The sequence below is a fragment of the Rattus norvegicus genome, chromosome 1, assembly GCF_021556685.1.
Source record: "Rattus norvegicus strain SHRSP/BbbUtx chromosome 1, alternate assembly SHRSP_T2T, whole genome shotgun sequence".
Taxonomy (NCBI): domain Eukaryota; kingdom Metazoa; phylum Chordata; class Mammalia; order Rodentia; family Muridae; genus Rattus; species Rattus norvegicus.
The window spans coordinates 208,758,231-208,898,631 of record NC_141534.1 but is presented as its reverse complement, the minus strand read 5'-3'; the positions used below and the strand labels follow the sequence as shown (position 1 = coordinate 208,898,631).

Genomic DNA, 140,401 nt, shown 5'->3' with positions numbered 1-140,401 from the left:
ACACACTTAGGGAAACACAGGAAAACATTAATAAACAAGTAGAAGCCTACAGAGAGGAATCGCAAAAATCCCTGAAAGAATTCCAGGAAAACACAATCAAACAGTTGAAGGAATTAAAAATGGAAATAGAAGGAATCAAGAAAGAACACATGGAAACAACCCTGGATATAGAAAACCAAAAGAAGAGACAAGGAGCTGTAGATACAAGCCTCACCAACAGAATTCAAGAGATGGAAGAGAGAATCTCAGGAGCAGAAGATTCCATAGAAATCATTGACTCAACTATCAAAGATAATGTAAAGCAGAAAAAGCTACTGGTCCAAAACATACAGGAAATCCAGGACTCAATGAGAAGATCAAACCTAAGGATAATAGGTATAGAAGAGAGTGAAGACTCCCAGCTCAAAGGACCAGTAAATATCTTCAACAAAATCATAGAAGAAAACTTCCCTAACTAAAAAAAGAGATACCCATAGGCATACAAGATGCCTACAGAACTCCAAATAGATTGGACTAGAAAAGAAACACCTCCCGTCACATAATAGTCAAAACACCAAATGCACAAAATAAAGAAAGAATATTAAAAGCAGTAAGGGAAAAAGGTCAAGTAACATATAAAGGCAGACCTATCAGAATCACACCAGACTTCTCGCCAGAAACTATGAAGGCCAGAAGATCCTGGACTGATGTCATACAGACCCTAAGAGAACACAAATGCCAGCCCAGGTTACTGTATCCTGCAAAACTCTCAATTAACATAGATGGAGAAACCAAGATATTCCATGACAAAACCAAATTTACACAATATCTTTCTACAAATCCAGCACTACAAAGGATAATAAATGGTAAAGCCCAACATAAGGAGGCAAGCTATACCCTAGAAGAAGCAAGAAACTAATCGTCTTGGCAACAAAACAAAGAGAATGAAAGCACACAAACATAACCTCACATCCAAATATGAATATAACGGGGAGCAATAACCACTATTCCTTAATATCTCTCAACATCAATGGCCTCAACTCCCCAATAAAAAGAAATAGATTAACAAACTGGATACGCAACGAGGACCCTGCATTCTGCTGCCTACAGGAAACACACCTCAGAGACAAAGACAGACACTACCTCAGAGTGAAAGGCTGGAAAACAACTTTCCAAGCAAATGGTCAGAAGAAGCAAGCTGGAGTAGCCATTCTAATATCAAATAAAATCAATTTTCAACTAAAAGTCATCAAAAAAGATAAGGAAGGACACTACATATTCACCAAAGGAAAAATCCACCAAGATGAACTCTCAATCCTAAATATCTATGCCCCAAATACAAGGGCACCTACATATGTAAAAGAAACCTTACTAAAGCTCAAAACACACATTGGACCTCACACAATAATAGTGGGAGATTTCAACACCCCACTCTCATCAATGGACAGATCATGGAAACAGAAATTAAACAGAGATGTAGACAGACTAAGAGAAGTCATGAGCCAAATGGACCTAACGGATATTTATAGAACATTCTATCCTAAAGCAAAAGGATATACCTTCTTCTCAGCTCCTCATGGTACTTTCTCCAAAATTGACCATATAATTGGTCAAAAAACGGGCCTCAACAGGTACAGAAAGATAGAAATAATCCCATGCGTGCTATCGGACCACCACGGCCTAAAACTGGTCTTCAATAACAATCAAGGAAGAATGTCCACATATACTTGGAAATTGAACAATGCTCTACTCAATGATAACCTGGTCAAGGAAGAAATAAAGAAAGAAATTAAAAACTTTTTAGAATTTAATGAAAATGAAGGTACAACATACCCAAACTTATGGGACACAATGAAAGCTGTGCTAAGAGGAAAATTCATAGCGCTGAGTGCCTGCAGAAAGAAACAGGAAAGATCATATGTCAGCAGCTTGACAGCACACCTAAAAGATCTAGAACAAAAAGAAGCAAATACACCCAGGAGGAGTAGAAGGCAGGAAATAATCAAACTCAGAGCTGAAATCAACCAAGTAGAAACAAAAAGGACCATAGAAAGAATCAACAGAACCAAAAGTTGGTTCTTTGAGAAAATCAACAAGATAGATAAACCCTTAGCCAGACTAACGAGAGGACACAGAGAGTGCGTCCAAATTAACAAAATCAGAAATGAAAAGGGAGACATAACAACAGATTCAGAGGAAATTCAAAAAATCATCAGATCTTACTACAAAAACCTATATTCAACAAAACTTGAAAATCTTCAGGAAATGGACAATTTCCTAGACAGATACCAGGTACCGAAGTTAAATCAGGAACAGATAAACCAGTTAAACAACCCCATAACTCCTAAGGAAATAGAAGCAGTCATTAAAGGTCTCCCAACCAAAAAGAGCCCAGGTCCAGACGGGTTTAGTGCAGAATTCTATCAAACCTTCATAGAAGACCTCATACCAATATTATCCAAACTATTCCACAAAATTGAAACAGATGGATCACTACCGAATACCTTCTACGAAGCCACAATTACTCTTATACCTAAACCACACAAAGACACAACAAAGAAAGAGAACTTCAGACCAATGTCCCTTATGAATATCGACGCAAAAATACTCAACAAAATTCTGGCAAACCGAATTCAAGAGCACATCAAAACAATCATCCACCATGATCAAGTAGGCTTCATCCCAGGCATGCAGGGATGGTTTAATATACGGAAAACCATCAACGTGATCCATTATATAAACAAACTGAAAGAACAAAACCACATGATCATTTCATTAGATGCTGAGAAAGCATTTGACAAAATTCAACACCCCTTCATGATAAAAGTCCTGGAAAGAATAGGAATTCAAGGCCCATACCTGAACATGGTAAAAGCCATATACAGCAAACCAGTTGCTAACATTAAACTAAATGGAGAGAAACTTGAAGCAATCCCACTAAAATCAGGGACTAGACAAGGCTGCCCACTCTCTCCCTACTTATTCAATATAGTTCTTGAAGTTCTAGCCAGAGCAATCAGACAACAAAAGGATGTCAAGGGGATACAGATCGGAAAAGAAGAAGTCAAAATATCACTATTTGCAGATGATATGATAGTATATTTAAGTGATCCCAAAAGTTCCACCAGAGAACTACTAAAGCTGATAAACAACTTCAGCAAAGTGGCTGGGTATAAAATTAACTCAAATAAATCAGTTGCCTTCCTCTATACAAAAGAGAAACAAGCCGAGAAAGAAATTAGGGAAACGACACCCTTCATAATAGACCCAAATAATATAAAGTACCTCGGAGTGACTTTAACAAAGCAAGTAAAAGACCTGTACAATAAGAACTTCAAGACACTGAAGAAGGAAATTGAAGAAGACCTCAGAAGATGGAAAGATCTCCCATGCTCATGGATTGGCAGGATTAATATAGTAAAAATGGCCATTTTACCAAAAGCAATCTACAGATTCAATGCAATCCCCATCAAAATACCAATCCAATTCTTCAAAGAGTTAGACAGAACAATTTGCAAATTCATCTGGAATAACAAAAAACCCAGGATAGCTAAAGCTATCCTCAACAATGAAAGGACTTCAGGGGGAATCACTATCCCTGAACTCAAGCAGTATTACAGAGCAATAGTGATAAAAACTGCATGGTATTGGTACAGAGACAGACAGATAGACCAATGGAATAGAATTGAAGACCCAGAAATGAACCCACACACATATGGTCACTTGATTTTTGACAAAGGAGCCAAAACCATCCAATGGAAAAAAGATAGCATTTTCAGCAAATGGTGCTGGTTCAACTGGAGGTCAACATGTAGAAGAATGCAGATCGATCCATGCTTATCACCCTGTACAAAGCTTAAGTCCAAGTGGATCAAGGACCTCCACATCAAAGCAGACACACTCAAACTAATAGAAGAAAAACTAGGGAAGCATCTGGAACACATGGGCACTGGAAAAAATTTCCTGAACAAAACACCAATGGCTTACGCTCTAAGATCAAGAATTGACAAGTGGGATCTCATAAAACTGCAAAGCTTCTGTAAGGCAAAGGACACTGTGGTTAGGACAAAACGGCAACCAACAGATTGGGAAAAGATCTTTACCAATCCTACAACAGATAGAGGCCTTATATCCAAAATATACAAAGAACTCAAGAAGTTAGACCACAGGGAAACAAATAACCCTATTAAAAAATGGGGCTCAGAGCTAAACAAAGAATTCACAGCTGAGGAATGCCGAATGGCGGAGAAACACCTAAAGAAATGTTCAACATCTTTAGTCATAAGGGAAATGCAAATCAAAACAACCCTGAGATTTCACCTCACACCAGTGAGAATGGCTAAGATCAAAAACTCAGGGGACAACAGATGCTGGCGAGGATGTGGAGAAAGAGGAACACTCCTCCATTGTTGGTGGGATTGCAAACTAGTACAACCATTCTGGAAATCAGTCTGGAGGATCCTCAGAAAATTGGACATTGAACTGCCTGAGGATCCAGCTATACCTCTCTTGGGCATATACCCAAAAGATGCCCCAACATATAAAAAAGACACGTGCTCCACTATGTTCATTGCAGCCTTATTTATAATAGCCAGAAGCTGGAAAGAACCCAGATGCCCTTCAACAGAGGAATGGATACAGAAAATGTGGTACATCTACACAATGGAATATTACTCAGCTATCAAAAACAACGACTTTATGAAATTCGTAGGCAAATGGCTGGAACTGGAAAATATCATCCTGAGTGAGCTAACCCAAACACAGAAAGACATACATGGTATGCACTCACTGATAAGTGGCTATTAGCCCAAATGCTTGAATTACCCTAAGTGCCTAGAACAAATGAAACTCAAGACAGATGATCAAAATGTGAATGGTTCACTCCTTCTTTAAAAGGGGAACAAGAATACCCTTGGCAGGGAAGAGAGAGGTAAAGATTAAAACAGAGACTGAAGGAACATCCATTCAGAGTCTGCCCCACATGTGGCCCATGCATATACAGCCATCCAATTAGACAAGGTGGATGAAGCAAAGAAGTGCAGACCGACAGGAGCCGGATGTAGATCGCTCCTGAGAGACACAGCCAGAATACAGCAAATACAGAGGCGAATACCAGCAGCAAACCACTGAACTGAGAATAGGACCCCCGTTGAAGGAATCAGAGAAAGAACTGGAAGAGCTTGAAGGGGCTCGAGACCCCATAGGTACAACAATGCCAAGCAACCAGAGCTTCCAGGGACTAAGCCACTACCTAAAGACTATACATGGACTGACCCTGGACTCTGACCTCATAGGTAGCAATGAATATCCTAGTAAGAGCACCAGTGGAAGGGGAAGCCCTGGGTCCTGCTAAGACTGAACCCCCAGTGAACTAGACTGTTGGGGGGAGGGGGACAATGGGGGGAGGGTGGGGAGGGGAACACCGATAAGAAAGGGGAGGGGGGAGGGGGATGTTTGCCCGGAAACTGGGAAAGGGAATAACACTCGAAATGTATATAAGAAATACTCAAGTTAATAATAATAATAAAAAAAAAAGAAGTTGTGTTTTCTGGTCTACCAAGAACGCTGGGTTTCTAAACCTCACTCAGTTCTGATTCTACTTCACCAGCCCTTAGCACTGTCTTTCAAATGTTCTTTTCGTTGTCAGAGAGACCGAGACGGCTGCGCCTTAGACTGGAGACCGGTCCTGCTTTGGCTCTTGGGCATCTGCCACAGGATGTCTGGGACCCGGGACCCCGAGACTGTGGCTAGACTCCTCCTCTGCTTTAGAGGAGCCCTGTGAACTTTGTGTCCCATGCACGCTCAGGATTGCTGGTAACGGCTGTGGGAGTCCAGTTCCAGGGGACCAGCCGGCCTTCTCCTGATCTCTATGGACACCAGGCACAGGCATACATATATGACCATACACATAAAATAATAGTGATTTAAAAAAGAAACTAGGAAAGCAAAGGCAAATTAAGTTCAAAGTAATTAGGGACCAAAGACAATAATAAATACCAGAGCAGAAATCAATGAAACTGACAATAAAAATTAATAAAAATCAAGCTGGTTCTTCGGGAAGAATATCATAAAATCCTAGCCAAACAAAGGTAGAAAGAGGGGATCAGATAGAAGTTACCAGAATTAGAGCCGGAGAGAGTTGATCACAATTGATTTCATGAACTAAAGACTATTCAAGGAGCACTGTGGGCAACCTCTGTCTATAAATTTATCAAATGTGCCAGTCTTCTCCCTCTTCTTGTTTTGAGACAGGGTCCACTATGAGCCCCGGTTGACCTGGAACTTGCTATGTAGATCAGACTGGTGTTGAATACAAGAGATCCACCTGCCTCTGCCTCCCAAGCGCTGAAACTAAAGACAGGTACCACCAAGCCTGGCTATGCACCAGTTCTTTTGAAGAATAAAATCTTCCAAACCCATACAAGTGGTGGTTTGAATAAGGTGTCCTCCATAGTTTTTAGTTTTGACTGCTTAGCCCCCCTTTGGCAGCCCTGTATAGGCAGGATGCTGGAGGGAAGAAGCATGTCACTGGGGATGGTTTAAGAGCTATTTCAAGTTCTCTGCTTGGTGCTTGCAGTTTAAAATATGACCTCTTCGTTTCCAGCCTCAGCTGTCATGTCTGCTACCTGCTGTCCCCAACATCGTGGATCCTTGCCTTGGTCATGGTGTTTTATCACAGCAATGGACAGATTACTAATATAGCTTTATCCATTGATAAACAAAATTGGTCAATATTTTGTAACTTTCCAAACATAAGCATAGGCTGCTATTGTTTCTGATGAATCCTGTGAAACAGTTGAAGAAGTGAATAAGAATTTTCTAAATTCTGTGTGTGTGGAGGCGTTTGCCTTTAGTCCCAGCACTCAAAGGCAGAGGCAGGCAGATCTCTGTGACTTTGAGGCCAGCTTGGTCTACAGGGCAAGTTCCAAGACAGCTAGAACTGTTACACAGAGAAATCCTGTCTTAAAATCCGAACCAAACCAACCAAAGGAAAAAAAAAAAACCCCAAAAACCAAAACCAAAACCAAAACAAAAAACAAACCCACAAAAAAAAAAATCAATCAAAAAAGCAAAACAAAACAAAAAACCAAACCAAACCAAACAAAACCAAATGAAACAACAAAAAACCCTAGGCCACCACCACAACCAACAAGAAAAGAATTCTTGGGTTGGGATTTAGCTCAGTGGTAGAGCATTTGCCTAGCAAGCGCAAGGCCCTGGGTTCGGTCCCCAGCTCCACCCCCCCCCCCCAAAAAAGAAAAAGAATTCTTTAAATATTAGGGAGAAAACACTTCCTAAAGCACTGAATGAAGCCACTAATGCCTTAATATGAGAACCTAACACAGATCTCAAGACAAGGAAACTGTAGACCACTGTCTCATGGGAACACAGATGCAGGTCCAACGGCCGGCCTACGGTTAAGTATAATAAATCCGACCCACCTGTGTAAATAAAGTATATAGTACAATCAAGTGGGCTTTTCTCTGTCAACAAAGTCTGGTTTAACATTCAGATATCTGTTAAGTCCTTGCATCACATGGCGGTACCAATAGAGGCAGGGAAGAATTTGAAGCTGTTGTGTAATCTCAGTTTTCAGGATGCAGAAGGATGAAAACGGAAAGTTTGAGGCCAGCCTTGGCTACTTAGTAAAACTCTGCCCCAAACAAGTGAAAACTTAAGAACAATTCTTAACTTAAAAACAACTTTTTTTTTAGTAGAGTAAAACTGAAATGGAACTTCCTCAACTTTGTGAAGACGATCCGAGAGACACCTATGGTCAACATCATGCTTAGTGTTGACAAACTGGAATATTCCCCTGTAAAACTGAGACTAAGACAAGGCTTGTCTCTTATCTTCATGCCACACAGTAAAACCCTGTCTTAAAAAAGAAGGAGAGGGGGGCTGGGGATTTAGCTCAGTGGTAGAGCGCTTACCTAGGAAGCGCAAGGCCCCGGGTTCGGTCCCCAGCTCCGAAAAAAAGAACCAAAAAAAAAAAAAAAAAAAAAAAGAAGGAGAGGGGGGTTGAGGATTTAGCTCAGTGGTAGAGCGCTTGCCTAGGAAGCGCAAGGCCCTGGGTTCGGTCCCCAGCTCCAAAAAAAGAACCAAAAAAAAAAAAAAGAAGGAGAGGAAGAGGAAGAGGAAGAAGAGGAGGAGGAGAAGGAGGAGAAGAAGAAGAAGAAGAGGAAGAGGAGGAAGAAGAAGGAGAGGAGGAGGAAGAAGAAAAGACAGACTTGTAGATTGTAATAGTAACACATGGTGGTGGCCTATGATAAATCCATGTTCTCACACATTACTGGTTGTTGTGAACAATGGCATAGCCATCTTAGAAAACAATTTTCTAAAACATTTCTTAAAATGTCAACCTGTTGTTGGGTGTGGCAATGCATACTTTTAATCCTAGCACTTAGGAGGTAGAGGTAAGAGGCGCTCTATGGGTTCAAAGTCAGACTGGTTTGAGAGTTCGAAGCCAGCCATGTTCCATAAGTGAGATGCTCAGCTCAGCAAACAAACCCACACTGAGCTGTTCTCAGAAAGCGGTATGTTTGTAGTTTGCAAGTGACGGTATTTCAAAAGGTTTTTAAAAACAGAACCAGCTTTATATTGTCAAAAGGCCTAAGGCCCATGTGGTCACCCAGACTCCTCAGATTCCTCTTTCCTTGGCTTCTGCGTTCTTCCCCTCAGCTGAGGCAGCCTTGGTGGAGAGGGCAGGGCTGTCTTCTGGTGAGGCTCCAGCGCTAGAGCTGGTCCACCTGCTCTCATGGTGCCTGTGAGGCTCCCAACATTGGCACTGGCCAGGGCCTTTGCAAATAAAGCCAGGCCACAGTGGCTCAACATTGACCCCAGCTTTTCCAGTTTCACTGTGGGTCCTTCTCCTTTGAGTTCTGATGATGGAACCCAGGGCCTTGTGCTGACTGTATCTTTACCCCTTTTGTTTTTAAAAAAACTTACTTGGGCTGGAGAGATGGCTCAGCGGTTAAGAGCACTGACCGCTCTTCCAGAGGTCCTGAGTTCAATTCCCAGCAACCACATGGTGGCTCACAATCATCTGTAATGGGATCTGATGCCCTCTTCTGGTGTGTCTGAAGACAGCTACAGTGTTGTCTTCACTTTACTTTAAAATAAGTAAATCTAAAAAAAATTACTTATTTAAGAAATTTTAAATTACTTTAAAATTTAAAGTATGCTTTTAAGAGGGCAATGATCCCACCCTCTGTGGCTGACTGTTGCACTACAAGATGAAGGTAGATGCCTGGAAAAGGAGGCCTGGGTGAGGACCTCTGGCTGTGGTGCCACCCTGGCAGCAGCTGAGGAAAGTTTTCGAGATGTTTTCAAAAGGCTGTTTCTGGTCTGCAGTTACACAAGGGTTTCCACAGCTGAAACCCAGTGATCACAGAAGGCCCGGGAAGACTCTGTCTCCATGCAGCAGACCTACAGATCTGTAGCTGGACTGTCCACTCAGCTTGGGTGACAGCTCTGTCACCTGACATTAAGCCAAACAATTGGGCCTGAGCAGCATAAGGTCAGGGTCTAGTATGGCATCTGGGGCAGCTCCCTCCTCTGGGGACCAAACCTCAAGCCAGTGGGGAAGAAGAGAGGAGAGGGGCATGGCATCCCTTCCCTGTAGGTCACAACCAAGAATCACACAGGTTGCTTCTGCTTGTATCAGACCAGAATTACTCCTGGCCTACAAGACATGTGCCAGCCTGAATGTCATGAGTCTAGCTCCCTCACAAACCTGTCTCTCAAAACGTCACAATTCTGACTCCTTCTGGCTTCTCACTCTTGTGCATACTCGATGACCCCCATGGTTCCACTCTTGAGGAGTCAACATGGGTTCTAGCCTGAGTGGCACTGGAGATGTACTCCCCAGCTCAGGTGTAGTACGCTGCTCGAGAGGCAGCCAAGAGCCTGGAGGATAGTCCAGGGAGACCCACATATTCTGAATAGTCTCATGGAAAAGGGTATGGCCTCCTCTAGAACACTTGGTCCAGCTTTCAGCCTCGGGGCACCATGGTACCTGCATCCAAGCATCTTTCAAGATCCCAGAGAATGTTCCCCAAGAGAAACCTTGTCCTCAGAGCTCACTTTCATGCCTCCTCAGACGGTCTCCTCTGTCCTCTCTCCCACCCTACAAGGGATGCCAAGTAGCCTCAACGGGAGGAACTCATGTCTTCAGACAACCTTGGTCTGAGCTATAGCTCTGTGGTAAATCCTAGCACATGCCTGGACTTGATCCCGTGAACCCTAGAATGGCTAAATAAGTAAATTAGTAAAACAAATAAAATAAAGGACAGCATCAGAAAGAAGGAATCCATGTTTCAACCCTGATGGGCCTTGAGGATAGTACACCAAGGACATAAACCAAACACAGGACAAGTACTGTAGAGTTATTCTAGAAGTTTCCTGGAATCTTCAGAGCTATAGAAACAGAAAGTGAGACTGAGTGCAGGAGCTGGGAGGCTGGGGGTGTGGTGGGGGGTGGATTAAGTGTTTAATGAGGACAGAGTTCAGCTTTTGAAGATAGCAAGTTCTAAGGTGGCAATGGCCTCACGGCACTGTGAATGCACTTTCCAGACACTGAGCTGTGCACTTAGATGTGGGCAAGATGGAAAAAGTGTGTTTTTATTCTATTTATATTTATTTGTGTGGATGTTTGTGTGTCCACGAGAGTGTTGTGGTGTGGGCACACATCCCACGGTGTATGTAGAGGTCAGAGGATAACTTGCAGGAGTCAGTTCTCTCTGTGATGATACGCAGAGAGAGTTCTGGGGATTAGATTCAGGGAATCAGGCCACAGCGGCCTTAACTCACTGAGCCATCTTGCTGGCTCAGAAACTTTTCTTTTTGCCAGTATTTTTTTTAAGAAAAAAATATGTACATATATATTATAACTCCAGCTCCAGGGGACCTGATGTCCTCCCATGTCCTCCAGGCATGGGTACACACACATACCCTACACCCAAACTCATAAACTGAAAATAAGCAAATCTTTTTAAAAATATGTAAGAGGTCATGGGTTTCATTACAGGATTCCTTTGTTTTTGTTGATAGTCTCCCCAACTTCCCCTGTCTGCTGCCCCTCCTCCTACCACTGACTCTGCCTTTGTGTCTCATGTTCTGTTATTTTATTTTTATCTCTCCACACACTCTTCTCCTCCTTAGGATTGCTTTTCTCCTTCTCATGGTTCCCTTTCCAGCATCTTGACCTCTAATCTAGATTCCCTCATCACACACACACACACACACACACACACACACACACACACACGAATCAGGATCCACAGAAGAGAAAACATGCAGTATTTGCTTTCTAAATCCGGGATACTTCAGATAATAATTTCCAGTTATACCTATCTTCCTGTTAGTGGTATGATTTTATTTTTCTTTAAGACTGGGTGAAGGGCAAACTGACACCCAGAGAAGGCATGTGGGATAACAACAGCACCCACCACCTGGAGATGTGAACACAGGGAGGCAGCCCTCTGAAGGCCAGCGCCAGAGGCCAGCGCAGAGCCGGCACTCAGTGCAGGTCAGCACTGCAGTTACACTACGGGTGATAACTGAAGACCGGCCCCTAGGAAAGGGGTAACCTGGGATATGAGCCTCACACTGCCCTTTGCCTCTGGCTGGCCAGGGGCAGTGACAGCACAGACATTTTTCCATCAGCCCTAGGGTTCAGTGGCAAGGGAGGTGCATCAGGCCACACACACACAAGATATGCTGAAGCCACTTAGTGGTTCCCAAGTGCTCCAGATAAATAAAGCTGTGGGGTTCTTCAAAAAAAAAAAAAAAAAAAAAAAAAAAAGACTGGGTGAAACTCCTGCTATGCTATTTACTGTAATCGGATCAAATGTAGCTCCTTGGTAGACTGCATGCTCTATATGCCCCATACCCTAGATCCTGTCCCAAGTACCACGAATGAATAAAAAATACAAGAGGAGCCATTATACACGCAGTCTTGTTAATTATTAGTTTGGGACTTCTTCCCAGGGCCCCTGCTGCATGTCCGACCAAAGGCTGTAACCAAGACCTTGGGTACAGTAATTGTGCTATCCCACTGGGAGAACAGGGCCATAAAGTCGACGGTTATCACCCTCAGAGGGCAGGAACAAGTCCATGCCTGTCTTTCACTTAGTGCTGGCTGGCAAGGACCCTGAACCCTCCACAAAGTTGAATTAGTAATCACCATTGCCAGCAAAGCACCCTCCATCAACTGGCAGTTCCTGTGGGTGGGGTCCATGGGCAGGTGCTGTCTTTATAGGGATCAGACTTGAAGCTTCTGAGGACAGACATCCTTGTTTGCCTTAGCAGGTGAACAGAAGAGAGGTTCCTTTAAAGTGCCCTGGGTCAGTCCCTTGTACGTCTTAGGACAAAGGGTGGGAACAAGTGTCCTGGTGCTGTCCTGTGCACCAGGACAGAATGCCCTCAGGGTGCACAGAGCCTTTCACTGGGATAAGGGAACCACACCTCCCCACCCCCACCCCATGTTGTATAGCAGGACTGAGGATCTCCAAGCTGCTAAATTTATGGGGACTCTTCCTGTCCCCATACTGGAAAACCACTCCAAGAACCAAACTTTAGCCTCCCCTTCCTCACAGAGCTGGGTGCTCAGGGCCTCTGATTTGTCCTCCACCCCTTGGGGTCTTCTGGGCATAGTGGTCGCCATCTCATCCCAGAATGGCACTGCAGGATGAAGGCATCCAGCTTTGTGCACCTGTTCTGAGAGTGTCCCCACCTTAAAGCCCTGAGTCCTGTGTCTTCCCATGTTCACCAAGGTGCTCTGTTCCTTCCTCTCCGCTTACACCCACTTCACCCCTAAAGGCTTCTGGCGCCTACCCAAGTTCCCCTTCTAATGCTGCTGAGCGGGCAGCTGGAGATGGCTTGGGGTTCTGACGCTCATTGCTGATCTGAGACTCGTGAAGTTCTCCTGACCCGCCTGGAGTGATGACAGTTCCTCTCTTTGGTCATGAGTTTGAAGGAAGGAATCCTGAAGCAGCTGAGACCTGTTCCTGAGTGAAAAATGTCCCTCACCCACACAATATAAATCAGCTCAGCAACCACAAAACCCTTAGCAAAGAACATCTTAGAAAATCTTGTCTGGATTTGACAGTAAATGCTAAGATATTAAAAGCATCGGAGAATGGCCCATAAGAACCTCAGTAGATACAGAGCTCATCATATAACCCCTGAAGCCACATGAAGGTGTTCTTCTCTGTCCCCGCACATCTGTATGGCATGGGGATGTGCATTCATGTACACAGTAATAATAATAATAATAATAATAATAATAATAATAATAATAATAATAAAAATAAAAGTATAAGTTATTGGAACCAATGTTATTGCTTGATAGTAAAGGGTCTCTGTGCTGATAAGAATTTTATAAACATTTTTTACAATATTTTAAATGTAATTAATGCATATGAACTACATAACTCCTCAGTTGGAGGATGCAATAAAGGAACAACGGGAGTTCGAGATCACCCTCAGCTACATAGCAAGTTCAAGGCTAAGCTTGACTTCACGAGATCCTGCCTCAAGATAAATAAATAAATAGTGATAGCATGAGACTGGTCCCCATAGGCTCAGCTGCTCGAATGCTTGGCCCCCAGTTGGTAGAACTGTTTGGAAAGGATCAGGAGGTGTGGCCTCGTTGGAGGAGGTGTGTTAAGGACAGTGTGCTCTGAGGTTCCACATGTCCACATCATTTCCAGTCAGTGCTCTTCCTTCTCTCCTGTCCCTGCCTGCCCCCTCCCCCTGTCCCACCCTGTCTCTTGCCTGCAGACCAGATGTAAGCTCTCAGTTACTGCTCCGGAGCCATTCTTGCCTGCCTGCTGCCACGCTTCCTGCCATGATGGCCATGGATTCTCATCCTCTCAACTCCGAGCAAGCCCCCAACTAAGCGCTTTCTTGTAGAAGTTGCCCCGGTCGTGGTGTTTTAACAGCGATAGAAAAGTAACTGATACATTGAAAGTATTTCATCAGAATAAAAACCAGTGTGCATAAAAGGACACTGGAAAGACAAGAAAGCACAAGAAAAAAAGAAAACTTTGAATCTATCCACCTGCCATGAGATTAATACCCAGATGACACAAATAATGCCTCCCAGTCAGTATCAACGCCACCCCCCACCCCAACAATCAAATTTAAAAATGGGTGAAAGGGAACTGGAGAAATGGCTCGGGAGTTAATAGCACTGCTCCTCTTGGAGAGGGCCCGGGGTTGTTTCCCACATCCACATGGTGACTGACAACCATCTATAACTTCAGTTCTAGAGGACTCGTGCCCTCTTCTGGTCCCCATAGGCACTGCCGTATGCCTGTGCACACTGGGGCAAAACTCTTATACACTGTCTTAATCAGTGCTTCTATTCCTGGGATAAAACACCATGACCAAAAGCAGCTTGGGGAAGAGTTTACTCCATCTTTCAACTCTCAGGTCGTAGTTTGTTGCTGGGGAGTCAGGGCAGGAGCTCAAAGCAGTAACCTGGAAGGGCGACCTGAAGCAGAATCCATAAAGGGATGCTTCTTGCTGCCTTGCTTCCCATGGCTTGCTCAGCCTGTTTCTACAGCTCAGGTCTATCTGCCTAGGGTTAGCATGATCCACAAAGGGCTGGGCCTTCTAACAATCGCCAGTCAAAAACTATCCCATAGGTTTGTCCACAGGCCAATCTAGAGGGGGTACATTTTCTTAATTGAGGTTCCCTCATCACAAATGGCTCCAGTGGTATCAAGTTGACAAAACATTAGCCAGCACACACACATAAAACAAACAGTAAATAAAAATAAAAATTCTGAGCAGTATGTGCTCTTTAAAATACTGTTGTTATTATTATACGTTTTGATTGTTTTGCCTACGTGTAAGACTGTGTACTATGTGTGTCCCTGGTACTGGAGAAAGCCAGGAGAGGACTTTTGAACCTCTGGAACTGGAGTTATAGACATTTTTGAGCTGTGAAGTGGGTGCTGGAAATCAAAGCCAGGTCCTTTGGAAGAGTAGCCAGTACTCTTAACTGCTGAGCCATCTCTCTGGACCCTAATAAAGTATTTTTTAAATGGGGAAAAAGAAAAAGGCAACAGACTTGAAAGGGCATGTCTACTGGGGGAAGACCATCGTTACAAAAATAAAACAGCAGGACATGGTGGGGTATGCCATTAATCCTATCACTTGGGAGGCGGGGCAGGAGGGAGGGGGCAGGGAGCAGGGGGCAGGGGGGAGGGGGTAGAGGCAGAAGCAGGCAGATCCCTGTAAAGTTGAATTCAACCTGATTTATATAGTAAGTTCCAGAACACCCAAGGATAACATAGAGAGACCTGGTCTCAAAATAAAATAATATAAAATAAGGCACAAACCAAACATGGGCAAACCTTGAGTCAAGGACAAAGGAGCAAATGTAGAAATCTCTGACTACATAAGTGAAGCACACAACAGACACATTCAGAGATAAAAAGTAGTGAGAGGTTGAGACCCGAGGATTGCTTTGATTTAGAGGCCAGCCTGGACTAAAGAGTGCTTCTGAGGCCAGCCAAGGAAGGATACATAGTAAGACCTCAAGCAAACAAACACCAAATCAACCTAAGGGTGACAACAAAAAACCCACAAAGAAACCACACAGCAACAGCCAAAGCAAAACAAAGAAAACCTGGAAGTGACAGAAAGCAGGGAGAGCCTGGAGTTACTGCTTTATGGGTAAGGGATTTCTGTTTGAGGTAATAAGAGTTTGATAAATAGTAGTAATGACTGCACAATATTTTGGGTACAGTTAAGGCCACTTAAAATGGCAAAAACATGCTTCATGCTTTCACCGTCACTAACGCTCCCAAGCACAAGCGCACTGGCGACCTCCACTGTTGGAACAGCATCTGTGTTTCTGCACAAGTCTACCAAACCCTCCCAAACCGCAGCAGTTCCTCTGTCCAGAGGAACTGTTTCCTCTGTTTCTGTCACTGTCACGGCAGGATGTGCTGTCAGTGTGAACTTTGCTGAGCGCGCTCAGTCTCTTCACCCTGCAATTTGCCTTATTCTGCAGCACGCTGTGCACCCTGCAGTTCCCGGCACTTGGGCACACACACGCAGACTTCTCTGAACCCTGACCACACCCCATATTCTGCTGGTGCTCTCCAAGATCAGACAACAGTTCCACAGCGCCACCTGCAGGCCGCAAAGGAGAATTCCTGGGTCGCAGGCAGAGCTCATTTTATGACGTCAGTATTCCTAGATATTTGTGGCAAAGTGTTGGATTTCTCCTCCCTCCATAACACCCTATTATTTCTGTTCCCCAAACAGATTCACAGCACCCCCCTACTCTTCCTTGGCTTATACCTGAGCTAACATTTAGGAGAACAAGGTTGTAAATGTGGTTGTCCCGCCACACATCTTTTCTCCTCAACCCTTTCCCTGAGCAAATTCCACAGATCCTGTGACTCAGCTCTCCACTGTGCCTCTATTTTGTTTTATTCACAGGCACAGTCCCTGGTAGGCTGTAGAAACACAGGCTGGGTTGTTGCACAAGTGAGCCTAGTGGCTCCAACAGTCAGGGGATGATGGATTTGCCCTTGTACATTTACTTTTGGTGTTGTTTAATGGAGTTTATTTGGCTTACGGCCGGGAGCCATTGCAAGAATGGTTGCAGTGGGGGCAGGAGTCAGAAGCGTTTACATCTTCAACTGCAAGCATGAATCCGAGACTGACATTTGAAATGAAGAGACATTTTAAAGGATTTATTCATGTGTATGATTGTTTGGCCTACATGTCTATATGTGTACTGCGTGTATGCAGAGTGCCCATCAGAGGTCAGAAAAGGATGTAGAACTGGGGTTACATGGCTGTGAGCCATCATGAGGGTGCTGGGAATACCAGCTGGGTCCTCTGCCAGAGCAAACAAGCGCTTTACTACTTAGCCATCTCTGCGGCCCAAGTGCAGACTTTTCAATCATATAAGCAGTGGCTGTATGTATCAGTTTTAAATAATACACATGAAATAAGAAATTAGTTGTTATTTTTATAAATTAATATGAAGAACTAACATAAAAACCCCATAGCTTTGTTGGTCTGATTCTGTCCATGTTCAAGCCTGCCCCAGTCCTCTGTGTCCTCTGCATGCTTGTCTTAGAATCCACTTTTAATTTCCCACGGATTGAAAAGTCTTTTGGAATTTTCTTAGAATTGTACTCACTAAAGTCATGGTATAATCTGTGGGAACTGGCATTGGTAAAAGTCACATTTTTTAAAGTTCATGAACACAACTATTTATGGCTTCATTAGCTTTTCTCCGGAATATTTTGTACACTTGTCACGTCTTAGAGTTGATATTTCTGATGTTTCAGAAGCTGCTATTGTCTTGCTGATTTAGATATTAATCTTATCCAAAAATACCCTCAAGGACTTACTTAGAACAATAACGTCTGAATGAATGTCTGACACACGATGAGTCATCACACCACTGAACGTCGCTTCTTGCTTTGGGCAGTGCTGAGCACTCAGAATTGGGCTCTGCTGTGTGCAGAGGAAGGTGTAATGGGAATGGTACCAACTGCAAGAAAACCCTGTCCTAATTCGCAGCTCATCTGTGTACCTAAAACCTTCTTTAAAAACAAAGCAAAACAAGCCAGGTTGTGGAGGTGCATGCCTTTGAGTCCAGCACGTGGGAGGCAGAGGCAGGTGGATCTTTGTGAGTTTGAGGCCAGCCTGGTTTACAGAGCAAGTTCCAGGACAGCCAAAGCTACACAGAGAAACACTGTCTCAAAAAATGAAAAGAACAAAAACAACAAACAAACAAACCAACCCCCAACCTTTTCAAGAACCCAGAAAGCGCATGAGAGATTCGCTTGCTTGTCTGGATCTAGCAGTACCGCCTGGAGCCACACATGGCCAGTCCCTTCACTGAGGGTCTCAGACAGCCTTATCAGCTAGGAAATAGGGCTCAGACTAGTGTGTCAATAGTGAGGGCTCTGCTGGGACGAGTTGCTGGGAAGCGGACCTTAGGCTTAGGAGGAGCACACAGCCTGGCAGATACGGTGAATCACCTGGTGGTCCCGAGAAGGGACCCAGCTCACCTGGATTTGGCTTTGGCCCACAGGAAGGCAGAATTTGCTAAGCGCACTATGTCTAGTCGCTGGGTTGGTGGCCACTTGCTGTACAGGAACTGGTGTTCCCTGGTACCTCAGGTGTGCGTGACCGTGGAAGACGGGACGCTCTGCTCCTGCAGTGCGTGGGGCATCCATACAGCATCTGACACCGTTTACCATGTGGCAAACAGAAAAGGAGGATGGATGGGGCTTCATTGCAACGTGAAAGGACAGAAAAGCTACCCTTTTTATGGCTCACTCTCCCCAACTGTGACAGTTCAGTCAGGACTCTGCAGGGCCACAGACCCAGTGGGGAGGAAGAGCAGGAGGAGCAAGGGGAAAAGGAGAGAGGTAGGTTAATTTTAGGAACTAGATTCCTTGATTATGGGACTTGGGGGCCCGGGAGGCTGATGGGGAAGCAGTATATACCCAGGGCAGTGCTAACTTCGCATCTGCACCCGAAGTTGTCTGGAGGTAGAATTCTCTCTTGCTCAAGGATATGTCAGGCTTTGTTTCAATCATGCCTTCAACTGACCACAAGGACCATTCACGTTATGTAAGGTTGTTTGCTTCACCAAAGTTCACCAACTTGCCTGTTGATCTCACTCCCAAAACAGTCTTGCAGAAATATCTAGAATCATGTTTGACCAAGTCCTGGACTTCAGAGTCCAATCAAATTGACACATAAAGTTAACCATTACATTAACAAAACAGGGTTTTGAAGCTCTGTGGCAGGCCCATAGGGCACGTCCCTGTGAAGAGAGCTTGAATCAGTCTGTCCTTCATGAAAGGAAATCATAACATACATGTACAGGGGTTAGAAGTGCTGTGCTGAAAAACGGCACTGACAGGCTAGTGACAGGCTGGGAATAAGGTTACCACAGACAGAAGGCCACAGCTGCTTACTAGATACACTATAGCAGAACAAGATTCCCAGACAGCCAGCAGCTTATTAGATACATTGCCCCAGAGCAAGCCAGGCAGCAAAGGAAAAAGCACACAGGCTAACAACTCCTTTAAAATCTTTGTTTGTTTTTGAGACAGGGTTTCTCTGTGTAGCCCTGGCTCTCCTGGAACTCTGTTGGCCAGGCTGACCTCAAACTCAAAGATCCACCTGCCTCTGCCTCTTGAGCCCTGGGATTAAAGGTGTGCGCCACCCATCACCCAACTTTTTAATGTTTAATTTTATCTTTTAAATTTTTAAAAATTCATTTATTAACTTACTTAGTGTGTGTGTGGGGGGTGCTGCACAAGCCATAGCCTACCTGTGGAGGTCAGAGAATACTTGTGGGAGTCTGCTTCCTCCCCCTACCAAGTCGCTTGCTTCTAGGGACTGAACTCATCACTAGGCTGATCCATCTCTCTGGCTTCTGTTTTATAGTTTTGGAAACAGGATCTTTTGCATTCTAGGCTGGCCTCATGCTCTCTATGTAACTGAGGATGATCTTGAACCTATGAACCTCCCCAGTGCTGGGATAAGTACCTATCACCACACCAGGTTTATGTAGTGCTCGGGATGCAACCCAGGGGTTTCCACATGAAAGCCCTCAACCAAAGGATTCTCGTCCCTCCCTGAAAAGGCTCATCTTACGTGGGTGTCTCCATATGTGCTCTCGGTTTCTGTTTCAACGTCACAGGGCCTCGGTGTTATCAAGTAGGGCTCGTACCTGGACGACTGGTGGACATCGTTATTTGCTGAGTGCCTGTTGCTCTTCCGGTTGATTTGACAAACTGACAGCAATGGCTTAAGGATGGAAGTGCTTTACTTGGCTCAGTGTTGGAAGGTACCGTCCATCATGCTGGAGAGGCATGGCAATGAGAACAGGAGGTAGCTTGTTGCATTAATCCAGTCAGGAAGCAGAGAGAGATAAAGGCTGACACTCAGCTTCCTCCATTCAGCCTGGGGAGGTGCAGTTCACATTCAGAGCAGATCTTCCTCTCCACTTAAACCATTCTAGAAACATCCACACAGACAAACCCAGAAGCATATTTCTATGGTGGGTTCAGATCCAGTCAATAATTATGATTAACTTCACAACGAGGAATAATTTTTTTACACAGTGGATTGTATAAACTGGAAAGTAGCAGATTAGTTTTGAGTCCATGGGAAGCACCAAGTTTTTAATTAATTATGTACCTAGTGTATGCACCCATATGTGTAGGCCACACACACTGTATGTTATGGTGCACACACTGAGGCCAGAAAAGGGCTTCAGACCCCTCAGAGGTGGAGTTACAGGTAGTCGTGAGATACCAGGCTGGTTACGTGGGTGCTGGACTCTGAAGTCCAGTTCTTGTGATTGTGCGGCAAGCGTTTTTAACCAAAAGCCATTTCTCTAGCCCAACCATCACGTCTTTATGTAAATGAAGACAGTGCTGTGACGTGTGCAATAACCCTTGGGCCTATACATTCTAGTTGTTGAAAATGCTTCCAGGAGAGCCTGCTGTGCCCAAGCACGGCCTTAGTCCAGAGCTGAGTCCCCTCTAGCTGATTTCCAGCTGCTGCTGGCTTTCTTCAGAAAAGCAAAGAAGCGCAGTGTAAAGCACAGGGAGACTATCAGTGACCGCTGGGTAAGGCACCCCTCTGGGGTCGGGGAACACCACCCCATTCCTGCTCATTACCTTCCCCCAGCAGCTCCTGTACTTCCAAATCTGGGCACAGGGTGGTGCCCTGCGTCCACGATTGTCCACTCAGATCTCAAGCAGAGGGGAGCTTCATTTTTACAGGAAGAGTGTTCAGGCTGAAGACCTTCCTAGAGCCTGCACAAAGGACAGGGCCAGAATTTTCTTGACTGCTCCTTGGGGCCTTCATTTTTATTCTGTACTGCACTTTGCTGTTTTCTCCTTCTCCTGACAAAGTCATTTCCTTTAAGTATAAGGCAGACCAAGGAGGAGAAGCAACCACTTCTCTACTCTGAGTAGTAGGACAGAGACCACTTCAGTGGAGGAATGAAGAGGGTTGGGTTGTGCCTGGAGAGTTCTGGAAGGTCAGAAAGTCTGGGGAGGGTATGGGGAAGGAGTGGAGGGCTTCACTGCTGTGACCACTTGGGTTCTAGGGGGATCTGCAGATTCTCTGTGAATTGTCTACTCCCTCCAACCCTGCCCTCACTGAGGCCTAATCCACCACGGCAGGGCTAAGAGATGTCAGGAAGAATGAAGCCACGGAGGGTGGTGGCTCGCTCTAGCCTGTATCCCATTTGAAGTGCCTTTGCAGCAGGACCTGGTCTTACTCCTACTACTGTATTAGGAATGGGGGACAGTGTGGGTCACATGAAAACACTTTATGCTATTTTCCCAACTTTTCTATGAGCCTAAACCTCGTAAAAAACAAAGTGCCAGACAGATCTGAAACAGGAGAGATTCAGCTGTCTTGACATGGCTAACAGAACCTGGAGCTACTCTGAGAAGGGTGGCATGACCTGGGTCTAGGGCAGTCTTGCAATCTGGGGATGTTTCTGCCGCTAGCCTGTCAGAAAATGGCCCAAGTCCTAGAAGGCAGAGATGGAGAGCTGGGCAGAAGCAGGCCCGGACAGGTAAGAGACAGGTCTTATTTGTGAAAGAAATAGCAGTGGAAAACTGAGCCTCTGAACAAATTGCTTGGGTCTACTGCCTTATCCAAGACTGGACCCCAAGGCTGTAATTAAAGGCTTAGCACTGAGGGATTACACCAGAGGAGAGGAAGAGGCCCCCCACAGCCTGAGGCTGGAATCTGGAGCCTAGTACTGGGGGAAATGATATTCAATTAACCTCCCCATTGGAGCCCTCCCTCTGACCTCCTTGGACTTGTCTCCTTGCTGGACTGGCCTGGGCCTGCAGGGTAGGTGGTGTTTAAGGTGTCCCAGGTACACAGCCTATTTTTCTCAGGAAGAATAAAAGTAACGTTCCTAGTAGAACAGACTCACATTGTATGGTCTCCAGCAAGGGTTGTGATCTGGCTAACTTTAGGGTGCAGACAATGGCCAAGGACGAGGCTGAATGTCCCGTGACTACATTTACCATTTGAGCTCACACCAATATTGTCTAAAAGTGACTACGGGGCACATGGGGCCGTGGCCTTTACCAGCCATGACAATACCTTCTGATAATGGAACATTTTCCCGGAAGATAACCCAGCTTTTATTACCTAGTCTAGCTCAGAGCCTGGTGAACGATGGGAACATCATCCATCCTTACATCTTCTTGCCCAACTGATACACATGTACTTACTCATCCATGCATCCACACATCCTACCTGGCTGAACATTCTGCTAGGCCAGAAACTGTTCTGGTCCTAAAGACTCCGTGGAGAACATGGAGTTCCTACTGCTCACGAAACTTCTACTCTAGTCAAGGGAGGACTTGCTGGAGCAGATACACCTCAGATGCCATTAGTGACCTGGACAGATAGGAGAGAATAGAAGGGGGTGCTATGCACACCACTGAGGCCTTGGGGGCTGTGGGAGAGGCGTGGAGCCTGGAGGAGGATGCAGTGGTGATGGCTGATTTACAGGAATTGTCTGAGACAGTGTGTAGAGAGGCCGAAGTAGAAACTTTAGGGGTTAGAGTTTGGGAAGAAGGGAGCTAATCTCTGCGGTGTGGTGCTATTGGTGGGTTGGAAGCAGAGTATGAATTCCAGAGCAAACAGAGGCTGCTGCTGGAGAAGGAAACTTCGGGGTCACAGAACTTGGCCCTGCGGTGGGCAGAACCATCGCTGGTTAGTCTGTCCTGATCACAGTCAGTCTCAGATGACTGAGAAGCTGGCAGTGCTAAAGCACAGTGGGTCAGGGCCAGAGGAGGTCTGGAAAGAGAGAGACCCAAGAACTTGGGGCTGACCAGAGGTCAGAAGACGGATGAGATGGAGGGAATCCAGCAGCCGAGCGACACAAGGCTAACCACACAGTGCTGAAAATGGCCCTTTGCATTTGGTAGGAGTCAGCTGGGCTAAGAGGATAGCTACTGCCTGGGGATAGAGGAGAGGAGCACATGGAAGGGAGAGTGGGGTCTGCAGGGTGATAGCCTTCCAGGGAGCAGGATAACAAGGCACTAATGCAAGTCTGGGGAGAAATGGACAGCACACTATCTGTAGAGAGGCCTGAGTGTTAGAGCTCACCCAGCCTGGTACCCTGACTGGGGACAAGGGTCTGGGGACAGACATGGTTCCTGCCTACAGTTAGCACCCAGAAAGTACCTGGTCTATACTCTATTTTTGTTCCTTTGCAGTACAACTGTGAGGCCATTCACCACGCAGGAATATATGGAGCCCTGGAGAATCCCCCAGCTACGCCTAGACCTATGAAGAATAGAACATGACTACTAGCTCAGTGTGCACCATTTGAGAATGGGAGAGCTGCCTCTCATCCAGAAACCAGGTTGTAGGACTTCAATGCAGGCTCTGTATGCATTGTTGATACCCCAGGATTTCTTTCTTTAACGTATGCTGCATCTCTTGCATTTTAAAGCCTGACTTTCCTGGGCTTATCCCATTGAAGTCTCTTTCTGCAAAGAAGTGAATCCTATATGGAAGGGCCCAGCTCATCACCTACGTGTTGAGGGGTCACAGCACGTTCCTGGGGCAGACTGGCTCTCTCCCAGTTACCAGCTGCTGTCCTTTCTGCCAAGTCTTGTGACAGGAGACAGCTGCAGTTCTCCGCCCCAACTATAAAAAGCCCTAGCTACCTAAGTGAGCAGAGGACGTGCAGCAGACATTCAGGGTGCCTCTTTGGGGCCAAGGAAAGAGTGCGACCCCGAGAATCATGCCAAGGCTTCCCCCTATCCTGCGGCTGCTCCAAGCGCCCGAGAAGTACACAGTGATTCCTAAAGCCCGTATCTCTTCCAAGCCAGCCAAATCTCCCACTTCCGCCATGGTAAGTAACTCCTAAGGTAGGATTCCTTGGGCTTCAGGGCAACAGGGAAGATTAAAGTGATAAAGGAGAGGGGTGGGTGTGGTGCTAGGTTATCAGTATTTTATGCAAGATGGTGTCTGAGTGCCAGAAGAGCACCCTGGCACCACTGCCCGTGGGCCAGGCTCTCAAAGGGCTACAAATGGTGGGGTAGGGACGTCCTCAGACCTCACATACCTCTGGGCCAAGGTCGACAATGACAGAATTAGGGGGCAGAGTTAGGATACAGGACTCATATCGGTTTGTGTTTATTCCTTTGTTATGGGGCAAGGAGGGCTGCTCTGAGGGGAAAACTAAAATGGCAGCAAATCTGATGAAATTTGACATATAAAGTAGGTCTGTCTCACATGTACAAAAGACTCATGCATAGAGCTACGGCTCAGCCCAGACTAAGATTCCTAGTCTAGGCTGAATTTGCTTAAACTCGGGATTAAGGTTAATAGGAAGGACTGGTTTTCAAATGAAGTACTGACTCAGCTTCAAGAAGGCCTGGACACAGGCCTTGTTTTGAGAGAACTCAGGGTGTCACACAGTTGATAGCTCAGAATGTGTCTCTACCTAAAGCTACTGAGAACACAGGGCTCCTGACGGGGGTCATCACTGCACATGGGACACTCAAGGCAGGTGTCCGACCTCACTCACTGTGGCTTCTGAATGGGGCTGCTTTTGAGAAAAGCCCAGTGTTCGTTTGTAACAATGGAAACCTTAGCTGCTCTGCTATTCTGCATAGCCCCCTGGGACATAAGACTGGACAGGAGCTGAGTGAACCTCTGCCTCACTGGGAGCTGCTTCAGCTAGGCAGGATCCTGGTTTCTGAAGCCCAAGGTCGTTGCTCCTGATTTCTGAGGTCACTCTCCCTGCCAAGGACTCCGAGCTGCCAAGCTCTCTGACACGCAGAGCCTGCTTGCTCACAGACTGCCTAGAGAAGCAGAAGGGAAATGGGGACTATGGCTGGTCAACATGCAGAGAAGAAGAGCAAGGGCAGTGACCTCTGGTTGCTTCTGACCGAGACAGAAGCCCCACACAGCAGGATTCTAAGGATGGCCTATGGCCAAGCCCAAGCCTTCTAATGGCCAGTGGACTCATGTTTGGTTTTCTTTCCACAGGATCAGGCTGTGGGGATGTCAGTCATAATCGCTGGCTTCATGGTTCCAGCAGGATGGGTCTTATCCCACTTGGAGAGCTATAAGAGAAGCTCCGCAGCATGAGGAGCTCGGCGCATCCCTGAGAGGCCAATTAAACGCTTCCAGTACCTCCTGCTCGTGTTGATTCTTGAGGGTGGCACTCATAACACCCAGTGCCTTAGTGATGCTCGGCAGCGAGTGTGGATGCCCGAGTCTGAGAGAGCACTGATAAGGACTGCAAGGAGGAACCAACGCCGCCTCCTTGTCTGACAATACAGGGCTCACTACTTTGGTGGCGGTCCTGTCATATAGTGACGGGGGAGAAGGCGAGCCCCCACCAACCTGAGTCCCAGCTTACATGCTCATTTTTTCTTTAGGCACAGGATTGGCTAAGAAGCTAAGTTCAGGAACAGAAGCACCAACAGAACAATGCAAAGGCATTTATTATAGAAGCACTCTCAGACCACACTGGAAAGGTCCACTCAGGTGGATTTGGGTGGAGACTACTCTGTCCCCATTCCCATTCATGCCCTTCCTCATCACCTAGGCCTGGAGCCCCCCTCCCACGGCTTGCGGGCTACAAAAGACCCCACACAGGAGCCTTCTCCAAGTAGTCACACCCCCATCAGTGACAGATCTCTGCATTTATAGCAAGAACAGTTCCCACTCCTAGCAGGATCCCAAACTCCATCCCAAATGAATACAGATCTCTGCTGATGGTTTCGGGGGTCACCTTGCAGGGTGAGGCAGGGTGAGGCGGGTCTGCAGGACCCTGGGGCGTTAGGTGAGGATGTCTTGAGCCTGGTGTTCTACCAGCAGCTCCATGCTCTTCACATCAGTGCACCAGAGCTCCAGACGGTCCTTCATCCCCTTGATCTAAAGGCAAGTCAGGATCACATGGGTGTCAGGCTGCACGGGAGTCTGTGTGGGAGTACTAAACCTCTAATGCCTTTTGGGGAAATGCTAAGGGCGACAGAGCTGAAGGTGGGGGTGTGATGGAATCACCGTGCCAATTCTGATCACGAGGACATTCTAAAAACTCACATGAAAGAAAAAGAATGGAGGAAATCACAGGATTAAATGTCCGGAAAATATGATAGGGCGTGGGATCAAATCACAAAACCAGGAACATGTCTGTGCAAGCACCAATTTGAGGATTAGGAGGCAGCAGCAGCACAGCAGCACTGTTGTCACAGTAAGCCTGTAAGTGCAGGGCTCAGGCCTCAGGGCTGCTCCCCTAGGCCCCCACAGCAGTAATCCCATCTGCAGCACCTTGTGTGGGACAGTGTCCGCTTCCTAAGTGGCTTCCGTCCACATAAAACTAGGACAGCACTGGTGTACCCAAGTCCACAAAGGGCAGGGGCTCAGCCCCCTTACCTGCTGCAAATCCAGCACTCGAGGCTGCACCCACGTCATGTGAACCCGCTTGTCCACCTCGTCTATGCTGCCTCTCACCAGCCCCACCGAGAGTGCCTTCATCACCAACAGCTCCACCTGTGCAAGGGGCACATGAGACAAGCTGGGAGCACGGTGCTCGCTGAGACCAGGTCTCTGTTGGGGGTGGTAGCATTGCTGCTGCGAACCCCTAAGTCCAAGAACCATACCTTGTTGACAGTGATCTTGGCACTTTTGGCAATTTCCTCAAAAGTGAGTTGTCTGTGGTTGGCAGGCCGTGTGAACGTCATCTGAAAAAACAAAACTATTTTTCTAAGCAAAAGTGGTCATCAGAGAATTGGTTTTTTAAGATTTTTTTTTTGGGGGGGTGGGGAGTAGTCAGGGCTGGAGATAGGGCTCAGTAGTTAAGAGCACTGGCTGCTCTTCCAAAGGATCCAGGTTCAATCCTAGAGCCCACATGGCAGCTCACAACTGCCTGTAACTCTAGTTCCAGAGGATATGACACCCTCACACATACATACATGCCACATATGCAGACAAAACATCCATGTATGTAAAATAAAAAGTTTCCGGTTTCTAGCTGTTGTGAACATAGCTGAGCAGTGTTCTTGTGGTGTGGTGGATGGGGGTGCAGAGGGGGGATGGGAACAGGAGGGATCAGGTGTGGGGAGGATGAAGGGGGAAAGTACTCGGAGAGAAAACTGGAATGGGGGGTGGGCATCCCTGGGATAAGCTAGAAACCTAGAACAATGGGATCAATGAGGTGACCCTAGGGACTCCTAGCAATGGGGGGATATGGAGCCTGAACTGGCCATCTCCTGTAACCAGGCAGGACTTCCAGTGGAGGGACTGGGACACCAACCCAGCCACAAAACCTTAGATCCACAATTTGTTCTGCCTACAAGATGTGCAGGGGTAAAGGTAGCAAAGAAATTATGGGAGCAGCCAACCAATGACTGGTCCAGCTTGAGACCCATATCATGAGAGGGAGTCTACCCCCCCCACCACTGCCCAGAGAGCCAGGGGCTGGATAGTCCAGAGAGCAAGGAGACAGAACCAAACATGAATGGTGCGCGCACACACACACTCAGTGTAATGATTCCTAACGATATTCTGTTGTACTCACAGATTGGCATGTAGCCCAACTGTCCATCAGAGAGGCTCCACCCAGCAACTGATGTTGTACAGACTCAAGAGTCAAACATTAAGCAGAGCTTGGGGAAATGGCAAGGAAATATGATGAAGACCCACAAATTACCCGACCTGAGCCCATAGGGGCTCAGAGACTGAACCACCAATCAGGAAGCCTGCAAGGGACTGACCTAGGCCCTTGCACGTTTCAGTTGTGTAGCTTGGTCTTCCTGTGGGACTCCTAACAATGTGAGGGGAGCAGGAGCTGTCTGAGTCTGCTGCCTTCCTCTGGGACCCGTTCCCCTGCTGGGTTACCTTGTCTAGCCTGAGAGAAGAGGAGGTACCCAGTGCTACCGCAGCCTGTCATGCCATGGCCTGCTGATAGCCATGAAGGCCGACCCTTCTCTGAAGAGGAAGGGAAGAGCGGATTGGGGGTGGGGTGGGGGGGATGGAAAGTATGGGGATGGGCTGGGAAGGGGAACTGCAGTTGGGTGAGAAAATAAACACAATTTATATAAATAAATATATGTGTATAGCCAGAAGTTGCAGTTGTTCTGTGGGGGTTTGGTTGCACACACCTTTAACCTCAGCTCTCACAAGACAGAGATAGGCAGATCTCTGTGAGTTTGAGACCAGTCGGGTTCACAGCAAATTCCTGGCTAGGGTCAGGATTACATAGTGAGAGGCTGTCTTATTTAAAAACAAACAAAACTCTGAAAATATAGATCATCTTATTAATCCTGTGTTCAAGTACTCAAGCTTTCATAAGGTAGTATCTACTGCAAACAAGGTTTCAATGCTCAGAGAAGCTCAAAGGTCCAAACCAACTTTGAAGGAACTTTGACAAGAACACTCATTCCTTGATGACAGCTGAGGCTGCCAAGTCCCTTGTACAGTGTTGAGCACTGTAGGAAACCGGAAATGCACTCGGCATTCTTCCACAAACTCATATCCTATTGGAGGACACAAAAGCATATGCGCAGAAAGGGTGTCAGGAAGTGAGTGGCAGGAGGGAGCGGCTTTAGGTTCACATGGGCAATGACAACTTACAAAGTGTCTATTGGAGCCTGTCTAAGAGTCAAACTCATGGGCCAGAGAGATGGTTCAGTGGGTAAAGGTGCTTGCTGCCAAGCCTGGCCACCCAGCATTTGATCCTTAGCACCCATCTGGCAGAAGGAGAGAACTGACTCCCATAAGTTGTTCTCTGATTTCCACATGTGTGTACCCCTCTCCCACAAAAGAAAGGTTACAAAAAAAGTGTAAGATCCAAATTCAAACTTAATGAGCAGAGGCAGAAGGGAGGAAACAGGTAAGAGTGGGACCATGAGAGGTGGGAAAGAGCACAGGCGGCCCTAGCTAGCTCGTGAGCACCGTTCCAGCACTGTGGGCAGGGATTCCTCAGTGCTTCTTACCTCCATAAGGCACAACAGCTGGATCTTCCTCAGAAGCTGGGCCTCGTTGGCTGCTAAGTCAGGCTGCAAGGTACAAAAAGACAGAAATGTGGGCTCTGAAACTCTACTATGGTTCAAGCAAAAAATAAACCAGGCAAGCCAAACATTTTACATTGTGGGTAGCTGAGGCTCACTGATAGTTCAGAGTGATACTAAATCCCTGTCTCAGACAAGTTAAAGAAGAAACTGACTGTCTTTCAAGATAGGAGTGTAGGAAACAGGATTTACACTGATCTTCCAAACACCAGCAAACTCAAGACTCTTGGCAGAGGCACCACCAGCCAAGAATAAGTCTTGTGTCTTGAAAGGTTTTGGGTGGCACTGCTGTTGGTCAGTTCAATGCAAGCACAGTTGGCTGAAAGGCTGAAGGCCTAATGGCTTGTGCTGAGTCTAAAGAGCCAGCAATTAATTTGCAACAGATGATCTCACCATGGTGAGAATGAGAGCTCATCTTTTTGCAAGTCTGCAGCTGGCGTGATGTTCCAGCACTCTGGAGCTAAGGCAAGAAGTGCCTCGGAGTTCAAGACAAACCGGAACAACACAGAGACCGTGTCTCAGAATAAAAACAAAAACAGGTTATATGCTGCCAAAGAAAGTTCCATTTCTACAGGGACATTTCTACAGATATCCCTGAATCTTTCTTCTCCTTATAAATTGCTATAGCAAGCTAGTCTGTCTGTCTGTCTTTTTTTTTTTTTTTAAATTGGGGTCTCATTCATTATGCTGAGTAGGCTGGTTCTCAACTCTTAGTCTCCAGTGATCCTCTGACCTCAGCAGGGACTAGAGGCACAAATCCCAGTACCTGGCCCCACCTTCCTTTGAGGCGGCATATTTTGCTGACAGGTCAATCCACAATGAGACTACAGTTAAGGCCTGCTGGATCTGGTATTTTCTGTCTTCCCAAAGCCCCTTCATTCATTCCCACCCCACTCCATTACACACGCTTACTTACACACATGCACACACACATTAATTAGCTACAAGTTTTTATTAAACACTAGGAAAATCCAAAGTTTCAGGAAATATGAGAACATAACCATAGTTCCTACCACACTTAGTATTTTAGGACTATTTACTTCTAATGATTTCATTTTAGAGGAGATGCTACAGAGCTGAGGAGAAGGCTCAGAGACTAGAGTGTCACACAGACGAGAGGACCAGATTTTAGATCCTCAGGACCCAAGTGAATGCCACCGGGGCTGGGTGGCATGGCTACTCACTTGTAACCCCAGCCCACAAAGACTGAGACGGGCTCTCCAGAAAAGCTGTCTAGCAAGACTAGCCATACAGGCTAGCTCTGGGCTTAAGTGATAGAGCCTATCTCAACGAATAAGGTGGAATGTGACGGAGAAAGACTCCTGATATCAACTTTGTGTCCCATATGCAATTGCACAAACGTTAATGTGCACAAACACACATATGAATGCACACTACGCACATATGCATGAATAAGAAAAATGCAAAGTAAAGAAAGTAAGAAAGAAAGGCCTAGCTAACTTATTGTTAAGCACCTTTGGCTAATGGCTACTATTTCTCTTGGCTCTCTCCACTGCTCTGTGACCCTTGGTCACACACACACTCAGCAAATGTGCTAAGTTTCCTTGTCCTGTGTTCTCCTGCATCTCTTCACCCATTCAAGGTTACACAGACACTCTTCCTTTGGGAGGTCTAAGATGCACCTTACCCAGCACAGAAAAGCATATTGTGCCTTTCATGAGCAGCACTGCAGCAACCAAGACCTCTACTGCCCTGTTTCTGAGAGAGCAAGCCTGGCCTACCAATGTCCAGTCTATGCCTAGACCCTCTTGGGTATCTGATCTGGTATGTGTAGGGAAGAGGCTTAGTGAAGCCTTGCTGGAAGAGCAGACACGGGGGTACATGAAACCTACCTGCTGGCCCCAGGCAGACTTCAGTGTCTGGAACCTATCTACATCACCACTGTTGAAAGCATACAGGGTGTCAATCAGCCACTGCCGGTCAGTGTTCCTCAGTGACTCCAGCACAGGATGCATGAGCTGTGGGCACAGAGACAGTTAGCTGGTAAAGTCAGACTTTCCTCCCCCACGCTGTCAAGTGCCAGGCCAACTTACAAGTTCTCCAAAGTTAAAAACTCCCTCTCCGAGAAGTCCAGCAAGCCCCAGTGTGAAGGCTCTTTCTTGCTGTTCTGATACTACAAAATGATACAGCCAGTCATATCCCGGTCTTGTCTGCTTTTATAAATCTCACATAATGAAGCACAGAAGCTGTTCTTAGAATAGTTCTAGTACAAAACTTCATCATGAGCTGCCTCTTCAAAGGCACTAGAACTCAGGTTATGCCAGGAACCATGCATATGTAAATTTTGTGGAAATACCACGTGTATACTGTTTAGCTTGTACTATGACTGGAATAACATCCTTTGCTCCCACCCCAACCCCCTGCCCCTCAGCCTGTCATGGTTTTAACAGTCTATAGCTCCTCAGACTGGAATGTGTCTGCTTTCTCCTCTCTTGGCTGCAGTTGTTGCTTTTCTAATGTACTCTTATTAACAGCAATTGAAGCTTTGTCTGCATTTTTAGGAGTTGCCAGTCTCCTCACCACCAACAGCACATTCAAGAAAGTAGTCAAATTTTCTTTCAAACACACTCTCCCTATATTTTCACGCAAACTCTCTGACTACTTTTCCTTCCGTCCTCAGACTCTCCAGAGACTGTAATTTACTCCCACAGGTATGGACTCCTTTCAGAGCACAGGTCTCAGCTATGGGCATTCACCCGCCCTTCACCCTGTGGCAGGTCAGAGAGGTCCATCACTACAGTCTGACTCAGCTACTAATACAGGCCTGCAGGAGTAACGGGGCTGAGAAAGATGAGCCTGCATGGGCTCTGACGCGGTGCTGGAGACGAGTATAGAAAATGTAAATGTACACAAAACTCCCCCTTAAGAGCGATGAACCCCGACAGAGCTAAGACCCACTCCTTTCAGCACCCCATAGCTGCTGTGCTCAGCCACGAATTTCCTGAGTGCTGAGAACTGTGGGGCCTGGGTTACCTGGCAGATCCTTTATGTCTACACAGCCCAGAAACCGTAGGGCATCTTTGTAGTAGGACGCGTGGTTTCCGATTGTTTGATAGTATTTACTGGAGAGATCGTAGAAACGACTGTGAACTGACGTCACACCAGGGAGATTGTTGAGCATCTCTTCAACATCTTCAATGGTTTCCTATACACAAGAAGTAAAATCGTCTTCCAACTTACAAGATCTTTCAAGTAATAAAAGATGGAAAAGTCTGAGCTACCAGGGCAAAGACGGATAACATTAGTTAAATTGACTATGTTAAAATAGAGAACTTTGGTTAATCCAAAATACAAAAGAAAATACAAAGACAAGCTGTAGACTGGCTTTAAGCTGTAACTCCATATCCTACAGGGGTAATGAGCCAGGAAATAAGGACACAGTAGAAAAAGACAGTAACAGGCAATTAACCAAGTAGACATGTGAACGGAGTTGCTGGTAAACCACTACCAACTGAGAAATCAAAATTTAAACCACCACCACATGACCTCCCCTGGGTCATGAAGAGATAAATAGTGTGAAAATAGCCACGGCTGCCAATGGGGAGCCACCCTGGGTGGTATATTACTGTTTTCCAGCATATGTATCTGGTCTCCTACAAAAGGATTGAGGTCATGTATTCTAACTGCTCTTCATGCTAGCATTTCTGTACCTGGTCTCCTTGTGCATGGGCAGTCCCCTCGGTGTGTGAGTGAAGGGGCTACTGTGAGTTGTACTACAAAACCTTACAGGTACCTCTGCAGCTCCCCATTGGCAGCCGTGGCTATTTTCCCAGCCAAGTGGACTATATCCCTTCCAACTATAAGACAAAATAAACTATCCCCTAAGTCCCTTCTTCTCAGGTATGAGGTCATGGCAATAAGAACAGTAACTAGTACACGGGGCCTGAGATGGACCTATGGGGGGCTAGCATGGTCTGCCTATGTGCTGTTCTACTCTCAGACTGGCTGAAGTCTAAGGGTGCCCGTTGCAGCACTCCTCACTGTGTCACAGATAATACCTCCGAACAAAATGTAATCAGGATGGATGTGATCTGGGACTAGGAAGCAATAAGTAAGACCTTTTTAGGGCAATGAAAACAAACTGTCAACTACCACTTCTGATATTTTTGTTAACATTATAGTTAACAAAAATAAGCCAAAACAAAAGCACACACAGTCTCTAGATAAACAAGTGGACCGACAACATTATGTTGGCTCACTGCTACCATTATTATGCCTGTCTCCCAAACTGGACAACAATGCAAAGGGGCACAAATGGAGCTGAGGAGATGGCCTAGTCATTGAGAGTATTTGTTGCTGCTGCAAAGGACCTAGGTTCAGTTCCTGACACCCACATGGCAGCTCACATCTGGCTATAACTCCAGTTCCAGAGGACACAATGCTCTCTTCAGGCCTCCACTGGCACTGCATGCATGTGATGTAGATACACCACAACACATAAATGCAGACAGAAACCTTTAACAATTCAAGAGGGAGAAAGAGAACAGAAACACACTGCCTGGTATGATGAAAGCCCACAGGTTTTGTACACGGAGACCACACGGAGTCCTGGCTGGACAGACAGCTGTGGCCACACAGGGGATCTTTAAGAGTAAATATCTTATCAGCAGTTTAACCCTGAATGGGAAAACAAAACAAAACCCCAAACCAACCAAACCAAGCAGAGGGTGGAATAGATCAGACAAAGGTGGCAGTAAGTAAACAATGGGGACAGCTTGGTTAGCCTAAGACAACTCTGGCTTTTTTTCTCCTTGTAACTTAAAATATCTTCAAGCAACAGGCAAAGAGGAAGAATGCCTGCATTACTCTCTCTCACCTTTGTAGCCTGCAGATCCCCGATGTTCAATTTTAGAGCTCCGATTGCTGTCTTACACAAGATCACGGCTTCATCACTACTTTTTACCTGAAGAGATTAAAAAATTAGGGAACCTCAGAAATTTAAGCACCAAATTTGCAAAGCAGGCTGGCTGCTCCTTGGGCACTGACTTGACTGACACCAGGAGCATGACTTCCGAGGGTGTAGACATAAATTACGAATCACATGAATACCAGAAAATGCTTTGCAAACTCCATACTCACCTTCTCACGAGTCTTTTCCAGAAAAGTAAGAGCCACATTAGGATCTAGAATAGAAACAAGAACAAAGTCAGACCCACAACCAGCAGCTTCTTACCAATTAAGACATCTTTAGGAAAGATAAACAGTAACATTTCTGTTTCTCCCAAAAATCTCCCGGTGTACCCCACAGCGGCCTATGTAGCTCATGTTGTACTTACTGCCTCACCCCAGTGCTGGGGTTACAGGTGTGCAATACTAAACCCGGACAATTTGGTATTTGCTGTTATGAAACAGAGGCTTACCGGTCATCTGTCTAACCACATGAAGAATTATTTCTACCAGGGACAAAGGGTTTACCCTGAAAAAAGGAAACAAACAAACAAACAAAAAACCCACCAGTTTTTTAGTGTTAAAAGCACTAATGTATTCATTTTCAAAGTAAAAAACTGACAAAAGGGGATTACCTGTGCTCAAATTCACTGATGAAGTTTTCATAGAGCTGCACAACCAAAGATGGAGAATTAGTACAGAATGCGCTTCCCTCTGAAAAACTAGACTCCGAAAGCTGTGTCTAGTTACAGATGAGCACTAAGACTGTTAAGTGCGAGTGTGCAAACCACAATGCCCATCACAAGAGAGCACTGCCTAAACCTTTGCTGAATGATGGGCTTATTTGAGTTCATATAAACGATCACCAATGGATTATTGAAGAAAACCAGAACTCATCGCTTTGAGACCCAGAACACTGGTCTATAAGAACCTTCTAGGCTGCGGATTTAGCTCAGTGGTAGAGCGCTTACCTAGGAAGCGCAAGGCCCTGGGTTCGGTCCCCAGCTCCGAAAAAAAAAGAACAAAAAAAAAAAAAAAAAAAAAAAAAATCCGTTTAAAAAAAAAAAAAAAAAAAAAAAAAGAACCTTCTAAATAGGGGGGTGTGGTGGCTCACGCCTTTAGTCCCAGCACTTGGGAGACAGAAGCAGGCTAATCTCTGTGAATTTGAGGCCAATCTGTTCTACAGAGCTGGTTCCAAGTCACCCAGGTTACACAGAGGGACTCGACCTTGAAAAAAACCAAACAATTAAAACAAACAAACAAACAAACAAACGAGCAAACTCCTAAATATTAATTCCTACATCCTGCCTTCCTTCCTCCAGTGAATTTCAAGTACAATAGCTGGACCAGTGTGAAGTGTTCCAAATCAAACAGAATTGAGTTCCTTCAGATTTCAGAAGGCTACAGGTCTTCTAAAGGCTCCTACTACCAAGTTTGTTAGTCGGCCAGCACACAGGAGTTATGTCTTCAGGCTAGTACTGTGGACACACCATGTGTGTTACATGCTGAGCTTCCAAGGTGCTCCTGCACTACTAAAGACGACAGAACACACACATGACAACTCATGGGAATCTGAGGAAGCATGGGGAAGAGTGTGTTATTTTTTTCTGCTGACAAAATTTTAAAACGCTCCATTAGCAAGATAGCATAGTGCGAAGTTCCCCTCAACCCTCTCACCTTCAAATGAAGAGGCATTCTCTTTTCTATACTACTCTGGCCAGACATCTCTGAGCAAGTGGAACCCTTGAGCGAAGATGGGCTAGGAGAGCTGTGAAGTGAGGGGAGCCCTTTAAATAGTCCCTTTCCCTACCAATCTTGCTGTGTAACCCAGGTTAGTCCTGAACTAGTGATCTTCCAGATTTAAGTTTCTAAGTGAGGGACTGCAGTTCAGTTTCTGCCTTTCTTTCTCAGTGCTGTTGTGCAGGGCACAGGGCCTTGTGGATGGAAGCGCATACTCCCATTGAGTCATTTTCCTAGATCTAGTCTAAATTTTTAAAAACCAGAAAATCTGTTTCAATGTTGTGATTTATTAGCTGTAACCTATGGTGATTTATCTGTGTCTGATAGTATGAGAGACTTTCATGAAGGGCACAAAGTGATTGCTGAAAGATGCAGCTTAGTGTGATCACCATGACATCTACCCCACCTCCTTTTTTGCCTTTAAAAGTCTATGAGCAGGGGTTGGGGATTTGGCTCAGTGGTAGAGCGCTTGCCTAGGAAGCGTAAGGCCCTGGGTTCGGTCCTCAGCTCCGGAAAAAAGAAAAGGAAAAAAAAAAAAAAAAGAAAAAAAAAAAGTCTATGAGTAGAGTTGGGCACGGCACTGCATATATTTAATGACAGCACTTGGGACGCTGAGGCTGGTGGACTGTGAATCGGATCCTAGTCTGGTCTACAGAGCAAGTTCCAGGCCAGTCAGCTACACAGTGAGACCTTATCTCAAACAAATACACAAACCAACCAACCAAGCAAAAATTATGAGCAGGTGCTGGAGAGATGGCTCATGGATGGTTAAGACTCAAATTGGGTTCCTCGTACCTACACCAGCTGGCTTACAACAGCCTGTAACCCTGGATCTCTTCTGGCATGTGTGTGTGTGTGTGTGACCGAACCCAGGGCCTTACGCTTCCTAGGCAAGCGCTCTACCACTGAGCCAAATCCCCAACCCCTGCTCATAGACTTTTAAAGGCAAAAAAGGAGGTGGGGTAGATGTCATGGTGATCACACTAAGCTGCATCTTTCAGCAATCACTTTGTGCCCTTCATGAAAGTCTCTCATACTATCAGACACAGATAAATCACACCACCATTAAAAGTAAATAAAAATTAAAATAATAGTTTGTAAGTATACTCAACATAATCTGACCTGTATGGTAAGTCATTACCTTAATGAGGCCATCTCCTTGGGCAAAGCATGGGTCCTGCACAAAATCAAGCACCTGAAGTGTCAGCTGATGCCATAACCTACGAAACAAAAAGCCCTTCAGTCCCATATACAAATGTGAAGGAACAGATGCCTTCAGCCTTGATGGTCATGAAACACCAAGTACTACCCAGGTTCCACTGCACAGTACAGGAGTTAAAGCAAGTGCCAGCTAATTCAAGCTTATTTCTCGACTGACTCTGCTACCCCATAGTCACTTATCCTCTCCAAGACTCAGTTTTCTTAGTAACCTAAGAAATGGAGAACATTTTTTGAGACAGCTTCAACACCCACTCGGAATGCCAACTGGAAGACTTTGGAATTCTACAGCTATATTTTAACTCCATGCCCTCTTACTTATTAGCTGATCACCTCACAGAAGAATAGAAAACTGACATTCAATCTCATCTGTCAATGGGGAGGATGAAATAAGCTAATACTTAAAAAAAAAAAAAGAAACCCAATATATAAACCTTTGAGACACTAAAATAGCACATTTTACACCAAGACTAAAGGATAATATTTAATAAAAGAGATAAAGTGTTTTGAAAAACACAGAATGTTGTACCATATATAAGCAGTTACATATTTAACACTGAAAAATTTGTCTTGAAATCACTAATAAGCTTTAACTGCTGGAACCTTACCATGTGGAAAGGTTCTGAAGAGGTGTTTCTTCATAGGAAAGCTCTTATATCAATGTCAGCAACTCTTAATTGGAGGCTGTAGATAATCCCACCATGGCTTCGTACAGGCTACAGGGGCTATGTCTCAGACGGTGTGACACCCTAGCTTCAGAACTGTTTGCTTGTTTGAACTAAGAGCTAGCATCCCAGGCCAGCTCGGGCCTCCTTTAGTTAATTAAGAACATACAGAAGACAAATCTTAGCAACTTATCATAGCCGGTAAGGCTGGAACGCAGGGAGTCTAGATTCAGAACCCCGGCAACAGCTCTGCTCCTGAGGCTGTCGACCCTTTTCCTCTCTATCCCAGACCTTCCGGACAGATCGGAGCCTCTGGCCCTCTCTTCCCGCCCCAACCTCGGTGCTTACTTCTTCGTGTATAGCTCTTCCAAACGGTGCCAAACGGCGGCCTGGCCCGGCCCGGAGCTCTGACTCTGCTGTAAGAAGGCCGGCACATCCTTCATGATTAAAGAGAGCTGGGAACACAAATACCAGGCAGTCGGAACCGGCAGGGATGGCGGACGGAAGTGCTCACTCACTTCCGGCGCCGCGCCGCGCCGCGCGGGGCATGCTGGGAGCGTCCCAATAGCCCCACGGGTTGCGGTCGTCAAGGTAACCGCGTTCTTGGCTTCGGCCAAACTTCTCCGAGGTTTCTGGCCTTGCCTTTGAGGCGTTATAGAGGTGCCTGGGTACAGCTGGCCACCGACTGGTCACGCAGCCTCAAGCCTTCAGTCGTGGGTCCTCTGAAACCGGATGGTGTCTGACGAGGACTAGGTGTGATGTAATTCCTGACCGCAGTAAGCGCTCAGAGAGCGTTAGTTATCACCCGCCTGCTCAAGGAGGTCGAGCGCGGTTAAAACAATGAGATCTCCTGATTTGGCTCCCCAGCCAATAAGTCAGAGTCTCACAGACGGAGAAGCTGCCAACACCAGGCATAAACCCACCCTTCGACACATAGGGTTAACGTTCCGAGGGCTGGCCTGGGAACCGTGTGAGAGGTGGAGCGCGGGGGGGGCGGGACTTGGCGAGAATAGGGCGGTGCTTGGCCTACGGGGGCGGGGATTCGGATGGCACTTGACCCTCTAGGCGCCGTAAGCCTGCAGAGCATCATGGCGCTGAGCTGTCGACTGGTATTGGCCGCGCTTAGACTGTGGGGTCCGGGAGGTGAGCCACAGCAGGGGAGACACGGGCCTCCGCAGATAAGCTGTCAACGGTGTTTTAGGGGCGGGTAGCTGGAAGCAATTGCGGGAGAGAGGACCCGGCAGGTGCACCCTGTCACAAGGTTCTGCTGACCGGCCATCTGTACCTCATCTCCTTAAAGATGTTTTCCTATGTAGCTGTTTCCATTGCAGCCCAGTCTTTGAACTATTTTACAGAAGTTCATTGTATGGATGTCTTATAATTTATATCACCATTTCCTTATTGAATACTTTCTAATCTTGAATTATTACAAATAACGTGACGAATAATCTTGCTTGCACCCCATTTTGAGCATACATTCCCAGTAGACGGCCTTGTGTAAAGTTACATGGTTTGTATTGTTTTGAGACTGGGTCGCGCTCTCTCTCTCTCTCTCTCTCTCTCTCTCTCTCTCTCTCCCTCCCTCCCTCCCTCCCTCCCTCCCCCTCCCCTCCCCCATTTTCCAAGACTGGGTCTCTTTCTTGTTCAAGCTGGCCTTGGGCTGGCTAGGTGAAGAAGGATGACCTTGAACTCCTGATCCTGCTTGCTTCCACTTCCAAGCTACTGAGATTATGGTCACATGCCACCACATCCAGCTGTTACTTATGTTTTAATTGTCCCCTATAAAGGTGGTGGAGCCAAAAATTTCACCAACAGTCATTCTGTCTGCAAAATAGTTACGTGTTTCTATTGTATACTCTCCTGTATAATCCTGAGAGGGATCAATAGCAGTGATATTTTCAGTTGGAAATGAGTGAGTTTATTAAGTTAGAAAGAAATCATCACATTGCATATTCAAAACAATCCAGCAGAAATCTATTGAGGAAGCTCCTTTAAGGTAGCCAGCTGGGACTTCCAGTAAAGGGAGTCCCTGGCAGAATAGAGTGACCACTTCAGTGAGGTTTTTTTTAGTAAAGCAACAGATAGAGGTAATATCAAATTGGACACTTGTCACATCCAACAGAAACTGATAGAGAAAGTAAAGCCGGGATGGTCAGTTGGAGTTGCCCGATGAGCTTTCCCCCATGTCTGAGCTTCGGGTTTCCTTCCCACGGCAGGCACTTTCCTATACTGGGATAAACAAAATAACCTCCCATGGAAATGGGTCACCTTCTAGCTGTCCTCAAGGGCACAAGTGTTTTCACGCTTGGGCTGTTTTGCTGTTCTCTCTCCATCCTATCACACAGTTAGGGGACCAGCTCTCCAGACTTTGGACTTTGAGACAAACATGGGCCTGATATGGGGTTGTTGGCCTTGCCTTCCAAAGCCATCTTCTCAGTGAGCTCAAACAACACACAACACAGGACAATTTATCATATGATGTGCAAATTTTGTGTGTATTAGTGCTGGGTTTCAAATTCAGGCTTTGCACTTTTCTGGTAGGCTAGCATGGTACCACGGAACTAGAGCCTGGAGTCCTTACATTTTTAGGGCTCACAGTTGTTAGCACCCTATAATGGATGGATATTCAGGTAGACAGTGGTATATGCACTTGATGCAGGAAAGAATTTAGTAAAGAGTTGTTCATTTAAGCTACTGCTACAGAGCTCTTTCTCTATACCAGACTTCTGGGTGCTGAGGTAAAGCAGGGATCAGAAAAGACTAATTTGTGGAAGCATTTCTAATACAAGATCATCTGTGGGACTGTCTGGCTGTCATCAACCCGAACACAGGAGCTCTGGGATGTCTGAGGAGGGGGTACCTTTACAGAACACTTCTTCTGCTCTTGATTTTAGATTTTGGGACTCTTTTATGACTTCATCCTTTGTCTCTTTGCAATGTCTTGGGTAGTACTCAGTACTAGCCTCAGGGTCTCTTCATCTCAGGGACTTTATAGGGGCTGCTTCAGATTGTCCGTAGCAGCTGACTATGATTTGCCTCATGCTCTGGTGTGTGTGTGTGTGTGTGTGTGTGTGTGTGTGTGTGTGTGTGTGTGTGTGTGTGTGAGAGAGAGAGAGAGAGAGAGAGAGAGAGAGAGAGTGAAATATTGCCAGCTGCAGATAGTTTCTGTGATTGCATGACATTTGGGATTCTGGGGACTTTTCAGAGGGTATATAAATGGTAGGACCCCAAGAGGTGGGTGGGTTTTTGTTGCTGGTCATAGTCGGTTAAGTAGTCATGCTCAAAGAAGAAACAAGAAGAAATTAGATATCCTGATGTCAAAGATCAAACTTGCCACAAGGAACTCGATGACCCTAATCAGCAGGAAAAACAGTCTAACAACAACACTGTCCCCTTTCCGACCCAGCTTTATGCGTGGCTCTCTTTCCTTTCCTCTCCTCTCTACCCTTTTCTTCTCTCTTATCTAGTGTTTGGGGTTAAAAAGGGTTGAAGAAAAGGGGTACAGAAGGGTGGAAGAAAGAACCCACAAAGTAGCGAATGCCAGCTACAGGCACTCTAACAGGAGTGAGAGCCAGCACTGCTGCCTTTAAGAGGAGGCCAGTGATTATTTTTGGGATTCAGCAAGGCATTTGACCCTGAGGGATTATGGTACTCCAAAGGGGAGGTCATGCTTCTCAGGCAGAGTATGCTGATGGGGAAAGGGTTACTTAGATTTCGATATTAACACACCCTCCCTTTGTTTGGCTAAACTGAAGGGTTAAAACTATCAGTAGAATGGCATTCTAGGAGAGCTTCTGGGAAAGCAGGCAGCAGGATATGAAGTTGATTCTGTAAGGAGCAAAGGAAGTGACGAGAGCAAACACTGCTAGGATCATCTTGCTAGAAGACAGGCTCTGAAGTGTCTAAAGGTGTGCTTATAACATCTTGATTTCTGGATTGTATTTGAGTAAAAGAGACATGCTCAGATGCCTGTTTTATGTCAGTATTAACTTTAGACTAGTCATTTATTTGGGGGAGGGTTGTCAATTTGATCTGTTTGATCTGTTCCCACCAGTGTGGAGAGGCCTCTGTACTGGTGACTGGGGCCATCTGATGGGAGAATTGATCTGGTTCTCCAGCTCTCAAGATGTGAGGAAAGTACCTGTGTCCAGAGGCTGATAGTCTTGAATTCAGAGCAGAATTCCATGGTGATGGGGACATTGCCGCTTGGTTAGATTTCAGGAGAGTCCTGAGTCAAGGCTGTAGACTCAGGAACCTTCCAGGGCCAAGTGAAGCTGCCGTGCCCAGTGTTTCTCTGGCTGCAGAATTTGATGGGGTGGGATGGGGTGGGTGGGAGGCATTTTCAGGCTAGGTTGCAGACTCTGTGCTCTTTGTATTGTACCCCCTCCTCGTATGTGTTTTTAAACAAGCAGGTGTGTGTGTGTGTGTGTGTGTGTGTGTGTGTGTGTGTGTGTGTGTGTGTGGTGTAGAGGCTATAGATTGATGTAGGAGATCTTTCTTTTTTTTTTTTTTTTTCTTTTTTCTTTTTTTCGGAGCAGGGGACTGAACCCAGGGCCTTGCGCTTGCTAGGCAAGTCCTCTACCACTGAGCTAAATCCCCAACCCCAGGAGATCTTTCTTGATCACTTAGTTTTTATTTTTATTAAAATCATTTCTAAAAGTTTATGTATTTTATGTGTATGAGTGTTTTCCTTGCATGCATTTCTGTGCACTGTATGTATGCAGTACCTGTGAAGACCAGAAGAAGAGCATGATCCCCTGGGAATGGAAGAACAGTATATGCTCTTAACTTCTGAGCATCTCTTTAGCCCCTCTACCTGTTTTTTTATATTTTTATTCCTTTTAGTTATATGTAGTTGTGTGAATGTCTGCATGTGGATGTGTTCATATGGAGTGCTGGAAGAGGTCAGAAGCTACAGGCCCTCTAGAGCTGAAGTTATAGACAAGACCACGTGGGTGCTAGCAGTTGAACATGGGTCCTCAGGAAGAGCATCAACTGTCCTTGACTAAGGAGCCATCTCTTTAACTCCTGTCTTGTTTTTTGAGACAAAGGCTCTGGATGAATTTGAAACTTAGCAATCTGGCTAGGTTGGTTGGCATTTAAGGCAACTCCGGAGCCTTTGAGAGCTGTGTGGGGAGAGCCCTGATTTGCTGCACACGTGGCCTTGCCTGACTGTATAGGTTTGGCTGCTGAGTCTTGCAAGCTGTCCTGAGGAGCTATTTACCCCAGTACCTCTAGCTCTCAGGTAGGGATTTTTTTTCTAGAATCATTTTTAGAGCCTCGTTTTTATCCCAATTATATCATGGTGTAAAGTCTGAGCATTTTAATGTTCTTTAAACATCATGGTATCTATTACATCCTGGGGGAGTACTTTGGTACTACAGCACGGAGTGATTTCCTTGTTAACAGGCCCCCTTAGCATTAGCATCTGCCTTGCTAGGCTTCAAAGGAGGCCTTTCCCGCTCTGCTAATGAAACTGCCCATTTGCCTTGTTAGGAACTGAATTAGGCAATGGTGATCCGAAATTCTTTTTTTTTTTTTTTTTTTGGTTCTTTTTTTTCCGGAGCTGGGGACCGAACCCAGGGCCTTCTAGGTAAGCGCTCTACCACTGAGCTAAATCCCCAGCCCCGTGATCCGAAATTCTTAAGGAAATTCTAGAGAGTCCTAATATAGATTAAGAAATCTATAACCAAAAAAATTTAGCCCAGGCTTTGTCCAGGGGTAGAGATAGTTTTATGATACTTTCTTCCTCTAGGCTTCTTATTTTCTACAGAAGAGTAAGCTTTATTGTTATTTTTAAAATGTAGTTGGTAATTCTTTGCAATCCCAAGGTCAGAAAGCTATCCCTTTGATAATTTTCTTAGAATTCTTATTGTTCAACACCATGATGCATCATCTTTTGAGATGAGATCTTGCTATGTTGCCAAGGGTGGCTTTGAACTCCTAGTCTTAAAGGGCCCTCCTACCTCTTCTGAGTAGCTTTTGAGTAGCCATGATTACCAATGTGCTTGGCTTATCTCTAATCAATATTTATATATGCTGTGAAGGAGGGTGTCAATTATTCTGTCCGATTGACATCTGTTTATTCCAGCATTTAAATATAAAGCAAGAGCGACACAACGAACTTTTCTCCACTGCGGAGCTCTGGATACCTTTGCTGTAAATCACATCACTATTTCTGTTTCTGGATTCTGTACTCTGTTTTGTGGTGTAAGTCCAAGAACTTCACCTACCCTTTCTACAACTGTCCTTTGCATGTAGGCTTTCTCCCAGAAGAGGCTGTCTTAGTCACTGTTCTATTCCTGTGAAGAGACACCATGACTGTGGCAACTCTTTTTCAAGACAGGGTTCCTCTGTAGCTCTGCCTGTGGTCATGGCAGCACGTCTAAAGGAAAGCATTTAACGGAGACTTGCTTATAGTCAGAGGCTTGGTCAGTCTGTTATCATCGTGTTGGGGAGCATGGCAGCAGGCAGAAAAGCATGGTGCTGGAAAGGTAGCCGAGAGTTTCATCCTGATCCGAAAACAGGGACAGATTGGGCCTAGTATAAGCTTTTGAAATGTCAAAGCCCAATCCCAGTGACACATTTCCTTCAACAAAGCCACACATATGCCACACCTCCTAATCCCTCTCAAGAACTTCCTGGTGCTGAAACAGTCAAATCTATGAGCCTGTGGGGGCCATTCTTATTCAAACCAACATAGAGGTATAACCATTTTTTCCCTTTGATACAGAATTTTTTTTATGAAAAAAGAAATATAAAAGGAAAGAAAAGGACATGACTGCCCCTAGGTATGATGGAGGAGAGTTTATTACAAGAGAGCATAGGCAGAGGCAGGTAGATCTGGGAGAGTCCACAGTGGTCATGACCCTGAACCATGTAGGGAGAAGGGGAGGGGAAGGGAGAGAGGGAAACCAAGTACAGCTTCCAGGAGGCCAACGGTACAAAAGAGAGGCAGGCACCCAATGTCTGGATTATATAGGGAAGAGCCTCTTGGGGGAAGGGCAGTGCAGACTCTGAGTTGGAGAGTTCAGGTGAGATGTGGCAACCATAGTGTTTATCGATAGGGACTGAGGTGCTGGGAGAACCTGGAGGGCAGATCTCTGCTTTGATATGTTAAATAGACATCTCAGCCTCCTGACTCAGGTTTGAAATTGAATATTTTTATTTATTTATTTTGCTATTTGATACAGAGTCTTTCTGTGTAGTCACAGCTGGCATAGAAATAACAGGGATCTGTCTGCCTCTGCCTCCCAAGCACTGGGATTAAAGGTTTGAACCACCACAATGGCCCTGATACAGAATTGTTTTCCTCTAGATAAGACAAGAAAGGGTGATACAGGAAGAAGTGGGGATAGTGGCACACAGCTTTTTGCCTTACACTTGGGAAAGCAGAGGCAGGTGAGCTTTGAATTGGAGACCAGTCCAGTCTACAGAGTGAGTTCCAGGATAGCCAGGGCTACACAAAGAAACCATGTCTCGAAAAATAAAACAATAAAAAGAAGAGGCAAGTTCAGAAAGCATAGAGGAGACTGGAATGGAGGGGAGTTAGAGTCCTTGGAGTTTGTCTTTAAATTCTAACACAATCTCTAAGGTTTATTTCCTATTGTTTTAACATTAATTAAAAAAGTTTTGCTCATTTCTAAACCTTTATTTCACAGAAATCAGCAGTTTTAATAATTTCTTCCCTGAGATGCTTTGAAATTCTAATTAGTTTGCCTATTTTTGCCTTTTATTCCCTGGGACATCTGGTTTTGCACAGAAAACAAAACCAATTTAGAAATATCAAGTGTTCCCCATTGTTCAGATACTTTTAAGTTGAACTATTGTAATTCTCAACCTATGACAGTTGGAGTACTGACTGGCAGGTGTTCTCCAAAGCCTGCTCCTTCCTCGGAGCTGTCTCTCCGTTAGTACATTTGTCCCTGGACCTGGCGCCCGCTTTGCTTGCTGCTGGGGTCTGCATTCGGGCTGTTGTAAGTAGCCCCTTGCTTCTCACTGAGCAGTTCCGCCCACTGTATTTTGTGCTTATCCGGTGTGCTGGCAGGAAAGAAAGGGTGCCTAGGACACAAAGCGATTGCCTCTTATGTATTCTTCCCAGCTGGGAACAAGGTTTCTTCCAAGGGAACAAAATCTCTTGTCAGAGGCTTCTCTGTGAGGCTGTTGTGCTTCTTGGGGAGTTTGAATCCTCTGCCCTGATGGACTAGAGAGAGCAAGTGCCTCTTATCTTAACCATCTTTATGACTAGACCCCCACAGGAGTTCTAAACTAAAAGGAAGGGCCAGGTTGCAGTGAGGAAGAAAGGAAAGCGTGAAGGCTGAGAAACAGATTCTGATAAACGTTCTATTACAGATGTTCAGATATTCTGACGGTTGCTCTGCAAAAGAGGCGGCCAGTACAGTACTCAGTGAGATAAGCCAGTGGACCATCAACCAAACCAAGGCAGGCCCAGACTCTGGACCCCAGGGAGGACTCTCACGCATCTGTCCAAGAAGGCAACATAGACAGTTGGACACAAAGGCCTGTTCTGGATCCTGATGACTCCTCTGATGGGATGGGATCATCTATGGGCATCTCACTCTGAGTGCCTAGACCTTGGACACAAAGCACAGCTCTTGCTTCAGAGCGAATAAGGCATAGATTATTGTGAGCCCAGTATGAGTGACCATACTGGAAACATGGACTCAGATTACACGAAATAAAGTCTCACTTAGGGAAGGAGTTATACAAACTTTCAGTCACAGAATAAAAGACAGTCAGAAATTCATGTATTTACTGAATACATCAGGGGAACATCAGGTAGGTGGGTTAAAGTCAAACAGTAAAATCTGCTGTAGGTTTCAGATACTACCTAATGAGAGTCTAGCTCCTGGATTGGTGGAAGCTTGTATTCTTTGAAGTCAAGACATTCCAAAGGTCTTACTTCATAGTCAGAAGGATGTTACCTATCCTATCCAGGGGACTAAAGGTGACTCAAGATAAGTTTAGCTCTGGATCTGCAACATTCCAACTCTAAAGTTCCAACTGGCCAAGCAGCTGTGGTTTTTCAGAGCCCTCTAGCTCACGCCATTGATGATGGGACTGTGTTGGTTCCTGGATGTAATCAGTGAACCTGTCTGTAAACCAGAAATGTTTTGCCCCCAAGTGAATCTCAATTCCTGATGCGAGATGGTTCTGTGATTTAGTTGGTAGTCATGCGTGTTGGGAAAGTGGTTGTTTGGATGCACTGGAGAGGCCAGGTCCACCTTTGATGGTGGGAAGAGTCCAGCCGAGGTCACTCTTGCTAGCCTAAGACTGTTGCCTGCTGCCTTTCTTCTGTGCTCTTGCCGTCAGTATTACAGGTGGGAGAAGGCCCATATCCCTCTCTGTGGGAGCCTCAGGCGGCTTTGGATGTGGAGGACACAGTGAGAAGAAGCTGTCTCTGCAGGACGTAGCTGAGCTGCTTCGGACCAGAGCCTGCAGTAGGGTTGTGGTCATGGTGGGGGCTGGCATCAGCACACCCAGTGGCATCCCAGACTTCAGGTATGCTGCAGTTCCCTTGGATGCCATTTCCTCACTGTCTTCTGTAGGGCGGCTCAACCTTTCCCTTCTCTCTACAGATCCCCAGGGAGTGGCCTCTACAGCAACCTTCAGCAGTATGACATCCCGTACCCTGAGGCCATCTTTGAACTAGGCTTCTTTTTTCACAACCCCAAGCCCTTTTTCACGTTGGCCAAGGAGCTGTACCCTGGGCACTACAGGCCCAATGTCGCTCACTACTTCCTTCGGCTGCTTCACGACAAGGAGCTGCTTCTGCGGCTCTACACACAGAACATCGACGGGCTTGAGAGAGGTGAGCCTTGGCCCCTTGCATGTCTGTGCCTGTTTCTCAGGCCGTCCATGGCCTAGTGTTTATGTTGGCCCTGGGACTGTTGCTAGGCAGCTGGCTATGCCTTTACCACTTCTGTGTTTGGGGCCACATGGAAACCTCTCTGCAGGCCTGTCTCCTACACACCTTCTGGGTTCTGAGTTTAGATGGAACTAAAAGTCTTATTATTTTGAATCTAGTGTTTCTCCCTCTCTCTCCCTCCCTCCCTCCCTTCTCTCACTGTCCCTCCATCTCTGGCTCTCTGGCTCCCACCTAAGGAACCCTTAGGCCTTTCTCTCAGTTCCCATGTACGACACATGGCCAGTCCTTATTCTCTGTTCCCTCCATCTCTTTCGCCCTCAGATTATTTTCAGGCAGATCCCTCACATCATGGCGTTAATATAGAAACAATGTCTAGATGTTTATGGATATCTATGAAAGATAAAGCCTTGTTGAAGCACAACTCTGATGCCGTTGTACTGAAGAGCCTCCAACATTTCAGTGTTGTCCCAGTCAGTGACATCTTGGCTCAGCTTCATACCGAGATAGCAATGGTTAGAGCCTGAGTACCCTGAGGGAGGTGCTAGTGCTTCCCCAAGATGCAATCTGCAGGCCCATGGCAGATCCACCCACTCTGCCATTCTGTGGGGTGCTGTGGTCTGAAGTAAGACATCACATTGCAGGGATAGAATCCTGTGAGAAGGAGTCTACAGCCCAGCACCAGAGGCAGTAGTGGCTACCCCAAGTTCCCCTAAGCAGAAGGAAAGGTTTTAGGGGAAGGTAGGAAATTCTTGGCTTTGGGTTTAAGCACTGCAGTTACCAAAGAGCAGTAATAAACTTCATGAGGACTGTTTGTTGTTGAGGAGGTTCTGCTACAGCTCCCCCCCCCCCCATAAACCTCGAATTTACTCCGTCGTAGCTCAGGCTGTCTCGGAATCTCAGTTTTTTAGCCTCAGCCTCCACAGTGCTAGGGTTATGTGTTTGAGCCACTACATGCAGCTAAGAAGTCTTTGCTCATATACAGGTTTTTGAAACCTAGTTTCATCAAGCCCAGCAGGTGTGCTTGTATACTTGCATAGCCATCCCAGAGGCTGTGACACTGAGATTTGCTTTGGATTTCAGCATCTGGTATCCCTGCCTCAAAGCTGGTTGAAGCTCATGGGTCCTTTGTATCAGCTACGTGCACGGTCTGTCGAAGGTCCTTCCCAGGGGAAGACATACGGGTGAGTCACCTCCCGAAATGGACTCTGCCTTCTGCAGTTCTTGGGGGTGGAGGATCTTATAATAGTTTGTTTTGTGCTTGTTTATTTGTTTGTTTTTAAAACAGGATGCCCACGGAGGTCTGAAACTCACTAAAATAGCTAGGCTGGCCGGCCACGCAACCCTAAGGATCTGCCTGTCTCTGCCTCCCCAGTGCTGGGATTACAAGTGTATCTTACCAGGCTTGGCTCTGCTCGCTTCTTTGCTTGCTTGTTTGTTTCCGACAAGGTCTCACTATTTAGAGCAGGGTGACCTGGGACACAAAGAGATCCTCTGCTTCTGTTGGGTTAAGGATGTGCTCTACCGTGCCTGGCTCCTGTATCTTTGACTTAGAAAAATAATACATACTTTTACTTAAAAGAAGTAAAGCTGGGCTGAGGACGAGACGCAGCTCCATGGTGGAGAGCTTGCCTGGTGTACTCAGGCCTGGGCTCTATGGCCAGCACTCCCTCCACCCCAAAAATGCAGGTCAGAAATATATAGGGAAAATGAGTCTCCCAGGCAGGCATGATTGCGCATGCCTTTAATCCCAGTACTTGGGAGCAAGAGGCAGGCAGATCTCTGTGAGTTCCAGGCCAGCCAGAGTTATGTAGTGAGACCCTGTCTCAAAAAACATGGAAACGAAGACACAAAGAAACGAAGGAGAAAGAAAATGAATCTCTATGTAGTCAATCCCTTTTGCCTGCCATTCATGACTGGGGGATAATGTAATAGTCTGGTTTTTTAAGACAAAAGCTATACATACATATAAATATGCATGCAGGTATCTATACAGACATACCTCTAAGTATTAAAATTAGCTCACTAATTCCTATTAAGTTTTTTTTCCTAAATTCTCTATATTCCTGTCTACTTTAATGGGTATCTTATGTTGATATCTGAGACATGTTTACTCCTTTTGTTATTCAATATAAGGCATTTTTAATGTTATGATTTTGTCTATTAAAAACAATATGGGAGGGATAGGAAGATGGCTCAGTAGGTGAAGTGCTTGCCATGTAAGTGCTAGGCAGGCATGACAGCCCACCTGGAATCTTGGATTTCTAGAACAAGCTAGTATGTAGACTAGCTCTGCTGAGCTCAAAGACCTGTGTTCGGATCCCCAACACCCTTGTACAAATTGGGCACAGTAGTATATGTCTATAACCCTGGGGCTGAGTGGTTGGAGACAGATATACCTTAGAACCCGCTGGCCAACCAGCCTCGCCTAACTGATGAGCTGCAGGCAGAGACACTGAAATCAAAAACTAAATTCAAACTTTTACTCCCAGCGCTTGAGCCGAGGCAGGCAGGTCGTGGTGAGTTCCAGGCACACGCACACGCACACGCACACGCACACGCACACGCACACGGTGGAGAGTGACTAAGGATGGTGCTCAGCACCTACCTCTGTCCTCCATATGCACACATTCATACGCGGGTCCATATTCACTCACGCATACTATTCTGTGAGGTTCAGACAGCGTGGAGCCAGCGTTGGCCGTTTGCAGCTGGTAGGGATGATGGATGGTTCCATGCTAGGGAGAGGTGAAATCTATGGGCTCCAGGGCCCAGGCTTTCAGGTGATCCAGTGACCCTTAGGAGAAGGGGATGGGCAAGGGTTGGCATTCTTCAGCTAGCACCTTTGAAGCCTGGAAACTGGAAGACATTAACCATAAACAAGCAAGACCCGAAACCACAAGGCAAGATGGAGACGGTGAGAGTAGTAGGGTGCATGACTCTCCAGGGCCAGCGTGTGGAATTCTGGAAGAAACAAAGCTCAGTGGCCATTTCAGGGTGGCATACATGGCTTTGCCTGCTGGGCACTGGATTTACCTGAGGTTGGTCTTTGGGGTCCCTCCTGAAGGGAAAGCATGTGTTCTCGGATTGGTTTATTTGTCTTAGTAGTTTCTCCTTATTTCTCCTTTATTGAACTCAAGTCTTCAGCAAGAGCAACAAGTGCTCTTAATTGCTGAGCCATCTCTCCAGTCCCCTTTCTAATAATTTTTAAGTTAAGTTCCAAGGTATCAACCAGTTCTGCCATGTCTTTCTAGAGCAATCTTTATCATACCAAGTTGTTACACACCAGCCTATTGTCACCTCAGAACTGGATCATAGAGTCACTCAGTCCATGTCCTTTTGTGACTGGCTTGTTTCAGATGTACTGTCTTCAGTTTACCCATCTCCTGGTATGTGTCAGACTCCCCTTCCGTTTTAAAGTTGGGCACATTTTTTACCTGTATTCGTTTTTTGATGAACGCTTGTGTTGCTCCTCCCTTTTGGCCATTGAGAATGTGGGTGTGGGTGTGCCGACAACTCTTGGAGACCCTGCTTTCGATTCTTTTCATTATATTCACAGGAGTGAAATTGTTAACGTCTGTGGTGAACCTGACTTAAATTTCTGAGGTTTCCTTGACCTTTCCAAAGAGGCTGACCCATGTACATCCCTGCCCTTTGTCTCCTGCTCCTGCACTGCAGTTACGCTGATGACTTTGTCCACTGTGCAGAGCATTGGGCAATGCTCAGTGTTGTCAGGTTGTTTGGTTGGCTGGGCTTTTGGCAACTATCATAGTTTTTCTTGTGTTTTCTTCTCAGTGTTTAAATGTTCCTTCGTTTATGAATTTGATCCATTTTGAATTAATTTTTGTATACAATACATGCACAGTTCCAACTTACCAGCTGAGATGAAGTCAATCTAGTCTAGAACAAAGAATTACATTTATTTGAAGCTTCCCCCAAGCCCCAAGACAGGCTTTCTCTGTGTAGCCCCGGCTGTCCTGGGACTCACTCTGTAGACCAGGCTGGCCTTGAACTTCTTTGGATCTTAGTATTCTGATCTCAAAGACAATTCAGGAAGTAGAGAATGTGACATCTGATCGTGACCCGTTTTCATAGCTTAATCTCAGAGGGTTTGTTTTGGGGTTGTGAGAGGTGTGAGGGGTGAACTTGTCTCCCGTGAAGCCTTGTTTGGCATAGTTCATGAGGTCTGCATGTGCTGGTGAGTGCATGTTCGTCTGCAGACCTGCCTGCCACCTGCCTTACAAAGACACACATTCCATTTAAGGACTCACAACAGGCTGTTCAACTGGGACTTTCTTCCTTAAAGAATTCATCTTTTCACTGTACCTATCCACTTTTTTTTAGCACTTTAAAATTTGATATTATTTGTTTTATGTGCATGGGTGTTTAGCTGGATGTATGTCTGTGCTCTGTGTGTGTGCATGGTGCCCAAGGCTAGAAGGGGAGTCAAATCCCCTGGAATTGGAATGTGGACAGGCTGTGAGCCACCGTGTGTGTGCTAGGAATTGAACTCAGGTCCTTTGGAAGAGCAGCCAGTACTTTAAACTCCCCTGTTTCTCCAGCTTCTCTCAGGCTCCCCTCAACCCACTTTGTGACAGGGTCTCACTCTGTAGCCCTGGCTAGCTTGGAACTTGCTATGTAGACCGTGCTGGCCTTGAACTTGCAGAGATCCACGTGCCTCTGTGTCCTAAATTCTAGGATGACAGGTGTGCACCACCATGCTACTATAGTGCCCAAACTATACTTCCTCCCCAATAATAGGCTTGATATCCTTTTTTAAAAGTATTGATCATGTATGTAGGGATTTGTTTGGGGCTCTCTGCTCTGTTCTATTGAGTTGTCCATCTTTTTTTTTTCTTTTTTTCTTTTTTCTTTTTTCCGGAGCTGGGGACCGAACCCAGGGCCTTGCGCTTGCTAGGCAAGCGCTCTACCACTGAGCTAAATCCCCAACCCCTGTCCATCTTTTTTTATGCCAGCATCACTGCTTTGGTTACTGTAGTTTGTAGCAAGTTTTAAAGTCAGGAAAGGTAGTGGTAAATAATAAAAAAGATACACTATTCCGTGCTTTTGTGGGCACCAGAGGGCCTCATGGCATCTGTGGGGCATTTTCATCTCAATCAGCAAAATGTCTCCACCTGACTCTCTAAGTTCCCAATTTCCATCCCACACTGCTGTCAGCTACTCTCTGGCCCCAGCAGCGGCTGCCCTCTTGAGACTCTGCTGCGAAATCTGCTCATATTGCCAGCATCCACCCCTTACGGTTATAGTCACAATTCCCAGTATCTCAGTAAAATTGACGCTTTAGAAGCTTGTAATTTATCAATCAGATTTTTATTAGTAAATCCTCACTTCACAAAAACATCCCCACAATAAACTCACAAGCAATTGATAATGATATAAACTGCCTACCTAGACAAGACAAATTGCCTATAAAAATCCATCCCTTAAGGATTTTCATAGCTACCTGTGGCCATTTAAGGCCACGCGGATCTGGGTTGTCCTCCTCTGCCTCCATCTTGGTTCTTCTCTCCTCTCTCTCTCCTCTCCAAACTCAGTGCCCGCCTTACTTTTTCACTGCCCAACCACAGACCTTGCCTTATCTTGTGCCTGCCCTCACCTGCATAAAGACATCAATTCACAAGGAAATATGAATTAAAGTTCTTTATTTCACGAATGTGTGTGAGTGTGTGTGTGTGTGTGTGTGTGTGTGTGTGTGTGTGTGTGATGTACAAGGTCAGAAGAGGGCATTGGATCCCCTGGGACTGGAGTTGCAGATAGTGTGAGCCACCGTGTGGGTGCTAGGGATCAAACCCAGGCCCTCTGCAAGAGCAGCAGTGCTCTTAACCACTAGGCCATTTCTCTAGCCTATGCAATATGAATTTTAACAAGTTTTAGGATGGCCATGTCAGCTTTTGTTACTACAAGAAATACATCAAATAATAAACTTAGAAGACAAAAGGTTTATCTTGGCTCCAGTGTCAGAGATTCTGGCCCATGTTTCCGGACTGTGACAAGGTAGCACTCCATGATGGGAAGTGTTACAAAAGTGCCCATCCCATGGTTACAAAGAAAAGAGAAGAAGGAAGAGGGAGGGGTCCACCCCTCTTTGAGGACGTGCTCCATATGACCTGTTCTCCAGTGAGTCCTGTCTTCCACGGGTTCTACCCCCACAGCAGTACCACAGGCGAGGAGTGCGTCCTCAGCACATGGCCTTTGGAGATCAGCTTTTTTGTTTTGTTTTAGAATCTTTGGAGTTTTGGCAGAATTAAGTAGGAAGTCAGATAGTTACCATGCACCCATACTTTTACACGTACAGCTTCCATCACTGCCAGCATGCCCACCAAAGTCAGATACCTTGAGCTGATGGACTCACGTGGAGTGGACAACACACTCCTGGAGCCCGCAGTAACCTTAGTGTGGCGTTTTCTGTGGGTTTGGACTACTGCCGCTCTCCTCAAGCTCCTTTGGGTTCTTCGTGTTCATCTTACGTCTACTTCAACCCTTAGCAACTCTGATCTTGTTTTCTTACTGATCTGTCTTGTCTAGAATGTCATAACATTGGGATCATACAGTATGGAGACTTTCGTACTGGCCTTTTTCGCTTGGCAGCGTGAGTTAACGGACAAGACATTGTTCACCCCTCACACACACACCTGTCACAATCCTCGAATAAACCCTCTAGGATTAAGCCTTGAAAACAGCCACCATCAGACCGCCCATCCTCTATGTATTTTTCTGGCCCAACAGCTGACTTCTTATTAGTAATGTGTAATTAGTCTAGATTTGCCATGGTTCATCCACTCTGCAATGTGAATGCTTATGCTTTATGCATTTGCTTTATGCAGGTTTTTGTGTGAATGTAAATCTTCAAATTCATTGGGTAAATATTAAACATGATTTTTGGATCACAGTAGAAGTGTGATTAGTTTGGTAAGAAGAACTAGGGCTAGATATAGCTTAGTAGTATATGTATGGATATAGCTTAGAGAGCTTGACTAGCTCATGTGAGGCCCTGGGTTCAGTTCCCAGCAACACACACAGGCATGCATGCACATACACCCTGTCTTTCAAAGTTACTATGATACTGTGCTTTCCAACTGGCAGCCAGAACCCCTACTGCTCCATGTCCTCATCAGTATTTTTTAATTATCCATGTTCAGGATCCAGGTCAGATCTGATCAGTGATACGTGTTGATTTAATTTTCAATTCCTTGGTGGTTTTTAATGGTGAGCATCTTTTCAGGTGGTTGCTTGTTATCTTTTGTTCTTTGGGGAGGTCTTTCTCTTTCCTGTCCCTCTCTCTCTCCCCTCCCTCTCTCTCTCCCCTCCCTCTGTCTCTCCCTCCCTCTGTCTCTCCCTCCCTCTGTCTCTCCCTCCCTCCTCCTCCTCCTTCTTTCTCCCTTCCTCTTCATCCTCTTCCTCCTCCTCCTCTTCTTTTTATTTGTTTTGTTTTGTGTTTTTGTTTGTTTTGAGACAGGGTTTCTCTGTGCAGCCCTGGATGTCCTGGAACCAATCTGTGGACCAGGCTGGCCTCAGACTCAGAGGTCCACCTGCCTCTGTCTCCTAAGTGCTGGGATTAAAGGTGTGCTTCTCCACCACCCAGCTGTGGTTTGCTATTTTCAAAATTGATTTCTTCTAGTTGAACTTTAGGAGTTCATTGTAGGAGCTAGCAGGATGGCTGCACAGGCAAATTTACTTTTTTTTTTTTTTTAAGATGCAAGGCAGTTTAAGACCAAGGCAGTTTTAAAAAAAGACTTTTTGTTGTGGTTCCAGAGGGATAAGAGTCCATCCTGGTTGGGACACAAGGCAACAAGAGGCAGGCATGGCTGCAGGAATAGGAAGCCAAGAGCTCACATCTTTAAAGGCAAGCATGAAGCAGGGTGAGGATAACTCTCAAAGTCTGCTCCTACTGCTATGTCTCCTCCAGCCAGGCAGCACCTCCTAAACTTCCCCCTAAGCACTGCAGCTGAGGCCAGGCGCTCCAGGGCCTGGCCCTATGGGGTCATTGCTTTTTCAAAGTACCACAGGGAAGGTGCTTGGTGCCAAGCCCGACAACTGAGTTCTGTCCTTGGGCTTCACATGCTGAGGCAGAGAAACAGTCCCTACATGCCAACTTACATGGGCATCATGCCCTATACATACAAAATAAAAGTGGAATAAAAAGGTTCTTTTGGTATATTTTAGTTAATAGTTCATTATCAGATACGTCTTTTGTTCTCTCTCCTCTCACCAGTTCGCAGTCTCCTTTGGCTTTGGAGTCCTAATAATCTGGGAGCTCTCTGACTTCACTTTCCTTCTTCCATGCCGAAATTGGCTCTCCTAAATCCATTAGCTAATCATGTTTTCTGCATATTTTTCAGACTTTTTCCTTAAGAATTTGCAGCTTCCCTGTGTTGTGTTTCCATATGCGTCCCTTTGATTCATTCTGCTTCTGTCACTGCAGGGGAATCCCCAGCCAGGCTCACCTTAGCTGCTCATCACTTCCACCCCCTTCCTCCCCTCTCCGTGTTCCCGGAGTAGATGAGCATTCACCTTCTGTCCGGCAGTCCAGTCGTGGCTTCTCTGCAGTGTACGCTGTTGCTACTGCTTGTGTTGCATTCTGGTGATTTCTTCTGGTCTATTTCAAGCTTATCAATACCTTGTTGTGTTGTAGAGAATAAAGTTCTTTCATTGGAATTTATCTTTGCTTTTTACTACCAGAAGTTCTATTTGGTTCTTTTAAAAAATAATCCATAATATTCAAAAATTTTCTTTTCCTAGATATCTTAAGCTGGCCATTTTCCCCCTTTTAATTTAAACACAATATCGTTTTATTACCTGTAGCTTATAATGTCTGGCACCTGTTAGCAGTTGTTTCTACTCATTCTTGCTGAATTTATTCTGCTAAAACCTACTTAGTTAGCTATAAATCTTTATTTTACAAGGATGTTTCTGTGGCCTTGTCAGAAAGTGTATTGCCTCCTTTTCTGTTTGGCGTGAGACATGGTCTATGGTCAGTTACTAGAAATTGTCATCTACTTTATCTTAGCCTCTGAGGAGGCAGTCTGTGGCAGCGCTGGTCACTCCTGACAGTGTCAGCAGTGAGTTGCAGCTGACATCTAGGGTGGAAGCAGAACACTGGGGACAGGCCCGTGCTGCCTTTCTCACTGTGTTCAGGATGCCTACAGAACACTCTAAGGGCTGTGGGCCATCCAAGGTGGAACCTACAGGAGAATTTGTGGGTAAAACTAGGACTTGATTTGACATATTTCAGAACACCCCCCCCCCAATTTAAGAAACAGTTGACAAAAATTGCTAAAGCCACATGTGGTCTATGACAAAATTGCCTTGAAAAGCCATTGCCTTTCTATCTTTTAAAAGTCATCTTCCTCTCCCTTCCTCTCTGATTCCCCAGGCTGACGTGATGGCAGACAGGGTGCCCCGCTGCCCTGTCTGTACTGGCGTTGTGAAACCTGACATTGTGTTCTTTGGGGAGCAGCTGCCAGCAAGGTTCTTACTACATGTGGCTGATTTCGCCTTGGCAGATCTGCTACTCATTCTTGGGACCTCCCTGGAGGTTTGTTGAAATTCATGTGGGGATGGATGGGAGGGGGGTATGGAGGGCTAGGGCCTGGTTGATGGTGCTACCTTTTTAGGTGAGTAGAGTCTCTCTGGTGGTGACACTTGGGGTTTGAGAGCAATGGCTATGTAGGAGGTGTAAGGGCGTATTAAAAGGTTAGCCATGAGGCCGGGCTGAAGGACTGATCTCGGCACAGAGCTTGTACTATGGGATGGGAAGCACATGGCAGTCCTGAAGTGACCTTTGGTGGGAGGAGGTTTGGCTGCGCATCAGCAGTTAGCTGGTGGGGACCAGTGGGGTTGGGGTCTACATGTGGTATGTTTGTGGCTCTGTATGGAGGTGACCACTGGAGGGGTACAAGCTGTTGATCTGCATCAGAGTCTGAATGCCAGGAAGTTTCCAAAAGGTGTAAAGAGGGAAGACCACGGGCTGGAACCCATCCATGTGTAGACACAGGGGCAGAAAGTCCAAAGGCTGTGTTCAGGAGGCCAGATGTGCGGAGGCCGAGGTCTGTGCACTCAGCCTGTTACCGTTCCTGCATGATGTGAACCAGGCCAGTCTGGTGCTTTATACCACTAAAGTGAGACTCAAAACTAAGGCACCATTATGGATGGGTGTACAGAAGGGAAGTGTGAGAGTGAAGGAACAGTGTGGCATGGGCTGAGGAGGGGTGAGCCTTATCAGTAGGTTTCAATAAAGAGGTAGGACTTCCCGCTTAAGGTTTGGTGGGGCACCCCACAGTGGCCGGCAGTGAGGCCTGGGCTGTGGGGGCGACCACAGGGAAGCCTGATGCTCTGCTTTCTGCTGAGAAGGCTCCTGTGGGCTGTGCTGTGAGTTGGCCAGGACAGGGCTCCACAAAGGCCCTGCTGCTGGGCTTGGATGGTCTTGGCAGATGGTTAGATAAACCAGCAGGGGCCCAGGACTGTGGTGTAAAGGCAGAAGGCACTATGCCACGTAGGACGTGGGAGAGAGTACGCTACCACAGGACTACGGTGGGGCCTGTTCCCATCGCGTGGGTCTGAGGACACCAGCTCAGCCTTACACAGGTATCTGGTAGCAACGCTGGAATACCTTTTAAAAGTACATGGTCACGAAATGCGGGCGTGGGAAGCAGAGTCAGGAGGGACCTGAGGAAGGAACTGGGTGAAAGGTGAGCAAGCAGGAGATTCCAGAGTGCTGTGATAGACACAGGTTTGGAAGGAAGGACAGACTTCCAGAGTGCTGTGATAGACACAGGTTTGGAAGGAAGGACAGACTTGGGTGGGGGTAGAGGGGCAGTCAGGGGTCAAGGGTTGGGCCTCTGGTCTGTGGTCCTCAGTATATGGGCCCAGTTCTTCTGATTATGGCGCTATCAGATAAGGATACTAAGGCCATCAGTCACCTTTATTTTTGAAGTAAAATGAAAATAGCCACTTCTCCCTGATTATAAATGTACCATCTGATTTCTTTGTTTACTTTGAGACAGGGTCTTTCTACATAGCCTATCTGTCCTGGAACGCAGTATGTAGACCAGGCTGGCCTTGAACTCACAGAGATCCCCCTGCTTCTGTATTCAGAGTGCTGGAATTACAACCACTCCGAATACAGAGTGCCTGCCAACCGTATGCTTCTACTCATTTCTGCCAGGTGGTGGTGGCACACGCCTTAAATGCCAGTGTTTGGGGCACAGAGGCAGGACAGCCAGGACTGTACAGAGAAAACCTGTCTCAGAAACCAACAACCAACCAGTGACTCATTTACAACAGCAGAGGCAAAGTCAAGAATCAACTTTATTTTCTTTTAATTTTTATTACCTGCCACATTTTGCTACCATATGTGGGTGTTATGTCTGCACATATTTTTGGTGCCTGTGGAGACCAGAAGAGGGCATCTGAGCCCCAGGAACTAGATGTGGAGGTAGCTGTGAGCTGCCATGTAGGTGCTGGGATTCTCTGGAAGAGCAGCTAGTACCCTTAACCTCTGAGCCATCTCTCCAGACCTAAGACTCAGCTTTAAAGACCAGCAGCTACTAATATTTTGGCCTATGTCGTCTTGGGTATCTTTTCTTGGGAACAAAGGGCAGCCAGAAGCTGCGCACTGTGTTATGTGGGTGGTGTGAGCGTCCACCTGAGCAGCCTTGCTAGTGCCCTGCTAGTGTGTCTTGTGAGTGTGAGGGCAGACAGGACAGGCCTCAATCCATTACCAGTGTGGGGTGACAAATCTACAGTGTTCTATACCCCATGTTTGTGAAAAAATAGTGACATGCTAGACTGCGTAGCGCTCAGGAGCTCTACTGTGTCTGGACCTGTAAGAAAATGTCTCTAGGCAGTTTCTCATTGGTGGACAGTAGAGACACACAGTAATTTGTGTTGTCTGCCTGCAGTGACTCTCCTTGTATTTACACCTCTGCACATCTTCTGCAGGGCAAATGCTGATACTTGGTAAAGAGTCCAGTTTCTCCTATATTCACCAATATGAAAATGACCTATTTTGGTTTTCTGCCAGTCTGAAAAGTAATAAATAGGTATGAGGGGCTGGTGATGTGGCTTTGTGGGTTGCTTGCCTAGCAAGTGCAAAGCCTGGGTTAGTTCCCTCCACAGGCGCTGTGAGATCTTAGATCCCCACTTGTGATCATGTACCATTTGTTAGTTCCCTCCACAGGCGCTGTGAGATCTTAGGTCCCCACTCGTGTTTATGTACCATTTGCTTTCTTTGCCTAGTTGTACCCTTCACCCACTTTCCTCTGCGCTGTAGATTAGCAGCATAACTGATGTGTATAAAGCACCCCACCATACACTTTTCCACAGTGGCTCTATGTAGACGTCAGTGTGGCAGTGCTCAAGTCACCTCTCCTCTCACTGAAGGTTCACGTCTAGAACACCTTTCCCTCCTCACACCTACAAACCCATTTGTCTTTATTCTTATGAACTTTAAAAAAAATTTGTTTCTATGCATGTGTAGGCCAGAAAACAATTTGTGAGACTCCATTCTGTCCTTCAACTATGTGGATTCTGGGGATCAAACTCGGCTTGTCAGGATTGGTGGCAAGCTCCTCACACACTGAGCTGTCTTGGCCTTCCCTTACTTTTTAAGAGCTGTTAAGGTCTTTTGGCCTGTTTTGCCTTTTATTGAAAATTATATATATGAATATTTGCCTGTATGTATGTATATATTTATGTACATATGTATGTGTGTATACCCTGTGGGTCTGGTACCTATGGGCAGGATATTGAATACTCTAGAACAGGAGGTACAGTTGTGAACTGCCATGTGGGTGCTGGGAACCAAACCCAGCAGCAAGTGCTCTTAACTGCGGAGACATCTTTCTGGCCCCTTATTTTGTTTTGAGGTGAGGGTCTGGATGACCTTAAAACTTGCTGTGTAGCTGAGGATGACCTTGAACATCTGACCCTGTCTCCATCTCTGACTGCTGGCATTATAGGTGCACCACTCTCATACTTGCTAAGCAGCTGTGTTGTTCACATTTAATCTAGAATCCATTTCAAAGTTCCTTGGTGAAAGGTAAAAACTGGCTTGTCCCTTTAGATAAGAGCCAGGCTGGTATCTCCCCAAATGCACTCATTTCCCAGTTATTCTTGGTGACAGTAGCATTGCCCTTTAGGACACTGATGGGGACCCAGGAGGTGGGACAGTAGCAGGCTGGTAAAGGATGCTTGCTCCTCTATGTCCTGAAAGTATAGGGGGTGCTCAGAGCAGGGACCAGGCTGTAGAGTGGACGATGCTTGGATGCTTGCAGGCAGAGCACACAGACAGGGAGGAAGGACGGAGTATGGACAGGTCAGGGTTTGTGTTGGCCCACTGAGCAGAGAGAGGCTATAGATGGGAAAGAGATCACCCAGACCAGAGTGTAAACAACCTTCAGAAACTAAGTGGCAGGCTCTGTGTCACAGTGTCAGCTTTCTCTCCAGCTCTAAGGCCTCAGTGACTGTAGTTCTCAACGTCTTCATGTGCATGGACGCCCTGCCCTTCACTTCTGGGTTATCTTTCAGGTGGAGCCTTTTGCCAGCTTGTCTGAATCGGTACAGAAATCAGTGCCCCGACTGCTCATCAATCGAGACTTGGTGGGGTCCTTTGCTCTGAGTCCTCGAAGGAAAGATGTGGTCCAGCTAGGGGATGTAGTCCAGGGTGTGGAAAGGCTGGTGGACCTCCTGGGGTGGACACAAGAGCTGCAGGATCTCATCCAGCGGGAAAATGGAAAGGTACGAAACTCAGCTCTGGGCTAGTCCGCGCATCCTCTTCTGGTCACTGCCCTCAGCACACGGTTTAGGATGGCTTTCTGCTTCCTGCTCTACAACTCTGCTGGGACTTGGGTCTGTGACCTAGGGGAGGGCAAGGGCTGAGAAGCGGACATTCGCTGCACCCTGCATGGGACAGAGTCAACCGGGGATGGTTTGTTAATCAGTGTTGTTACCCATTACAGCCATTGGGACTAGGAAGCCAGGGAACACTGTGTTCTAGGCTTTACAGTTCCTGTGAGTCACAGAAAAGAATCTTCCTGTGAGAACCATGTTATATGTGGTTCTTATAAGCAGGTGAAGCAGTGCCCAGAGGATCTCACCCAAATGTATCACAGTTATGTTATGTGGCTCTGGGCCTTGGCCTGTGGTCTCCTCACTTTCACTGGCAGAAGCTCCCAGCCTCTTGTTTAGCCTGAGCTCTTAATGAAACTGGACCAAACTGAAGCAGGACATATTGAGAAGGAGCCTTGGCATGTACTGCTTCCACAGATGTAACCACCAGGATTACATCGTCTTGTTCCAATGTTAGGCTCTTAGAGCTAAATGTACGCAGGTGCCATTTATTAGAAAACAGTCTTGATTTAGCTGCCTATGCGCTAGGCCTTCTGGGATCCCTTTTCTTCTTCAAAGACAAAAAGTTTGTTCCATAAAATATTTTTGCTTGACTTCAATGACTGATCCATGTGTGGGATATGCTAGCCTCTCGGCGTGTGGTAGTAACTGCCCTTCTGTCTGTTCTAGCTGGATGGACAGGACGGATAAGACAGACTATGGCTTACTTCTTCACCTGCGGGAAAGTCGCACAGGAGATCATCCTATTCCCAGGGAGACCTCATGTCTGAAAACAGCTCCGACAGGTTTACAAACATGGGCCAGACCACAACATGTGTCCTGGGCAGTAGTCCCAAGGCTGCCTTTGTTAAGGCTGACCAGGGACCTTTACCCTTGGGGCCATGTGTTACCATACAAAGGAGCTCCACGTGTGTGCTCTGTCCACCCATCACTGCTGAAGCTTGCAGTACAGTGCTGCTTTCTGACAGAGGCCTTAGTTACCAAGAGGGCAGGGCAGCATGCCCATCGCTAGACAGCTGATACGCTAGGCTAATCTAGCATGTTGGTCGGTAAAGTGGCATCTTTAACTGAAAAATCATTTTTCGCATGAAATAAATTTAGTATAAAAATGTGGCATCCTTTCATTTGTCTCTTTGGGATAGTAAGTGTTGACATATTTCAGGTTGTGTGGGTATTCTCCTCTGGATGACAGAATTGAGCCCATTTTTCCCTTGGCTTACCCTGGTGTTAACTCAGGCCCCTCTCATACATTCCCTCAAAAATACCCCGTCCTTTAGAATCCCCATCTGCCCAGCCCCCCCCCCCCCCCCCCCGGGAGCTGAGGACTGAACCCAGGGCCTTGCGCTTGCTAGGCAAGCGCTCTACCACTGAGCTAAATCCCCTCTCTAAGGCACTTCCCACTACTCCACCCAGACTTCTTCCAGTAACGATGCTAAAGCCAACGGCAGGCATTACTCTGGGAAACCCCACTGGGCTCCTGTTTTCCCGTCCTGTATGTGGTTATGACTAAGCACAGGCTGCTTCCTCCCTGACTCCTACTCAGAAAGTTTAGGCTGTTTGCAGGTAGAAGCACCCCATTACTGTCACAGCCCATTTTGACTGCGGCTGACAGTATGTAGCTGACCCAGCAAGATTCCAGGGATTGGGGTCTTGCCTTCTATCCTTGATCTTCAATGAAAGCAGATGTGTAGTGGTCTAGGAAATCTTGAATGTTAAATAGAATGAAATCAGTTTCTATTTAATATTCTTTCACCCGGCTACTTCACAGATATACAGTCTTGTCCCAAACTCTTTATTCTGTGCCTCAGAAATCTCAGATTTTTACCTTGTCTTACAACTTGTGCCTTCATCTAATTACTAAACCAGTGGTTGTCACTGACTTAGTGGTCACAACCAGTGAGGCTTGGGTATGTGGATACTGCAGTGGGTGGCTGAGCCAGGACCAAGAATTTAGAAGAGGCCACTGACCCTGTGCTCAGTGGGGCCAGAAGCAGAAACCATGATGCTTGGTGTGTTTTCTGACATACTTAAACAATTTCAACAGATTCTAGAATGTTTGAAACACAGCATATGCCCCACATACGGGCTCTGGGCTGGTACCAGCCCAGCCATGCTTACACCGTGTGCACCCTGCTCAGCTACCGCCCTCACACATGCACGCTCATTTATGTGCCAAGGCAACTCTGCCCATGGCTGCAGCCACATCCAAGAAACAACTTCACTTGTGGAAATGAAAGGTGGGTTCCCTGTCTTCACAGAGGATAAGACTACCACAGTCCTAAACACAAGAAACTGGACCAAAGGCAGATGACAGATATGTGAGGAGTAGAGAGAACGGCTCCCCAGCTGGAGAGGGGTGTGGCTTCTCGAGGCAGCACCCCAGGCATGTCTGGAAACAGCACCAGTTCTGAAGGGGAGCAAAGTGGCTGCCATCTTCAGTCGGGGTCTGAGTCGGGGTCTGAGGAGAGCTGTCCCTCCATAGTTTCACACATCGCATCTTGCAGAGAAGTGAGGTGACCCCTGGGACTCATCCCCATGGGTTGGATGAGTCTGTGCCTGCAGGGAAAACACAGTGTGGTTGGGGAGGGACCTAGTGTGCAGGGCAGGGGCTCTTGCTCATTTCTTGGCTGCTGCTTGGACTGGGTTAACTATTAACTAGGCCTGGATCCTAACCACCACCTAATTAACTTGGAGACATTAGCCAGTCCTTCACATTCTTGTCCTCATTTTCATCCTCTAAAAAAGAGGGCTCAATGCTGACTGTACCCTCCTCTCTCTTTGCCAGAAGGTTACCTCTGGGGCAAGTTATCTCAAATGCCCAATACAGCCTCACTAGGATCTGAATCTCTAAGCCATTCTCCTTGGGCTCACAAAACAGAATCATTCCCATGTCTTCTAGCTACAAGCCTTCCTCATAACATACCTGGAGAGCTTGTCAAACATGTTCACTAGCTTCATGGCCTCATGTTCCTTCTGCTCCTCTGTCATGCCTTCCATAGGATTAGGCGGCTTCTCCTCTACCCTTCCAGTCACAGGGTTGATGCTAATTCCCAGGAACAGTGTATGAGAAATGGGTTAGTGCTGCTATAGGAAAAGCAGTGCTCAGTGGGGCAGCAAGTCTCCATCTTCATGCCTAGGGCTGGGTTAGCAAGAACCCACCTTCATGGTTTTGGTTTTGGTGGTGATGGGACTTCAGAAGGGAGATCCCCCTTGAACACCAGGCAGACAACTCTTGCCCAAGACCTACTGGATCCCAGAGAGCTCACTCACTGGGCCTCAGTACATGACTTGTCATCAGAACCCAAGTTTTTTTTGTTTTTTGTTTTTTTTTTTTTTTATTGAGTATTTCTTATATACATTTCGAGTGTTATTCCCTTTCCCGGTTTCCGGGCAAACATCCTCCTCCCCCCTCCCTTTCTTTATGGGTGTTCCCCTCCCCATCCTCCCCCCATTGCCACCCTCCCCCAACAATCTAGTTCACTGGGGGTTCAGTCTTAGCAGGACCCAGGGCTTCCCCTTCCACTGGTGCTCTTACTAGGATATTCACTGCTACCTATGAGGTCAGAGTCCAGGGTCAGTCCATGTATAGTCTTTAGGTAGTGGCTTAGTCCCTGGAAGCTCTGGTTGCTTGGCATTGTTGTACATATGGGGTCTCGAGCCCCTTTAAGCTTTCCAGTTCTTTCTCTGATTCCTTCAACGGGGGTCCTGTTCTCAGTTCAGTAGAACCCAAGTTTTTATCCATTCCTTATCCTGTCCTACGTACTACTGGCTGTGGTTGAGGAGGGGCAGATAGGGGGATGGGGGTTACGAGGGAACCCAAGTGTACACTAGGAGCACATACCTGGCCTTAGCTTCCCTGTACTCCTCTGTGTCGGTGTCCTCATCCTCTGAGTACTGGCCCTCGGGCCGGCCCCCAGCCATGAGGCCCCTGGCAGCCAGGAGGCCAGCAGCATTCCCGTAGCCTGTGTACTTGATGAATCGGGGCACTGAAGACCAGGGCAGAGGTCAATGTGTGAATATGGCTGTGGCAGGGGAGGCCTGGGGCTTGGGCTCCCCCAACTCACCACTCTCAGAGCATAAGACAAAGAGGAACTCAGCAGCTACTCTCTTCACATCTGTATCCAGGTGTGTCATGAGGCGGACAAGCTTGTTTCGGAGCAGGTCCCCCACCTCAGGCCGAGTCCTCACATCCCTCAGAGGGGGCAGGACCTAGGGAGGCAGCTGTCTCTAAGTGTTGGCTTGGAGCAGCCAGAGCCCTATATAAAGGATCCCCAGGTCCCCCAGATCCGTCTCATTTTTCAAGTACCTGGGCCTTCAGGAACTTCCTGGCAGGACGGTGCATGCGGGCACATTCTGTCAACACGCTCAGCACCGGTGCCACACACTCCTTCAGCCTGTGGGTCTGCAGAAGGGCTTCTGTTACTGTCATATGCTCCCCAGGCGAGATGGGGCTACACTGCACCCTTCACCAGAGGTTCTGACAATCGCTTATAAAGAGGCCATGCTGTAGAAAGTTAGCTAAGGGCCAAAGACAGTGCTGGGCGTTTATTAGTTTAAGAAGGTATGGAAACATTAAGCCAGTCATGGGGGTACCAGCCTGTAACTCCAGCACTTGGGAGACAGGAAAAATCAGAAGTTCAAGTTCACCCTTGCCTGCACGGGGTCTAAGAAGAGAGAGTGATGGAAACCAGACCTACTTCTGGAAGTGACTGAAACTTTGTGACTTGGGGGCCAACAACTTGCTTCTTCAAAACCAACTGTTACAAGTATGAACCAGGGCCAGGAACAAAACAAACGGAATTTGAAGCTGTCCGCACACCTGAGGTACACCCTGCCCTCAGGAAACAACAAATAGCAGATTTCCTATTCAAAGTGCCTCCCGGACAGCAAACAGTGCACCTATCCCTTCTCTGCCTAATGCCAGCAGCTGCAGCAAGAGGAGCAGGCAGCTGATCGAACTCACTAAGCTTAGCAACATGGCTCCTCAGATGGAGTGAATCTCAATCTAGGGCTTTCAGCTGTGGGGGCTCCACAAGGATAGGCTAGACCACCCGCTCTCTGTATGTCCCATGGAAACCCATAGGAGTCAAGAAACTGGGTTATGCCTCTTTAAGATGCAGAGGACAGCTGGGGGATGACGGTGACGTCGGTGCACATTTTTAATTCTAACACTCGGGGCAGAGGCAGACAGATCTCTGTGAGTCTGAGGCCAGCCTGGTCTACAGAGTGAGTTGTAGGACAGCCAGGGCTACTGTCTCAAAAAAAAAAAAAAAAAACATAAAAAATAAAAAATGCAGAGGGACAAAACTGATGTCACCTCTGGCTGCCTATATATAGAAACAGTTGGAGGCTGAGGGTCACAAGCAAGAACCAAAGGCTTCTGAGAACCACTTAACAGGACCACAGAGACCTAAAAGGTAACTGTCACCTTAGTAGACCCTGAGAGGCTTGTTTTTCTTTGGTAATCAGCAGCAGCAGGGTTCACACACATGGTGTGTCCGCAAGCTTCTGAGAGGACCTGACTGAGCGGCCACCATCTAGCTATACCACGGAGAATCAGAAGACCTGTCCTGGATATACCATCAAGCTGAGCTCTACTTGCCAGTACCAATGGTGCAGAAACAGTAGCCATAACTGGTACCCAAGCCCCTGGGCATCCACATAGCAGGTCCCCCTCCTACCTGGTGCAGACGCTTCTCTAGGAAGGCAAGGAGGGCATTGATCACATCCATATTAACTCCCATAAACTCTAAGGATCCTTCGTGTAGCTCCAGAGCGAGAAGGACATCCAAACATTTGAGGGGCAGGTTCCCCAGGAGATTCACGGTGTGGCTGGGGACAGACAGAGGCCTTGACACAGTAACCATATTTAGCACAGATACAATTCCTGGCCCTTCTCCTGGGGTACACATGATATGTGGGCCCGAAGGATAGCACTGAGGCAAGGGCAGTTGGTACCCCAACTCGAGTTTGGTGGGGAGACACTGTAGACTCTATCTGCACCATTCTGTCTGAGCTGAGATGCCAAGCAATCTCTCGGTTTCGAGAGACTGGCTGAGGCACCAGCAAGAGACCATGCGGCCTCCACCTAAGGCCCTGTCTCTAAGTTCAAAACTCTTCTTAGTCATACCCTGAGTTCCCTAGGCTCTCTGAAAACACACCGGGATCCCGTTCCCCATGATGTCACACTCAAAGGTGGGGCCCGGGCTCCCAGGTGCTTGAGTCACAGCTAGGGTTAAGGACTTCTGTACCCATACCTAGGCAACTCCTGCCATCCCCAACATAGTAAGTCCTGCTCCTCACCCATGGAACTCCTCTGTGCGGTCTCCAGCAGCATCAGCCATCACACAGTGCCGCAGAAGGGTCCCCAGGTACCGGTAAAGGGCAGCGTCCTCCTAGCCAAAGACGGAAAGGGGCTCCCGTGAGAATAAGACCCTATTCTTATGACCCAAGGCCACATGGTGATCACTAGGCCCTGTCCACAGCACACTTGGTCACCTGAAGCATTATGGAGAATACCCGTCCCCAGCCCCATGCACAACACAGCTCAGAAACCTTGAGTTCCTGCCTAGATTGTCCTCTAGTCCTTGCCATATCCGACACCCTGCAACTTGAGGCACACAGGGAAGCAAACCCACAAAATGCCCCAGCTGAGCTGAGTCCCACCCATTGACTTCAGACTACAACCTACCTCATCAACCTCCCTCTTAACAGAGTCGAAGGTGATGTTAAAGAGCACTTTGAGGATTTCCATGGCCCGCTCTGTCTCTTGGGCTGGAAGTATCACCAGAGGGTTTTCTTTGGGGGCCACACCCAATGTCAGTTCCAGCGCATCGGTCAGCAGGCGCACGCCATGCAGCTCCTGAAACAGCTGCTGGCGCACATCAGTGCGAAGGGCTGTTAGCAGGAAAAGGAGCCTTAAGTCAAAGAACTGGACTTCGTGGGGATAGCTCCTTTTGCGGTACAGTCCCACACGTTCCGCTAGCCTCACCACCAGTCGAGCCTCTGCTGCTAGCATCTGTGCTGTAGGACTGCTGAGCACAAGATTACACAGGCATTTGAGAGACTCGAGGAGGACATCCATGTCTGGGGGCTGTGGGATGGGCTCCTCTGAGATGGCAATGTCGGCATAGCAGGCTAGTGCGTGTAAACTCTGGCGGCTAGCAAATGAGTCCAGGCAGCTGCGGTCTCGGGATAGGATTCGGATAGTCTGCAGCCAGGTGACACGGTGTTTTGGTGACAAGCCCTGCTCCAGTACGGAGACCAGCAGCTTTGCGAGTCTCTGTGGGAAGGGACAAAAATGGTTCCACTAGGCCCTCTTCTTGGGGCAGCCCGTGCTTGCCCTAGGAACCCCCTTGGGCTGACACCTACCTTCCTGTCCTCCTGCTGTGCATCATCGAAGGTGAAGCTCTGGGAATGCTGCAGGGAGACCCAGGAAGCTCAGTTCCACACGCAGGTAGGACCTGTGCTCCTCGAGAAGCAGCAGGTCTGCTTCTACCTCTGAAGCAGCAGCCATCGCTGTGTACGTAAAGCAAGGCCCACCCTCGCCACCCATACACCTGACTACCACAGAGGCACCGCCGTGGCCCAGCCCACCACCCACCGCCGTGCTCCCTGCCACACTCGCACGCACACCCCAGCCGAGTGGCGAGCAACCGGCTGCTTCCTCACTTCCTGCAATTTCCTCGGCAGCTGGATGCCTCTCACCTCTCGGTTAAACGACCGCAGAGCTTCTGTCACCGCATCTTCCTCTCCCGTCTCCAAGGCATCCGCAACTGCCCGGGGCTCCATGGCCCCTGGCACGGGGTGCTAGAAGACTTGGGCTGGGAAGACGCAATCGGCCAAACCCGGGGACTCCGCCCAGGTCCGGAAGCCCAGCGTCCACGCGTGAGGAATGCTGGGAGAACAGCCGAGCCTAGGGTGTGTACAGGCGCGGGGCTGGCCTCCGGCTTAAGGTGGAGCAACCCGGCTGTGGCCGCTGAGCGGCTTGTCTTGGAGCAGCGATGCTAGCTAACTAAGCAGTATCCTCCTTTTGAGCCCTTCTCTCTAGCCCGACTTCCTGGCGGGCGGGGGTGGGGAGTGGGGTGTGGCTTGGCCGGCGCGTAGACCTTTCTCCTTACACTCTTGTTCCCGTACTGTGATAAAAGAGGGAGCGCCGGCTCCTGGCCGCTTAGTCAGTTGGGGAAGACGATTCTCGCGGTCATCTTCCTGATGCTCATCTTCCACGGGAAATAAGGAAAGAGAAGTACGACTTGGATGGTCAAAATAATGTACGTGGTTAGCCGGGCATAGTAACGCACGCTTTTTTAAATTTCAGCACTCGAGAGGCAGAAACGGGCAGACCTATCTAAAAACAATCAAAAAACCAAACCACCAAAATAATGTGGTTATCAAAAGAAAAGGGCAATTGCAGAGTGTATGAGGAAGGATCGGAGAGAAGGAAGTGAAGAACACCGGTGGAAAAGCGACTCCCGCGGGAGGAGCAACGGAGGGGCGGCTAGCCGCGGCGTGTCTGGGGTTAGAAGCGTAGGAACGTTGTATAGTGGGGAGCCAGGTCTGCATGCCACTTAGCTTAAGGCAGAGTCGGTGCACCCCACGGTGACACAAGCAATGTTCCAGAGGATAATGCCGCCCGCTGTGCTAACCGGCGCTTGCCTCTACTCAGTGTCAGGTCCTTTGCCAGTCTCTTTCGCTTCTGCTCGTCCTCCCCATCCTGTCGTTCTCACTTGGGGACTTTGCAGCGCCCGAGGTACCCGACCCTCGGCTCCAGGTTGGGGTCTGAGCTCCTGCTCCGGGTAATACCCACAGCGCGGGACTAATACTGCTGACCAATCCGTAGGCCCGAATGCTGGCGGCCCGCCCTTCCCTTATTTACATTCCAGTGTAGAACTACAAGTCTGTTTCTTCCGCTTCAGACTCTTCTCCCGGAAGTTATTAGACCTGAGGCGGAACCGGAAGACCCAGGTAGTGGTGCCACGTCCGTCGCTGTGTTGCCTACTCCCGGAGTGGGACCTCGGAAGGCGCGATGGCAGATTGGACTCGAGGTGAGCGCACCTGAAGGTAGTTGGGATAGGAGGCAAGGTCTAAGTCTGGAGTACGAGCCATCAATTTTTCCTCGGTGGAGGGATCTGCGTGGGATGGCGCTTACGTATTCCAGGAAAAACAGGGCCAGATTTCAACTGGCACTGCCTTGGAACCCAAGCCGGCATGACATCAGTTTGTGTGTATGGTTGATGCCAAGGGCTGGAAGCAGAAGGTCCAAGCAGGGACTTACAGGGCTCAAGTGCCTCGGTTCACACACACCCTCCGCCCCCGTGCCTGTGTTCAGTCTGACAGTTGTGATACTGAGGCTTCTACTATACTAACTATGTAGTGGTTGGTAGGACACAGCCGTCTGTCTTTTAGAGTCTGGTCGCCCCTGTTTGCTGGTGCTGCTGGCTTTCCCCTTAGGTGGGTCATATCGAGGCTGGATTTTTATGCTTCAGACCAGTGCCAGTCACACTTAGGCAGGTGATTCTCAACTACATACCGTGACAGAAATTCTTCATGTCTAGTCTCTGTCCGTCGGAGTAAGGTTTCCACAGGAGAGTGCTCTGGGGCTTCTAGAGATCCTGTGTGGGTTGTAGCAGTAGGGATTGGTAGTTTCTACAGTAAAAGGCCTTTCTTACACTTACCTTGGACTTGATTCCTAAGTCATCCCCACACAGCCTTCCTGTCACCTGCTTTGTTGTTCTGTTCTGTTTTCCCTATAATCCCTACCAGATTGAGACCTGTCCCATACTCTCAGATGGTGATTTCAGCTAAGGCAATATTCATTTTGGTCCAGGAACAGTATACAACAGGGTAGTGTAGATTGACCTGCTGGTTCCCCTGTCTCTGCCTGGGCATTGCACACAAGTACTCCCATGACCCATGCTTCCTGTCTGGTGTGTAGGTGGTCTAGCTGTTGGAACATAGGGTGGAACATGCTAAGTGAGCAGAAGGATATGGGTGGAATGCCCTTAGAGGTCTCACCAGGCCAGGCTCCACTGGAGCAAGGAGCCAAGGACCACATTTATGAGTGAATTCTACCCTTCAGCCTCTTTGTCTTGCAGCTCAGAGTTCTGGTGCTGTGGAGGAGATTCTAGACAGAGAGAACAAGCGGATGGCTGACAGCCTGGCCTCTAAGGTCACCAGGCTTAAATCGGTTAGTGGTGGCCCTTTTCCCTTCCATGAGACACTTTGGTGAGTGGGGCTGAGTGGGTAGAAAGGAAGCCATGCTGTCCGTGGGTGTGCTGACTGAGGAATGCTTCAGGTAATACCTTGGCCTTTTTAGCTTTTTCTAGTAATAGGTACCTAGCAGAATCTGAAGGGAAGATGGGCACTGCACTCTGTGTCCTTGCTTGACTGTGCCTTCTGTATCCCAACCAGCTGGCTTTGGACATCGACAGGGACACGGAAGACCAGAACCGATACCTAGATGGCATGGTAAGTGCCTGTATTACGTACAAATCATAGTCAGCTCTACCCCCATGCCGCCTGCTCTTCTGCCTCTAACCCTTCAGCGCTAGTACAGTTGGGCCGTCACAGATCCCAGCTCTATGTGATCCCGTTGGGTCTCTCCCGCAGGACTCAGATTTCACAAGTGTGACTGGCCTACTCACAGGGAGTGTGAAGCGCTTTTCCACGGTGGCACGGTCTGGGCGAGACAACCGGAAGCTTCTGTGTGGTATGGCTGTGGTCTTAATTGTGGCCTTCTTCATCCTCTCCTACCTCTTGTCGAGGACAAGGACGTGAGCCAGTGGGAGCCAAGGGCAGCCAGACTCTTGTCCACCTGGTATCCTGGCTTCCTAAGGACCTGACTACAGAAACAATATTCCTTTGAAATTATCATCACGGGTCATTCGTCTTCCTAAGTCAGGACGACTGTGGCTGCCTCTGTCGTAACGAGCTCCTCTTGGCTTGTCCTGTGTATGAAGGAAGAAGAAAAAGGCAAAACCCAGTGCTACTCCCTGGTGCTAAAGACACTGGCAGAGTCAGAGCCATGTTGTATGAGAATGAGCCAGTTCTATTGAGAGCATCTGAGAGTGCTGAATGCGCCTACCGTGGCCAGTGGCCACACTCCTCAAGGGCCTTCTGTTGTGCTCTAACCTGTTTATGTCTGGTTTAAACCATGTCCGTGTTCTTGAAGAGTCTGAAGCTGACACCAGAAGGGAATGTGGCCGTGAGCCCTCTCCAAATGATGGTCGTCGGGATGGGGTTGACAGTGACACCAGGCTGAGACTGCTGGTCAGGAATGGACCTGTGCAGTCTGGCTCAATTCAGACCCCAGGGAAGAGGCAAACTGTGGATAGAGGAGCAGACTGCAGTCCAGAGGCACTGGTCTAAGATCCTTCTGGGCTGTAAGACCATGTTTCCAGGAGCACAGATGTGTGTCCTTGGCATTGAGAATCTTCCCAGTATCAAAGATGCCTCCATCCCTGGGTAGCTTTCAGTCAGGCAGTGCTGGAGTGGTCTCTCTGCTGGGAATCCTTATGGGGCTGGAGGCCACCCATGAAAGCATTTGTGTAGTGGGAACTTGACCTTGTACTGAACCTTGCCCTACCCCGTACAGCCAGTCTCCCTTGTGAGGGAGATTGAGCCACCTCCTTGTTGCACAACTCCATAGACTCACCCGCTCTGCCGGCCCTCCCTGCCACTGTGGCCAGCCCCATTTGCACACAAACTGACTTGCGGAGCTGACAGGGCCGACAGGACCTCGCACCTTTTGTTTTCACATAAAATGTCTTTAAGAAATGAGCCTTGAAGTTCCGTGCCCTTCTCTGACTGTATTCATGTCTGTGTTCTTCTCTCTCCCTCTCCCTACACTGGCTTACCCTCTACCTATGAGGCCATACATGTAGCTCATCGGCCCATAACCACTACCTCTGAGTTCTAAGCCAGTATGATTCTGCCATACCCTGGCCTCTTAATGCCAGTCGCAGTGCCTTGCTGTAGCACCAGGTACCCATCCCCTTATCATTTTCTCTGAACACGTTGACCTTATTTGGCCATTGCATTGTGTCTGCCTGAGCCCCAAACCTTATGGAGGAGGAGCGCCTGTCCTCTGTTTTGCCTACCCTGCAACCTTTACAAGGTAGAGCTCACTCCACACTGCTGCTCTGTGGCTTTGCTGTTTGCCCACACACTTCCAGCTGGACTCTTCTAGCTTGTCCCTCATTCTGTGGCCTCCCTTCGTAGCACTTCGTTCTTGCCTCCCAGCGTCTGCGGACAGGGCTTTGGCTTTGCCCTCTGCTTGTAACCAAGCAGGGTGATGGCTGCCTGCATCATTCTTCGATCTAGACCCACAGCAAGACTCCCTGGAACCATGAACTGCTGACTTGTACTTTCTGGGAATGTCTCCCCGGCACTTTGCTGTTTTGTTTCTGTGAGGCAGTGGCTTGCCGTGCATCCCAGGCTGCTCTTGAACTATGTGGCCTAGGCTGGTCTCCAGCCAATGATCCTCTGGCCTTAGGCTCCTGAATGATGACATTACAGGCATTCATGCCTGGCTTCCTAAGGCACTTGGAACAGCCAGCGCCCTCTTCTCATGCTGGTGCAAACCAGATCTAACTTTCTGCTTTTGGCGGTAACCTCCTCCAGAGCAGCGACCTTGCCATCCCTCTGAGACATCCGCACTGCAACCCCAAATGTGGCTAGTGTTCTTGGGTCTGCACCCTGCTCCATCGTCCCCATGACTGTAGTTCTCCAGGTACTTTGAGGATCGGCGTTGTAGCTCCTGTCACATTCAGTTCTTGTTCTTCCTTGCATGACTCTTGTGAAGGGGGGTACCAGCTCCATAGCTACTAGGTCAGACCAACTTCCTGAAGGTCATAACCTTACCCTCCAACCCAGGCCTGGCACTAATGCATTGTTGGATCCTGAACACCAGCCAGTGGAAGAAGTGCTGGTACCAGGTGAGGGGCTGTGAGTGCAAGCGACCAGGTTCCTCCTCTACTTCAAGGCCTTGGTAATAAAGACTTGTAGCCAGTGCATTCCTCATCCTCGTTTCTGAGAAATTTGAGTTATTTTGAGTCAAGCCTAATCTGTGGCTGGCCTTGGGCACTGAAGTCTACCCTTGCTCATCCTCCAAAAATGCCGTATCTCCCTGGCTTTGGGCAGGACAGCCACCGACCCACCAGCTTCCTTCTGTGTGACCCTTCTCTGCCAATCTGAGGGTAGGGTGGTGATAGTGTTACCTCCTAAGGGCTGAGGGACTAAGAGCAAGTTGACTGGGACACCCAGGCTTGTGCAAGTAAAGGCCCCCACCAGGTGTGTTGTACAGACTGCTTGTTTTGACTGACCTGCTGCAAAGCTGAGATCATACTGCACCCCTGTTTCCCGAAGCTGGGCCTGAGACTCTGAGAACCTCTGCAGACACTGTCCTCAGGGCCAGCTGAGATGCCAGCTTTCCTACACACATCCTCCTACTGGTTGCCATGGAAACAAGTTCCCCTGAGGTTTGTACTTAATTAACAGTAAAGAGGTCATGTTGAGGAGGCTCAGTGGAAATGGCTGTGTTTGGCTGAGCCCAGGCTCTCCTGGCAGGCTGACTGGAAGTTGTACCCACTTTGAAAGCCTGGAGGCCTGTACTGACATGAGCTGCCCTGCCGTGAGGTGGTTGCAAAAGTTTCTTCATAACACACACACACACACACACACACACACGCACGCACGCACGCACGCACGCACACACACACAGCACATCGGTCAGCACTCTTGTACCCCATTTTCAAGCTGTTCTGGATTCCCGGCTTGCAGAGGCAGCCTGGGTGTAGGGGAACCTGTGAAGGGAAGCTCAGATATCAGGTGGAACTCTGAGCCTCCAGACCTTTCTAATTTCTCTGTCGGCCTCTCTAGGCCAGGGAGCCAAGACAGGACCTGTCTGGAGAGGCTTTGTCCTTTTCCCAAGATAAACCCTTGCGAATGCAATCTGTGGTTTATTTAATAATTTGGACATGGCAAGAAACAAGATTAACAAACAAGAGATAGCATAGAAAAAAATAACTTGTCAAAACCGTCCAAACTAGCGTGCTCTGTGATGCAGGCCCAGGCTGGCAGCAGCCCCCATTGGTGAAGTGCCCAATCATTGCCAGCCCAGCACATTTCTGTGGGAGGATCTAGTCACAGACTGATGGGATGGAGAGCAGGAGCTATTCCACATCAACCACCAGGGGTGTCATGTAGTCAGAATGCTTGATGCCAAAGGTGACTGTCGGGGCACAGGGCTTGTTCAGGGTCACCTAGGAGGAGGAAGAGTGTGAGGAGGAGTGTTCGAAGCCTGGGGCTGCGGTGAGGGGCTCAGTTCCTCCTGAACTTGAGCCCAAGGTTGCCAGTGTAATGGTCATGCTGTGTTCTGTAGCTGTGTTACTGGGGACAGTGGGCTAGTCCCTGGGGATGAGGCTACAGCTCAGGTTTGCTGTGACTGAAAGGTTACTGTGTGGGTCACTGCCGCAATTGTCCAAGATCCTAACGGTACATTCCCCCCTCCTCACACACTTGCAGAGTGTAGGCCCTCCCTATACATATGGGATCATTTCCCCTGACCCTTATCTGACCCTTCTAGTTCCTGAACCTTTTCAGGGCTGTGGGCTCCTGGTCCTGGCTTCATGGTCTTATCCCCTGGGGGCTCCACACGGGCAGCCATGGTGTACTGTGGAGCCTTGAACTTGGTCACTTGAACCTCAGTCTGACGGTATGCTGCAGGACCTGGAGTCTGGAAGATGAAGAGGGCTCAGACAGGCTTGGCTTTCCCAGGGCATAAGGCCCCAGAGCATAGGGTTAGGTTTGATTCACCAAAGGCATCCTTAAGCTGCCCGTCAGCCATGGGACCAAACACTCTTCTGTTTATGGGGTAGGATGTCACTATCAGTCTCACTCTCACTGTGGCAGTGGCATTCCCAGTGGGTCAATCCATACCTCGTGGGTTATGTGCAAGGCCCCTTTCCCTGTTGGGACACTATCGTCTTGCTCTTGAGGGCAGAGGCCAGGGGCTGGTGAGGTCAACATACTCCTGGGCGTAATGTGCCCAATAAGGGGCTTTGCACTAACTGTTAATATGGGCAAGACATTTCTTCCCCTAAGTATCTCAAGACTCTGTTTCCCGCCTTGCTTCCATATCCTCTATGTAAAATTAGTGTTTGCTCTCCGGGCAGAACCCTACAAACACCTTAATTTGTTCTCAGTATTATCACATCTCCCAAGTTGGTCTCCTGCCCCTCCCCACTACTGTCTGTATCCTGAGCATGTGGAAGGTATCCAGAGGTGAAGGGGACCCAAGAGCTTCTACAGGGCAGTTGTTGGCTGGGACTCGGGGGTCTTGGGGAAGAGGGTCAGAAAGGTCATTGGGGCCAGGCCTTGTATTCAGCTGGGGTGACCCTTGCCTTGTGCAGGTCATCGCTGAAGCTGCCCAGCTTGCTGCGGCCCTTGATGGAGAAGGAGGGCTGGGAGACCTTGCCCACCGTGTGGGGCCCCATCACCACAGGCAGCATGTATGCGGCAGGGCCTGCGGGCGATGGGAGCCTCAGGCTGGGACAGGTCCGCTACCTCCCATCTGCGATGCCCTCTTCCTTTTGAAGTTCTCTGTTGGGCTACCCTTCCTCCACCCCTGCTGGGACCCCAACTCCATTCCATCGGTTAGTTGATTGGGCTGCAGCAGACCTGGAGTGCTGTCCACTCGGAAGGTCTTAGTCCGGGCAGAAATGGAATGGCTGGGTGCTGAGTCGAACACATGCTTGGTAGATTTCTCTGGAAAGTAATCACCTGGAGAGGAGGGAGGGTGTGCAGGAACAACAAGCATCTGGGGTTCCATATCCCACCCCCAACACTTGGGTGCCCATGAGGGATGTCCCAACAGTTAAGACACAAGGCTTCTAGACCCCAACATTGTGGTTGAACAGATTTGGTCAGGGATGTCCACAGTAGAAATACTGGCTCCAGGGCTGTTTTGAAGCAGTGAGCATGAGATCTGGTGTGGGCCTTGTCCCTGGACTCCAGGTAGAGTAGGATTGGTGGGCTTCAGGCTCTGCTGTTCAGGCCTGACAGTGTCTGAGAAGCAGGAGAAGTGAGGCTATCTGGCCTTCACATAGCTGGACATGCGTATTAGAGCCTGGAGCAGAAGGTAGGGGTCACTCACCCGGGCCGGGGGTCAGCAAGGTCTTTGTATGGTAGCGCCCCAGGATGGAGTAGGCAGGGCCAAGGTCCTTGCCAGTCCTCAGGATCTTGGGGTTCACACTGTAGCGGGGCCCTGGGGAGCAATTCTCCGCCAAGAGCATGGGGGCCCCACGGAAGCTGTAGGCCGGTGCTCGAAGCTTGGTGGGTGTGTGCTTCACAAAGCCTGTGGGCACAGGGGCTCAGGGCTGCTGGAGCCAGGCATCCTTCTCTCTGACGAGAGTTCCATCCCAGGCCACACCAGTCCTGGCTTCTTCCCCTGTCCCTAACGAGCCCGCCCGGCCTTAGGCAATCTTACCCGTGGTAGGTGGAATCAGGTACTTGGGTCCAGGACTGGTGTAGAGGGCCATGATGGGCCCCCGGGGACGATGGGGCCTCCAGGTGCCCACCCATACCTCCTCTGCCATGGCTGGCTCTGTCCCTGGACGAGAGGGTAACCAGGTGCTGGGGTGCCCTCCCTGGTGCATCTCATTCCTGGCCCTCATGTTCCCAGCCCTGGTGCTGCTGATACTGCATCTTGCAGACCCAATCCTTGCCCCGTGAAGACATGGGAGTCTCAAGCTGTTACAAGCAAAGGGAGCTCCCCATTTGGTGTGGTAAGCTCACCCCTTACCCAGCTACAAGATATGGGTGGGAGTCATGACTTCAGGACAGGCCCAGAGGAGATGCTTGTTCTGGCCCTGCGCTGACTATTCCTTTGGCTCTGAGGGAGCTTGGGCTGGTCAAAGAGCCCTGGGTGCAACTTTTCAAAGAGCTGTCTGACAAGGGTCCAGAGCTTCTTGGCTGAGCTGTGTCATGGACAGGAGGGGAGCAAATCGAGAGGCCTCACCTCCTCCGTGCAGGAATGGGCTTAGAGCAGCTTAGGACCTAGCCTCCTCACCGATGGCCTGTCCCCCTGGCGTCTGTGCCAGGCAATTCCCTAAAAAGGAGCATGGAGAGAAAGCTTCTCTTTCTCCCCCAGTTTTGAGAATTGGGGAGGGGTCCCTGCCCCTGAGCTCTAGAATGTGACTGTCCCACAAGGAGTTCTAGATCATAGTGTGTGTGATGGCGACAATGGCTTCTACCCAAGGCCTCTCTTCAGACCTTCCCCTTTCTAGAGACCCTGCTTTTGGGGAACTAACCCTCCCCAGGGCACCCCCATCCTCTCCCCGGACCTCTCCTTTAAGGGCTACGCACGTCTCCAGTGACCACATGCCTCTCCAGGAACTCCTACCTCTTCAGGGAGTCCCCAGCTCTCCAGGGAGCTCCCGCTGTCTCCAGGGAATGCCTCTTCCAGAGACCACCCCGGACTCCTCAGTGACCCCCTTACTTTCCAGGTTCTTTAACTCTTTGTGGTGCCTGGGTCAGATGTAGATACAGTGAGGTTGCAGGTTTCTCCTTAGCTTTGGCCCAGTCCAAGCCACTGATTTGGGGAAACTGGGGGCAGGGCTTTCTGATTATTGGGGATCTCAGAGTGCAGGTTTACGTTGAGACTGGGTTGATTGTGGTGGGCATATGCCAGAGAGGTTGCTTTCTCCCTACAGCTTCTTGGAGCTCTCTGTCCTTTTAGTTTCCCTCCTGGCAAAGCCCACCTCTCAGGACCCTGGTGTCCTCATGAGCAGTCAGGGTTTCCACACTTGACCTCAGTAAGGGTCTGGCTCTTAAGGTTCTGGCTCAGGTTGGACTCTCTTTCCTGGGTAAGTTTGGGAAGAGAGGTTTTCAAAGCTCCCAGAACCTATGTGTCAACTGGCTGTGCTCTTGCCTTATGTTTTATGCATAAGCCCTGCCAGCCTGCCTTTGTGTGTTAGGCTCCTCTATCCTGCCACTTTAGGCCCTGTGCCCCAGTGTTCATGTGATGTCCCGAGGTCGAGGCCGCTCTCACACATTGCTTCTGCAACGTGACCCTCATAAGAGTTTGTACCTCTTGGTGTATCTCTCAGGGTGCCCCTGAAAGGACTTTTTTGTGTGTCCTGGCTTTCAGGGAGAGAGAGAAGCTAGTGCATGGACTGCATTAGACTTTATTGATTTAACAGTTCGAGGGTGAATTTACTGGTGAAGAAGCACTGGTCTTAGCACATCCATGGCCACGTGTACGGCTGGTCCTATTGCTCGCAGAGGTCAAGCCATGTTTTGGGGCTGCTTATGTGTCCTCTTGAGCATCTAGCACTTGCACCTGAAAGAGAAATGTGTGGGGACCAGGAGAGCTGGTAACCAACAACCAGAGCCCCCAGTCTCAGAGGCAGACAGGGCTGTGCACACCAGCGGAGTAGACAGGTTCCTGCGCACTGTGGTCTACCCCTCCTAGCACCTTGGGGAGGGATTGTGTGCACATGCACTCCCTAAGTGGGACATAGTTCTTGGAGTGGGAGAGCAGTTCCAAGAGATGTTGGAAACTTCTCTGTGAGGTCTCCACCTCTGCCTCCTGATGGAGATCTAGGGATCAGGGAGGCCTGGTGATCAGGTATCATGCATGGGTGGGTATGGAAAGAGCTGCAGACGTTTGGGGATGGGAGTCCCAGCCCGATTACCAGCAGCTTGACCAGTTGCTCCTTATGCACCGGCTGCAGTTCATCAATGCAGGACTTGAGCTCTGTCAGCGCTGCCTTGGCCATGTCATTGACATTGTACTTGCCCAGGGGCCCTTCATAGAGCTCTTCTGGGGTCCCCACCAGGAGTGTTTGCAGGAATTCCATGAAAAACTCATTGTCATCCTCTGCTCTAGTCAGCCCTGTATTGCAAAGGGGATACAATGGCGAGGGAGGGACTTGATCTCCTGTCCTTCACTCCCAGGGTGACCTTCTGCAGATCCCTTCCCCATCACCACTAGTGGGAGCTGCTGTGGTTTCCCCTCTAACTTCCTGACCTCACCAGGGAAGAAAAGGGGGATTTCCCCCCGCCTGGGTTAACTGGATCCAGAGGGCCAGGTCAGATTGGATTGAGCCAGGGTGGACAGCATTGGCCTTGGTGGTTGGTGTTAGGTCAGGGTGGGTTGGGATAGGACTGGTGTCAACAGATTCCCAGCGCTTTGGGTGTGGGGTCAGTGACACAGGTAGGCACCGTCCACCTGGTCCCAGGATTCCAGCCTCTTGGTGCCCCTTACCTACCAAAGTGCTAGAAATAAGGCCCAGACTTACCACAGATGCAGAGCACGGTTAGAGCCACCAGCAGAAGAGCGCTGCTCCCTTTCATGATGACAGTCACAAGAACTGCTTGGGGGATACCAGGCTTTTATGCTGTAGAAGATGGCTTCTTGCCCAGAGGCGGGGCATACCTCACAGGATCTGGCAGGACAACTGGGCCGGGCATGTCACTGTGCTCCACCAGGTGCCAAGAAGTGCCAAACTTGAGTGGATCATAAGGGGGCTGTTGGCAAACATGTTGGGGTAAGTGGAATAAATCCAGGTCTGGGTAAACCTAGTGCTAGTTAACATGGAGGAGCGCCAAAGGTCATGGGTGGCTCCATGGTGCTGTGAAAATTTCTGGGATGGGTCTAGATCTCTGTGGTTGGGACCTCCACTTCTGCTTAATGAGCTGCCTGTCCTAGTCTGTGCTCAGGCTGAGACCACCCTACTACTACAGGCAGGAGAGGAGCGTGGGAACGTGAGGTCAGAGGGGTGGGGGCCTCTCAGGGTGGAGGACGCAGAGCCACAGGAGGTCTGAAGTTTGGAGGCAGTTCATTCAGCTGAGGTTGGCCTGAGAAGAGTTGCAGCTGCGCGTCGTCCCGCCTCTCTCCTATCCTCTGCTGCCACCTGGTGGCATGATGGCCTTTCTTACATGGTGCAGGTTGCAGATGTGCTCAGAATTCTGCAGAATTCTCCCTCTACCCACTGTCAGAGTGGGCCTCACCATCCCATGTCTGAGCAGGGCATCACGGCCTTCATCAACCCACCCTTTCTTTGATTGTACTTAGCCTTGCGTTTGCTCTGCCTGGCATAATCCCCGAGCCTTGCTCTATGCCCTTCAAATACTGTTCCAGTGTTCGGAGTTCTCGCCTTCTTAGACTCCTGCTTATAAGGAATATTCTCTAACCTTTGTTAGCATGAAACTAATCTATAGTGATGGAACCTGTTTGTGTGTGTAAGTCTACGAATGTGGGAGCAGTTGTGCAATGCGGCATCTGTCACCACAGTCAGTGGAGTGCAGATGGGCCTCCTCAGTGCTGTGGCGCTCACCTTGGGTCATCTTTAAATTCTGGCTCTGGGGGCTACATAGATAGCTTAGTGTGCTGGGGATAGCATACCACGACAGGGACTGCCAGCAACAGGCTGGGATGGAGACATCTTAGAGGCCTGCAGCAGCTCTTTGTAAAAAAATAAATAAAATAAAATAAAATAAAATAAAATAAAATAAAATAAAATAAAAGTTGTTCACATTTCTCCTAACCTTAGCCCTGGACAGTGGCTGTAAAGATTTCATTTGTGCATGACTGCTTTTCAGTTGGCTTTGGTGTGCATAATTATTCTATTATATCTGACTTTCCTACTCCCTTCTCCTGCTGTGGTGAATTCTGTGAAACTAGATGTTCCTTGATGTAATGATTCTTAAACAATTAAAAATTGAGGCATAGAAGTACAGCACAGCACAGCCCTAATGGCCCAGGTACGTGCTGTGTGTTCTCATCTTGGAAACAATGTAATAACTGCATAATAGTAGCTCCAGATTAATGCTTGACTTGTAAAGAAAGTTTGACGAAATTATTAGAAAATGAAATAGAGCCAACATTGGGAGCCTGAGAAAGGTAAAAGTTATTGAAGCTATGAAATAAATTTTGCACAACATTTGAGAGTGGTTCCTGGATAAGAAAGTATGAAGGAATCAGAGAAAGGACCAGAAGAGCTTGAAGGGGCTCGAGACCCCATATGAACAACAATGCCAACCAACCAGAGCTTCCAGGGACTAAGCCACTACCTAAAGACTATACATGGACTGACCCTGGGCTCCAACCTCATAGGTAGCATTGAATATCCTAGTAAGAGCACCAGTGGAAGGGGAAGCCCTTGGTCCTGCCAAGACTGAACCCCCAGTTAACGTGCTTGTTGGGGGGAGGGCGGTAATGGTGGGAGGATGAGGAGGGGAACACCCATATAGAAGGGAGGGGGAGGGGCTAGGGGGATGTTGGTCTGGAAATCCGGAAGGAGAATAACAATCAAAATGTAAATAAGAAATACTCAAGTTAATAGAGATGGAAAAAAAAGAAATAAAAAAATGACATTTCAAAAAAAAAGAAAGTATAGAATATATAAAATTATATACTAGTAAAACTAAGTCAAAACACTGGGACCCTTTGGAGAGTCATTGTGGGCAATGTGCAGAAGCAGAAAGTTAGCAGAACCACTGAGCTAAGGGTTAACTTGATTCTTTCTGGCCACTGCCTGGCAGCTTTGTCCATGTCATTTATCACTAGAGCTTCACAGGAAAATGCAAGTAGCTGACCTCGGAGCTCTGAGCTCTGAAGTATAATAAGTCAAAAGTTAAAGTTTAAATAATGATAAGTTTGCAATTATTATTATTTTGGCCACAGGCCTGGGAATAGGGGAAGCTTGAAACTTTGGGGAACAATTGTAATTCTTAGTTTTTTGTGAGATGTGGTTATTCTTTTGACTTTGATTTGGCCATGGTTATATAATATCCTTTTTCCTACCTGCTTTTATTTTATTTACTTTTTTTTCTTTTTTTTTCGGAACTGGGGACTGAACCCAGGGCCTTGCGCTTGCTAGGCAAGCACTCTACCACTGAGCTAAATCCCCAACCCCTTATTTACTTATTTTTAAAGGAAATATTGACATTTATTTTTTAAAATCTTACATTTTTATTTTTTCCATTTTTATTAAATTGGGTATTTCTTATTTACATTTCAAATGTTATTCCCTTTCCTGGTTTCCTGTCCATCAACCCCCAACCCTTCCCCCTCCCCTTCTATATGGTTGTTCCCCTCCCCATCCACCTTCCATTACCACCCCCACCCAACAATCCCCTACACTGGGGGTCCAACCTTGGCAGGACCAAGGGCTTCCCCTTCCACTGGTGCTCTTACTAGGCTATTCACTGCTACCTATGCAGTTGGAGCCCAGGGTTAGTCCATGTATATAGTCTTTGGGTAGTGGTTTAGTCCCTGGAAGCTCTGGTTGCTTGGCATTGTTGTTCTTATGTGGTTGCAAGCCCTTTCAGCTCTTTCAGTCCTTTCTCTAATTCCTCCAACAGGGGTCCCATTCTCAGTTCAGTGGTTTGCTGCTAGCATTGACCTCTGTATTGGACATGCTCTGGATGTGTCTCTCAGGAAAGATCTATATCCGGTTCCTGTCAGCATGCACTTCTTAGCTTCATCCATCTTATCTAGTTTTGGTGTCTGTATATGTATGGGCCACATGGGGGGGGGGGGGAGGCTCTGAATGGCCATTCCTTCAGCCTTTGTTCTAAACGTTGCCTCCCTATCACCTCCTATGGATATTTTTGTTCCCCTTTTAAAGAAGGAGTGAAACATCTGCATTTTGGTCATCCTTCTTGAGGTTCATGTGGTCCCTGCACTGCATCTTGGGTAATTCGAGTATTTGGGCTAATACCCATTTATCATACAATGTATGTTTTTCTGTGATTGGGTTACCTCACTCAGGATGATATTTTCCAGTTCCATCCATTTGCCTGTGAATTTCATAAAGTCATTGTTTTTGATAGCTGAGTAATATTCCATTGTGTAGATGTACCACATTTTCTGTAACCATGTCGGTGCAGGCGCCGACATATCCATTCCTCTGTTGAAGGACATCTGGGTTCTTTCCAGCTTCTGGCTATTATAAATAAGGCTGCAATGAACATAGTGGAGCACGTGTCTTTGTTACATGTTGGAGCATCTTTTGGGTATATGCCCAGGAGAGGTATAGCTGGTCCTCAGGTAGTGCAATGTCCAGTTTTCTGAGGAACCTCCAGACTGATTTCTGGAATGGTTGTACCAGTTTGCAATCCCACCAACAACAGAGGAGTGTTCCTCTTTCTCCACATCCTTGCCAGCATCTGCTGTCCCCGGAGTTTTTGATTTTAGCCATTCTGACTGGTGTGAGGTGGAATCTCAGGGTTGTTTTGATTTGCATTTCCCTTATGACTAAAGGTGTTGAACATTTCTTTAGGTGTTTCTCAGCCATTCGGCATTCCTCAGCTGTGAATTCTTTGTTTAGCTCTGAACCCCATTTTTTAATAGGGTTATTTGTTTCCCTGCGGTCTAACTTCTTGAGTTCTTTGTATATTTTGGATATCCCATTTGTTGATTCTTGATCTTAGAGCATAAGCCATTCGTGTTTTGTTCAGGAAATTTTCTTCAGTGCCCATGTGTTCTAGACAATTCACCACTTTTTCTTCTGTTCGTTTGAGTGTATCTGGTTTGATGTGGAGGTCCTTGATCCACTTGGACTTAAGCTTTGTACAGGGTGATAAGCATGGATCGATCTGCATTCCTCTATATGCTGACCTCCAGTTGAACCAGCACCATTTGCTGAAAATGCTATCTTTTTTCCATTGGATGGTTTTGGCTCCTTTGTCAAAAATCAAGTGATCATAGGTGTGTGGGTTCATTTCTGGGTCTTCAGTTCTGTTCCATTGGTCTATCTTTCTGTCTCTGTACCAATACCACGCAGTTTTTATCACTATTGCTCTGTAATACTGCTTGAGTTCAGGGATAGTGATTCCCCCAGAAGTCCTTTTATTGTTGAGGATAGTTTTAGCTATCCTAGGTTTTTTGTTATTCCAGATGAATTTGCAAATTGTTCTGTCTAACTCTCTGAAGAATTGGATTGGAATTTTGATGGGGATTGCATTGAATCTGTAGATCGCTTTTGGTAAAATGGCCATTTTTACTATATTAATCCTGCCAGTCCATGAGCATGGGAGATCTTTCCATCTTCTGAGGTCTTCTTCAATTTCTTTCTTCAGAGGCTTGAAGTTCTTATCATACAGATCTTTCACTTGCGTGGTTAAAGTCACACTGAGGTATTTTATGTTATTTGGGACTATTATGAAGGGTGTAGTTTCCCTAATTTCTTTCTCGGCTTGTTTCTCTTTTGTGTAGAGGAAGGCTACTGATTTATTTGAGTTAATTTTATACCCAGCCACTTTGCTGAAGTTGTTTATCAGCTTTAGTAGTTCTCTGGTGGAACTTTTGGGATCACTTAAATATACTATCATGTCATCTGCAAATAGTGATATTTTGACTTCTTCTTTTCCAATCTGTATCCCTTTGATCTTCTTTTGTTGTCTGATTGCTCTGGCTAGAACTTTGAGAACTATATTGAATAAGTAGGGAGAGAGTGGGCAGCCTTGTCTAGTCCCTGATTTTAGTGGGATTGCCTCAAGTTTCTCTCCATTTAGTTTAATATTAGCTACTGGTTTTCTGTATATGGCTTTTACTATGTTTAGTTATGGGCCTTGAATTCCTATTCTTTCCAGGACTTTTATCATGAAGGGGTGTTGAATTTTGTCAAATGCTTTCTCAGCATCTAATGAAATGATCATGTAGTTTTTTTTTTTTTTTTTTTTTTTTGGTTCTTTTTTTCGGAGCTGGGGACCGAACCCAGGGCCTTGCGCTTCCTAGGTAAGGGCTCTACCACTGAGCTAAATCCCCAGCCCCGATCATGTAGTTTTTAATCTTTCAGTTTGTTTATTACGTTGACGGTTTTCCATATATTAAACCATCCCTGCATGCCTGGGATGAAGCCTACTTGATCATGGTGGATGATTGTTTTGATGTGCTCTTGGATTCGGTTTGCAAGAATTTTATTGAGTATTTTTGCGTCGATGTTCATAAGGGAAATTGGTCTGAAGTTCTCTTTCTTTGTTGGGTCTTTATGAGGTTTAGGTATACGAATAATTGTGGCTTCATAGAAGGAATTCGGTAGTGCTCAATCTGTCTTAATTTTGTGGAATAGTTTGGATAATATTGGTATGAGGTCTTCTATGAAGGTCTGATAGAATTCTGCACTGAACCCATCTGGACCTGGGCTCTTTTTGGTTTGGAGACTTTTAATGACTGCTTCTATTTCCTTAGGAGTTATGGGGTTGTTTAACTGGTTTATCTGTTCCTGATTTAACTTCGGTACCTGGTATCTGTCTAGGAAATTGTCCATTTCCGGCAGATTTTCAAGTTTTGTTGAATATAGGCTTTCGTAGTAGGATCTGATAATTTTTTGAATTTTCTCTGATTCTGCAGTTATGTCTCCCTTTTCATTTCTGATTTTGTTAATTTGGACGTACTCTCTGTGTCCTCTGGTTAGTCTGCCTAAGGTTTTATCTATCTTGTTGATTTTCTCAAAGAACCAACTTTTGGTTCTGTTGATTCTTTCTATGGTCCTTTTGTTTCTACTTGGTTGATTTCAGCTCTGAGTTTGATTATTTCCTGCCTTCTACTCCTCCTGGGTGTATTTGCTTCTTTTTGTTCTAGAGGTTTTAGGTGTGCTGTCAAGCTGCTGATATAAGCTCTCTCCTGTTTCTTTCTGTAGGCACTCAGAGCTCTGAGTTTTCCTCTTAGCACAGCTTTCATTGTGTCCCATAAGTTTGGGTATGTTGTACCTTCATTTTCATTAAATTCTAAGAAGTCTTTAATTTCTTTCTTTATTTCTTCCTTGACCAGGTTATCGTTGAGTAGAGCATTGTTCAACTTCCATGTATATGTGGGCGTTCTTCCCTTATTGTTATTGAAGACCAGCTTTAGCCCGTGGTGGTCTGATAGGACGCATGGGATTATTTCTATCTTTCTGTATTTGTTGAGGCCTGTTTTATGACCAATTATATGGTCAGTTTTGGAAAAAGTACCATGAGGTGGTGAGAAGAAGGTATATCCTTTTGTTTTAGGATAGAATGTTCTATAAATATCTGTTAAGTCCATTTGGTTCATGACTTCTCTTAGTCTGTCTATGTTTCTGTTTAATTTTTGTTTCCATGATGAGAGTGGGGTGTTGAAATTTCCTATTATTATTGTGTGAGGTGCAATGTGTGCTTTGAGCTTTAGTAAGCCTTCTTTTATGTATGTAGGTGCCCTTGTATTTGGAGCATAGATATTTAGGATTGAGAGTTCATCTTGGTGGATTTTTCCTTTGATGAATATGAAGTGTTCTTCCTTATCTTTTTTGATGACTTTTCGTTGAAAATTGATTTTATTCGATATTAGAATGACTACTCCAGCTTGCTTCTTCAGACCATTTGCTTGGAAAGTTGTTTTCCAGCCTTTTACTGTGAGGTAGTGTGTGTGTCTCTGAGGTGTGTTTCCTTTAGGAAGCAGAATGCTAGGTCCTCATTACGTATCCAGTTTGTAAATCTGTGTCTTTTTATTGGGGAATTGAGTCCATTGATGTTGAGAGATATTAAGGAATAGTGATTGTTTTTCCTGTTATATTCATATTTGGATATGAGATTATGTTTGCGTGCTTTTCTTCTCTCTGTTTTGTTGACAAAACGATTAGTTTCTTGCTTTTTCTAGGGTGTAGCTTGCCTCCTTATGTTGGGCTTTACCATTTATTATCCTTTGTAGGGCTGGATTTGTAGAAAGATATTGTGCAAATTTGGTTTTGTCATGGAATATCTTGGTTTCTCCATCTATGTTAATTGAGAGCTTTGCAGGATACAGTAACTTTGGATGGCATTTGTGTTCTCTTAGGGTCTGTATGACATCTGTCCAGGATCTTCTGGCTTTCATAGTGTCTGGTGAGAAGTCTGGTGTAATTCTGGTAGGTCTGCCTTTATATGTTACTTGACATTTTCCCCTTACTGCTTTTAATATTCTTTATTTGTTTTGTGCATTTGGTGTTTTGACTATTATGTGACGGGAGGAGTTTCTTTTCTGGTCCAATCTATTTGGAGTTCTGTAAGCTTCTTGTATGTTTATGGGCATCTCTTTCTTTAGGTTAGGGAAGTTTTCTTCTATGATTTTGTTGAAGATATTTACTGGTCCTTTGAGCTGGGAGTCTTCATTCTCTTCTATACCTATTATCCTTAGGTTTGATCTTCTCATTGAGTCCTGGATTTCATGTATGTTTTGGGCCAGAAGCTTTTTCCGTTTTACATTATCTTTAATATTTGTGTCGATAATTTCTATGGAATCTTCTGCTCCTGAAATTCTCTCTTCTATCTCTTTTTTTTTTCGGAGCTGGGGACTGAACCCAGGGCCTTGTGCTTGCTAGGCAAGCGCTCTACCACTGAGCTAAATCCCCAACCCCTCTCTCTTCTATCTCTTGTATTCTGTTTGTGATGCTTGTATTGACGGCTCCTTGTCTCTTCCTTTGGTTTTCTATATCCAGGGTTGTCTCCTTTTGTGCTTTCTTTATTGCTTCTATTTCCATTTTCAATTCCTTCACCTGTTTGATTTTGTTTTCCTATAATTCTTTCAGGGATTTTTGTGATTCTTCTCTATAGGCTTCTTGTTTATTTATGTTTTCCTGCGTTTCTCTAAGGGAGTTTTTCATGTCTTTCTTGAAGTCCTCCAGCATCATGATCAAATGTGATTTTAAATCTAGATCTTGCTTTTCTGGTGTGTGTGGATATTCAGTGTTTGCTTTGGTGGGAGAATTGGGCTCCGATGATGCCTTGTAGTCTTGGTTTCTGTTGCTTGGGTTCCTGCGCTTGCCTCTCACCATCAGGTTGTCTCTGGTGTTACCTTGTTCTGCTATTTCTGACAGTGGCTTCACCATCCTATAGGCCCGTGCGTCAGGAGTGCTGTAGACCTGTTTTCCTGTTTTCTTTCAGCCAGTTATGGGAACAGAGTGTTCTGCTTTCAGGCATGTAGTCTTTCCTGTCTACTGGCCTTCAGCTGTTCCTGTGGGCATGTGTCCTGAGTCCACCAGGCAGGTCACTGGGAGCAGAGAAGTTGGTCTTATCTCCGGTCATTGGCCTGAAGTTGCTCCTCGGGGACTGCATTTCATCTCTCTGTGAGAGCAGCAACCAGAAGGACCTTCCCTGTCTTTTCTTGGGTCCCTGTGCATAGGGGTCCCAAATGGCAGTAGGTGTTTTCCTCTAGAGTCAGAAATGTGCGCAGAGTATAGTCTCTTCTGGCTTCCCAGGGGTGTCTGCCCCTCTGAAGTTTTAGCTCTCCCTTCTACAGGATTTGGGTGCAGGGAGCTGTTTGACTGGGTCTCTTCAGATCTGGGCGGTGTCTGGAGCGCAGGGGACCTGCAGCTTGAGTGTCCCTATCTTCCTGTTTCCAGAGGCCCTATACAGTTTCCTCTTGGGCCAGGGATGTGGGCAGGGGTGGTCTGTCCTGCCCTGCAGTCTCAGGAGTGCCCACCTGTCTGGGCGATGAGCTCCCTTCCCAAGGGGTTTGGGAGCAGGTAGCTGTGGGCTGGGATCAGTGAGGTTCAGGCTCCAGCTAGAAACCGGAAGTGTCCAGTCCCAGAGGAATTTTGCCTGTGTGTCCTGAGTCTACCAGGCAGGTCACTTGGAGCCAAAAAGTTGTTGTTATCTCTGGTTCTGGGCCTGAAGTCGCTCCTCGGGGGCTGGGTTTCAGCTCTTTGTGAGGGCAGCAACCAGAAGGGCCTGACCCGCCTTTTCTCGGGTCCCTGTGCACAGGGGTCCCAGATGGCGCTAGGCGTTTTCCTCTAGAGTCAGGAATGTGGGCAGAGTGTAGTCTCTTCTGGGTTCCCAGGCGTGTCTGCCCCTCTGAAGGTTTAGCTCTCCCTCCCACAGTATTTGGGTGCAGGGAGCTGTTTGACCGCGTCCCTTCAGATCCGGGCGGTGTCTCCTCATGTTGCATCTTATACACCCTCTGATCATCCAGTCTCTCTCCCTCGAGTACCTGAGTGCTGCAGCCATTTGGCATCATACTTCCTGACCTACATCATGTCCAGACACCAGTATTTCTTGTATCACCATTACAGTTACTCCTTGACCAATACCATCTGCCTTTCCTACTGTCTTGTTCTGGTTGGCCTTTTTCAACTTGACATAAGCCTAGACATATCTGAGAAGATGGCATCCCAGTTGAAGAATTGCCTCTATCAGATTGGCCTGTGGGAAAGCCTATGGGGTATTACCTTGACCACTGATTGATGGGAGAAGTCTCAGCCCTCTGTGGGTTGGGTTTGTCTCCTGAGCACCAGTGGTTCAGAGACTAGGCAGATAGATTTGGGATCTAAGTTTAGTTTTTAGTTTTTATTTGTGTGTGCATTTTTGTGAATGTTTGTGCGAGTAAGCGAGCACACACACACACATACACACACACACACACACACACACACACACACACACACGGAGACCAATAGAAGGCAGTTGATCCCTTGGAATTGGAGTTATGGTTGGTTGTGAGCCACTTGATGTGGGTTTAAGACCCAAATTCCGCTCCTCATAATTGAGCAGTAAGTGCTTTCAACCACTGAGCTATCTCTCCAGACCCAGTTCTAAGTTTTTATACTCAGTTTCCTTTCCTTTCCTTTCCTTTCCTTTCCTTTCCTTTCCTTTCCTTTCCTTTCCTTTCCTTTCCTTTCCTTTCCTTTCCTTTCCCTTCCCTTCCCTTCCCTTCCCTTCCCTTCCCTTCCCTTCCCTTCCCTTCCCTTCCCTTCCCTTTCCTTCTCTTCTCTTCTCTTCTTTTCTTTTCGAGATGGGTTCTTTGTGTAACAGCTCTGGCTGTCCTGGAACTAACTTTATGGACCAGGGCAGCCTCTGTCTTCCAAGTTCTGGGACTAAAGGTGTATGCACTACGTCTGGTTTTGAATTGTCTTTGGTTGTAAGTAAAAGCAAAGTGATGATCTGTGATGTATCAGATTACAATTTTTGCAAATGTGCAAATATGCTACATTTGTTAGATTATAGAATTCTTTGTAGCCATCTGCACATCTTCTGATTAGTTTTCTAATATTCATTTATGGATTTGATCTGCCCAAATGAAAACCATGTTGCACTGAAAACTCTTGTGGAAATTTGTTTTGAGACAGGAGTTCTCCCTATGAAGTCCTGGCTGTCTTGGAACTTGCTTTGTAGACCAGCTGGCCCCGAATTCTCAGAGATCCTCCTAATCTACCTCCTGAGTTCTGTGATCAAAGGTGTGCACCACTATGCCCAGGCTCTTGTGGAAATTTTAACATCATTAAAATACTGAGGATATAAACCAAGTCCATTTCTCTATGCTGTTAAAAAGTTGGGATCAAACTGACTTTGTTCAGAGAAACATTCATTTCTACAGTCGTCTTGTAGAAGGCTGTCTTCTGAGCCCACCAGCCATTACCACCTTCATGGGAAGCAGCTATGACTATTCATGAATGATCCTCAAGGTTGGTCATGTTGACCTTCCCTATAGAAGAGTGAGGGTCCTCAAAGCCTCACCTGAGATCTCAGCTACTCCTTCTGAACTTCCCTGCCAGCTGTATGTAGCGTGTCCTAGTTGCATGTGGTTGTGTGCTAGAATACATAGAGTGTGGAAGAGTAACGGGAGGGAGTCCATCTACTCAGCTCTGGGTATGTCAGGGTCCATGCTGGGCAATGCCTTGTTGGTCAAACAGCTGTTCTAGTCACCCACACTTCTGTAACTAACTCCTCACCCATGCCCTGTATGTAGGCCCAGCAAACTCCCTGGATTGCCAAGTTGAACCTGTGTGGAACGTACTTTGGTCTGTCGTTGGCACCCATCTGGGGTGCGTAGGTGTAGGAAAAGTTCATGTAACAAGTCTTGGCAGAACTTCTCTGGTAACCAGCATAACTAAAACCGCACTGGCAGTTGCTTACAGCTAGTTTTGACATTGGAATGGCTCATCTAGGATGCAAGGCACTGCTTTCTGTGGCAGTCGCAGTGCTGGTACACTTACAGGCACATGCTTCTCACCAGCTGGTGCCGAATTTATAATGGCGCACTGTTAAAGTGAAGGAGACAGATGGTCCACTGACTTTAGAGCTCAAGATTCCCTCCATGGTGGCTGTGCCAAAAGAAAACAGCACAAGGAATTCTCTCCTAAGTTACGTGTCTCTACCCTCTCAAACTGCCATCCCACAAACATGGATCAGGTAATGCAGTTTGTCGAGCCAAGTCGGCAGTTTGTAAAGGACTCAATTCGGCTGGTTAAAAGATGCACCAAACCTGATAGAAAAGAATTCCAGAAGATTGCCATGGCCACAGTGTTTGGATTCGCTATCAGGGGTTCATCGGCTTCTTTGTGAAACTGATCCACATTCCTATTAATAACATTATTGTGGGTGGCTGAGTCCTTTCTCATCATGGGACTGGTGAACCAATGAGGGGGTGACAAGCTCATGAAGTAAAAAGTTGCCTGGATGCTTTGTGGTTTTTGTTCCTTTCCTCCTTCCTATGACATTTTCTATTTCTAAATTAAAATAATTTCAAAATAAACATTTTTCCATAATAGGAAAAAAAAAAAAAAAGAAGACAGCACAAGGCTAAGCCTCAAATCACACCTGTTGGGAATGGAATCCTGCACAGGACCATACACCTCAGAGCCACTCATTTCAGTGACAACAAAACTGAAAGCAAATTTATTTCAAGTCACCATCGTATTCAAGTAACACACACGACAGGAACTGACACGTCATCAAGGACATTACCTGGCATGGGAAGGGTTGGCTAGGGTTCTGTGAGTGGGTGGTCTTAGTAAACCTAGTAGCCACATTCTTGGTATGAGCTATGGAGTTTTACAAAAAGGAGCCCAAACTAGTTTCTGTGCTCTTAGTTTTGGTGGGGGGTGGCATTTGAGACGCGGTCTCTCTGTATAACCCTGGCTGTCATGGAACTCATTCTGTAGACCAGGCCGCCCTGGAACTCAAGAGATCTACCTGCCTCTGCCTCCCAAGTGCGGGGATTAAAGGCGTGTGCCATCACCGTCAGGCTGGATTAACCGGTATTAATACTTTCAGGCTTTAGCTCAGGTTTCCATAGGTGTTTGGTCTCAACATCCTCAACCCTACTTTATAGAAAGATACTTTATATGTAAGATAATGAAAATCTGTTCTGACAACTTTTTGAGCAGATTTAACATAGATTTACTGAGGAAGTGTGAGAAAGTACTCCATGAATTGGGCATTTGCAAGGGAGAAATACTGCCTTTGCTAACTGTAAACTTTGTGCCCTCTCTTTCAAAGAACTCCTTGGGAAGTGTGTTAGCCACAGGCGGAGGCAGAGAAAGCTGAATGCTTTCAGAACCTTATTTCCAAATAAATTCTTGTCAAGGTCATTCAACAAACTCTCCTCACCCCACTGACCTCTCCTTCTGTGTCTCCTACTACTTTATTTTGCCTCTCTTCAAAGCCCTCTGTTAGCCACCATTCCTCCATGGTTCCTCAGTTGCCAGTGAATCACCCCCATTGCAGCCCATTTGTCCCTGTGACCAGCCAAGTCCTCCTTTGGAAGCCAAACTCTCTCAACCTCTCCACACCAACTCCCCAAACCTGTTACAGACCCTCCCTCTCACTGTTTGCCAAGAGCCTATGTTCCTAAAATATCCTATGTTCCTAAAATATTTCATTTTCAGAACCCATTTGGACATCCCAGAAAAGACTATTCTGATGTTACAAAAACCTCTCAAATTGTTCTCCCCAACACAACCATACCCTGGTTTCAGGTAACAGATGTTCCCCATTTAACCTTATATAGCCAATTTCAATTTCCATGGCTCCTCTAAAAATTTCTGACTCCAGATAAGTATTCCTGACAACCAACAGCCTAGTTTTCCTGTCTATTGCTTATCCCAGAGGGCTGGATCTCTCCCACTTTCCTTGGTTTTGGGACTCCTCTTTCTGACCACCAGGACCACAAAACTAACAGTTTCAAATGTACATCCAAGATAAAACAAATCTTTTCTAAACTCCTTAACTTTACCTCTGTTCCTAGTCTGTCTGCCTCCACAGATTTCAAATCAACTGTAGACTGCTCCAGGAACTCCAGCCATTTCTGCTCCAGCCATCCTGGCCCAGCCTTACAGACTACACTTTCCTGTGGTACACAACTGAAACAGCCTACTCTTTCTGTCCTTGACCAGCAACCCAGCTTCCTTGGGGAGTGGAGCCACTTTCCTGTCAGACTCAGCTCAATGGGCCTGCTTCGAGGGGAGCCAACTAGAGAGGACTGGTAGAAAATAAAGATGTCGATTGCCTTGTACCTGACTGACAGCCAAGCACTTATTTCTCTTCTCTATTCTTAATAACTGTGAACTTGTAATTAACCTCCTTTATAGAGAGAGGCTGAGATAATAGGACTGAGGTAAAACCTAAGACTCACTGTCAGTGGCGAACTTCCTGCTCTGCTCTTTGAAGGGCCTCATGAGTGGCCCATATCCCCATGCCCAACTCTGCATTGCCCCTGTGACCTCAGCTGTTTCTCCTCAGAGGCCTCCTCAATCAACTGGTGTGACGGTTAGGATTGTCAACTTGACAGAATTTAGAATTATCTGAGAGAGGGGCCTCTGGGCGTGCCTGTAGGGTGCTAGCCTATGTTCATAGATGTGGAAAGACACATTAATTGTGAGAAGGGCCATTTCCTGGGCAGGGGATTCTGAGCTGTATAAAAGAGAAAGCAGTTGACTACTAGCAGTGCATTGCTCTCTCCTCCTTATCTTCCTTCCCCTCCCCCTCCTCCCTTTCTCTTTTTCTTTTTTGGCTTTTCAAGACAGGGTTTCTCTGTGCAGCCCTGGCTGTCCTGAATTACTGCAGACCATCTCTGTAGACCAAAGATCTACCGGCCTTTGTCTCCCAAGCACTGGGATTAAAAGCATGCGCTACCAACTGCCTGGCATTGCTCTCTGCTTCTTGATTGTAGCAGCAATGTGACCAGCTCCCTCAGCCTTCCTTTACTGTGACTTTCCTACCACGAAGAACTGTAACTTGAACTAATGCAGAATAAAACCCTTTCTCAAATTGCTTCTGTCAGAGTATTTTATCACAGCAGCAGGAAAAGAAACTAAGATACTTGGGGCAGAAGCAAAGTTCTGGTTTATTGTCCCTGTCCCAGTGACAGATGTGGATTTGCAGGTGTTGGAACTCTCTTTATTGACACCAACTCACAGCTTCCTACTATAAAACTCCAGAATGTTCAGCAAGCAGCAGCTTCATGTCCTTTGATGAGGACAAAGCCATGATTTGTGTGGGTGGCTAAGTCTGGGAAAGGAACCGGCAGACAGATGGCTTTCCTCGGGTAACACGCTACTTTAACTCCCCCGGTAGGTGGTGTAGGACCATGGGCTCAGCAGCAGAGGTACGTGGAACTTCTGGGTCTCCTTTGTAATAGTGAAAACAACCTATGAGAAGCAGAGAAGGCACTTAAAGGCACTGAAGATGGTGAGTCCTTCCTGCAACAGCCCCTGGGTCTTCCAGACAGCAGGAGTTCTGGTGCCTGGAAGCTGGAGATGCTTAGATAAAATCTGATGTTACCGTTTGAATAGTGTCTCCAACAAGAGATGCCTTGTTGCTAGTTGGTGGGCTTTGGGGAAGTGATTTGATCCTGAGGGATCTGATTGGATCAACTGGTTAAACTCTTGGAATTAACTGGATCCGTCATATGATGACGTCATTAGTAGTGTACTGGCTGGTTTTGTGTGTCTGCTTGATACAAGCTGAAGTTATTGCAGAGAAAGGGGCCTCAGTTGAGGAAATGCCTCCAGGAGACCCAGCTGTAAGGTATTTTCTCAGCTAGTGATCAAGTGGGGAGGACCCAGCCCATTGTGGGTGGTGCCATCCCTGGGCTGGTAGTCTTGGGTTCTATAAGAGAGCAAGCTGAGCAAGCCAGAGGAAGCAAGCCAGTAAGTAACGTCTGTCCATGGCCTCTGCATCAGCTCCTGCCTCCTGACCTGTGTGAGTTCCAATCCTGACTTCCTTTGATGATGAACAGCAATGTGGAAGTGTAAGCCAAATAAACCCTTTCCTCCCCAACTTGCTTCTTGGCCATGATGTTTGTGCAGGAATAGGAACCCTGACTAAGACAAGTAGGTACTGAAACTTGGAGGTGGGTCCTGCTGGAGGAAGGTCTCTGAGCAGAGTCTAAGGGAACCATGTCTTTTCTTGTGTTCCTTTCTGCTGCTTGTCCACCGTGAGGTGACAGCTCTCTTTCACATGTACCCACTGCCATAGTGAGTGCACAGAGCATCATGGGCTGAAATAATGAGACCAAATAAATAATTCTCCCTTATGCTGCATCAGGGCTGTAGAAGTTACTAACACACCCAGTGTTCCTGGGTCTGGGTTCAGATGAGAATCTGTCTACAAAGGAAGAAGAGACAGCCTCAGTGTGGCCTCTCCCTCCCACCCACCTGATCCAGGGGCAGCTCAGTGTGTCATCATGAAGTATCATGGTGCCTTAGGTCCCTGGACACCTTCTGAGAGCACAAAGGAGATGAGTTCACTCGCTTGTTACCACCCTGGGAGAGGTAGGGCCAGTCTGACCCTGGTCTGGTCAAAGTGAATCAGGGTCCAACTGCTCTACGCACCCATGGCACTCACCTCTACATATGGGTAAAAGCTCTCTTGACCCCGCTCTTTCCAGTAGCGCTCCGTGTCGAAGGACAGCTTATAGGTGCCTGGCTTCATCTGGCTTTGTGTCAGGAGCCCAGGACAGCGACCATCCAGGTTTGTGTAGCTATGAAGAGACAAGTGAGAGAAGAGCTGAGAAACCTCCCTCCCTAGCTTTTCTGATCTGCATGCCAATATCTACAGATGATTCCCACAGTCTCACAGAAGGAGCACAGACGCGGCCAGGATAGGGAGGGCAATGGTTCCTAAGGATATCGCCATGCTGCCTATTTAGGAAATCACAAAGCAGAGAAGCAAAAGATAAAACCTCAGGTTTGTGAAAGACTGAGCCAGGAGGGGACAAGCCACGCCCTGTTCTCACAGGCAGGTCAGAGGGAGGAGATGTGTGAGCCTGTCTCCCTTAAATAGAACATGCTCTCAAGGCCACAAATCTACCAGCTTCGGCTGGCTAAACCTGAAACAAGCCCCCAACAGAGCATGTACCAGGGGCATGGCCAGGGCCAGGACCAGAGCCTGGCTCACTGAGGTTGAAAGGCCCAGTCCTGAACCAGAGTAGGATCTTGGTTTTACCTCAGTCCTATTATCTCAGCCTCCCTCTGTAAAGGAAGTTAATTACAAGTTCACAGCTATTAAGAGTAGAGAAGAGAAATAAGCGCTCTGCCTTCACCCTGGCACAAGGTGATTGCAGTCTTTATTTTCTGCCAGTCCTCTCAGTTGGCTCCCCTTGCAGCAGGCTGAGTCTGACAGGCAAGTGGGTCCCCTCCCAGCAGGCCCACTGGGCTGAGTCTGACAGGCAAGGACCCAACAAAGCTGTCTCTGACATCCTATGACATTGTCCCAGGTATGCACATCTGGTGAAAAGGCTATTTCGTCACCATCCCTGTTATCTGAGATGAGGAAAAGGAGGCTCAGGGATCAAGAGGGCAATGGTCAGTCCTGCCTTCCAGCCCCCAGTGGTCACACAGGACCACTCAGTGTTGTCCTGGTCTTACTACTCCACCTCAGTACCTGCCTAAGATCTTCCCCAGGGGGGGACCCAGGAAGGGCACTGCTGCTGGAGATAGTACTTACGGATTCCAGCCCAGGAACTGTCTCCTACCTTGTTCTCAGCTCCATCCACTGCTGACTGGGGGCCTCCAGGCGGCACAAACGTAGGCAGAGGCCTTGGGCAGGGAGCCCTGAGGCAGTATCTAGTACATGAGTAGTCAGGGGACTGCTTTCTGTAGCCATGTTGCCAGCCTGAGCAGAGAGAGTGAGCGTGATCACCTCGGCGCCAGTATGTACAGGCCCAGCTAGCTGCCTCTTCGATCTTGTTGCGAGGAAAGCAAACAAAGAGCTCTACTGCCCAGAGGCAGGCTGAGTTGCAGGATAGGATGCCAAGTGCTAAACAAAGCTGACCTGTGCCCTCTTTTGCCCCTGCCTGGACACCACCCTCTTTCCCTTGTGTAAACCCTTCAGTTTCAGCAGGCCTTTAGTGTCCGAGAACCCAGCTGTCTGATGCCTCTGGCTCATATGTCTCCTAGGAACAACCCTGCTCCCAAGCTCCCACACCCGCCTCCGTCTCTGTCTCCGTAGGTATCAGACGGGGTACAAGCCAACTCCTTACCTGTGGCCCGCCTAGGTGTCTCTGGAGCGTCATCAGTCGCGGGGCGGTCCTGGAACTCATGCCCTGCCCTGGAGCTCTGGTCTGTGCAACTCTGATAGTCACCCTGCCAGCCTCAACAAGCTCCTCTGGTCAGCCAGAACCTGCTCCACCCAAGGCCCCGCCCCAACTCCTGGGGCCACCTATTTGAACTCTTCTGGGAAAGCCACTTCCTTCCGCCAGAAGAGCCCTGGCAGCCTCCTGGGTTTTTTGGGCCTGAGGGGGTGTTGATTTAAAGGAAAAGAATGGACCCGGTTGGGAGCTTGCTGTGGGGAGGAGTCGGGGAAGGGGGTTGCTGGGGACCGGTAGTTCTGAGAGAGGCGGGGCCAGTGGGGCCTACTGCAAAGACTGGTGGGAAATTGGTTAGGTTGCTGGGTCAGGGAAAGGGAAATAATTGAGTGGTTAAAACACAGAGGATGCTCAGAGTCATTTTGATTTGCATTTCCTTGGTGATTAAGGCCATTGAACATTTCTGGAAACAGCCTAGAAGCTCCTCAACAGAAGAATGGATAAAGAAAATGTGGTACATTTGCACAATGGAATACTACTCGGCTATTAAAAACAATGACATCATGAAATTTGCAGGCAAATGGATGGGACTAGAAAATATCATCCTGAGTAAGGTAACCCAGACCCAGAAAGACATACAAGTGGATATTAGCCATAAAATACAGGATAACAACGCTACTTACAATCCTCAGACCCAAAGAAGGTAACAAGGAGGGATCAAGGGAGGATGAATGAATCTCACTCAGAATGGGGAGTAAAATAGACATCGGAGGTGGATGGATGGAGGGAACTGGGTGAGATGAGGGTGGGGAGGGGAACAGGAGGGATGAAGTGTGAGGAGGACTGAGGGAGAGAGAACTGGGGGAAAGAACAGAAATTGGGGGCGGTGGTGGGCTGCTCTGTTTGAGCCACCTCCCCATGGCATGCTCCTCCTGGGTTCCACTCTTTTCCTGTAAGTCTACACCCTTCAGGTCCCCAAACTGAGCAAGTTTCCAGGGCTCATCTGGCAAAAGGTGGCTTTCTTTGATGTGTTCAAATAGGGTCAAGGGAAACTCTCAGGAATCTATGAGGGTGACCCTAGCTAAGACTCCTGGCAACAGGGGATGTGGAACCTGATATGGCCGCCTCCTGTAACCAGGCACACTTCCAAATGGAGGGATGAGGACACCAACCAACCCACAAAACTCTCAACCCAAAGTTTGTCCTGCCTACAAGGCCTTCTGGGGTTAAACATGGAGCAGAGATTGAGGGAATGGCCAACCAATGAATCACCCACCCTGAGACCCATCCATGAGAGAAAGCCTACCCCTGGCACTGTTAATGATATTCTGTTATACCTGTAGACAGGAACCTAGCTAGCATAATCATCCTCTGAAAGGCTTCACCCAGCAGTAGATGGAAACAGATGCAGAGACCTACAGCCACACATTAGTCGGAGCTTGGGGAATCTTGTGGAAGAAAGGGAGGAAGGACTAAAGGAGCCAGAGAAGTCAAGGACAGCACAAAAAAGTCCTACAGAATCAACTAACCTGGGCTCATAGGGGGTCACAGGGATTGGACTGCCACTCAAAGTCAAGCATGGCATGGACCTAGGCCTCCTACACATAGGTAACTGGCGTGCAGCTTCGTCTTCGTGTGGGTCTCTGAACAACTGGAGCAGGGGCTGTCTCTCGCTCTGCTGCTTTCCTTTGGAACCTTTTCCCTTAAGTGGGCTACCTTGTCTACTCCTACTGCAACTGGATATGCCACGGCGGGTTGCTATCTACAGGAGGAGAGACTGAGAGGAGAGGAGGGAGGGGAAGCTGTGATCAGGATGTAAAGTAAATAAATAAACTAATTAATGGGTGTGGGGGAAAGCACTGAGGAAGAGAGTTCAATTCTGGGACCCAGGAATTGTAATAGGGGAAGTTGAGAACTGACTCCACAAAATTCTCATTTGATTTCCATTCAAGAGCTGTGGCACCCCCCCCTCCAATCACACATACAATACCGAGTTAAGTTTTGAAAAAATTGAGGCATCAGTTGGCCCACGTTCGCCTTCTCGCTAATGTTGGATAAGGCCACACTGAAGAGAGCAGGAAAGATTCCTAGTCTTTACTGCTGATGGGTCATGTGCCTTGCCTCAGTTTCCTCAAGGGTACAGAGCAGTAAGCACTCCTAGTATGGTTGAGGTTCCAAGCAAAGTTGTCTGACTCCTCAAGACCCTCTGCCCATTCCACGTTTTTGGTACAGTTGGGTGGGAGGGCAAGGCTGTCTGAACCTGTGACTTTACCCTACTCCTCTGTGACAGGGTTATATAGTACATGGAACACATTCTCAAGGTATCCTGTGACCTGTGAGAACCAGAGGTGGGCTGCTGTGGTAACTCAGCAGGTAGAGGCTTTCGATGTCAAGCCTGATGATTGGAGTTTGATCCCAGGATCCTACAAGGTGTCAGAAAAGAACTGACTCCTTAGAGCTGTCATCCTATCTCCCTGATTCCTGCTGTCCAGAGAAGAAGCTGAGAGGCCATCCTTAGAATATTTCTAGATGGGTCAATGACCACCTTAGACATGACAAGGTAAACTGAGGTAGGGTGTAAATTTGTCAATTGATCACTCAGCAGACTTTTCTCTGAGTGAACAAAGCTTGATTTTTCTGTGCTAGTGACTCACTCCCTGGGGCCATCAGAAAATTCAAAGGGGCTGATGGTAAACTCCCTGGGGCTGGTGGTAAACCCTCAGGGGCCAGGGGTAAGGGTGCATGGGGAAAAAAACCACACATGTGCACATGTATGTACACATGTGCACACACACATGCACACACATGCACATACACTTGATGGGTGAAGCAAGCTCCAACAGACTCCAATAACTTTACATATACATACAGATACATTTGGTAGGCGGAGCAAAGCTCTGACCATTTTGCACACACGCACACATTTGATGGATGCGGCAAAGCTCCAACAAATTTGTTTTTATCCCAGGGTTTATATATCCCAGCAAAATCTTCCAAGCAGTACACAAATTGAAAGAATAAAAGGAAAAAAACCCCTAAAGTTTTACAAAGTCCCTAAAGTTTTACAAAAGCTATGGGAACATAATAAACCTCTGAAACTTTGCAGGAAGAGGGCCATTGGCCAAGGACATCTGGTACTTGATAAACGATTCTCAGAAATTTAGAGATAGGAGCTGTCAGATGGGCAGGGACGGTTCCTTGAATCCAGGTTGTAATTTAGAGATAGGGTCTGGAGCTGTCAGATGGGCAGTGATGGTTCCTTGAACCCTGGCTGTGGTAAGCTGATATTTGCTTAAGTTTAAATGAGCCAACCAGGTGCATTCTCTCGCTCCCCTCCCCATCTGCAGTTTTTATGCTTAAAAATTCAAGTGCAGTGGAGCTTGGGGCTCTTCTCCTCTGCTCCTGCGTGAGTTATGGGTTGGGCCTCAGTGCACTGAATAAAGCCTCTTGCTGATTGCATCAAGAACCGCCTCTGGCTGGTGATTGGGGGGCGCCGATATCCCGAGTGACCGAGTGTCTCCCTTCAGGGAACTCTTTCAAAATCACAATGTGGTTACATTGTATTTTTCTTTAGGTGGACAATTACAATGAGTATATGTAAGACAAACACATTCTCCAATACTCTCTGTGATGGTTTCTATATGCTTGGCTCAGAGAGTGGCACTATTAGAGATGTGTCATTGTGGGTGTGAGCTTAAGGCCTCCACCCCAGCTACCTGGAAATCAGTACTCTGCTAGCAGCCTTCCAGTGAAGATGTAGGACTCTCAGCTCCTCCTGCACCATGCCCGCCTGGAAGCTGCCATGTTCCCATGTTGACGATAATGGACTGAACCTCTGAACCTGTAAGCCAGCCCCAATTAAATGTTGTCCTTTATAAGAGTTGCCTTGGTCATGGTGTCTGTTCACAGCAGCAAAACCCTAACTAAGACACCCTCACCTGATCAAATGTTTTACTTAGTATGGATTAAAAAACCAAATTATTCTCAAGAGCTCACATTTATAACTAAGCAATTTGTTACAGATTAACAAAGTGTAAGCAAGAAAGGTAATTTTCTCAGTATTTTTTCTTTTTACTGGCAGTCTGCAATTTGCAGTGACAAAGGAAGGATCAATTGTTTTATTAATTTTAAAATGTAATCTTATAAAAAATATTAAATGAATCACAAATCTAAACTTTTATATAAAAACAACCAGCCATTTCTACTTTAAGTCCTCAGGGTACACACTGACTCATTTACAATTTTAATTAAATCATATCAGGAAGATGAGGGTAAAAATGGGTACATGAATTAATCATCGCCTGGATCACCAGCCCAGTTTAGCAAGAGAGGCAGGTCAGGTAGTACTAGTTGGGCCACCATTGTTCTTGTTCCCTGACCTCAAAAAATCCCTAGCTCAGGTATTAAGAATGTGCATTTCTGAATTTCAGATTGTTCCCTAAGATTTTTCTATGTCAAAGCAAAACCATCTTGACCTAACTTTACTGGCAATCTACTTCTCCAAATTCTTTCTAAGGGTGGTGGATGAATCATTAATCTACTGCAGCAGTAATGTTTGAAATAGATCAATCACTATTATTGTGAGTGCCAATGAGACTGCCCAGTGAGGGGCTGGAAGCCCCATAGAGTTGTCACATAAGCCCTGGACTATGAGGGATGTGATGTGAGGGCAGCAAACAGAGCAAAACTCCGTAGCAGTATGAAGTCCTTAGGGCATGTAGTCCTTGGGTCTCTGCCTCTCCAAGGCTCACCCATCATGGTTGTGCTAAATGGTAGACCACACTGCACGAGTTCTAAAGCTGTTTTGGAGTTCCTCTTGCAGGGATCTCAACATAGAAGGATGCATAGGAAGTTGAAAGTGGTGGCCACTGCCCAAGATGAGCTTTTGTGGACTATGACCCTTATTTTACCTCTTTACCTTTTGTGCTCTTGGTGCCTTTCCCTTTAGAGTCATTTATTTTCATTTTATGTGTGTGGGTGGTTTTATGTGCATGTTATATCTGTGAGCCACACGTTCACAGTGCCAGCAGAAGCCAGAGGAGGGGGACTGGTCCTCTGGAACTGGAGTTACAGACCACTGTTAGCTGCCACGGGGGTGGGAGGGTGTTTGGAAACCAAACCTGGGTTCTCTGTAAAAGCAGCCAGTGCTCTCAGCTCCTGAGCCTTTTCTCCAGCCCCTCTTGGCACTTTTCAATATGGTCTCAGGTCACTTCTTGTAAAGTCTCACATGTAAATAAACTGCAAAACAGCAGTCACCTCTTTTTGAAAGTTCTCTTTAAACCCTCCCTAAAAGAGGGCCTGATGCTGTCTACCTTGGACAGAATGGTGTAGAATGGGGGTGTAGAAGGGTGGCAGAATACCACATTGTTCTGGGCCTCCTGTTACCAACCAGGCTCATCCCCCACAGAAGGCTCTGCCTATCAGGGCCCTATGGTGCTGGTAGGCGAATTTGAAAAAGAGTCCTCAGTATTTATTTATTATGCTGGGTATCAGAGCCACAGCTGTGTACATGCTAAGCACAGGCTCTACCGCTGAGCTTTACTCCCATCTCTGAGGCCTCGCTTTTAAGGGAATTAGCCACCAAAATTTGTCATAATAAACACTTTGACCTATTTTTAGATGCAAACAAAAATAATAAAATATGAAAAAATTGGAAAAAATTGGAAAACATTCAAACTTATAAAGACACCTGCAGCATAGACATAAGATGTCTAGTTACAGCATTCTGTCAGATAATAGGTCTTTTTTTTTTTTTTTTTTTCCGGAGCTGGGGACCGAACCCAGGGCCTTGCGCTTCCTAGGCAAGCGCTCTAACACTGAGCTAAATCCCCAACCCCCAGATAATAGGTCTTATAAACAGAAAGAGATACTTGGAGCTGGCAATTCTTCTCCCATAGCGTATCATGGTTTAATTACTTATCAAAGGGCCAGGGAACCAACACAACAATAGAGCAATTGCCTAACAAGGCCAAGGTCTGCAAAAATCTCAAAACAGAAACAAAAAAAAAGTAAGATACACATATCTGGATCTTTTCCATTTTTCCAAATTGAAACCACCAAATGGAAGCTTGTTATTAGGGGAAATTTTCAAACATACAAAACCAGAACCAATACTACATCATTACTTTGTATCTGTCTGTCCATCTGTGCAACGCTCAGCATTGGTTATCTGTTACTGCACAACAAATTTCTTTACACTTTCCCATAAAACAGTATATGTCTAGCTCCATTTCAGGAAGCCAGGAGCCCGGCTTGGCTAGATCTCTGCTCCAGGGTCTCACAAAGACACAGTGTCATACAAAGACTTCCAGGGAGGGTCTGCTTCTATGCTTGCACAGCTGATGCAGGAATCTTTCTGGATAACACTCGAACACCAAAGAGAGTGGAATTGAGGGGTTGTCATCAGCACAGCGAAGCCAGGGCAGCTCTTGAAAACCTTTAACAGGTCTAGTCTGTATTCTTGTTTCATATTCTAAGACCAGAAGGTGGGGTGGGCAAGCAAGGGAGATTTTACAGACGCCTACGTGGCAGTCAGCAGGTTGTTCACGGCAGAGACCCAGTGTTTTAGCTATTTCTCCAGGTCATTTTGTTCCAGGTAGCAAGTTGAAATCATGCTTGGCAAATAGACAGTATAAGCAGTGCTTTAAGTAAATCACCATGTAATTCAATCTATACTTGGGTATTCCCTACTTTATTCTATGTCTCAGTTTGTTGGCAGGATTCATTTCCTGGTGGGTATCATATGGAGGCTTCTATTTTCTGGTTGGTTGATGGCTGGAGAGTGTCCTTGGCTCTTGCCCAATGGCTCCCTCCACAGGCTGTTGATGATACGGGTGCTTGATTCTCCTGGCAGGAGGATCTTTGGCTTCAGATAAGGAAATCTTATATAACATCACCACAGAAGTAGCATCGTGCCATCTGTGCTCTTGGTTAGAAGCACACCCACTCTCAAGGAAGAGCTTATGCAAAGGCTTGCCTCACTGGAGTCACCACACTACCTACCTCCATCCTTTTCCCGGTGGTAACACTTATGGGGCATCCCTTTTCGAACAGTGCCCATTCCCTTGATGTCTACAGTAGCACCCTTCTTGTGGATTTGCATGCGTGTTGCCATAGGAACAACTCCGTGTTTCCTAAAGGAAGGCCTAGAGAACATAGACTGAGTGCCTCTCTCTGTTTGTGTTCGTCATTTTGGTGAGTTAACTGGAAGATGGCTGCCAGGGCCGAAAGGCAGAGGGCGGGGCTGCTTTTTTTTTTTTTTTAAAGGCAGCTTCTCATTTTGTAGCCTTGGCTAGCTTGGAACTCTCTATGTAGACTAAGCTGGCTTGGAACTCATAGAGATCCTCCTGCCTTTACCTCACAAGATGAGATTAAAAGTGAGTACCACAATACCCAGCTTAATTTTGAAAAAATACTTTAAGAAATCTTTAAATTAGACAACTTTTTTTTCCCAATAAAAAAGAACCTTAATTAGGAATTTGTGTGCTGATACATACCTTTAGTTCCAGGCAGAGACAGGCAATCTCTGTGAATTGGAGGCCAGCTAAGCTTTATAGATAGACCCTATGTTAAAAAACCAACTAACCAACCAACCAAATTATTTTAATGAATAATTAATGCCACTGTCACAATCAGTTCTGAATCTCTTCATCTTTGAGCAAATTAAGAACTCTGTCAATGTTAATGGTTGATGTATTATTTCTGCTTCTTTTAGGACCTGATGACATTTGATGATGTGTCCATTAACTTTTCTCCAGAGGAGCGGGAATGTCTGGACTCTGCTCATCGGGACTTAGACAGGGATGTGACGGTGGAGAATTACAGAAGCCTGCTGTTTGTGGGCTAAGACAGCCTCCCTCAGGGGTGTACTGCCAACGCTAGTTAGCTTCCTTTGGGGAAGATCTCCTGCTTACCGTGTATTCCAGATCGCTGCCTTTCAGGAAGAAATGAGGTATTTGTTGGTATTGATAAGAAAATATTCATGATGTGCTTATAACCCACTCTGTTTCTTGAGGTAATACACACCCTTCATTTATGGTCTTATTAGGAACTCACTGGTTTAAAATACTGTGACCTACATCCAAAAATACACTGCCTTCCCTTTGCCTTTGATTTGGTAGTAGCCAGAAGTAGATTCTAGGATTTGCCAGTTTGAATCCTTCTGTAAGTATTAGACCAGGTTTGAAAAAAAAAATCAATGTTTGGAGAAACAGATTTCTAGAATCTTATTATATCTTTTAAAAAAAATATTTTATGTGTATTGAACGTGTGTCTGAGTCAGTGTCTGTGTGGCCATATGTGCAGGAGCCCACGGAGGTCAGAAAAGGCATTGGATCCTGGAACTGGAGTTAAATGTGGCTATGAGCTTCTGTGTGGGTGTTGGGGACAGAACCCAAGTCTGTTGCAAGAGCAGTAAGCGCTCTTAGCTGCTGAGCCATCTCTCTAGTCCCGTTTAATCTTTTTTTTTTATTAATTGCAACTGTTATAGAGATGTCATTGCTTAACTTTGAGACTCCCAAGAACTGTATTCTGTTTTCCCATAAACAAGTCTTGCCATCTGTAAGCCGTGCACGGTTACTGTTGTAGAGCAAAGGGAAGAGCCTTGTGTGGAGCATTAAAATACACAAGACAGTAGATGTATGCCCAGGTCCTTCTTCAGGGACAGGTTCCTGAGAGAGAGTGGACCGGGGAATGAGAGGATAGAGTGGATAGAAAGCTGGGCCCAGGAGGTCCTGCATAAGCTGCTGTATAACCAGGCAAGCTTATTAAGTACAGCATCTTAGGTATTTTTTTGTATGAGAGGAATGGGCCCAGGTCAGCAGAGAGCTAAATCAGGTGTTGGCAGAGAGAACACGGGATACCTCAGACACAGCTGTCTTAGGAGTGATAACCACAGCCCTTTGGGGGAAAAGCAATGGCAACAGTGTTTCAGAGGCCTTGCTTTGGTTCTCCGGCTGTTACAGAAGGGCCTCTCTGTATCAAACTTTGAAACCTCTTAAGTCTCCTCCTTTCTGTCTAGTGATCACCCTCCATACTCATCAAACCTCACCTCTGTGTTAAGCTATCTTGATTACTATAGCTTAATGTTTCACAATGATGACGGGATGTCATTATAACAGAGCAGGATGGTGCCCCTGTGCTATTACTGAGTTCTTCAGGGATCTTTGAGGTTGCACATAGGTTTTACAATTGCCTTTTCTAGTTTCGTACAAAAAAAAAAAAAAACCCAAAAAAGTGGTACTGGGATTTTTTTTTCTTTTTTTTTTTTTTATTAACTTGAGTATTTCTTATATACATTTCAAGTGTTATTCCCTTTCCCGGTTTCCGGGCAAAATCCCCCTCCCCCCTCCCCTTCCTTATGGGTGTTCCCCTCCCAACCCTCCCCCCATTGCCGCCCTCCCCCCATAGTCTAGTTCACTGGGGGTTCAGTCTTAGCAGGACCCAGGGCTTCCCCTTCCACTGGTGCTCTTACTAGGATATTCATTGCTACCTATGGGGTCAGAGTCCAGGGTCAGTCCATATATAGTCTTTAGGTAGTGGCTTAGTCCCTGGAAGCTCTGGTTGCTTGACATTGTTGTACTTTTGGGGTCTCGAGCCCCTTCAAGCTCTTCCAGTTCTTTCTCTGATTCCTTCAACGGGGGACCTATTCTCAGTTCAGTGGTTTGCTGCTGGCATTCGCCTCTGTATTTGCTGTATTCTGGCTGTGTCTCTCAGGAGAGATCTACATCCGGCTCCTGTCGGTCTGCACTTCTTTGCTTCATCCATCTTGTCTAATTGGGTGGCTGTATATGTATGGGCCACATGTGGGGCAGGCTCTGATTGGGTGTTCCTTCAGTCTCTGTTTTAATTTTTGCCTCTCCCTTCCCTGCCAAGGGTATTCTTTTTCCTCATTTAAAGAAGGAGTGAAGCATTCACATTTTGATCATCCGTCTTGAGTTTCGTTTGTTCTAGGGATCTAGGGTAATTCAAGCATTTGGGCTAATAGCCACTTATCAATGAGTGCATACCATGTATGTCTTTCTGTGATTGGGTTAGCTCACTCAGGATGATATTTTCCAGTTCCAACCATTTGCCTACGAATTTCATAAAGTCGTTGTTTTTGATAGCTGAATAATATTCCATTGTGTAGATGTACCACATTTTCTGTATCCATTCCTCTGTTGAAGGGCATCTCGGTTCTTTCCATTTTCTGGCTATTATAAATAAGGCTGCGATGAACATAGTGGAGCACGTGTCTCTTTTATATGTTGAGGCATCTTTTGGGTATATGCCCAAGAGAGGTATAGCTGGATCCTCAGGCAGTTCAATGTCCAATTTTCTGAGGAACCTCCAGACTGATTTCCAGAATGGTTTTACCAGTCTGCAATCCCACCAACAATGGAGGAGTGTTCCTCTTTCTCCACATCCTCGCCAGCATCTGTTGTCCCCTGAGTTTTTGATCTTAGCCATTCTCACTGGTGTGAGGTGAAATCTCAGGGTTGTTTTGATTTGCATTTCCCTTATGACTAAAGATGTTGAACATTTCTTTAGGTGTTTCTCAGCCATTCGGCATTCCTCAGCTGTGAATTCTTTGTTTAGCTCTGAGCCCCATTTTTTAATAGGGTTATTTGTTTCCCTGTGGTCTAACTTCTTGAGTTCTTTGTATATTTTGGATATAAGGCCTCTATCTGTTGTAGGATTGGTAAAGATCTTTTCCCAATCTGTTGGTTGCCGTTTTGTCCTAACCACCGTGTCCTTTGCCTTACAGAAGCTTTGCAGTTTTATGAGATCCCATTTGTCGATTCTTGATCTTAGAGCATAAGCCATTGGTGTTTTGTTCAGGAAATTTTTTCCAGTGCCCATGTGTTCCAGATGCTTCCCTAGTTTTTCTTCTATTAGTTTGAGTGTGTCTGGTTTGATGTGGAGGTCCTTGATCCACTTGGACTTAAGCTTTGTACAGGGTGATAAGCATGGATCAATCTGCATTCTTCTACATGTTGCCCTCCAGTTGAACCAGCACCATTTGCTGAAAATGCTATCTTTTTTCCATTGGATGGTTTTGGCTCCTTTGTCAAAAATCAAGTGACCATAGGTGTGTGGGTTCATTTCTGGGTCTTCAATTCTATTCCATTGGTCTATCTGTCTGTCTCTGTACCAATACCATGCAGTTTTTATCACTATTGCTCTGTAATACTGCTTGAGTTCAGGGATAGTGATTCCCCCTGAAGTCCTTTTATTGTTGAGGATAGCTTTAGCTATCCTGGGTTTTTTGTTATTCCAGATGAATTTGCAAATTGTTCTGTCTAACTCTTTGAAGAATTGGATTGGTATTTTGATGGGGATTGCATTGAATCTGTAGATTGCTTTTGGTAAAATGGCCATTTTTACTATATTAATCCTGCCAATCCATGAGCATGGGAGATCTTTCCATCTTCTGAGGTCTTCTTCAATTTCTTTCCTCAGTGTCTTGAAGTTCTTATTGTACAGATCTTTTACTTGCTTGGTTAAAGTCACACCGAGGTACTTTATATTATTTGGGTCTATTATGAAGGGTGTCGTTTCCCTAATTTCTTTCTCGGCTTGTTTCTCTTTTGTATAGAGGAAGGCAACTGATTTATTTGAGTTAATTTTATACCCAGCCACTTTGCTGAAGTTGTTTATCAGCTTTAGTAGTTCTCTGGTGGAACTTTTGGGATCACTTAAATATACTATCATGTCATCTGCAAATAGTGATATTTTGACTTCTTCTTTTCCGATCTGTATCCCCTTGATCTCCTTTTGTTGTCTGATTGCTCTGGCTAGAACTTCAAGAACTATATTGAATAAGTAGGGAGAGAGTGGGCAGCCTTGTCTAGTCCCTGATTTTAGTGGGATTGCTTCAAGTTTCTCTCCATTTAGTTTAATGTTAGCAACTGGTTTGCTGTATATGGCTTTTACTATGTTTAGGTATGGGCCTTGAATTCCTATTCTTTCTAGGACTTTTATCATGAAGGGGTGTTGAATTTTGTCAAATGCTTTCTCAGCATCTAATGAAATGATCATGTGGTTTTGTTCTTTCAGTTTGTTTATATGATGGATCATGTTGATGGTTTTCCGTATATTAAACCATCCCTGCATGCCTGGGATGAAGCCTACTTGATCATGGTGGATGATTGTTTTGATGTGCTCTTGAATTCGGTTTGCCAGAATTTTATTGAGTATTTTTGCGTCGATATTCATAAGGGAAATTGGTCTGAAGTTCTCTTTCTTTGTTGTGTCTTTGTGTGGTTTAGGTATAAGAGTAATTGTGGCTTCGTAGAAGGAATTCGGTAGTGCTCCATCTGTTTCAATTTTGTGGAATAGTTTGGATAATATTGGTATGAGGTCTTCTATGAAGGTTTGATAGAATTCTGCACTAAACCCGTCTGGACCTGGGCTCTTTTTGGTTGGAAGACCTTTAATGACTGCTTCTATTTCCTTAGGAGTTATGGGGTTGTTTAACTGGTTTATCTGTTCCTGATTTAACTTCGATACCTGGTATCTGTCTAGGAAATTGTCCATTTCCTGAAGATTTTCAAATTTTGTTGAATATAGGTTTTTATAGTAAGATCTGATGATTTTTTGAATTTCCTCTGAATCTGTAGTTATGTCTCCCTTTTCATTTCTAATTTTGTTAATTTGGACGCACTCTCTGTGTCCTCTCGTTAGTCTGGCTAAGGGTTTATCTATCTTGTTGATTTTCTCAAAGAACCAACTTTTGGTTCTGTTGATTCTTTCTATGGTCCTTTTTGTTTCTACTTGGTTGATTTCAGCTCTGAGTTTGATTATTTCCTGCCTTCTACTCCTCCTGGGTGTATTTGCTTCTTTTTGTTCTAGAGCTTTTAGGTGTGCTGTCAAGCTGCTGACATATGCTCTTTCCTGTTTCTTTCTGCAGGCACTCAGCGCTATGAGTTTTCCTCTTAGCACAGCTTTCATTGTGTCCCATAAGTTTGGGTATGTTGTATCTTCATTTTCATTAAATTCTAAAAAGTTTTTAATTTCTTTCTTTATTTCTTCCTTGACCAGGTTATCATTGAGTAGAGCATTGTTCAATTTCCACGTATATGTGGGCATTCTTCCCTTATTGTTATTGAAGACCAGTTTTAGGCCGTGGTGGTCCGATAGCACGCATGAGATTATCTCTATCTTTCTGTACCTGTTGAGGCCCGTTTTTTGACCAATTATATGGTCAATTTTGGAGAAAGTACCATGAGGAGCTGAGAAGAAGGTATATCCTTTTGCTTTAGGATAGAATGTTCTATAAATATCCGTTAAGTCCATTTGGCTCATGACTTCTCTTAGTCTGTCGACATCACTGTTTAATTTCTGTTTCCATGATCTGTCCATTGATGAGAGTGGGGTGTTGAAGTCTCCCACTATTATTGTGTGAGGTGCAATGTGTGTTTTGAGCTTTAGTAAGGTTTCTTTTACGTATGTAGGTGCCCTTGTATTTGGGGTATAGATATTTAGGATTGAGAGTTCATCTTGGTGGATTTTTCCTTTGATGAATATGAAGTGTCCTTCCTTATCTTTTTTGATGACTTTTAGTTGAAAATTGATTTTATTTGATATTAGAATGGCTACTCCAGCTTGCTTCTTCTGACCATTTGCTTGGAAAGTTGTTTTCCAGCCTTTCACTCTGAGGTAGTGTCTGTCTTTGTCTCTGAGGTGTGTTTCCTGTAGGCAGCAGAATGCAGGGTCCTCGTTGCGTATCCAGTTTGTTAATCTATTTCTTTTTATTGGGGAGTTGAGGCCATTGATGTTGAGAGATATTAAGGAATAGTGGTTATTTCTTCCCGTTATATTCATATTTGGATGTGAGGTTATGTTTGTGTGCTTTCATTCTCTTTGTTTTGTTGCCAAGACGATTAGTTTCTTGCTTCTTCTAGGGTATAGCTTGCCTCCTTATGTTGGGCTTTACCATTTATTATCCTTTGTAGTGCTGGATTTGTAGAAAGATATTGTGTAAATTTGGTTTTGTCATGGAATATCTTGGTTTCTCCATCAATGTTAATTGAGAGTTTTGCTGGATACAGTAACCTGGGCAGGCATTTGTGTTCTCTTAGGGTCTGTATGACATCAGTCCAGGATCTTCTGGCCTTCATAGTTTCTGGCGAGAAGTCTGGTGTGATTCTGATAGGTCTCCCTTTATATGTTACTTGACCTTTTTCCCTTACTGCTTTTAATATTCTTTCTTTATTTTGTGTGTTTGGTGTTTTGACAATTATGTGACGGGAGGTGTTTCTTTTCTGGTCCAATCTATTTGGAGTTCTGTAGGCTTCTTGTATGTCTATGGGTATCTCTTTTTTTAGGTTAGGGAAGTTTTCTTCTATGATTTTGTTGAAGATATTTACTGGTCCTTTGAGCTGGGAGTCTTCACTCTCTTCTATACCTATTATCCTTAGGTTTGATCTTCTCATTGAGTCCTGGATTTCCTGTATGTTTTGGACCAGTAGCTTTTTCCGCTTTACATTATCTTTGACAGTTGAGTCAATGATTTCTATGGAATCTTCTGCTCCTGAGATTCTCTCTTCCATCTCTTGAATTCTGTTGGTGAGGCTTGTATCTACAGCTCCTTGTCTCTTCTTTTGGTTTTCTATATCCAGGGTTGTTTCCATGTGTTCTTTCTTGATTGCTTCTATTTCCATTTTTAATTCCTTCAACTGTTTGATTGTGTTTTCCTGGAATTCTTTCAGGGATTTTTGCGATTCCTCTCTGTAGGCTTCTACTTGTTCTCTAAGGGAGTTCTTCATGTCTTTCTTGAAGTCCTCCAGCATCATGATCAAATATGATTTTGAAAATAGATCTTGCTTTTCTGGTGTGTTTGGATATTCCATGTTTGTTTTGATGGGAGAATTGGGCTCCGGTGGTGCCATGTAGTCTTGGTTTCTGTTGCTTGGGTTCCTGCGCTTGCCTCTGGCCATCAGATTATCTCTAGTGTTACTTTGTTCTGCTATTTCTGACAGTGGCTAGACTGTCCTATAAGCCTGTGTGACAGGAGTGCTGTAGACCTGTTTTCCTCTCTTTCAGTCAGTTATGGGGACAGAGTGTTCTGCTTTCTGGCGTGTAGTTTTTCCTCTCTACAGGTCTTCAGCTGTTCCTGTGGGCCTGTGTCTTGAGTTCACCAGGCAGCTTTCTTGCAGCAGAAAATTTGGTCTTACCTGTGGTCCCGAGGCTCAGGTTCGCTCGTGGGGTGCTGCCCACGGGCTCTCTGCAGCGGCAGCAACCAGGAAGACCTGTGCCACCCCTTCCAGGAACTTCAGTGCACCAGGGTTCCAGATGGTCTTTGGCTTTTTCCTCTGGCGTCAGAGATGTGTGTGCAGGGAGCAGTCACTTCTGGTTTCCCAGGCTTGTCTGCTTCTCTGAAGGTTTAGCTCTCCCTCCCACGGGATTTGGGTGCAGAGAACTGTTTATCCGGTCTGTTTCTTTCAGGTTCCGGCGGTGTCTCAGGCACAGGGGTCCTGCCGCTCCTGGGCCCTTCCCCATGGGAGCCTAGAGGCCTTATACAGTTTCCTCTTGGGCCAGGGATGTGGGCAGGGGTGAGCAGAGTTGGTGGTCTCTTCCGCTCTGCAGCCTCAGGAGTGCCCACCTGACCAGGCGGTTGGGTCTCTCTCTCACCGGGTCTGGGAGCAGAGAGCTGCTGCGGGCCGGGATCCGCGGGTGTGGGACTTTGGTACTGGGATTTTGATGGCTGTTGCATAGACTCTTTAGATCTGTTTTGGCAGAATACATATTTTTATTAATGTTTTCCAGTTTTTGAGCAAGACCATTTTCTATTTAATTGCCACGAATTTGTTGATTTTCTGATTTTTCTTTCATGATTGACTTTTTCCTCTTTAGTTTTTATTTTTTCCTTTGTGGTTAGAAAAGAATTTCAGCATGTTAATATCCATCTTGGCCGTTTTGGGCACAACACTTGGCGTATCTGGGATGCTTTTTTTTTTTTTAAAGATTTATTTATTATGTAGAAGTACACTGCAGCTGTCTTCAGACACACCAGAAGAGGGTATCAGATCTCATTACAGATGGTTGTGAGCCACCATGTGGTTGCTGGGAGTTAAACTTAGGACCTCTGGAAGAGCATTTAGTGCTCTTAACCGCTGAGCCGTCTCTCCAAATCCCTGGGATACTTTTTATTTGTTGTATATTTTGAAGGACCTTTTCCCATGTCCCGACTCCCATGCTATCTGACTTTATTTCTGCTATAAGCGAGGGATTGAATCCTATTATTAACATGTTGCTTTTCATTTTTTTCAGTTCAATCAGTGTCTGTTGCTTATGTTTAGAGTGTATAACATGATATGTGTGTATATGTGTGTCTAAATATATATATGTATATATATACATATATATATGTATATATGTATATATATGTATAAATATATATGTATATGTATATGTATATATATGTGCGTGTGCATATATACATATTTCCAATATCCTAAAAAATGGTCTTTTTATTGTTTATAGTTTGTTTGTTTTACTTTAATTGTAGTTTAATTTAACTTAATTTTATTTGAACAAGGTCTCCTTCTGTAGCCTGGATTTCCTGGGAACTTGTGACAACTGTTTTTCCCAGTACTAGAATTACAGGCACAAGCTACCAGCCCAGCTCCCACCCTTGCCCCCATATATTCTTCTCTTGTCTTATTAGAGCTTTAGTCTTGAAGCATATTCCGTCTGTGTAGGAGCTTTAAAATGTAATTTATACAATGTAATTGCAGCCACTCTGCTTTTCTGTGATCACTTATTATGGGCAGCTCCTTTTTTATCCCTTTGCTTTTGGCCTTCTTGTGTCTCAGGCCTAAAGAGTTTACTGGTGGCTCCTATTTAATCTTCATTGCACTGCACGTGGACCAAAGGCCATCAAAAAAGTTTACTGTAGACAGCATATGATTAGACATTATTTTTTTATTTTATGAGTATGAGTACTTTATCTGCATGTATGTCTGTGTGCCACTTGTGTGTTTGGTACTCATGCCAAAAGAGGGTTTTAGACCCCTGGAACTAGAGTTACAGATGGTTGTGAGCCACCGTGTGGTTGCTGGGAATTGAACTCAGGACCTCTGGAGGAGTTGCCAGTGCTCTTAACCACTGAGCCATCTCTCCAGCCCCATGATTAGAGTTTTGTTTTTCTTTAGAGGTTTAATCTCTTCAGTGAATTTATATATTTTGACTAGGAATTAAATATAAAACAATTTTTATTTAACAAACTTACTGAAAAAGAAATGATTATATTATTTTTTATAATTGTTTTTCCTATTTTTCTTACTTTTTGTCACTGACTTTTTTATTATGTTTTTTCTATTTCCTTTTTATTCCATGCTTATGTATTTGTTCTTCTCAGAGAACTTTAAAATTTCATATGATTTGTGTAACCTTCCAGCATTATTTTATTCTTTAGTGGTAAGAACTTCCTCGAGTAGTCAAGGGTAGGGCCTTTCCCGGCTGCATGAACTCCTAAGTGCTGCGATCACCTGGGGTGTTCTGGAAGGTTTACAGGCAGATTTGTTTAGCATGTTGTTAGCTGTGGATAATGAGTGCCTTGGCTTTGAATGGCTTTTCTGCTGTTCACATCTGTCTGCTGTGATCTCATATATTGTATGTGCAAAGTGTTTTCACCCCTGCCCAGTCATTTGTTTTTTACTTCTTGCAGTGTTATTTTCTCGTTATACCCAAGACTTTTCATCAAAGCAGCACATGAAGTATTCTTTCCAAGAAGAAGTACACAGAAGACCTGACAAGTGTGGCACTGAGAGCTTCCATCTAAGGAAACAGTGGAGCGTGTGAGGAAGAGTGACAGTCAGGAAGTACTTTCCAGTGGACCCTGTGTGACAGCTAACAATAGCACGGAGAAAAGTGTCTCTGCCAACAGAGACCAAGAACAGACAACATCTCAGGTTATGGCAGTTACTGACGAAGAACCCTACCTTTCAATAAGCGAACATTCCCAGCCACATTTGAAACATACCTTTCCTCTGAAAGGAAACTGGGAATGTCTGAAAGAGGGCCTGGGTCATGACACGACCAGTAAGCTGTTTAAAATGCAGTGTGGTATTGCACTCTTATTCAAACATTTCTGTAGCTAGACTAGAAAATGAATGTATTTCTGAATGTGATCACTTTGAGAGCTCTTCTACCAAAAATGCATTGTTTTCTAGTCAACAAACAACTCTTTGTGCCAAAATATACAGTGTCAATAAATGTGGGGAGGATTTTTCTTATCCATCCTTGTTAAACACAGACACAACGATTTGGGGAGCAGAGAGCATGTGTGATGAGACTGCCCAGAGTGTTTGATGGAGCTGTACCCTCAATAACTGCCGGGATTTCTATACTGGAGAGAAAACTTACGAATGCACTGAGACACATAAGAACTTCAGTCATGGTTCAGATCATGGGAAATGTATTTCTTTTCCAGAGAATGTTTACAGAGGTAACAAATTGGAGAAGTCTTTCATCAGAGCTTAGAAGATCTTCGGAGTTCCCACCTTCAAGACGAGGCTTACAGCAGTGAAGAATGCGTCCTGACTTTTAGTCAAAACTCAGATCTCATAGGACACCCGAAAACTAGTAGAGCCAAACCCTACAAATGTAAAGAGTGTGGCAAAGCTAACAGTTGTTCACACCTTAATGTACACCAGAGAGTTCATACTGGAGAGAGCCCCCTTGAATGTAAAGAGTGTGGCAAAGCCTTTCTTGACTGTAGAACCTTAACTTACCACCGAAGGACTCACACAGGAGAGAAACCTCATGGCTGTAAAGAGTGTGGCAAAACCTTCAACGAACATTCAAACCTCAGACGACACCAAAGAATCCACACTGGAGAGAAACCTTGCAGATGTCAGGATTGTGACCAAGCTTAGACCCCAAGCTCTCATCTTATTCGACACCAGAGAGTTTATGTTGGAGAATGTGGCAAATCCTTTATCAAGTGTCCCACTCGTAGACAGTGTCATGGCATTCATCCTGGACTGAAGTCCTACAAGTGGAAGGAGTGTGGTAAAACCTTTGTTCATATTTCAAATCTTACTCAACACCAAAACATTGGGACTGGAGAAAAGCCATTCAAATGTAAAGAGTGGTTTAAGCCTGAAACAACATCACATACATAGTTTGTACTGGAGAGAAGCCCCACAAGTGTAAAGAGTGTGAGAAAGCCTTCACTCAGATTTCAAAACTTACAGAGCGTACTGGAGAGAAGCCCTGTGAGTGTAAGGAATGTGCAAAGCCTTTCACAAGTGGCCAGTGTTCGAGTACTACCATAGAACTCGTACAGGAGAGAAGCCCCACGAGTGTAAGGAATGTGGCAAAGCTTTCACCAAAGGTTCGGATCTCAGAAGACATCAGAGTTCATAGGGCAGAGAAACCTTACAAATGTAATGAGTGTGGCAATGCCTTTACCACGAACTCAGGTCTTAGAGCGCATCACAGAGTTCATACTGGAGAGAAGCCCTACCAAGCCTTCAGCCGTTGTTCACACCTCACTGTACACCAGAGAGTTCACACCAGAGAGAAATGGGATACAAATAAAGTATGTGGCAAAGCTTTTCCCAGGTGTTCAAGCCTCAGACATCATAACAGAATTCATACTGGAGAGAAGTGCTCCTCATGTAAAGGTTATGGCAAGTGTGCGTGTGTGTGTGTGTGTGTGTGTGTGTGTGTGTGTGTGTGTGTGTGTGTAAGCCTGAGGTCAATATCGTATGGTTTCCTCCGTTGCTCTACCTTTTTGTCTTTTTAAATTACGTTAAACATTTTGTTTTGTGTATTCATGTGTGTGTATATACATGCAGGTGACATGGTTGGAGGGTTGGTTATGCCCTTTCACTGCGTGGGTCTTGCGGATCTAACTCAGAGATCACTCCTGGCTGTGGTTCCTTTACCTGCTGAGCCTCCCCTTATTTTTTGATACAAGGTTTACATTTTTAAAAAAAGATACATTTTTATGTGTGTAATGTGTGTCTGTGCATCACATGCACTGCCCACAGAGGCCAGCAGAGAGCGTCCGGTTTCCCCGCAGTGGTCACAGGCAGTTCTTAGAGCCATCTGGGAAGCAAATGGCTGGGAAGCAAGAGCAAGTGCTCTTAACCACTAAGCCAACTCTCCAGTCCTGTCTTCAAACATTTTAAAATAAATAACCTATTTATATACTTATTTATTTGTGTAAGCACACACAGTTATTATGTACAGAGTTAGAGGACAACTGGCAGGCGTCAGTTCTTTCTGCTGTCTGTCTCAGGGATTGGACTTAAGTCATTTGGCATTGTGGCAGACACCCTTATCTTGAGCTGTCTCACAAGTCCTGAGCCAGGCTTTCTCGGTGAACCTGGAGTTCACCAATTGGGACCAGCAAGCCTTCAGAATCTTAGTTGTTTACACCTCCAGAGCTGGCACCATACAAGTTGTGCTGCCATGCCTACCTTGTTTCTATATAATTAAGAAATATTTGTTTTGTGTCTTTGCCCCATCTACTGCGAGAATGAAGACCATTCTCAGCCATCAGACTGTTGACACTCCAGAAAATGTCGACATCACTCTGAAGGGTGCACAGTCATTGTGAAGGGCCCTAGGGGAGCTATGTGGAGGGACTTCAGTCACATCAGTGTAGAGCTGAGTCTTCTACGAAAGAAAAAGAAAAGGCTCCGTGTTGACAAGTGGTGAGGTAACAGGAAGGAGCTGGCCACTGTCAGAACCATCTGCAGTCACGTTCAGACCATGATGAAGGGTGTGACACTGGGCTTCCGTTACAAGATGAGGTCTGTGGATGCTCACTTCCCTATCAACATCGTTATTCAGGAGAATGGGTCTCTGGTTGAAATCCGAAATTTCTTGGGTGAAAAATACATCCGGAGGGTTTGGATGAGGACGGGTGTTGCTTGTTCTGTCTCTCAAACCCAGAAGGATGAGTTAATCCTTGAAGGAAATGATATTGAACTTGTTTCAAATTTAGCGGCTCTGATTCAGCAAGCCACAACAGTTAAGAACAAGGATATCAGGAAGTTTTTGGATGGCATCTATGTTTCTGAGAAGGGAACCGTGCAACAGCCTGATGAATGAGACCTCAGTTTCCTAGCTCCAGAAACAAGATCCTGATCACAAGTACAATTTGGGCTCTATGGGAACAATAAAAGACTTATATATTGAAAAAAGGAGAAATATTTGTTTTGAGACAGGTTCTCTGTAATTCTGGGTGTCCTAGGACTCATTATGTAGACCAGATTGGCCTCAAACTCATAGAGATCCACCTGCCTGTGCCTCCCTAGTTCTGGGATTAAAGGCATATGTCACCATACCTGGACTATGCCCAGCTTTGGGTGTGGGTGAGGGGATCTGGATTTGGGTCCTCATGTTTGAATAGCATCTGTTGTCTCCATTGTGTTACATTGAAATATATAACTATTACAATATAACGGTCAAGTTTTGGACTAAAAACCATGGAAGAAATAAATAGCGCATCTTTGAGTGGATGGGTTTTGTGTTTACCTATCTTGATGGTGACTACTGACACGAAAGACAATTCAAGTCACTTCCTGCTGTGATTCTAGACCTGTATTAGTGTCCTTTCCTTACATCCTTCTGTAATCTGAGGAAAAGAATGGAGACCTCGTCTTCCTGAAGTATGTGTGGGATAACTGGGTGTAACTAAGAGGCTTAACCCTAGCTTTCCTAAGGTCCTACATTCCACAAATAAAGAAAATATCCTCTCCATTCCTCACAGATGCCATTTTGATTCTGCAAAGTCCTCATCTTTAGTCCCATGGGCAGTGAAATAATTTCCCAGTTGTAACAGCCCAGTCTAACACTCTCTTTTCTAAAGGGGTTAGAGTTTGTTCTAATAGCAGGATGATTCATATGTCTAATTTAATTGCTAAAAGGGTTGAATGTTCTGCCCTTAGTTCTCAGTATAATTTCTCAGTGCTCAGTTCTGTGAGCATACAGAAGACAGGGCCTATGGGCTCCATCATTCAGGGAGTGTGTGGGAGGGGCAGCAGAAGGGCTCTTTAGTTTCTCCTCAGCATAAGGGAGCAGGCACAGAGATTCGAGGCACTGAGGCCTTGGACCTTCCAGAGGTCAGACCAGCACTTTGGGGACTTTTTACTGAATGCTAATTTCTCCTAATTTCGCCGTTTCACATGTCTCCCTGACTATAGCTATTGCTATAGCTTTGACTGTAGTCTTTTGAGTCCATCCTGTATTTTCTACTGAGTTCTGCTGATCTTGCAGGAAAATACAGTTGGACAGGGAATTTCAGGCAGCTTTCCTTATTTACAGAATAAGCAATTGAAGGGTGGTATAATTCAGAGTTTCCCCTGGGCTGGGTGTGGTGGTGCATGCCTTTAATCCTAGCTCTTGGGAGACTGAGGTATATGGATGTCTGAGTTTGAGGCCAGCCTAGTCTATGTAGTACCTGAACAGTTAGTGCTGTGTAGAAAAACCCTGTCTCAAAAAACAACAAAAAGCTCTGAGGCCATTTTTAAAAATCTGCTCTCCCACGTGTTTTAACCTTTTTAGGCCCTGTTTGTATTGATTTTCTTCCTAAGCCGTTGGAAGTGTAATCTGCAAGCCAATAGTCCTAAAGAATCTTCACAGCATCTGTCCTCATCTGTACAGTGAAACCAGGACTGGGAGACACTAATGGAGTCCCCTAATCTTGAGTCAACTCGGTGAAGGGGACGGTGAAGGGGACGGTAAAGGGGGAAGTTAGTGCACCAGAGCACTTCTAAGATCCATTCCCAGCGTGGGACTGGTTCTGGTAACCCACACCTGTCAGTCTGGTCCCCACCAGTTTCTCTTATACCTCAGACATCCCTGATGTCTCCCTTCTAGGAAGTGCACTAATTCCCTTCTCACCTCATCAATAAATGGAAAGATCACGGTGAGAAGCACCTTCAGCCTCAGAGGTGGGAGTCTTCCTTTGGAAGCAATATAATGATTTAAGATCCTATCATTTGAAGTGATGTAAGCTTAGAGGGGAGCGGGACCCAGTGCCTCTCAATGGCCTGAAGAAATGATTGGCCAGCAGGAAGATGCTGGACCGATTGGCCAGCCATGCACTCTGGAAGCTCCTGGTCAGCCAGTGAAAGTGCATAGTGTTTGAGGTGGAACAGGAGGAGGAGGAGCTACTCCTGCTCTGGGTTGATTTGTCTCTACCTTTTTTGAATTGGATATTTTCTTTATTTACATTTTTTCTACCTTTTGGAGGTCGCGGAAAGGACAAGGGCGAAGATGGATAACGGGAGGGAGAAATGAAAGGGTGTGGATTGTTTTCAACTGATAATGGCTGCCCAAATACCTTTTAAAAAGGTTGTCCATTTTTATTGGTGACAATAGAGACAGCCATTCTTTTTTCCCATGAGAGTTGTGACACAGCGCCACCCTCTTGGCCTCGGGTGGGTCTGTATAAGCCCTGTACTGGTGTCACTGAAGGTCACTGAATGCTGTAGGAAGGTGGTCTTCAGATCAGTCTCTTTTAAGTCCAGGTTTTTTTTTTTTCTAAAACTTCATTGATTTTTAATTTTTTGGTGTGAATTTTACATCATGCGCCCAAATCCCACTTATGCCTCTGTCCCTTTGTATCTGCCCTCCACCCTTGTAACCTCCCTTCCCAAAGGAAACCACCACTGACAACCAAAAACCAAAACCACCGTGCCCTGGAAGCTGTAGTGTGTTGGTGTGTCGTGGTGTATTAACAGTATACTGTTCTGCCCGAGCGGCTCTATGGTTTGAGGCCTCTGGTTTCTGCTACGACATCAATACTGGATCCTCAGGAGGATCCTCTAGGATATCTGTTGTTGCCCTGGGACATAGGGATCCTGCAGCTTTGGTCCTGCAGGTCCAGCCCCTTAGGATCCAGCAGTTCACAGGGGGAAAACACGGGGGTAGGGCAACTCAAAGTCCTGGATCTGGGCTTGAGTGGTAGCTGAATTAGTTCTTCAGCCTGCCAGCTCTCCGGTGCCACCAGGGCCAGGTCTCCTGCTTTGCCCAGGCAAGGGGCGGGACTAACTCTCCCATGCTCAGGTCCTCTCTCACATATTCATGCCACCAGAGCCAGCTCTAGTCTGACCCCCAGTGGAAGTTGCATGGCCAGCTCTCCCGAAGGCCGCAGCCATCAGGGGCAGGGCCATTCTGAGTTTAGGTCAGTAGGAGGAGCTAGCTAACCTGATGGGGCTGGTGAATGGTATCTAGGTTACCCAATGGCTTGATTTAAAGAACTGGATACAGTCTTAGCTGCTTGCCTTCCTTCCTTCCTTTCTTTTTTCCTTCCTTTCTTCCTTCCTTCCTTTTTTCCTTCCTTCCTTTTTCCTTCCTTCCGTTTTTCCTTCCTTCCTTCCTTCCTTCAATTTATATTTAGATTTTGATTTAGAGACAAGTACAAAGAGAAAAGATTATTCTGTCAGAATCCTGCCACTAATGAGGAATAACAGAATAAAGATGAAAAATTCAATCTCCTCAGTGGTAAAATTCATGAAGTCTCCTTGGAGTCAGCTGAAGATCCCTTTGCCCACTCCAGGGGTAGTTTAAGAGGTCAGAGCTATCTGAAAAAATTCTCTTGCTCTCTCAAACACCACGAAGCTGAGGGGGATCCCTTCCTGAAATAAGGGAGAAATAAATCAGTTTGGGATTTCTACCATGCCCAGACACACACACTTATTCCAGGATTGGGGAGGGTCTGGAAGCTCAGCCATTTTTCCTACCTTTTCATGGTCAGTAGCTCTTAGAAGAAATCCTTGACTCTAAGACCCCCAAATGGGGGTTGGGGATTTAGCTCAGTGGTAGAGCGCTTGCCTAGCAAGCACAAGGCCCTGGGTTCGGTCCCCAGCTCTGAAAAAAAGAAAAAAGAAAAAGAAGAAAAAAAGAAAAAGAAAAAGAAAAAGAAAAAAAGGGAAAAAAGACCCCCAAATGTTACTGTATAATGGTCTAGATCTGGTTCCTTTTCTTTGCCAATTAGAGAATTAAAGGCAGGACCAATCTTGAGCACAGCAGGTAACAGCAGTGAGAATTTCAGACACATCAGACGTGAGGTTAAAAAGTGTGACTGAAGGCAAAGACGCACACAGCAAGGCTTACGTAGCAACCCCTTCCAGAGCACAACGGGGTTTTTAAAAGCTGAGGTTCACATGATCATTTCATTAGCTGTTGAGAAAGCATTTGACAAAATTCAACACCCCTTCATGATAAAAGTCCTGGAAAGACTAGGAATTCAAGGCCCATATCTAAACATAGTAAAAGCAATATACAACAAACCAGTAGCTAGCATCAAACTAAATGGAGAGAAACTTGAAGCAATCCCACTAAAATCAGGGACTAGACAGGCTGCCAACTCTCTCCCTACTTATTCAATATAGTTCTTGAAGTCTTAGCCAGAGCAATCAGACAACCAAAGGAGGTCAAAAGGATACAAATTGGAAGGGAAGAAATAAAAATATCACTATTTGTAGACGATATGATAGTATACTTAAGTGACCCCAAACGTTCCACCAGAGAACTACTTAACCTATTAAACACCTTCAGCAGTGTCTGGGTATAAAATTAACTCAAACAAATCAGTAGCCTTCCTTTACTCAAAGGGTAAACAGGCTGAGAAAGATATTAGGGAAATGACACCCTTCACAATAGTCCCAAATAGTATAAAATATCTTGGTGTGACTTTAGCCAAGCAAGTGAAAGATCTGTATGACAAGAATATCAAGTCTATAAAGAAAGAACTTGAGGAAGATCTCAGAAGATGGAAAGCTCCTCCATGCTCATGGATTGGCAGGATTAATATAGTAAAGATGGCCATTTTGCTAAAAGCAATCTACAGATTCAATGCAACTCCCATCAAAATTCCTACTCAATTCTTTATAGAGATAGAAAGAGCAATTTGTAAATTCATTTGGCATAACAAAAAACCCAGGATAGGGAAAACTATACTCAACAATAAAAGAACTTCTGGGGGGATCACCCATCCCTGAGTTCAAGCAGTATTACGGAGCAATAGTCATAAAAACTGTATGGTACGTGTACAAAGACCAGCAGGTAGATCAGTGGAACAGAATTGAAGACCCAGAAATGAACCCACATACCTATGGTCACTTGATCTTTGACAAAGGAGCCAAAATCATCCAATGGAAAAAAGATAGCATTTTCAACAAATGGTGCTGGTTCAACTGGAGGTCAGCATGTAGAAGAATGCAAATTGACCCATTCTTAGCACCCCGTAGAAAGCTTAAGTCCCAGTGGATCAAGGACCTCCACATCAAACCAGATACACTGAAACTAATAGAAGAAAGAGTAGGGAAGAACCTCAAACACATGGGCACTGGGAAAATTTCCTGAACAAAACACCAATGGCTTATGCTCTAAGATCAAGAATTGACAAATGGGACCTCATAAAACTGCAAAGCTTCTGTAAGGCAAAAGACACTGTCATTAGGACAAAACGGCAACCAACAGAGTGGGAAAAGATCTTTAACAATCCTACATCTGATAAAGGGCTAATATCCAAAATATAGAAAGAACTCAAGAAGTTAGACTACAGAGAGCCAAATAACCCTATTAAAAATAGCTTACAGAGCTAAACAAAACATTCTCAGCTGAGGATTATCGAATGGTCAAAAAGCACCTAAAGAAATGTTCAACATCCTTAGTCATAAGGGAAATGCAAATCAAAACAACCCTGAGATTCCACCTCACACCAGTCATAATGGCTAAGACAAAAAACTCAGGTAGGATGTGGAGAAAGAGGAACACTCCTCCATTGTTGGTGGGATTGCAGACTGAGACAACCATTGTGGAAATCAGTCTGGAGGTTCCTCAGAAAATTGGACATTGCACTACCTGAGGACCCAGCTATACCTCTCTTGGGCATATGCCCAAAAGATGGTCCAACATATAACAAAGACTCATGCTCCACTATGTTCATAGCAGCCTTATTTATAATAGCCAGAAGCTGGAAAGAACACAGATGCCCTTCAACTGAGGAGTGAATTAAAAAAATGTGGTACATCTACACAATGGAGTACTACTCAGCTATCAAAAACAATGACTTCATGAGATTCATAGACAAATGCATGGAAGTAGACAATATCATCCTGAGTGAGGCAACCCAATCACAGAAAAACACACATGGTATGCACTCACTGATAAATGGATATTAGCCCAAAACCTCGAATTACCCAAGATGCAATCCACAGACCACAGGAAGCTCAAGAAGAAGGATGACCAAAATACAGATGCTCCCGCTACTTCTTAAAAGGGGAAAAATAACCATAAGAGGGAATATGGAAGCAAAGTTTAGATCAGGGACTGAAGGAACGGCCATTCAGAGCTTGCCTCACATATGGCTCATATATATACAGCCACCAAAACTAGATAAGATTGATGAAGCTAAAAAATGCATGCTGAAAGGGACCAGATATAGATCTCTCCTGAGAGACACATTCAGAGCATGTCCAATACAGAGGTCAATGCTAGCAGCAAACCACTGAATTGGGGGGAATTAGAGGAAGGACTGAAAGAGCTGAAGGAGCTTGCAACCCCATATGAACAACAATGCCAACCAACCAGAGCTTCCAGGGACTAAACCACTACCGAAAGACTATCATGGACTGACCCAGGGCTCCAACTGCATATGTAGTGGAGAACAGCCTTGTTGGGGCACCAGTGGAAGTGGAAGCCCTTGGTCCTGCCAAGGTTGGAACCCCAGTGCAGGGGAATGTCGGGGGGAGTGGTAAGGGAGTGGATTGGGCGGAACACACATTTGGGGGAGGGGGTGGGGATGGGGAGCTTATGGACAGGAAACTGGGAAAGGGAATAACATTTGAAATGTAAGTAAAGAAATACATCTAATAATAACAATAATAATAATAATAATAATAATAATAATAATAATAATAATAATAATAATAATTAAGCAGCTGAGGTTCATTTTCTCCTGAGTGCTGGGAGTGGGGTGTCTTAAGAGTCTTTTGTGGCCAGGGATAGGCCCTATTTCCTTAATTTTTTTTTTATTAACTTGAGTGTTTCTTATTTACATTTCGAGTGTTATTCCCTTTCCCGGTTTCCGGGCAAACATCCCCCTAATCCCTCCCCCTCCCCTTCTTTATGGGTGTTCCCCTCCCCATCCTCCCCCCATTGCCGCCCTCCCCCCAACAATCTAGTTCACTGGGGGTTCAGTCTTGGCAGGACCAAGGGCTTCCCCTTCCACTGGTGATCTTACTAGAATATTCATTGCTACCTATGAGGTCAGAGTCCAGGGTCAGTCCATGTATAGTCTTTAGGTAGTGGCTTAGTCCCTGGAAGCTCTGGTTGCTTGGCATTGTTATACATATGGGATCTCGAGCCCCTTTTCCTTAATTTCTGACTGCTCAGTTTAAACAAAGAAATGGAAGTTGTTAGACCCACAGCTTTGGGTTAAAGGGGGATAGTAATGGGGGAAAGAGCCTGCCAAGCCTTTGTCTCAGATCATGAGGGTGAAGGAGTATGCCACCATTTTCTGTTTCTTTCTCTCTCTGTCTGTCTGTCCACCAGTGGTCTAACTCCCAGTCCTTAGTTTGAAGGTTAGGGTTAGAATTAGGTTTGGAGGATTAGGGGTTAGGTTTAGGGTTACTTAGGCTTGGCTTTGAAGGTGAGGAGGGTTAGGGTTAGTGATAGAGGATTAGGGTTACGGTGCTAGGGATAAGGGACTAGGGTATGGGGTCAGGCCTCGTGGTAGAATTAGTTTTCTATTCCTGGACAAAACACTGTGACCAAGACAACTCACAGAAGAGTGTACATTGCTGTAGTGTTAGAGGGTGGGCCTACGGCACCATGGCAGGAAGATGGCTGTCAGTCAGTGTGGTCCTGGAGCAATAGCTCAAAACTACTTCCACATGCACAAAGGCAGAGGGAAGGAGGATGGGCTTTGGATGACACGGGAATGACAAGGACTTTTGAAACCTCCAAGACCTCCTAGTGACACACTTTCTCCAACAAGGAGCAATCCTTCCCAAACAAGCCTACCAACTGGAGAGCAAGCATTCAAACATGCTCATTCAGACCACCATAGGGAGGCATGGGGTTTAGGTTAGGATTGTGGGGTTATATGTTTGCTAACCTGCACCAATGCTGTTGTCCTCCCCGTGCTAAGAGCCATGGAGCAATTAACTAATTAGTGGAACGGAGGCAGGGCTCCAGACAATAAAGTCAAAGAACAACAAACCTGAGGATTACAATTTTTTTTCTCTTTTTCTTCTTCTTTGGTGGGGGTGTGTTCAACACAGGGTTTCTTTGTGTAGCTTTGGTTGTTCTGGAACTTGCTCTGCAGACCAGAATGGCCTTGAGCTCAGAGATCCACCTGCCTCTGTCTTCTGAGTGCTGGGATTAAAGGCTTGCACCACCAACTCTGGCTCAAGATATTTTTTTAAAGCTATGTTTCACTTTTAGTCAGAAAGTAAAAATTTTAATTCAAGTTAATAGTAGTCATGAAGAAAAAGGAGGAAGAGGTGGTGGCTTTCTCAGACAGCTCCCTAGGTGTTTTCATGAGGAAACAACACACTTTTTTTGCCTGCCTGCCTGTATTTGGTAAGGTATTGCTCAGCAGACTCTAACTCAGCCAAGCATAAAAACAAGTAGTCAATTTTAATCTCAGTAAGATGTTTATATACATATGCATGTTTACACACACACACACACACACACACACACACACACACACACACACCCCTCATTGGGACTATTTTCCACCAGGTTACTACAGATCACCACTCTTATTTCCAGGAGAACAGTAACCCCAATATTAATGCTTCCATTGAAATATTAGAGGTTAACTAGGATTGGAGTCAATACTCCTTATTCCTTGGTGTTGGCTGACACATATCTGTTCCGACAGTCTAAGAAAACACTCTTGCAGGGTCATCTTTCTATGCCCCACAGTGCTAGGATACGAAAAATATCTGTGCACATAGCTGATATTGAATGAGGGTGGGATAATTACAGCTGTATGCAGGAGGATGTATATGTCTATGTGTGTATATGTATATGTAAATGTATATGTATATGTATACACACAATGAAGTTTGAAAGTCTTCTAACTTCTAATCTTTTTTTTTTCTTTTTTTCTTTATTAACTTGAGTATTTCTTATTTACATTTCGAATGTTATTCCCTTTCCCGGTTTCCCGGCCAACATCCCCCTAACCCCTCCCCCTCCCCTTCTATATGGGTGTTCCCCTCCCAACCCTCCCCCTATTACCGCCCTCCCCCCAACAATCACATTCACTAGGGGTTCAGTCTTGGCAGGACCAAGGGCTTCCCCTTCCACTGGTGCTCTTACTAGGCTATTCATTGCTACCTATGAGGTCAGAGTCCAGGGTCAGTCCATGTATAGTCTTTAGGTAGTGGCTTAGTCCCTGGAAGCTCTGGTTGCTTGGCATTGTTGTTCATATGGGGTCTCGAGCCCCTTCAAGCTCTTCCAGTCCTTTCTCTGATTCCTTCAACGGAGGTCCCGTTCTCAGTTCAGTGGTTTGCTGCTGGCATTCGCCTATGTATTTGCTGTATTCTGGCTGTGTCTCTCAGGAGAGATCTACATCCGGCTCCTGTCGGCCTGCACTTCTTTGCTTCATCCATCTTGTCTAATTGGGTGGCTGTATATGTATGGGCCACATGTGGGGCAGGCTCTGAATGGGTGTTCCTTCAGTCTCTGTTTTAATCTTTGCCTCCCTATTGCCTGCCAAGGGTATTCTTGTTCCCCTTTTAAAGAAGGAGTGAAGCATTCACATTTTGATCATCTGTCTTGAGTTTCATGTGTTCTGTACATCTAGGGTAATTCAAGCATTTGGGCTAATAACCACTTATCGATGAGTGCATACCATGACTTCTAATCTTTTTAAAGATGGTAGACCATATATAGTTTAGTGTCATAGGCACAGTTATTATTTTTTTTCCAAGACAGAATTTCTCTGGAACTCACTCTGTAGACCAGGCTGGCCTTGAACTTCTAGATCTGCCCGCCTCTACCTCCTGAGTGCTGGGATTAAGGTGTGCACCACCACTGACCAGCTCATGGTTATCATTTTTTAGTAACCAATTTATGGTCCAGTTTTCTCATCTGAAATGTAACAGCACATGACCCAAAATTTTCAAATGATTAAATTCTAACGTGTGTTTAGGTTGGTGATTTGTTTGTTGCCCACATTACTTAAGGGTTAACTGCAGATACTGAAATATCATGAAAGTGCAGTCTATCCAACAGTGCACAGGAGGCTGGAATGAACAAAAACTTAGCCCAGGGAACATAAGATCACTGGGTTCATAAACCCTTTCTGCAAAGAGCCATATAAAACAGTAAATATCTTACGCTTAGCCCTATGCATAGCTTACTTATCGCAAAAGCTAATGGTTTGTATTTGTGTATACTTTACCTGTTAAAGTTGAACAACCAACCGTTAGATCATGGGCCTAGCTCAAACCAGCAAACCTGGTTAGCCAAGCTGGTAACATGATAAAGTGAGTGCTTGGAAAGGTCACACAAGAAAATGTGAGCTATGTAAAAACTAATGAAAACATGCTGCTCCATACTTAAAAATCTTGACAGGGTTGGCTTGGTGGGGTTGTCACGGCTGGAATTATTGTAACCACTTGGCACACTTCCAGCTGCAGGCGTGCAGCCAATCACAACATCCCTAGGTGCAACTGGTGCCATAAAACCATCTACTTGACTCTCAGTCATGCATGGAGACTTAGTCCCTTGTTCCAGAGGCACCCGCAGGTGGGGTTAGGGATTGGGTTTAGGGTTAGGATTAGGATTATGGTTAGGGGTTAGGGCTAGAGTTACAGGGTTAAGGTTAAGGTGAGAGGGTTAAGGTTAGTGTTAGGGTCACAGGGTTGAGGTATTAGGGTGTTAAAGTTATAGTTAGCATTACTATGATTCAGGGTTAGGTGTTTCAGTTAGTTTGAGATTCTGGTAGAATTAGTCTCAGGTCTTGGCTCAGGATTAAGGTTAGTTTTATCAAACTCAGGATTAGACTCTGGATTAGGGTTGAATTTATGGTTACATTCGAAGATCAGGACTAGGGTGAGGTTTATGCAGCTCAGAACTAGGTTTAGTGGTAGGGTTAAAGGTTTATAGTTAGTTAGATTAAAGGTTATTGCTTGGTTGGGTTTAAGGTTGAGATTGGGGTTAGTGCTAGGTTTAGAGTTAGAAAAAGTTGTAGGGATAAAGTTAGGGTTAGATTCGGGATTAGGGTTAGAGAGTTATTGTTATGTATGGGTTAGGCATTAGGTTTAGTTTAGTGTAACTCTGCCCAAACCACTGAGTGTCTAACCCTTATCATAACTCCTAATAATTACCTTAATCTTAAAAATCCAGCTCTTTACCGTGGAGAGCTCTTGGGGCCACTTCTAGGAAATTGGCAAAAATATTTGACATTGGGCTAGGACAAGAAAATAAGCTCAAGAAAAATACAGCCAAGGAATGTATTCCTTGTATCTTGATCATCTTGATACGTCACTAGGAACAGTGACCTTGGGACCTTTGTTTATCCCTTATTTGTTCCCTGACTACTTTGTTTATGCCTTAGAAGTGGTCATACTCTTCGCATGTACCTAGAATGATATAAAAGAGACTGGAGAAATAAACACACCCTTCACCATTTGCTGGAGTCACAATATAATGTTGTCTAATTGTCTTTTTTTTCTTTAATCCTTGCTCCCTCCTCGAGACCCAGTTGACTGACTGAGCTGGCTTGGTCACCAAACACTGAACCCCTAATCCTAACCACCAACCCTTATTTTAAGTCTCCAATCCTTTCCTCCTTTATCTCTACACTTGATTTATTAAACTTAAACATTAAATTTCACTCTACAGTAATCCTGTACATCTAACCTCTAACCCTAATCCTTTAATCCTGATCTGTTTAACTAAAACCTTAATTCTAAGCATAACCCTGACCTTAACTTTAACTCTGAATTGTATAACCCCAACTTAACCAATAGCCCACCTCTAGTTTGAACACAGAGAGGCAAGAAGTGCATTCTGAGATTGGTAGTTTATTTTGGTGTAGGTGTTCTTTTGTTGAGATGTGCTGGGCGGTGGAGGAAAGGAACTTGCCGATAGTTCTGAGGAGCTATAGCAATTAAGCTAACGAAAACCACGGTATGGTATAAGGCAGAGAGCAAGGGAGAGGGCTTAGTCTGTGAAGTGCCTGTGCAAGCAAGAGAATTTGAGTTAAAGCAGGCAGAGGTAGAAAGAACAATGGGGTTTACTGGCCGGCTAAGTGAGCACCAAGTCAGGAAGAGATTCTGCCTCAAAGAATAACATAGTAACTGGGGAAGACACTTGCTTCTTTTCTTTGCTGGATAGAGCACCAAAAGCCTCCTAGGTGATTCTAGATCTTTTCAAGTTGGCAACACAACTTCACAAAGCCTTTGCTATACTTTTTTTTTTTTTTATTAACTTGAGTATTTCTTATATACATTTCGAGTGTTATTCCCTTTCCCGGTTTCCGGGCAAATACCCCCCTCCCCCCTCCCCTTCCTTATGGGTGTTCCCCTCCCAACCCTCCCCCCATTGCCGCCCTCCCCCCCATAGTCTAGTTCACTGGGGGTTCAGTCTTAGCAGGACCCAGGGCTTCCCCTTCCACTGGTGCCTTTGCTATACTTTAATATATTTAATATATTTAAAATAACTTATTTTTAAAATAATATTTTGTTTAACTTAAGTAACAATATATTAATATATTATTGAAATAATAATTTATTAACTTAATAAATTAATGTTTAATATAAAATGCTAACTCAGCTGGTTGGAAACACTTAATACTCTTTCAGTTTTCTTACTGTGAAATATTGTTTTTGGGGAGTCTAGAAAGTCGAATTTAAGGTAGTGGTACCCCAAATGAGTTCCCTTTAGAAGATTTAATACAGACCTTTGTGAGATCATGAAAGACTCAAATCTTTCCAAAAGAGATAGGAGTAGTTCTGTGTAAAAAGACCTAATTATGAGAATGCATAACACTACTATCCTTATTAGTTTAGTTCCAGTAAAATAAACTAGCTTCATAGATATACTTTAATATACTGTATCCTAGAATTGAAGACCCAGAAATGAACCCACACACCTATGGGCACTTGATTTTTGACAAAGGAGCCAAAACCATCCAATGGAAAAAAGATAGCATTTTCAGCAAATGGTGCTGGTTCAACTGGAGGTCAGCATGTAGAAGAATGCAGATCGATCTATTCTTATCACCCTGTACAAAGCTTAAGTCCAAGTGGATAAAGGACCTCCACATCAAACCACATACACTCAAACTAATAGAAGAAAAACTAGGGAAGCATCTGGAACACATGGGCACTGGAAAAAATTTCCTGAACAAAACACCAATGGCTTATGCTCTAAGATCAAGAATGGACAAATGGGATCTCATAAAACTGCAAAGCTTCTGTAAGGCAAAGGACACTGTGGTTAGGACAAAACGGCAACCAACAGATTGGGAAAAGATCTTTACCAATCCTACAACAGATAGAGGCCTTATATCCAAAATATACAAAGAACTCAAGAAGTTAGACCGCAGGGAGACAAATAACCCTATTAAAAAATGGGGTTCAGAGCTAAACAAAGAATTCACAGCTGAGGAATGCCGAATGGCTGAGAAACACCTAAAGAAATGTTCAACATCTTTAGTCATAAGGGAAATGCAAATCAAAACAACCCTGAGATTTCACCTCACACCAGTGAGAATGGCTAAGATCAAAAACTCAGGTGACAGCAAATGCTGGCGAGGATGCAGAGAAAGAGGAACACTCCTCCATTGTTGGTGGGATTGCAGACTGGTACAACCATTCTGGAAATCAGTCTGGAGGTTCCTCAGAAAATTGGACATTGAACTGCCTGAGGATCCAGCTATACCTCTCTTGGGCATATACCCACAAGACGCCCCAACATATAAAAAAGACATGTGCTCCACTATGTTCATAGCAGCCTTATATATAATAGCCAGAAGCTGGAAAGAACCCAGGTGCCCTTCAACAGAGGAATGGATACAGAAAATGTGGTACATCTACACAATGGAATATTACTCAGCTATCAAAAACAATGACTTTATGAAATTCGAAGGCAAATGGTTGGAACTGGAAAATATCATCCTGAGTGAGGTAACCCAATCACAGAAAAACACACATGGTATGCACTCATTGATAAGTGGCTATTAGCCAAATGCTTGAATTACCCTAGATGCCTAGAACAAATGAAACTCAAGACGGATGATCAAAATGTGAATGTTTCACCCCTTCTTTAAAAGGGGAACAAGAATACCCTTGGCAGGCAATAGAGAGGCAAAGATTAAAACAGACATAGAAGGAACACCCATTCAGAGCCTGCCCCACATGTGGCGCATACATATACAGCCACCCAATTAGACAAGATGGATGAAGCAAAGAAGTGCAGGCCGACAGGAGCCGGATGTAGATCGCTCCTGAGAGACACAGCCAGAATACAGCAAATACAGAGGCGAATGCCAGCAGCAAACCACTGAACTGAGAAGGGACCCCTGTTGAAGGAATCAGAGAAAGAACTCGAAGAGCTTGAAGGAGCTCGAGACCCCATATGTACAACAATGCCAAGCAACCAGAGCTTCCAGGGACTAAGCCACTACCTAAGGACTATACATGGACTGACCCTGGACTCTGACCTCATAGGTAGCAATGAATATTCTAGTATGATCACCAGTGGAAGGGGAAGCCCTTGGTCCTGCTAAGACTGAACCCCCAGTGAACTAGATTGTTGGGGGGAGGGCGGCAATGGGGGGAGGATGGGGAGGGGAACACCCATAAAGAAGGGGAGGGGGAGGGATTAGGGGGATGTTTGCCCGGAAACCGGGAAAGGGAATAACACTCGAAATATAAATAAGAAACACTCAAGTTAATAAAAAAAATATACTGTATCCTTGGTCCTGTGGAGACTCAATGCTCCAACACAGAAGAATGCTAGGGCAGTGAGGTGGTAGTGGGTAGGTGGGTGGGGGAGATCTCTCATAGAAGCAGGGGGCAGAGCAGATGGGATGGGGGTTTGCAGAGAGGAAAGGGAGATAACATTTGAAATGTAGCAAATAAAATAACTAATAAAAAATTAAAAAAAATTCGAGTAGTAGAGGACACCTTTAAAATACCTAAATGGAAAATGATTTAAGAAACATGTTCAAAAGAGTAAGTAAGAGTAAGAGTAAGAGTTGTCATTGGAAGGAATTTATGTACCAGGACACTAATTGGTATCATTAAAAATGAGCATAATCTCATGTTTCTGATGTCTCTATGGGTATCAAAAGAAAGTGGCACAATTTTGAAGCTAGATATTAATCCCAGAGTTTATCATTTAAGGTTTTATAGCTCAAGGTCAACACAATCTTAAAAGATTTAAACGATGGAAGAGAAAGTTAATGTTAAGATAAATCTTTTATTTTTGTTTTTTTTCCATCTTTATTAACTTGGGTATTTCTTATTTACATTTCGATTGTTATTCCCTTTCCTGGTTTCCAGGCCAACATTCCCCCAGCCCCTCCCCCTCCCCTTCTCTATGAGTGTTCTCCTCCCCATCCTCCCCCCATTACCACCCTCCCCCGCAACAATCACGTTCACTGGGGGTTCAGTCTTGGCAGGACCAAGGGCTTCCCCTTCCACTGGTGCTGTTAAGATTCTTTTTTTTTTTTTGGAATGATCAAAGATGTCTTTATAAAGTTTTTCACGACTTCATTCTAAATATACAGAATAAAAAATGGTGTACTCATTTGTGAGACACCAACCAGATTTTCCTTATACTGTCTCAAAATTTAAAGATCAATTTCCCCAGAGGGTGTGCAATGCATCATAAAATGGTCTTTTTGAGGGTGGGAAAGGAAGGCATATTACATTGTTCCATGATAGCCATGCAAGACTGCTATCCAATACACACACACACACACACACACACACACACACACACACACACATATGTATATATATATATATGTATATATATAAAACTTATATACATTTGGTGACTTAGAAAAACCAATCATTTGTGACAAGCCTGAAAAGCCTGGCATATTTAACATATGTCAGAAGGTTCTGTGTGGCCGAAGTTCTCCAGTTGGACCATGTGGCCCTGTGAAAGTATCAGAAGGCCAGTTTTGTTAAGTTTGCAGCAGAACATCATATCCACCCTAAGGAATACAATGTGGATTGAATCGAGGGTCGAGACCTTACCTTAATAAAGAAAGCAAGAGTATGTCAGTGTAAAATGTGGACTAAACTGCTTTCAGGGAGAAATGTTTTAAAAATCAGTACAGGTTGGAAATGGGGATCTTCCTTCCTGGTGAGAGCCCTCCCGATGTAAGGCGGGCTCCACCACGCTAACTTCTGCAGATAAAAACTCTCTGCTTATTTAGTTTTCTCCTCTGAGTTCAAGCGCTGCTGGATTTGTTTGACATAGCTCTGTGCCATGGAGTTAATGATAGACAGGGTAAAGTAACACACTATGGCAATGACCAGCTCCTCAAACGTCCAGGATAACCAGTTTTCTCCCTGCACTGTGCCTGCCTCACTTCTGTGATGGAGCTTCTGTTGCTGGGCCTCCAGGTATTCCTGAAAAGGCTTCTGCAGAGACGGATCTATGCCGGGTACAGCCCCAATGAAAGCCACCATCTGCTCCACGATGTGCTTGCTGAAAGTTACTATAAACAAAGATTTTCTGGATATGCATTTTAATGATTGCTTTTCCAATCAGAGTTGCACCAAAGAAGGTCCAAAAAGGTACAAGGAAGTGTCCACATGTTATTCCAGCCAGGTCGAACAGGGGATTTGGAATAGAAGCACAGGCCAAAATTCCAAAAAATCCAACTTTCTGTACTAGTTTTTGAACTGCCAGTTTAGCTCGTGATGCAAAGTCTTGTGCAGTCTCTGCGTGTTCCAGCATTTCTTCAAATTCCTGATACTCTTCATCATCTGGTTCAGCACCTGAGAGGCGAGCTGCCCTGGTCATGAAATACAGAGGCAGCTCCCCAATGGCTGTCCCAGTGCCCCACATGCAGGCTTCAATTCTAACTTTTGAGATGATACTCCACAAAGATATGACTCCTTCAGTGCCTTCTTCTGGGCAGATAATCTGGTCAGGATAGGGTGGCTCAGGGAAATTAACCGAATTGCATTCATAAGCAGCTAATGTAACTGAGGCTATATGTGGGCCCAGATAAAGCAGGAAGCTGTGCAATCCTGTTCCGAGACCAATGGAGGACAGAATCCCCAGGCCTATCCAGCAGGCATATAAAAGAAACTACTTCTCTATCCGCTGCACATACTGCTGGTGTGCTCCTTCCACATAGCTACAAGCGCAGCAAGCAGCAGGAAAAAGGACACCACCGTGCTTTGACGATGCCACAATTTTGAGGTCCATTCCTTCAAAACTACAAGTTTCCAGAGAGAAATACTGCAAGGTAATGAGCGGCTGTCTCCAGAGGACGACATTCTGTCTTTCTTCCCGATCCCTTCTCTTCTTCTCATGTACTGAAGAGGGGTCTGTGAAACTCCCATTATGCTGTTCCTTACTCATTGCTCCACGTCTCTGGCCACAATTTGTTCCATTCTCTGCCATTTCATAGATCAGTAACTCTGAAGGAGCCGCTCAGACCATGGCTTCTCCGGATCGCAGGATCCTGGAAGCCACTCACAACACCGACTCTCACACTCGCTGCTGGGCTCCAGCCAAGATAAATCTTAACATTACTCCTCATAGGCCAGTTCCTACTGCTGTGCATCTTCTGCAAGTTCTCAGGAACACGACAAGGCTCACAGTCAGTCTGATGTGTTTGTCTTCCCAGCGGAATCACTAAGATGCCTTCAAACACAAGATCAAGGTCATGCTTTCCCGCTAAGAATGGTGCGTGCTGCTTATTTTTCTGTATCCGTGGCTGTGACACAACACCCTGATGAAAGTTACATAAGGAGGGAAGGCTTTATTGTAGTTCACAATGCAGGGTACCATCCATCATGGTTGATGTCAAGGCAGCAGGAGCTGGAAGCAGCTGTTCATGTTGTGTCTGGAGTCAAGAGAAGAGAGCAATGAATGCATGCATGCTGGTGCTAGCTCATGGTCTCCATTGTATACAGTCCATGAACCCTTGCCCAGGAAGTAATCATGCCTACAAGTAAGGTGGGTCTTCCCATATAAATGTGACATAATCAAGGAAGTCTCACGGGAATGCCTGAAGGCCCGTCTCCTAGGTGATTCTGCCAAGGTGATAATTACCTCCACCAGGTTTGGCTGTAGGAACAATGGCAGTGAATTTTGGGATCTTTGTGATCAGACACTCATACGACTTCTGACACTACAATCATCAGGAGAGAAAATAGAAAAGTAGGAGAAAGTGGCTGCAGAAATGGCTGAGCGCCAACAAATTCATGAAGACTCTGGGCTCATGCTTTGAGAGCAGGCCAAGATAAACACCCGGTCCAAAAGTCCCGCAAACAAAGCAGGCGGCACTCCAACAACCAGCTCAGAATAAACAACCAGAACAAATATTAGCCAAACCATACGAAGATCTGGCCCCAGAACAAACTTCCTAACCCGTGTCCAAAAGCAACAGGGATGACCGAGCACAAAAGCAGCAACAATCTGTATTCTGTTCTCAATTGAAAAGAACTTTTTCACACAGTATCCACATCATAGTTTCTCCATCGTCTTCTCTCAGACTCCCCCTACGCCTCAATCCTTCCAACTCCATGCCTTCTTTTTCTTTGTAGAAAACAAACAAGTGGGAAGAAAGATCCCCAAGCACCTGTCACGGGTGCCGTTGTGACGGGCTAGTGTGTGATGGGAAAGGTGGAGCATGTGGTGGAGAGATGGACGAGAAAGCGAAGCCAAGTGTGCATACGCTGTGGAGAAAGGTGACGCTGAAGAGTCAGCTCTACAGTGGTGAGGAACTGGCTGATATGAGGAGGCTATTGTGAGGTCCTGGCCTGGGCTGCTGCCAAGGGCCATGTCTGGGTCTGTGGTCCTGGTGCAGCTGAGGTCTATGTTGATGTCTGTGGCCTGAGTTACCACCAAAGGTCAGTTGGATGCTTGTGCTCTGGTCTGCCACCGGAGACCATGTGGATGTCTGAGGGCTGTGCTGCCGAGGCAGGACATGCTGATCTAAGTGACATTTGCTGCCACTTGAGGCCATGAGGATATCAAGGCCCATTCTGCTGCTGGCGCATGTTTGGGTCCTGGTCCTATAGCAGCCAGGGACTGTGTTGATATCCCAAGCCTATGTTACCACCAAAGGCCATGCAGATGTCCCTGGTCTATACTGCCACCTGAGGCACTGTGTTGGGTTCTCCCCAAACCCCGCCCACCCCTTTACCAGCCACCACACTCAGGACAAATGGCTATGACCTTCACCTGGGCAGCAGTGTAGAGCTGACTTTGGTGGAAGGGTATAGGTGAGCTGGCCCCAAAGGCATGAGGATGCCCCAAGGGTGTGAGTTAGTACCAAGGGCATGAGCACAGGAGAACTGGCTCTGCCCCTCATCTGCCATGGGGTGGTATGGGTGAAGGAGACATGACCTTTTCCCTCCTCAACCCTTGCCGCCTGTGGCAGGTTAGCGAGCTGGCTCTGAGGTCATAAGAGTGGGAGAATTGCCCCCATCATCTCTGCAGCACTTGGTAGATCAGGCCCTGCACCTTGCCTGGGCAGCACAGTAGAGATGGCCCTGGTGTTGAAGGCACAGATGAGCCAGCCCAGAGGGCAGGGGAGCAGGAAAACAGGGAGGTAGGGGGAGGGAGCAGGGGAACAGGGGAGCTGATGCAGGTGGAGCATTGGGTGAGCTAGCCAGGGCAGCGCTACAAGGCCCAGAAAGGTTGGTGGGCTGACCAACTCAGCTACCTTCCAGGCCCAGATCCAGGGCTTTGGGTTGGCCCACCCCAACATCTGTATCATCTAGGATCAGCTGGAGCATGTGAAAGGGCTGGTCCTGCAGATCCAAAGCTTCAGCAGGATCTCCATGACACAGGGCAACAACAGGATATCTGAGAGGAGAACCAGTGAGGATCCAGTATTGATAGTGCAGCAGAAAGAAGCCAAGGCCTTGAACCAGACCAATGACTCACTACAATGAACATTTGCAAGGAAAGATATGTGGACAAAATGATAGACATATATTGTGTGAAACACTGCAGCCTCTTCCATGATGAGATTTATTCTTTATTAATCATTTTAAATGATATCCTTCTTCCCACCTACCTTTTCATAAAGCCCATCCCATCCCCTTCCCCCCACCTCTTTGCCTCTATGAGGGTGCTCCTCCGTCCACTCACCCACTCCTGCCTCACCCCTCTAGTATCCTCCTATGCTGGGGTGTCAAGCCTCCCTCCCTTCCATGAGACTTTTTGTTTGATTTTGTTTTTCTTTTGCAGGGGAAGTTGCAAGGGTGGAGGATGAATATGAAGGGACAGAGAGATAAATGTGACTGGGGTGCATGATGTGAAATTCATAAAGAATCAATAAAAAGGTAAAAAATAACAAAAGAAAACAGGCCAATGAAAAATCATAATAATACACACACAAATACACACACACACATCAAAGAAAAAACACTAGAAATACATATTAACGCAGAATCAGCCCCCAACACAAACAAAACCCATAAAAATGAAAATAGAAACCTATAATATACAAGCAAAAAACCAGTAAGGTAAAAAAATGGCCAAACATAGCAATATGAGATGAAAAATCTTCAAAAATACATTGAGATACTGTGTGTGTCTGTGCATCTGTCTGTGTGTCTGTGTGTCTGTCTGTCTCTCTCTCTTTCTCTTTCTCTCTCTCTCTCTCTCT

General features: G+C 46.0%; 8 protein-coding genes and 4 pseudogenes across 24 annotated transcripts; 6 read left to right on the top strand and 6 right to left on the bottom strand.

The window, feature by feature from the left end:
* Nucleotides 1-23,722: 23,722 nt before the first annotated feature.
* Nucleotides 23,723-25,183, top strand: Cox8b (cytochrome c oxidase, subunit VIIIb). The gene is given in 2 exon segments (NM_012786.3): nucleotides 23,723-23,890; nucleotides 25,033-25,183. Coding segments are annotated over 2 exon segments (213 nt in total). The 5' UTR covers nucleotides 23,723-23,779; the 3' UTR covers nucleotides 25,135-25,183.
* Nucleotides 25,184-25,470: 287 nt separating this feature from the next.
* Nucleotides 25,471-38,059, bottom strand: Psmd13 (proteasome 26S subunit, non-ATPase 13). Its single transcript, NM_001108925.2, has 13 exons — nucleotides 37,943-38,059; nucleotides 36,853-36,931; nucleotides 34,607-34,641; nucleotides 34,445-34,500; nucleotides 34,164-34,207; nucleotides 33,901-33,987; nucleotides 32,058-32,229; nucleotides 31,118-31,197; nucleotides 30,917-31,042; nucleotides 28,989-29,051; nucleotides 26,655-26,735; nucleotides 26,428-26,544; nucleotides 25,471-25,926 (listed from the first exon to the last, which is right to left on the bottom strand). Exons 1-13 carry the CDS (start codon nucleotides 38,035-38,037, stop codon nucleotides 25,831-25,833), a joined length of 1,131 nt encoding a protein of 376 aa, NP_001102395.1. The 5' UTR covers nucleotides 38,038-38,059; the 3' UTR covers nucleotides 25,471-25,830.
* Nucleotides 38,060-38,141: 82 nt separating this feature from the next.
* On the top strand, nucleotides 38,142-62,458 carry Sirt3 (sirtuin 3). 12 transcript variants are annotated; one of them, XM_087659890.1, is made up of 7 exons: nucleotides 38,142-38,185; nucleotides 46,928-47,116; nucleotides 47,194-47,426; nucleotides 48,564-48,664; nucleotides 56,875-57,036; nucleotides 61,029-61,238; nucleotides 62,019-62,458. In XM_087659890.1, exons 2-7 carry the CDS (start codon nucleotides 47,070-47,072, stop codon nucleotides 62,037-62,039), a joined length of 774 nt encoding a protein of 257 aa, XP_087516016.1. In that variant the 5' UTR covers nucleotides 38,142-38,185; nucleotides 46,928-47,069; the 3' UTR covers nucleotides 62,040-62,458.
* Nucleotides 62,459-63,066: 608 nt separating this feature from the next.
* Ric8a (RIC8 guanine nucleotide exchange factor A) lies at nucleotides 63,067-69,371 on the bottom strand. The gene is given in 10 exon segments (NM_001100520.1): nucleotides 63,067-63,905; nucleotides 64,273-64,392; nucleotides 65,191-65,335; nucleotides 65,414-65,558; nucleotides 65,656-65,751; nucleotides 67,031-67,181; nucleotides 67,653-67,744; nucleotides 68,041-68,631; nucleotides 68,721-68,768; nucleotides 69,057-69,371. Coding segments are annotated over 10 exon segments (1,593 nt in total). The 5' UTR covers nucleotides 69,141-69,371; the 3' UTR covers nucleotides 63,067-63,784.
* Nucleotides 69,372-69,460: 89 nt separating this feature from the next.
* Bet1l (Bet1 golgi vesicular membrane trafficking protein-like) lies at nucleotides 69,461-73,127 on the top strand. Its single transcript, NM_019368.4, is given in 5 exon segments — nucleotides 69,461-69,619; nucleotides 70,265-70,393; nucleotides 71,444-71,535; nucleotides 71,760-71,816; nucleotides 71,958-73,127. Coding segments are annotated over 4 exon segments (336 nt in total). The 5' UTR covers nucleotides 69,461-69,619; nucleotides 70,265-70,374; the 3' UTR covers nucleotides 72,126-73,127.
* Nucleotides 73,128-75,289: 2,162 nt separating this feature from the next.
* Cimap1a (ciliary microtubule associated protein 1A) lies at nucleotides 75,290-78,497 on the bottom strand. 3 transcript variants are annotated; one of them, NM_001108924.1, is given in 7 exon segments: nucleotides 75,290-75,610; nucleotides 75,943-76,083; nucleotides 76,745-76,872; nucleotides 77,028-77,129; nucleotides 77,503-77,703; nucleotides 77,836-77,952; nucleotides 78,367-78,497. In NM_001108924.1, coding segments are annotated over 6 exon segments (771 nt in total). In that variant the 5' UTR covers nucleotides 77,945-77,952; nucleotides 78,367-78,497; the 3' UTR covers nucleotides 75,290-75,520.
* A 275-nt stretch (nucleotides 78,498-78,772) lies between these two features.
* Sec61g-ps3 (Sec61 translocon subunit gamma, pseudogene 3) lies at nucleotides 78,773-118,945 on the top strand (annotated as a pseudogene). The gene is made up of 4 exons (XR_015652714.1): nucleotides 78,773-78,853; nucleotides 106,313-106,431; nucleotides 109,528-109,559; nucleotides 116,276-118,945. The product of XR_015652714.1 is annotated as a Sec61 translocon subunit gamma, pseudogene 3, transcript variant X2 (transcript).
* Scgb1c1 (secretoglobin, family 1C, member 1) lies at nucleotides 79,516-80,735 on the bottom strand. The gene is given in 3 exon segments (NM_001107561.1): nucleotides 79,516-79,689; nucleotides 80,045-80,244; nucleotides 80,651-80,735. Coding segments are annotated over 3 exon segments (288 nt in total). The 5' UTR covers nucleotides 80,706-80,735; the 3' UTR covers nucleotides 79,516-79,656.
* LOC147996997 (protein transport protein Sec61 subunit gamma pseudogene) lies at nucleotides 92,446-92,754 on the top strand (annotated as a pseudogene).
* Nucleotides 95,394-98,790, bottom strand: Urah (urate (5-hydroxyiso-) hydrolase). Its single transcript, NM_001134507.1, has 4 exons — nucleotides 98,554-98,790; nucleotides 98,047-98,186; nucleotides 96,918-97,053; nucleotides 95,394-95,719 (listed from the first exon to the last, which is right to left on the bottom strand). Exons 1-4 carry the CDS (start codon nucleotides 98,611-98,613, stop codon nucleotides 95,630-95,632), a joined length of 426 nt encoding a protein of 141 aa, NP_001127979.1. The 5' UTR covers nucleotides 98,614-98,790; the 3' UTR covers nucleotides 95,394-95,629.
* A 103-nt stretch (nucleotides 118,946-119,048) lies between the features above and the next one.
* On the top strand, nucleotides 119,049-119,652 carry LOC147996996 (large ribosomal subunit protein uL6 pseudogene; annotated as a pseudogene). Its single transcript, XR_015652711.1, has one exon. The product of XR_015652711.1 is annotated as a large ribosomal subunit protein uL6 pseudogene (transcript).
* A 16,301-nt stretch (nucleotides 119,653-135,953) lies between these two features.
* Vmp1-ps1 (vacuole membrane protein 1, pseudogene 1) lies at nucleotides 135,954-137,266 on the bottom strand (annotated as a pseudogene). Its single transcript, XR_015652707.1, has one exon. The product of XR_015652707.1 is annotated as a vacuole membrane protein 1, pseudogene 1 (transcript).
* Nucleotides 137,267-140,401: the final 3,135 nt, after the last annotated feature.

Coding starts and splice junctions, on each gene's coding strand:
- Urah (NM_001134507.1), bottom strand. CDS start 98,613: ATGAGTTCCAGGACCGCCCCGCGACTGATGACGCTCCAGAGACACCTA. Junction 98,187..98,553: donor GACACCTAGGCGGGCCACAG/GTAAGGAGTTGG, acceptor CTCTCTGCTCAG/GCTGGCAACATGGCTACAGA. Junction 97,054..98,046: donor TGGATGGAGCTGAGAACAAG/GTAGGAGACAGT, acceptor GTCTCTTCATAG/CTACACAAACCTGGATGGTC.
- Psmd13 (NM_001108925.2), bottom strand. CDS start 38,037: ATGAAGGATGTGCCGGCCTTCTTACAGCAGAGTCAGAGCTCCGGGCCG. Junction 34,642..36,852: donor AAGGAGATGGCCTCATTAAG/GTAATGACTTAC, acceptor TTGGTTGTGCAG/CTCTATGAAAACTTCATCAG. Junction 33,988..34,163: donor TGGAAAAGACTCGTGAGAAG/GTGAGTATGGAG, acceptor TAATCTCTTCAG/GTAAAAAGTAGTGATGAAGC.
- Sirt3 (XM_087659888.1), top strand. CDS start 38,683: ATGGCGCTGAGCTGTCGACTGGTATTGGCCGCGCTTAGACTGTGGGGT. Junction 38,738..46,935: donor TAGACTGTGGGGTCCGGGAG/GTGAGCCACAGC, acceptor TCAGTATTACAG/GTGGGAGAAGGCCCATATCC. Junction 57,037..61,028: donor TTCTTGGGACCTCCCTGGAG/GTTTGTTGAAAT, acceptor GTTATCTTTCAG/GTGGAGCCTTTTGCCAGCTT.